Source organism: Zophobas morio, unplaced genomic scaffold (assembly GCF_036711695.1).
Source record: "Zophobas morio isolate AGI-343-1 ecotype UQ-CSIRO unplaced genomic scaffold, CSIRO_AGI_Zmor_V1 ptg000007l, whole genome shotgun sequence".
Taxonomy (NCBI): Eukaryota; Metazoa; Arthropoda; class Insecta; order Coleoptera; family Tenebrionidae; genus Zophobas; species Zophobas morio.
The window spans coordinates 8,266,524-8,387,289 of NW_026972112.1; the positions used below are offsets into that span (position 1 = coordinate 8,266,524).

The window sequence follows — 120,766 nt, forward strand, 5'->3', positions numbered from 1 at the left end:
GTCCTGAGCTTCAAATAACTAGGAAAGTTTTGGGTTTTATGATACTTTTGAGGTAAAATCGGGCACTAATTACTCTTGGAAATACCATTCCCAATATTTTTGTTCGTGTATTAATGGTATGTTTTATAGTGGTCGAAGGGACCTTATCATATTATTTTTCATCGTGAGTTTGCATTGAAAGCATTTAAAGCGATCCAGGTGTGTCAAAATGTCAAAGATAACTCAAATTAATTTATGGATTAAACCTTTTCCTGAACTTATTCTTCAAGAAGAAACTGTGTTTTTCGCGCCTGCTCTAAACTGGTATAAGTATTTTTACATTTGTGGACGCAGTACGCAGTTTTTCTATTAACAAATACATACTTTAGAATCACCCGAAAAATTTTTTGTTAGTATATTTCGAAAAATATTTAAAAATAAATTGTTATCAAAATAGTAATTAAATAGTCGATTACTACCATTTTTTAATGTGTTCTGTTTATATTTATTTTTTAATATAAGAATATTATCCTTAAAAATGTGATTTATGTGTTAATGAGATGTAATTAAACACTTTGCAATGTGATTTATGTATTTTTTGTAATAAAATGTAAGCTCGGGAAACCTGTTTTTGTAATTTGTAAATAAATTTAGTTCGGTTATTACGCTTTTTTTTTAATTTTTGGAGCATATGCAACTGCATATCTCTGCATATATTAAGAAAGTTACTGCATATTTGCATAAATTTGATGCATATCATATGATCATATTTCCCAAAATTTTGCTGCATATTTTCCGCTCTCTAGTCATCACTATTTAATAAAGTGAAATTCAAGTCATGAACTTGAACGTCATCTTTTTCTGTTTCGTTTCCTACTTTTATTTGAGATGAGCTAGACTCATTTTCATTTGTATTTTCGTTTGAAAAATTTTTAAATGCTTTACAAAAATTTTGGGTACAGTTAATTTTATTAATATCGCTTATAAATTCTTGGTGTATGCTGTGCAGAATATTACCAATTCAGTCGTGAGTGTGAGAATATTTAATTTTCCTACAAGCCAAAACAAGATTTCCTTTTAAGAGATTCGGTATCAATAGAAGTTCTTATTGTTTTATGACCAAATATGTGCATGAAATCTCGAGTTTCCATAATGCTCCTTAGATTACGCTTACACTTCTCTATGTAATTTGAAATTTGTTTTGACAAAGTTTGGCGACAAACAGGTTTAAACGCACCGTTAGAGACGGCATGTAACATATTTCTGAAGCTTGGTTTATCGACTGTAAAATTGTCAGCATTTCTGCCACTATGTACTGTAAAACTGCTGCATTGCACTAAAAAAATTATAATATAGTATCCAGGTATTTCAAATTGATCTTAATTTATATCGCAAATCAACTATACAAATAATTCTTTACCTGATCAGAAGAAACTGCTTTTCTATTCGAATAGGCTAATGCTGCTGCAAAAGCATTGGAAATTGCAGCTTTACTAATTTTATTTGGAGGTTGTCCTTCAATTTCGCTAAAGGAATTATTGGTTGGCCACTTTATTTGGATGTTCTCTCTGAAAATTAAAACAAATTAATTAATTAAAATTTGGTCATCTATTTTGAGCTGATATTTGAAAGTTAAAAAATCAAAATTGGACTTGACTTACCCTTATATGTGTTAAAAAATTGGTGGTTGATTAACTGCAACTCTTTATAATGCCCTGACTTCCGTGGCAAAATTGGCATTTCGCTTTAATTTTGTCACTGTTCACTTCAATTATTTTAAAAAACTCTGATTTAAAGGTAAGTGGCAAATTATTTTCCATCGCAAAATTGAATTAGACGCAGTATATAGAACAGAGGACACAGTTTTCACCAGGTTGAACTGAACTGGCAACTGAACAAGAAAATTTTTGGTTCGGTAATCCAACCTTACAGTTGGGCGGAGTCGAAACAATCAAAATTGCGGATTAAAAAGACTAGATATCCCTCTTAATACCAGGAAAAGGTACCTGTCCTTGTAACCCAACAAAATTGAGAAACAACTAAAGAAAGAAGAATGTAATTAAAAATGTATCAAAATTGTAGTTGAAATATAATATTTCAGCTACAAGAACGAAAAATGTAATTAAATGGGTAGTTAACTTCACCGACAGTAGTTGAACTACACTTTTAACTACTTGTAGTTAACTATTTAACAGGACTGCATATGGTTAATTTTTCATTAAAAGGATAAGTACATATCACGGACTAAAATATGAAGGACATTGTACTGTGTAGTTCGGATGGTTCCGTTTTATTTCCGTGGTGGCGCTGTGTGTTACTAGCCCTTGTTTTCCATTGAAGTAAAGCGGTGTTATTATTGTTTCACCAAATATTTTTAATATATGACAAAAACTTGGTAATTCTTATTAACCACAGTTAATAAAAGATGCATCAGGCAATTAATGGAAAGTGACAAACGAAGATGACGACAAGAAGTGGCAGTAGTTTGTACCAATGTGCCGTACAGGTTACAAAGGTGAAACAGGTAAATTTTCGTTATTTCGTGCTCCACATGATGAGAATCTATTATCTGATAAAGAAAAATACCTAGAGGAGATCTCACATCCCCTGATGTTGTGTGTGAAAGACATTTTACTTCGCCAGAGATAATTAAGGAATGGAAGTCTGGTTCGGTAAGTACATTAGATGAACGTATTGAGTACCTACTGCTTACATTTCAGATTTAAATTCCGTATAAGCGTCCAAAATTAAAACATGGGGCAATACCAACAATATTTCCCAATTGTCCTGGTTATTTGACAACAACAGTATCGAAAAGGAGGATAATCGAAAGACATGAAATTCCATCGGAAAGGGCAAAAATGGAGCATCTTGAAAATTTGGAACCTGTAGATAATTAGTCGAAGACCTAGACGTAATTAAAAACCCTTTTAAGAATTTGTTGGATGTAAATATACCATTTCGATTGCCTTCTTTTTGTGAGGTTACCACATACAGTGAGGGTGACACTAAAAATGTAATGTTTTCAAAAACAGTTATCAAAACACAAAAGCCAAACGTGCAACATGTTTTAGTGAATGAAAATTTTCAGTTACATGTTTTTGTAAATCGGGTGGAAGTGAATATCGAATGTAACCTTGAACAGATTCGAAGGAATGTGAATTTGTTTGAGGACACCTTGAAGAAATTTATGTCATCAGACATTTGCATTGGCGGAAATCTCAGCCTTTAAAAAAAAACAAGTTAAATTACGTAGTAATTAGCTTTGAACTAACAGATTCCTGAAATGTGTCTTTAAAGTGTATATTTTTTCATTTTTCTTTAAGTGACATAAAATTGTGACCTTTTCCACCTGCACTGAAGTTGAGGAACGTCATATTTTTTAGAAGAATATTTGAGACGTAGTAGTATCTTTTAATTAACAAAGTAGTTCTAAAAAAAATTCACATTGCTAATATTAAATGCACTTTTTACTTGTTCTAAATTAAAAAGTAACCTTAAACTATAAATTAGAATTTTATTTATCGCAAACCAGACAACTTTTACGCCTGATAAGGTTTTTATATCCTTTTTGAATTAAATTAATTAAAAAAAACGTTCAAATTTCCATAAGCTTCCATATTAAACTAGGGCTTGTGTTCGGTGGCGCCTCTAGCGGTCGCGCCAAAAATAACGGAAACTAAATGGAGCCACGTTTTTAATGCTGTGGGATTGACAGTCGTTTGTCCTTCCAGGGCTATGAAAGTCTCAGCTGACTCCATAAGAAATACATGGGGAGCTTACGGAACGACATAAAGAGGTCACTGGCGTCACTAAAGGTGCTCCGACCTTGAAGAACATAGTTTCTTTTTCATTTTAAGGTTTTCGGTGAACGTTTTGTCTGGTTTTGTCAACAAGAAATGTCATATTATTTACGGAATCATACGGGATGTTGGGTTATGGGGTTAAAAACAAACGTAAAATTTATTGTAACAAAGTAATAGATACTTACGACGTAGTCTTACGATACATGTAAAAAATACTAGAAAATTCCAGGCTAAAGAGGTCAACAAACTGCAGGTTAAACGAAATAGTTTAATTTTCGATGTGTGCGTGTTTGAGCGGTCCAAGATTTATTTTTAAATTTTAGTGTGTAAAAAATTCTAACTCTAATAAAAACTGAGACGAGGTAATCAAGAGGAAAGTCTTTGCAGGGGTGGTGGAATGGTATTTTTGTAGGGTTCGTTTTTTAGCCGCAAACCAGTTAACGAATACAGTGCATAAATTGGGAAAAACTCACAAAATGTATTACCCACTACCGGAGTATAAACTGCAAAATGTTCAGGTGGCATCATTAAATCGCCAAAAATCACATCTTCATTGAAAACTTTAAAATGTCACAATTAAAACAGGATGTACCACTTCGTAAGAATGTGCAAAGTTCTCACAAACTTCGCAGAAGTGGTGGTGTAAGAATTTTCGTATTAATGAATATCCACAAACATACCATAAACAGTTGTGTACTTTCAAGGTGAGTTTCCGGTAACTCACATCACTTAATGATTGTTGAAGAGACCGGAATACAGGGAAGATGTGTTGTGGAAGTTTATTTAAAAGAACACCTTAGCAAATTTTTCATTTCAAATAAAATAGTGTTTCACAGTTGGTTCTTGCACTTGTATCGAAATAATCTGTAGTAAATAGTTTCCGAAACGTTCTTTGGAATTCTATTGGTGTGGGATTTATACAATTCCCAAATTGACGCCTCACAGAGCCAAAGAAATATGTCAAACAATACTGATTTAGTTGCAGCAACCTTTTAGTGAAAATTGTAAACAAATTGTATTCTGTGAAAACTATTAAAAATAATAAGCAAAATGTTTATGTTCCTGAAGTTGTTTTTTATTTTTTTGTGAGTGATTTAAAAATATTAAGAGTAAATTAAAAATTTTGCAATTCACTTGTGGATAACAACTTATTTGTCAGACTTGTTAAGGTTTTAATAAACGCAGTTTAAAACGTCAAAATTGAATAAAAATGTTTTGCTTGAATATATTAATAATTTATAGGAAAGAAAAAAATGACCAATGTCACTAGTACATGCCAACCATTTTTATTTTTGTGTACAATTATTAGTATTATATGAATCACATACGAATGCTACGAAATATTTGAATCTTCGTGTTTCCCGGGAACGGGCTCCCAAGGTCACACCCGTTCCGCAAATATTGCTGAAGTTTCGTTACTGATCTACTGTGGTCCTTCTTATCTAGGTCCGTGGTACATATTAAAATGTAAACCGCCACCATGTTACGCCACTGGCTACGTTGCTCAAATGTCAACTTTGACAGTAGTGACATTGTGATTTTGATTCAAACATAACCTAACTTTTTGTATGTATAAAGCGAAAATCAAACTCGTTTAGAAGGTGGTTTCCCACAATTTTGTTAACACTATTGCTAAATTCTCTTTTTAGAAATAAAAAATGTCGGAAAAGGAGGATCGATTGACTGGCGAAGACGGTATCAAAGTGGAGTACACAACCTCAAACTTCACAATTCATAAGTTTAATGCAGTCATTTCTGAACGAAAAATAGTGTACCAAGTTGTAAAAATGACAGACTCGTTGCTTATATTCATAAACGAGAAAGACAATATGCAGTTTAGTACTCTGTTCTTGTCGTTGATGAACCGGTATGACACTCAACCAATCTGTACTCGACTTTTCGGTGACTTTACTGTAGAAGTTTCAAAAGGGATAGCCTCAAGACTCGCAAAGAAATTGTGCAAAGCAGTGTACGTAAGTTGTAACATGGAGGAAGATAGGACGTTATTAACTTTAATAGAGCAACGAATGTATGAGGAAATTAAAGAAAATCCAGACATGTTTTAAGTATGCAATGAAAATAAAAATAAGTTATATTTTTCACACATTTATTTTCAATGACTAATACAAAATTAGTATAATTCTATGATCATGTATAATAATAAATATCTCTGATACTTGTATAATTATAACTTCATAATGTTGTCAATATAATGTAGATACTGGTGCTACTCTAAAATTGAAAAATTGCCAATTCCACAGTTAGAAAATAATCAACGCCTAATACTAAATTTCCAAAACAAAAATGAAAGAAGATTCATACCAGTATTGTCCTTAAAAAATCCAAACGAAATCAATATTTACATATATTTACAACAATGGCAGTTCTGAGCTATTTTTTCTAACGAATTTTCGCAAAGAAACCTCTATCCATCACTCTGCACGAAACAACTAAATAACGAACAGCAAATATGATAATGTAGTTTGAATACATTTCTGGGAATTCGTGATTCTTCTAATTTGACTTCTAGTTACTTCCTTGGTGAGAATCTAGGATTGACTGGCATATGAGTGAAACTCCTCAATTCGTAACTCATGTCGATCCCATGAGCCGTGGCCGTGTCCATATCACTTTTGCGGAAAATGATCATCCGTATGTCGCTGTGCAAATACACCTTACCCGACTTGGAACTGATGAACCTGCACAAAGAAATTCATGTATCTAACTAGTAAAAAAACCGCGCGAATATCACCTTAAATGGATGAGGTAGCGCAACCACTTGGGCCCCCATTCCGCGTTCTCCTCCTTGCAGTTCGTGGGCATGTAAAGCGTCCTCTGTCTGATGAAAGTCTGGGAATTGGGCGGCATGTCGCTGAGGTCGTACATAATAACAAACATCTTCACAACGGTCCCCAGAGGGTTGAAAAGGGTGACTTGAATGGTTCCGGATTTGGGGACGTTGTAACCCTTTTTGCCTAGATTTATGTGGCTCTGGAAAGTCAAGTTTTAGCGAGTGTTTGCGGCAATTTTGGCGGGAAATACCAGGTATGGTGATGAAACTTTGTCGTTATCACCCAAAGTGTAAAAAAATACGGTGACGGGAACAACTAGATGTTTAGGAACGAAAGAACCACTGGCCCCTAGTTCAGCGGTGAAGCCATGGACGGTTGACACTGGTTCAAGACGGCCGTTTAATACCGACTCTTCGAAGCTTCCTGTAAACAGGGAGACGATGAGTGTGGGGTAGTTTTTTCTTATTACTATATTTTTAATTCATCGTAGTACGGACTGATCAACAACATTGAAATTTTGTGTTCTAATTCACCCATGTTTAACATTTTTGACGTCACGTACACCCATGGAACGAAACTCAACGTTTAATTTTTTGGTTGTTGTGGATACAAATAATAATTCAAATATGGCGATTGTTGTTGATAAATGGATTTAAACTATACGTGATTTGTAAACTACTCTCGTTTCATAATTAAACCAATCATTTAGTAACTACAGGAATACTTCACTGTTTTTAATACAGGGCCAAGATTATGGTATCATGTACATTATTTAACAGGGTCTCTTGAAATTTTCTCACTGCAAGGTCATATAAGATACAATCAATAAAAAAAAACGTCGTCAAGTAGGCGCTGGACGAGTAAACTGTATTCTCATCGAACGAAAAATCCAACGCCACCTAAAGGGCAGTTTTTATTGATCGGATATCACAATGTTGTTAAAATTACCAAAACCAAAATAAACAAAAAGTTGTTTTTTTAAATGAGCTAATTTTGAATTTTATGCAGTATTCATTTGATGAGTAACAAATGTATTTTTCAGATTTAACCTACCTCTTATGTTATTTTTATGTAATGAAATTATTTTTTTATTTTGAGCACTACCTACTGTCTCTTTTTTTACTTTTTGTTAAATTTGAATGTACTCTCTGCGTCATTGCTAGATGTCCACTGCTTGACAACAGCATGGTGAAATCACACCTTAATAAATTTGAAAATCGGGATTTTTTTTATTTCTACACACAAAAGTAAAAAAGTAAAACGAATAGCAGAGTTTTTGATGGGATAAGAACTGATCTGCTGGAAAGATCCTTCGATTTTAAGCATTTGGATTAAAAAAAGTTGTGTTTGGTTACCTCAAGTTTTTTGGTGTTGCTGAATTTACAGTGGTGTGATCTAGAAAAAAGTAAACTTGTAAAACATCGATCGAGTGGAGTCATCTGGTACATCACTTTCTAGTTGAAAATTGGTTATGATTATCTTTTTTAACAGTAGTTTTATAGGTATATGTATATATGTAGCAGGTCGTAGTTTTTTTTACTCACAACTGCTGTCATCGCTCAGTTTCTTTTCTTTTGAGTATTTAGTTTTCAAGTTATGGTAACCGAAGTGGTGGAAGATCTGCGCATGACGTCATAACGAAGTCTTACCAAATCGGGATGAGAGTGCTTTCAGCTAAAAACAGTTGAAGTTTTAACTGTTTAATTGTTGCATTTTTTGCCTAAATTATCTGTTATTTGTGTGACGGTTTTCAATGATTTGTGTGTTCACAAAATTGGAGTTTTGGTTTTTGTTCGTATCTCGAATATCAGTGAATTTAAAAATGAATGGAAATATTTTTTTTCTTATATATTTGGTCAAAACAGATAAAACTATCTAGTAACCACTGCATTTTATTACTGAATTTCGTTTCATCCTATATTCGAATGTCATAATGACGTCATGTGCTTCTTTAAGGCTGCTGCTGCTACCTGTAGTGATCATGGAAAAAAACACCTGGTGTTATATGCACTATTTCTTACAAACCTGTGTGTAATTTTGTAATAATTATTAAGAGCGGATTACTTATATGCAATTTGCATACTCCGTATTTTTTTTGATATGACAAAAATGCTTTAGGAGTAGTATACCGGGTGTCTAGAAAATGGCGCATTAACTCATCAGTACGTTATATACGGGGGTTTCGGGAGTCCTAAAAAATAATAAAAAAATTCGTAGTGTTTCCAAATTTTGATCATTTTTTTTTTGTAGTAGTCATCAATACTTGCTAAGATAAACTGATTCTGATAAAACATACCCTCTAAGAAAAGAGTGGGCGGGTGGGGGCGGGGCTACTAGCTGCTAAAATAAGACCGATTTTGGCAAATGAGATACCCTCTACGAATAGAGGGTGGGTGGGCGGGGCTAGTACCTGCTATGATTTTGACAAATGACATACCCTCTAAGAAAAGAGAAGACCGATTTTGGCTAGCAAGATACCCACAAGAAGATAGGGTGGGTGGGCGGGGCTAGTACCTGCTAAGACAAGGCTGATTTTGGCAAATGACATACCCTCTAAGAAAAGAGAGGGTGGGTGGGCGGGGTTAGCACCTGCTAAAATAAGATCGATTTTGGCAAATGAGATACTCTCTAAGAAAAATGAGGGCGAGTAGGTGGAGCTAGTACCTGTTAAAATAAGACCGATTTTGGTAAATGACACACCCTCTAAGAAAAGCGGAAACTGATTTTGGCTAGTGTGATACCCACTAAGAAAAGATAGGGTGGGTGGGCGGGGCTAGTACTTGCTAAGATAAGGCTGATTTTGGCAAATGAGATACTCTCTAAGAAAAATGGGGGCGGGTGGGTGGGGCTAATACCTGTTAAAAGAAGACCGATGTTTTGGTAAATGACATACCCTCTAGAAAAAGAGAAGACTGATTTTGGCTAGCGAGGTACCCACTAAGAAAAGAAAAGGTGGGTGGGCGGAGCGAGTACCTGTTCAAATTAGATCGATTTTGGTAAATGACATACCCTCTAAAAAAGAGAAGACTGATTTTGGCTAGCGAGATACCCACTAAGAAAAGATAGGGTGGGTGGGCGGGGTAGTACCTCCTAAGATAAGACTAATTTTGGCAAATGACATACACTCTAAGAGAAGACTGATTTTGGCTAGCGAGACACCCACTAAGAAAAGAGAGGGTGGGTGGGCGGGGCTAGTCCCTGCTAAGATAAGGCTGATTTTGGCAAATGACATAGCCTCTAAGAAAAGAGAGGGTGGGTGGGCGGGGTTAGTATCTGCTAAAATAAGATCGATTTTGGCAAATGACATACCCTATAAGAAAAGAGAGGGTGGGTTCTTTCCAAACACGAATACCTAGAACTTCAAGATTGTTTTAAGTTTAAAAAAAAAAAACCGGTGTCCCAAAATTAACTCAAAAACTTTGGCAATTTTGTGAGCCGCCAAATATTTTTCGTCGCTTTATATCAGGCAAACATTGTTGTCAAATGGAATTTTATCAAATTATTACAAAAACAACACAACCATATCTTTGTACATTCTAACTGAAATGGTAATAAAACATGGTCATGGGCGAGAGAAATATTAACTAAAAGTTGCATTACTAGTTATTGTGATAACGAATGTGTTATTTAGTTGTTAAAGGTAGCAAAAGAAGCAATTTTAAAATCATTATAACTCCACCAACTTTTTTTAAGTATTTTTCCAGACTCACCAGTTGATTGTTAACAGCGTAGCTGAGGAGAGATAATTCGAAATTTTCCAGACACTCAGTATAACAGAATTATCCTTTTTTTTTTTTTTAATTGACGTAGATTAATTGCTGCATATTTGCGAAGTTTTACTTTGTCAGTTGAAAAAATATCTCTGTTCCTAAAATACTTGCAAAATCCGAAGTTAGGTCTTCTATTGTCATACTCAATAATTTTTAAAGTCGCCGTAAATGGTTTATTAGAGGGCAATAAAATTTATGACTTCTGTTTGGCGACAGTCTAAGAACATCTGAACATCTATTTAAGTTTTTCCGGTATTTTTCTACATAAATATACCGAAAGCTCTTTCTTCTTACGCCATAAAAGATTAACCAGGTACATGTTGACTGAGCAAACAGTATTTCATGCCTAATATTGCAAGTAAAGATGGGGAGAATAGTTTGACATATTTCTTATTAAATTTTGTGAAAATTCCCAAAGTGAAAACAACTTTAATAAATGCATGGATAAAAAAATATCCTGAACTTATTTCAACCGAAGAAAATTAGCTTGTTTTTTTCTTGAAATAAAAAAAAAATTGAATTTATTTTTTAGACAACATGTGAGCGCAAGTTCCAAATATCACAACATGTTTCAACACAGCACAAAAGGAAGTGTCAAAATCTCCACGAATCAAAAGATTTATGAAAAGCGATGCTTAATATTCCCCTTAAAATGTTTCAAACCGTTACTAGAAAAATATTGTAGAAATGTTAAACCGGACAAAAGTACGCTGTGGAAAAAATATGTATCAGATATTTACAATGAGACTATTTCTAGTATTAAAGAAATTCTAAAAGAAACAATTTATATATTTTGTAATGGACGAAACTTTGATACAAATCTTGACATTCAACTGATATGTTCTTAACAAATAACACCAGTAGAAACATGTTTTCAGTTTCTTGTAGTGAAAAGAAAACTAGGTGTGTTAAGTAAAAAAAGGCAACATGTAAGCCCCGCCCACCCACCCGACCTCAATTGTGATGAATTTTTCATTCGTTGTCAGATCCACAGGCGAAACTTAATTGAATCTATATTTCTTTACAAAAATATACCATTTTAAATATGTTTTAAGTTTCTTGTTGTGAAAAGAAGACCACGTGTACTAAGAAAAAGAGACAAAATATAATGCGCTTATTTTGACAAATATGTATGCATATAAATCCGCTCTTTAGTAATTATAACCCATATTTACTTCAGTGTAACAGCAACCTTAAGCTGCTCTAATTTTAAATCTACAAATGTCAGTTTTCAATTTGTTCTTTAAGTTTTTTGAAATAAAAAGTTAAATTTTGTCTGAAAACCACTTGAGGCGCATATTGGTGACACATACAAATTTTATGGTCTTATTTTTTTTTAAATTACTATGTGGGGATAATTAATTGTGGGGGGATTTTATACTGAATTTATAACGGGGCAATAAACCGTCAAGGTGTAATGTGTGACATATTCTCAAGCTTAATTTATTGCGTAGTAGTCTTTGGTACAATAGACATTTAAATTTTGTGGTTAACTTATAATTCTAGCCATTGTTCCATAACAATGACAGCTTAGGAACAAATCATTGGGGGGAAACCAAAAATACTAGAAGTAGTTCTACTCGGAGTCCAGTTAACGCGAATATTTTTAATCTGCGATTAATTTCAGTGACAATCCAAGGCAATAAATTAAGCTGATGTTATGCAAAAAATGAATAAATACGAATTCCATTAACATTTATTAAAAAGAGCTATTACTACATTCTGGGTCGAAATTTTCCGTGCATGTGCGGACGTCCTTGAAAAGCATATTGTGGATTTACTATTCAAACTTTGTTGGTGTTAATAACTTTGAATAAAAATGAACGGTGAAGCTGGACTTCAACAACTACGATCCAGTACAAGATTTTGTAGTAGATGGCGCTACAGAAATAAATTTGACAAGCTCACGATCTATGTAAATCCGTGAGTACACGGTACGTCACTTTCCGATTCAGTGGCAAGTACATATAAAGAAAAACGCCAAATAGTCGAAGTCCATTCAAGTCGGCGCAACCATAATTCGTGAAAATCGTACGTATTTCAAAATTGGAAAAAGTAGATGCGACGCAGAAATATAACACCAACCTAACAAATTAGCTGCATGCCCTTTTCTCCTGAATTTGACAGGCGACAGCTCCCTTTTCGGAACTGCGTTAGTTTCAGGGCTGCAGGGCGAAACAATGCTGCCATCGCTTTCGCTGTCTTCGTCTGTAGAAAAACTGGTGGGAAATAAGGCGCTGCAACAAAACGATTTTAGTTCACATAAACCACTATCCCGAACGAAATACCTTTTGATAGCTGAAACAGAATTAATAGAAGAATCGAAATCGAAACAAGTCTTCCCTCTTCTTACCGGCGCTGGGCTGCTCGTCAAAGGCAGCCCCGTCCTGGAATGGAACACCATCGACGCCGCGTTGTCCAGATCCTTCCGGAACTTCGCCTGCTCCAAAGCAGTCGGTATCTCCACTTCGTTCTTGAGACCGTCCTCGTCGAACGGCAGTTTCTTCCTACTTTTGGGTGCCGCCTGGTCCAGGTTGGCGACATCCCTCAGCTTTTTGTGTCTCAGTTTCGGAATTAAACTATCACAAGTATCTAATTCTACGTCATATTTGCTTTTTTCCTTAATACTAGAAATATCACTTTCGCTCATATCACAAGATCCATTATCACTTTCATCCTTCCGTCCGTTTTGAACACAGGTTTCATCACATCTTCTATCACCATCTCGCACGCGTCTCTCGTTTGTACTCTTGAGGCCGCTCCGCTCGATCGCGTCGAGCAAGAGCTTGCCTTTGTCCTGCACCACAGTGAGATCATTTTTATGGCTATTTAAGAGGTTCTTTTCGGCTTGCGTCTGGTGGAAATTTCGGGGCCATTCGTGGAGAGTGAAGGAGTTCGCCTTGTGGATGTCGACGGTCAGTCTTGGCCTAGACGAAAAGAGAACATGGTGACGGGAAAAATGATACAATTTCATAGAACGAGGCTTGATATTTTGTAGTAGAGGATCAGATGTTTGGTATATACATAAACTAGATAAAAAATTTTATTTAATACTTAAAAACTCTGAATTTGGTTAAGATTCGCTGCGACGGTCGACTGCTAACATAATGAAATCATCGTGAACTTATTTAGCATAATCTAAAAATACTGTACGCGGCACGTGTTTTCCGAGAACATTTAATTACTCGATGACCGGAAGTTCAAAGAGAAAGTAATGAGGGGAAGCGTTGCAGCCAGCGATCGTTAATATGCGGCAAAATTTTGCATCAAAATCTGCCAAACACCATTAAATATTAATTCATTTACATGATTATACCCATCAAGAGACATTTAAATTAAAATCCTTTTACTCTGAGCTAAATTTGCGGATCTGAGGACATTTGAATGTTCTGGTTAATGTAAAATTAGTTGCGCTTCAACATCAGCGACCTTTGTCGATTCAGCACATGCCTGAAATTATGATAACTGCGAATTTAGTGGCACACATTTTAGAATGAAATTTCGGTGTTTAAGTGACGTGACATTATTTCGGTTAGTTCTACATTTTCCGCACGAAATCCTTAGCCGTTTAAATTAGTTGTACGTTGGAACTCACGTTGTTTTAATATTTATTTATATCTCTGAGGTGGTAGCTCATTTTCAAGGCTTATATAATCAGTCGATGGCCCGAGTGAAGAATGTTGAAGGTGGATTATTACAGGTTTAAGAAACGTCGTGGTTATGGCGAATTTAGTGGCAATAATGCGGTTGTTAATCTTGGACTTGGTTTATTCAAAATTTAATCCATCTATTTAATGTTATAAGTTATAAGTAAGGCAAGTCACGAACGTTTGTGGTAAGCAAGCAGCTGGGAAATTTAGGTACAAAGTTTTGGAGTGATTTAGTTGGCGTACTTTAGCCAATGCTGTGTAACTTTGAAAGAATTCAACCCCAAACATTTTTTTTAGACAACTATTACTTTAATTAAAATTTGTACGAGTTTTCAACCAGGTACACCAGAATGTATTTTACTATTCCAAAAGACGATCAAAGATAGCCTTTGATTTTTGGAAGTTTGTCTTTGATCGTTGCGTTTTCAACTCAAACGGTAATCTGACAAGCCGAAAATTCTATCAAAGACAAATCCTCAAAAATCCATGGCTATATTTGATCGTGGGTTTCAGCATATTCGAGTATTAGTATACAGGCTGTTTCATCTGATCTTGCCTCTTCAAGCTTTTTAGTTATGAACCACTCCAACTTGGAAACAGTCATATTTTTTTGGTGACTATTAATGATTGTGAATTTGTGATTTTTTTATCATGGCATACCTGATTGTCATAATAAAATATAACAGTACGGTGCCAAGTCATCGTACTGTTAACTTTATCTTTAAAATCTTTTTTGAAAATGTAAAACCTTCTCGGGGGCCCCGAATGTATTTTTTAAAGAATGAGAAAGATTCTCGGGGGTCGCAATTGTCTTTTTTAAAAATGTAAAACCTCCTCGGGGGCGCCAAATGGTTTTTTAGAATGTGAAACCTTCTCGGGGGTCCCAACTGTCTTTTTTCAAATGTAAAACCTTCTCGAGGGTCCCAAATATATATCTTTTTTAATGTGAAACCTTCTCGGGGCTCAACTGTCTTTTTTAAAAATGTAAAACCTTCTCGAGGGCCCCAAATATCTTTTTTAAGGATGTGAAACCTTCCCGGGAGTCCCAAGTGTCTTTTTTTAAAAATGTAAAACCTTCTCGGGGGCCCAAATGTATTTTTTTAAGAAAGTAAAACCTTCTCGGAAGTCCCAATTGTCTTCTTTAAAAATGTAAAACCTCCTCGGGGGCGCCAATTTTCTTTTTTTATGTGAAACCTTCTCGGGGGTCCCAACTGTCTTTTTTAAAAATATAAAACCTTCTCGGGCGTCCCTATTGTCGTTAATAAAAATGTAAAGCCTTCTCGGGGACCCCAAATATCTTTTTTTAAGAATGTTAAACCTTCTCGGGAGTCCCAACTGTCTTTTTTAAAAATGTAAAACATTATCGAGGGTCCCAAATATATATTTTTTTAATGCGAAACCTTCGGAGGGGCTCAACCCTCCTTTTTAAAAATGTAAAACCTCGAGGGCCGTAAATATCTTTTTTAAGAACGTGAAACCTTCCCGGGAGTCCCAACTGTCTTTTTTTAAAAATGTAAAACCTTCTCGGGGGTCCAAATGTATTTTTTTAAGAAAGTAAAACCTTCTCGGAAGTCCTAATTGTCTTTTTTAAAAATGTAAAACCTCCTCGGGGGCGTCAATTTTTTTTTATAATGTGCAACCTTCTCGGGGGTGCCAACTGTCTTTTTAAAAATATAAAACCTTCTCGGGGGTCCCAACTGTCTTTATTAAAAATGTAAAGCCTTCTCGGGGGCCCCAAATTTCTTTTTTTAAGGATGTTAAACCTTCTCAGGGGTCCCAACTGTCTTTTTTAAAAATGTAAAACATTATCGAGGGTCCGAAATATCTTTTTTTTTATTAATGTGAAACCTTTTCGGGGGTCCCAACTGTCTTTTTAAAAATATAAAACCTTCTCGGGGGTCCCAACTGTCTTTTTTTAAAATGTAAAGCCTTCTCGGGGGCCCCAAATTTCTTTTTTTAAGGATGTTAAACCTTCTCAGGGGTCCCAACTGTCTTTTTTAAAAATGTAAAACATTATCGAGGGTCCGAAATATCTTTTTTTTTATTAATGTGAAACCTTTTCGGGGGTCCCAACTGTCTTTTTAAAAATATAAAACCTTCTCGGGGGTCCCAACTGTCTTTTTTTAAAAATGTAAAACCTTCTCGGGGGCCCAAATGTATTTTTTTAAGAAAGTAAAACCTTCTCGGAAGTCCCAATTGTCTTCTTTAAAAATGTAAAACCTCCTCGGGGGCGCCAATTTTCTTTTTTTATGTGAAACCTTCTCGGGGGTCCCAACTGTCTTTTTTAAAAATATAAAACCTTCTCGGGCGTCCCTATTGTCGTTAATAAAAATGTAAAGCCTTCTCGGGGACCCCAAATATCTTTTTTTAAGAATGTTAAACCTTCTCGGGAGTCCCAACTGTCTTTTTTAAAAATGTAAAACATTATCGAGGGTCCCAAATATATATTTTTTTAATGCGAAACCTTCGGAGGGGCTCAACCCTCCTTTTTAAAAATGTAAAACCTCGAGGGCCGTAAATATCTTTTTTAAGAACGTGAAACCTTCCCGGGAGTCCCAACTGTCTTTTTTTAAAAATGTAAAACCTTCTCGGGGGTCCAAATGTATTTTTTTAAGAAAGTAAAACCTTCTCGGAAGTCCTAATTGTCTTTTTTAAAAATGTAAAACCTCCTCGGGGGCGTCAATTTTTTTTTATAATGTGCAACCTTCTCGGGGGTGCCAACTGTCTTTTTAAAAATATAAAACCTTCTCGGGGGTCCCAACTGTCTTTATTAAAAATGTAAAGCCTTCTCGGGGGCCCCAAATTTCTTTTTTTAAGGATGTTAAACCTTCTCAGGGGTCCCAACTGTCTTTTTTAAAAATGTAAAACATTATCGAGGGTCCGAAATATCTTTTTTTTTATTAATGTGAAACCTTTTCGGGGGTCCCAACTGTCTTTTTAAAAATATAAAACCTTCTCGGGGGTCCCAACTGTCTTTTTTTAAAATGTAAAGCCTTCTCGGGGGCTCCAAATATCTTTTTTTAAGAATGTTAAACCTTCTCGGGGGTCCCAACTATCTTTTTAAAAATGTAAAACCTTCTCGAGGGTCCGAAATATCTTTTTTTTTTAATGTGAAATCTTCTCGGGGGCTCAACAGTCTTTTTTAAAAATGTAAAACCTTCTCGAGGACCCCAAATACCTTTTTTAAGAATGTGAAACGTTCTCAGGAGGCCCAACTGTCTTTTTTAAAAAAGTAAAACCTTCTCGGGGGCTCCAAATGTATTTTTTTAAGAAAGTGACACCTTCTCGGAAGTCCCAATTGTCTTTTTTAAAAATGTTAAACCTCCTCGGGGGCGCCATTTTTTTTTTATAATGTGGAACCTTCTCAGGGATCCCAACTGTCTTTTTTAAAAATATAAAACCTTCTCGGGGGTCCCAACTGTTTTTTTTTTAATTTGCTTCAATCATTAATAATCACCCGGTATTATTTATTAAAGAATATTACCGTATTTTTAAAAATTTCATACATCAAAAAAAAAAAAAAACTCTCGGGCTCTTAACTTTTAATGAACTCACAAAACTGAAAAAAAAATGGAAATCACTCCGACTACGTCATGCACCTCTTGATAAATTCAGTGTTACGAGTATATTTATTATTTAATTTTTATTATATATTTAAGGAAATACAGGAACTTAAAAAAAAGCATCTTTATTATTATTAGTAGGTACAACTTGAACTTGCCCAGCGTAAACTAGGAAAGTATTGTTATAGACTCCATATGGCTAATGACTATTTTCATCTTTTCTCGACGTTTTAAGCGCCTAGATTATGAAAATGTAGGCCCCCTGTTTTCGTTTGTTCGTCGTCTGTTGGCGATTTTTTAATATGTCTGAATCTACTGGACTGAATGCTGTGAAACTTTAGATGTACTATAGGAATATAGTGCAGATGGCAAACCGCTAACCAAAACTTGATTATCATTCCCACCAAAAAGTTGATGACGTCATCTCAAAATTTTTTGTTTTAGACATCTAGATTTCTGGAAAAAAATTAAGATTGTATAACAACAACTTACAATTTAACTTAGAAACTAGAAAACTACTCTGAAATCTGCAAACGCTTGAAGGTTATCGCAAAAATAATCATAATTTATTCACTTCAAAATTTGGATGACGTCATCTCAAAATTTAATGGCATACTCCTGTAGTTTATCAATTCAACCCGATTTACAGGACTGTTAATATAGTGTGAGGGAAGTTCGATCTAAATAACTTTTTACCAATTTTTTTTATTCATTACGTTTTAGCATGGTATTTTAAAAATTTTTGTAGCAACTGTTAAATCACCTTATTGAGAGAACTAAAAATTATTTGTTTTGCAATAAGCAATTGAAGTGATGTAATCCAAGTCATCAAGGAAGGTCTTAGGTAATATTCAGCTTGAGGGCACAATAAACAAGTTTGAGATAATTATTCTAAATTAACTTATAATAATGTTCATTTTTAAAATTCCCAGAATTTTCAAAATGTTTATCATTTAAAAATTCATTAAAAGTATTACGTAGGATGATTTGATTTTTTTTGTTTTTTTTTTAATCCTTGCACTACATAATTAGACACCAAGCAAAATGTTAATCAATGTTTGTGAGACTATCGGACCAATTACTTTGAACTTGACATAAATGTCTTTAACTACGCTTGAACAATCCCCTTTCAGTTTATCTGGTAACGTACAAGGCCTGTACTATAAAAAATAACAAACTTCCCCAAAATTTTGATAGAATATTACTTACTAAATAGTATATTTTTAGCAACTGGAGAACATTAAAAATCTAAATTTTGTTATTCTGATGTAACCTTAGGAAAACTATCCCGTCGCCTCCGCCATTTTTAAGTTTTCGATGATTTCTAAATCTACATATTTATTATTTGAAACAGAACTCTAATTTGTTAAAATTTACACCACTTTAATGTGTTTTATAAGTAGGTGAAATATTCATAACATGAAAGAGATAAATTCTTAAAATGTAAATTCAAGCATCTGACCTTTGACTACATGTGCTAATTTTCCTCAAAAAAATATTAGTTACATCCGTATAAAATTTTATTGCTGATAATAAGTTTCTCCAAGTTTAGTCTGCAGCAACAACATTTTATGTGGATGCCTTATCCTACAACACATCCTTCCTACCTTGAGGTGGATGGATACTCCTTTTTCCCATTCTGACAGAACCTCTTGAACGCAGCCGCCTTGTTGTTCTTGACATTCTCCACTTCTTCGAAATCTTCACATCGATGTTTCCCTTTCAGGGTGCACACAGTGTGCATGCGGTCATCCACCAACCCGTTCTGCACCTCTTTGTTCTCGTTGATGTTCGTAACAGGCTTCGGAGCGCACTTCTGACACATGAAACCAGGCAAGGTCGACATCCGCGGCAAACTCAAGAAGGAAACCATGGCAGTGAAACCGTTGCCGATGTCTGTCAAAGGAAAGTCGTGTTTTACGGCCGATGAAGAAAAATTCGCCGATTCGAAGGTCTCTCCGGGCAGCGTCAAACGGTAACGGATGTTCTTGTTGGTGATTTTGATTGGACTGTCTTCGTCTTGGACTGTTAACCAGGCTGTCAGTTGAGAGAAATATAGCTGGGACCGGATTGCGTTCATCAGTTGGACAAAGTTGAAAAATAGCGGTTCGGCATTTCTGGAACAATCAAAATGGTGTTGGGTTGGTTGGTGGCTGGTTTTAATGGAGTAGTGTAGGCTAGTGCCCCTGGACTGTCGACGTTAGTTCTGCGATAAACATCTGCAGCACATTTTTTGTACAGTCGGTGTTTAGTATGATGTTTTGTCGGGGATTTATTACCATCTGACTTGTTGGATTATAGATCTTATCATTTTTACTGGAATACTTGAATAATTAAAAAAAAACTAGATTTTCAGCTTTAGCACTGAAATTTTGCTATAAATTATAAAAGTTGATTTTACAAATTTTCCGCGTGTTCAAAAATGACTGAGTCTGTTGGCTGTACTTTTTAAATAAAAATGTGAAATTTCTGTTGCGTTTATGTTGGTAAAACGGAAATAATTGTGACAGATACGTCAATCGTGACATGCGATAAATTTAGGTTATGTTTTGGCTACATTTTGCAATTTAAAAATGTGAACAATCTGTCAATTTTGACAACTGACAACCGGAAATTATAGAAAACATCATGATACCAATAATGTCAACTAATAATCCAGGATTGCCAACAGACACAAACCATTTCTGATCACACGGTATTTTTTATATTATATTAAAATAAAAAATACTAAAATCGGAACATTCAATAAAACAAATTCATTCTTTCATTATTATTCTTAAACATCCTGCGTAAACAAATCTAAAACGTAATAATAAAGTGGAAATAACTTTGCACCCAGAAGCATATTTTTAACAAACAATTGTTTAAAAAAATGTGATGAATTCAATAACTTTCTAAAGGATGACTAAACAAAATTTAATGGTTTAATCTCAGCATCACGAATCTGGGCTAATTTTTGTTCTGCGGGCAGTAATAACGAAGAAAAACTCCCTTTGTTCAAGGAATTTTAAAACTACTTAAATCGGTCCGGAGAGAAGCCTGTCTTATCGGAAATTTTCTCAGAATCACTCTATTATCCGTTTATATCTTTTTATGTCCTTCCAATCGTTCTATATCCGTTTTTATTTTTCTATATCCTTCTATATCCATCCGGAGAAACGTCTATCCTATCGGAAATTTTCTCAGGATTTTGTATATTTGCTCTGTGGACACTCAAATCGGTCCGGGGAGACGTCTGTTTTATTGGAAATTTTCTTAGGATTATAAATCTATTCTTCTATATCCTTCTATAAACGTCTACATCTTTCTACACCTGTTTACATTCTTCTATATTTTTCTGTCTGTCTATATATTTCTATATCCGTCTATTTTCTTCCATTGCATTCTGTATCCAAAAAGATATGGAAATAAAAACATAAAAACATCATTTTATATCCGGCTTTATCCTTCCATATCCTTTTATACCGGTCCGGAGAGACGTCTATTATCGCAAATATATAATATATCTTCTATAATCGTCTGTACCCTTCTCTAACGGTCTATATCATTCTATATCCTTCCACATCTATCTATACCCTGCGATATCAGTTTATATCTTTCTACATCATTCTATACCTTCTGCATCCATCTATCTATACTTTTCTACATTTGGCTATACCCTTCTATATCCATCTATATCCTTCTATATCCATCTATATCCTTCCATATTCGACTATATCCTTCTAGATCATTCCATATGGCTCTATGTCCTCCTATATTCATCTATTTCATTCTATATCCGATTATTATATCCTTCTATATGCTTCTACATCCCTCTATTTTCTTTTGTATTCTTCCATATCTGACTACATTCTTCTATGTCATGCTATACTGATCTATATTCTTGTATATCCTTCTACATCGGTTCGGAGAGATGTCTATCTTATCGGACATTTTCTCAGGATCACGAACTTGCGTTTATTTTTGCTCTGCGGGCAGTAATAACGAAGAAAAATCCCCTTTGTTGAAGGGATTTTAAAACTATCCAATTGGTTCGACGAGACGTCTTTTATTGGAAATTTTCCTAGGATTACAAATCTGTACTTCTATATTCTTCTATATCCGTCTATTTTCTTCTATTTCTTTCTATATCCGTCTTTATCCTTTCATATCCTTCTATATCGGTCCGAAGAGACGTCTATAATCGTAAATACTCTCAGCATCACGAATCTGTGCTTCTATGATCGCCTGTATCCTTCTATATCCTTCCATATCCATCTACACCCTGCTATATCAGTCAGTATCTTTCTACATTCTTCTACACCTTCTGCATCCATCTATCTATTCCCTTCTACATTTGTCTATATCCTCATATATCCGTCCACATCTGTTCTATATTCTTCCAAATCCGCCTATATCTGTTTATATCCCTATATTCCTTTCTATATCCATCCATATCCTTCTACATCATTCCATATCCGTCTAAGTTAAAGGGTGTTAAATTGCAAATTTCCATAGTAACGATTTAAATTCGTAAATCTGATAGGCTGTTTATTTCTTAACAACCTTTAAATTTTAACAGGTTTGATTCAGAAGAATTAGCCCTTATGTCCTATATCCATCTATTTCATTCTATATCTGTCTATATCCTTCTACATACGTCTATATGCTTCTATATCCCTCTATTCCCTTCTACGTTCTTCTATATCTGACTACATCCTTCTATGTCATACTATACCGATCTATATTCTTGTACAACCTTCTATATCGTTTCGGAGAGATGTCTATCTTGTCGGAAGTTTTCTCAGCATCACTTTATTATCAGTCTATAAATTTTCCTTCTGATTGTTCTATATCCGTTTTTATTTTTCTATATGATTCTATATTCATCCGGAGAAATGTCTATCTTATCGGAAATTTTCTCAGGATCACGAACCTATATTTATTTTTGCTCTGCGGGCAGTAATAACGAATATACCCTTTGTTGGAGAAATTTTAAGACTACTCAAATCGGTCGGGAGAGAAGTCTGTCTTAGTGGAAATTTTCTTGTGATTACAAATCTGTAGTTCTAGATCCTTCTATATCCGTCTATATCTTTCTACATCTGTCTACATCCTTATGTATTCTTCTATATCTGTGTCTACATATTTCTATATCCATCTATGTTCTTTTATTTCTTTTTAAATCCTTTTATATTGTTCTACTTATATCCATCTTTATCATTCAATATCATTCTATATCCGTTTATTACCGTAAATATTCTCAGCAACACGACTCTGTGCTTCTATCATCGTCTGTATGCCTCCATATCTTTCTATATCCTTCCATATTCATCAATATCCTTCTATATCATTCCATATCCGTTTATATCTTCTACATTGGTCTATATCCTCCTATATCCGTCTGTATACTTCTATATGCCTCTATTTCTATCTATTCTTCTACATCTGACTACATCTTTCTATATCTTGCTATACTTTCTATATTCTTGTATATCCTTACATATTGGTTCGGAAATTTTCTCAGGATCATGAATCTATCCTTATTTTTACTGTAAGGACAGTAATAACTGAGAAAATCCCCACTTTTTTTAATGGGATTTTACAACTAATCTAATCACTGTGACGAGACGTCTATCTTATCGAAAATTTTCCGAGGATCATGAACATATCTTTTTATATCAGTCTATAATCCTTCCGCATTCATCTATATCCGTCTATATTATTCTATATCCACCTATTTTCTCTAATTCCTTCTATAACCTTCTATATCGGTCCAGAGACACGTTTATCTTATGGTAAATATTTTCAGGATCACGAATCTGTGCTTCTATATCGGTTTATATCCTTGTATATCCGTCAATGCCCTTCTATTTTTCTTTATATCCTTCTATATATTCTATATAATTCTGAATCCATCTATATCCTTCGATATCGTTCTATACCCATTTATATATTTTGTATACTTCTATATCTATATCTATATTCTTTTATTTCTATCCATATCCTGCTATTTTCTTCTATATCCGTCTATACCCATTAATATCTTTTATATCCTTCTATATCGGTCTATATTCTTCCATATCCATCCATATCCGGCTATATTCGTCTATAGTAATCAATTTTGTGGGTCCTAAGTTAAATTAAAATTTTTGTTGTACATTTTTGACTTTTTTGTAATACCTACATGTATAAGGTTAAAATTAGGTATGTATTAACAAATCATAGGTATAGAAACTTATTATTTTCTACATTTAAATCATATTTACTTTGCAAAATTTTATAATGTCATAAACTTTTTGGTCGGGATGATCAGACAAATTTTGATTATCATTTTACCTCCTTTACGTATAGATACATCTTAAATTTCACAATTAGACCAATAGTTTCGGGCTAACATCGTCAACAGACGACGGACTGACAAAAATGGTGGAGCTACTTTTTCGCATTCTAGAAGTTGTGAAACGTAGAAAAAACGTAAATTCAGCCGTTTATCAAATATGTCCTTTAGTATTAAGTATAAAAATTAATGCAGGAATCTTCAGAACGATCAGTGGCTGGACTGACATTAAACCAAACATGTTTCGGTAGTTAAGTTGTCATCTTCTTGTATTCAACTTAAACTATGCGTTAATGTCCATTAATTTAAAATTACCACCACCAGTACTTTTACCAGCAATACTTTTTTTTAAGGGTTCAAGGCCCGCTAGACCAAGACTGAACTAGAACGTCAAGATGAGATTCTTCCATTGCCTTTGAAGACGAAATAATTTTCCGCCAACAAATGGTAAAATTATGCATAATGTTCCATTCCATTTTTCATCCAACTAACTAATTCCATTCACGTGAACCCAAACTAATGTCCTCTAAAGGGGTCACGTTTTTTTTACATTACCAGTGACTATAAAGTTCAAATTTACAATGTATGCTTAATGACGTTATTCTGCATGTAATTGCATTCATTACTCTTCGTTTATGACCAAAAACACATTCGACAGCGCCGATCTGGGGCGATCGGTTCCGATCAGTGCATTCCGAGCTTAACGGTCTGTCAATAACGTAAATTTATGCGACAAAATGTCAGAGAATATGTGGACAATGACACTGTAAATCAAATTTATAGAAAACATTCACTTTATACAGCGATACGTTTCGCAACCAGTATAGAGAATCTACCGTAAATGACCGACAAATTATCCAACAAATTACCTTAGTGAAGTGTGCTTTGACTTGTGCCGCTTTGCTTTGACTGGTGCCGCTTTGTCGAAAAAGGAATTACAACTAGACTCACCGACATTTCATGATGTTGATCAGTTAGTCTTATTAGGAGAGGTGAGCGGCAAATTGTACACAGTATAATTTGTAGCGGAAGTTTGATCTTACAATTACTTAATTCATATATTATTTTAAAGAATTTTTTGTTCCTTAACAGACATTGTGGAGTCCAGTAATAGAAACTATTTTAAAATTAACACAGTAATTTAGATTTTAACAAAAATTAAATTAAAAACGAACATTTTTGATTAAAAAATACTAAGCAGGTAGTAAACCCCTTTGCCTTCGCATGTTTCCGTACTGAACTATCATTATTCATTGAAACCCTGTAATTATCCATAAGTTCTTTGTGGAGGTATTAAAATTCACGAACAGTTGAAAACCATTTGTTGCTTGGGTGGTCTAATATTAGTTTTTCCATGACAGTTTTATAGTAAGAATTAAAATTCGTAATTTTTTACTCAAATCGGCAACAAGCACGGAACCGTCATACAACACGCCTTTTCGCAATTACCTTCGATGATTGATGCTAAAATACCATTTTTCCAAAAGGAAGTCGTCGTCACAGGTTTCGGATGTTTTCGTGGTCACGTCATTTTTGCATGAACAAGTCAGGAGTACTTCTAGACAGACAGGAATGTTTTTCTTCCATAAATTTAAAACTTCGCCACGGACATTTTCGTAAGTTGAACACTGGAACAAACAGGGGATTATCATCAAGTTTAATTACGAAAGTTCGTGGGCGTTAGCCTAATAAAAATGTGTGGGAGAAATCTCGCAAGGGGAGGAAAATTTAACTCTGTAACGAGTCATAAAATGAGTTACTACTAGTTACGCTTTAATGACACCAGTATAAAGTCAAACATGTGTTACCCCGAAAAGAGAAAAAGTTTAAATCACTTTCCTACTATGTAAACTCATCGAACAAAAGCGAACAAAAGTTTATCTAGAACAATACTGTGTCATTTTCGATGTTTAATTATGCTCTTAAAAATTTAGAGCCAATAATTTTGGCCAACACCACACTGGTGTTTTATAGGGTTCTGATAAAACGTATTGGTGCAATAAAATGCATGATACCGTTCAGCCAGAATGAGAATTATTTATGTTCTCGACAGCATATCCGTGTTAGTTTTCAAAATTTATTTCAGCGGAGTTTCAGGAGGATGAGAACTTGGATCGTATCTACCGGATTTGGCAATAGCTTCGTTGTGCAGTGACCATGAAGGTGAAGGGAAGAAGTTTATAATTCATTGTGTTGTTGCTTAAATATTACATAATTATTATATTTACATTCACTGTGGGTATCTGAGCAGTAAATAGATAGAAATTTACATAGGTCACGTAAGAATTATACAGTTTCCAAATGTTATTCTCTGTTTTGAATTTAGTTCGATTCGGAGGGTCTTTGGAGAGGGAAAAGGGTACCATTAGAGGTTCAGTAAATCATCCAAAGCCTTCTCTAGTCCCAGTTTAATGAGATAAACGACTCTAACCTATGGGATTTGGGAGCTGAGATGCTAATCAATACACAAAGGTAACACCAGAATTCAAAATTCCAGATGAAACATTCATCATGTTCAGACCCGCATATTTAAAACTGAATATAAAGTGATAAAATACGGAGCTTAGAACACGAAGTAGGCGAAATTATGATGATAAATGAACTTTTTATGTCAAATACTGTTAAGAAATGTTGTTCTGATCAGGCTGATGTATATCGAGGAACAAAAATTGTTTTTAATTTAATAACTACGATTAAAATAGCTTTCTTATGTTCACTTCAAGTTCAAATTGTTCTATATGGTCGTTTTTTCCCGTCTTGTAGTTATAAAATGTATGTATGCAACACACAATACCCGTCAAATGTCATGTATTTAGTCTAGTTAAACAACTATGTTTATGAATTTGCTTTCTTTTTGAATCGTATATGGTAATTTTGATTCTTTTTATAAATTGTTATCAAATCAGATAAGAACTGGAGACTGACAACAACATGTAGGGGGAATTTCTAATATAACCGTAACGACATGACACAATCATATTAACTTGCTCAAATTAGAAATATTCCCCTAAATATAGGAAAACTACAGCTATTTACACCAGATGTTCACACTCACTTTTTTCATTGATTGTAATGTGCTACTCGTAATATCTCTTTGATAAAACAATTTCGGTGGAAGCCAAACAAACACGTTCGCTTTTAATAGAATATCCTTGAAACTTCATAGCCCCATGACAGATTCAATTAAGATAGAAACAGATAACGGTCTCAGCAGAAAGCAAAAGTCGTAAGAGGGAATCAATATCACAATCATACATTAATTACGTCCACGTGTTATACAACCCGATATACACGCATGAAAACGTAAATACGTAGTTACAGCCATTCTACTTTTAAAAGAACGTAAAACTCAAATAAAACCGCGCCACACACCAAAAAATAATATTAACGTTTCGGTTCTTAATTTAAACCCGGAGTGTGTATTTTTTCTGCACGTATTTCTGGTCGTCGAGCTTCATTGAACCACGGTCTATACTTAGAAAATCATAACTTGCAGTGCTAATAGGAATTTTAACGTCATAGAGCTTTATTTATGTAGTGCAAGAGAGTGTTAATTATAGTTAGCTGTTACTATACAATAAATTATTTTACGTTGGTTTTCGTCGTATGGTACACAGATCGTATTTATAGCCTTGTTACTTGAACCTGACATCGAGAAAAGGAAAAAGAATATGAATGTCGACTACTAAAAAAACACTCATTTTAAATGTAAATGAGTAAAACAAAAGTGTGTTCGACGTAATAGCTTTTATTACCAGTAAAACTGCTCGTGTTTTTAAAAATGTGGCATAATTATATATATTTTAAGGGACGCTTAAAATATGATCTGGGTCAATTAGTAAATAGTTTGGAGTTTATTTATTGAGAAACGGCTACGTAAACACTATAAAGATGAGAGAGAAAAATTTGGTGATAGATATTACAAATTAATTATCGGCGGAGCAGATGTTCAAAACATTTCAAAATAAAAATAAAAAGGGGATCAATTGGGGAATGATTGGTGGTCGGAACTTATTTTTTGTAAACATTTTTTTTCTCTTAACTCGAACTCGTCACGCTAGTTATGTCAAGGTGTACGTAATAAATTTGATACATTGCCTCAAAAAACTACAATAAGCAATTATATGGAAATTAATTTTGTTAATGGAACTATCCTAAAACAAGTGCTGAATAATTAAAAGAGAAAATGATTTCGTTCCGAGGATGAAATTTTCATGACGTCATAGCGTCGCTTCAGAACACCGCAGATTAATCTGATTTAATCAGAGTTCTATCTCTTTCTATTTATGAGATGTCAATAGTGGAAAATGTAAAATCAACAATGTGGCCTACAATTTAATTACCGCTAACGTTGCTGTTCGCTGTTACGTTTCCGTTGACGTTGGGTTTTCAACCAATCAAATTGCGCCAGTGTGCAGTGCTGCCAACTTGAAGGAAAATCCCGTGAAGTAGGGGGGACATTTTTCTGGTTGACAGAACTAATTCTTCTTTTCACAACAAGAAAGGTAAACATGTTTAAGATGGTAAATTTTTGTAAAAAAGTATCGAATCAAAAATTCATCACAATTGGGCTTAGAATGGATATGGGTGGGGCTTAATTTTTGGCTTGTTTTTTTCTTAATATACATAGTATTGTTTGAACAACATGATACTCAAAAACATGTTTTTATTTCTTGTAGAGAAATAAGGATTTTGTAATTAAGCTCCGGCCCCTTGGCTCACGCCGAATAAAAAAATCATCATAATTGAGACAGGGCGGGTGGGTGGGGCTAAATTTTTCCTTGTTTTTCTCAACATGTGTAGTCATCTTTTCACAACAAGAAACTTAAAACATGTTTAAAATGGTACATTTGTATAGGGAAATATTGATTCTGCAGTTACGCTCCGCCCCTCGGTCTGACAACGAATGAAAAATTCATCACGATTGAGATCGAGACGGAAATAATACATTTAGTTTTCTTTCTATAACACGATTGCTTAAGAACATATTTCACATGGTAATTTCTCGTAGAAAAATTAAGATTTTAGAATTAATCTCCGTCCCCTCGGCTTACAACGAATAGAAAAATTCATCAGAATTTAGATAGGGCGAGTGGGCGGGGCTTATATTTTGTTTTTTTTTTCTTAATATACATAGCAATCTTATCACAACAATTCAAAACATAGTTAAAATAGTACATTTTTGCAAGGAAGGTTGGATTTTGCAATTATTGGGCGGAACCGAATTGCAAAATCGATGTTTCTTTATACAAATTTTCCATTTTAAACATATTTTAAGTTTCGTGTTGTGAAAAGAAGTCTACACATATTAAAACAACAACGCAAAATCTAAGCCTGCCCACCCGCCCTACCTCAATTGTGATGATTTTTTTTATTCGCAGTGAACCAAGGGGGCGGAGCTTAACTGCAAAATATTTACTTCTTTACAAGAAATTAAAATCATGTTTTTGAGTATCGTGTTGTTCAAAGAATACTATGTATATTAAGAAAAAATGGAAAAATATAAACCCCACCCACCCACCGCAACCTAATTGTGATGATTTTTTTTTATTCCTAGAAACTTAAAACACGTTTAAATGGTAAATTTTTGTTAAGAAATATGTATTTTGCGATTAGGCTCCGCCTCTCGTTCTGCCACCGAATGACAACTTCATTACTATTTAGATTTGGGCATGTATGGGCGGTAATTGCTTATAGAGAAAAAATAAGGGATTTGCAATTAAATTCTGTTCCTTTGGCTCTTGATGACTGAAACAAAAACGACCAGAATTGAAATAGGGCGGGTGGGCGGGGCTTATATTTTGCTGTTTTTTTTTTCTTAATATAGATAGCCAGTTTTTCAAATCAAGAAATTTAAAACATAATGGTTTATTTTTGCAAGGAAGTAAGGAATTTGGAATTATGGGGCGGAGCCTAATTGCAAAATCGATATTTCCTTATACAAATTTTCCAATTTAAACATGTTTTAAGTTTCATGTTGTGAAAAGAAGTCTACACATATTAACACAAAAAGGCAAAATCTAAGCCCGCCCACCCGCCCGATCTCAATTGTGATGATTTTTTTATTCGCCGTGAACCAAAGAGGCGGAGTTTAACTGCAAAATCTCTCGTAGAGAAATAAGGATTTTGCAGTTAAGCTCCGCCCCCTTGGCTCACGACGAATAAAAAAATCATCACAATTGAGATAGGGTGGGTGGGCGGGGCTTATATTTTGTGTTTTTTTTTCTGAAGATACATAGCAATCTTATCACAACACGAAATTGAAAACATAGTTAAAATAGTACAATTTTGCAAGGAAGTATGCAATTAGGCTCCGCCCAATAATTTACTTATACAACTTTTCCATTTTAAACATGTTTTAAGTTTCATGTTGTGGAAAGAAGTCAACACATATTAAAACAAAAATGCAAAATCTAGCCCCTCCCACCCGCCTTATCTCAATTGTGATGTTTTTTATTCGCCGTGAACCAAGGGGGCGGAGCTTAACTGCAAAATACTTATTTCTTTACCAGAAATTAAAAACATGTTTTTGATTATCGTGTTGTTCAAAGAATACTATGTATATTAAGAAAAACAAGCAAAATATAAACCCACCCACCGCATCCTAATTGTGTTGTTTTTTTGATTCATAGAAACTTAAAACACGTTTAAGATGGTACATTTTTGTAAGAAAATATGGATTTTGCGATTTGGCTCCACCCCTCGGTCTGCCAACGAATGAAAACTTCCTTACTATAACACTCACTTATGTGCTAGGGTTTACAGTTTAAAGTTTTATTTTTATTTCATTTTATGGTATATTTTGTTTTTCTTATTAGTTTTTTATTACGTTTAATTAATATTGCCCTATTATTGCACGTTTCTGTTGGGCAATTAAATTATTTATTTATTTATTTAGTTATTATTTATTACTATTTAGATCTGGGCAGATATAGGTGGTAATTTCTCCTAGAGAAATAATAAGGATTTTGCTCCTTTGGCTCTCGCTGATTGAAAAAAAATACATATATCAGAATTGAAATAGGGCGGGTGGGCGGGGCTTATATTTGGCTTTTTTTTCTTAATATAGACAGCCATCTTTTCACACCAAGACATTTAAAACATAATGGTACATTTTTGGAAGGAAATATGGATTTTGCAATTATGGGGTGGAGACTAATTGCAAAATCGATATTTCCTTATACAAATTTTCCATTTTAAACATGTTTTAAGTGTCACGTTGTGAAAAGAAGTCTACACATATTAAAACAAAAAGGCAAAATCTAAGCCCGCCAACCCGCCCGATCTCAATTGTGATGATTTTTTTTGTTCGCCGTGAGCCAAAGAGGCGGAGTTTAACTGCAAAATTTCTCGTAGAGAAATAAGGATTTTACAGTTAAGCTCCGCCCCCTTGGCTCACGACGAATAAAAAAAATCATCACAATTGAGCTAGGGTGGGTGGGCGGGGCTACATGTTGCCTCTTTTTTCTTAATATGTGTAGACTTATTTCGACAACAAGAAACTTAAAACATCTAAAATGGTGATTTTTTGCAGTACATAATCAACTTATATCGTCCACTTTTCTTCTTCCTTTAAATACGGCAAAAGTTACTGTCAACTATTCCCAACGGAGTTTATAAATGACATTTTTCAGCTCTAAATGCAACGTCAGCGGGAACAGTTTCAGAGATCATCTGTCTAATTTTCATACTTGGAGCTCGGGAAATAAAAATCATTTTTAAAAAACCATTTTTGGCCGAAAGTAGCTGAACACAAAGAAAATAAATCCCAATTATCCTCACTTAGAGCCCCCCAAAGTAAAAAATAAGCGCTTGAAGCAGCCGTGACGAACATCTCTTGTACATTTCAACGTTTATCTCGCAGGAAAAATCCATAAATCCTCACCAGCAGATCCGTCAGGTCGCACTTATGCTCCTTCGCCGCTTTATTCAAAGGACAATGAGGCCCTTCGTAGAAGCCCTTCGTCTTGCTGCTCAGCTTTCCCGGAATACGCCCTTCCGTCACAAGGGCCGCGATTGCCACAAGCACATCGCCACCATCCCTCCGGCTGATTTCTGTGTCAAAACTCGCGCTATGCATCTGGAAAAAAAATGGCGAATTAGTGGAAACTCGATAAGCGGATTTAAAAATGTTAACCTACATAAGCACAAACAAAACATAGATTGGAGGAAGCGCAAGGCCGCGTAAAACACGTGAATTTAACGTTTTACGTAATCGTCGCTCTATCACATTCCGCCAGAAATAGCAGCGGTAAAAAATATTTTGGCCCATCGTCGGACGCACCAAAAGCGACCATTCAAGCGCTGCGAATAAAATAATTGGGGATAAACAAACGTGTTATGGCTGCTAGAAGCGCGAATGAATTTTTCTTAAAGCCTTGGCGGATTGTTCACTGCCTCCAGAACCTGTTCTGACAAGATTTTTATCACCTACTTTGGGGTCTATTTTGGCTTTTTTTAGGCTAAACTCTGCTGTTTGCGCCGCTGTTAACAGCAGCGATGACAATGTTAACGAGATTTCACGCCGCGTTCTTTAACCAGTCCGAATTCCTAGCCTCTTTTAGTGCGATAATGCGTTTTTAATTGGATAATTGCGCATGTACAATTTTGAAACACTAATCTACTAAGCGAAAGTGTAACTTTTCGTCAAGTTAGTGGAACATGGCCTTATCTCCCTCCGCACGTGAAAAACACGTAATCGATACGGAAGAGAGAAAAACCAGGAGAAAGGAGGTTGGAGAAAGTTCCTGAAAAAATCGGGGCATTAATTATTGTAACAATTATTACGGTAATCTTCATAATCTTGCGATTGTCTTAATGATCCCGTCGTTTAGGAAAATTTGAAAGCATCTTTATCCCAGCTGGATAATTAACCGGCTCGGTTTTTTCCGGTATTAAATTAGCAAGCTTGTTTGCAAATGGTTGTTTTCAGGGTCGTGAAGTGTTTCATTAGCTTAAACTATTTCGTGTGTTGGGTGAAGGGGAGACATTATTTTAGCCTGAAAATATTTGCTTGTTTACAACGTCATTTGCAGGATTCTGAAGGAGCTTCTAGGGGGGTTATAAGTTTGTAAGAAAAAATTGACACTTCAGACAACAAGGTCGAAATTGTTTGTTCTGTCTGCCTCATTTAATCGAAGTTTCTTTTTGTTCGGACGGAGATATTTGCTTGTGGCTTTCGCTGCCGTTATGCTTTGTTATTGGCCCAATTTTTATTATGTTGTTTGAAAAATCGAATTAATTAAAATAAACATTCGTAGATATTTACTGATTGGCGTTCTTCGAAAATTTATTACCGATTCAAGTAATTTTGGTTTAGACAGACAGGCGAAGTTTTACTCAAGTTATAAAAAATTAATCAATTCAAACATTTTTTAATAAAGTCGCTAATTTAGTAAAAATGAACTTAATTAGGTTAATTAGTGTAAATGTGTTATACCACGCTTTTCACTCTACGTCTGAGTTTATTTTATTTCGCCATTTCAGCGCTTTATTTTCCCTTTTAATGCACTTTCGTTTTTAAATGTTGCTCTCTTGTTACGAGTGTAAATAATTTGAACATTAAATCATGAAAATAATTAATAATAATAGTTTACACAGACAATCTCTGAAACATTGAGATTACCGTATAATTAGTAAAATGTTTCCCAAGGTTTATATATTCATGACCTCCAAAAAATCGTCATTTCAAAATATTGTTAAGCAAATTTCACTTTAAACGTGCACCACATGTTATGTCAAAACGTCAAAATATTAGGTTTTGTTTTATCTACTTTTATTGTTTATTTCAGAGATGATACAGGAAATTTTGGCAAACAACATTAATTAAAATTTATTGGTTAATCTTCACAAAAAAATTATGATGTCATCTAAAAAACATTACCAAACAAATTTTTGTTCAAAAGCTTATGTTTAAGCAATGCGACTTACTCTTTATTTATGTATACGGACTATAGTAAAAAAATTAAATTTTCACTATCCTCGCTATAAAAATTCAACATTGTGTTCACAATATTTTCGATTACAAAGTCTTAATTAAAAAAATAATTAAATTTTAAAACAAAGCCTCTACTCATTCAATGCTTATTTAATGTAACGCCACTTTTTAATTACCCTTCGGACACTGCACGGTCATTTACCTCCTATATTAAGCATGACATCATTAAAAATTAATTTGGATGGGAGACCCGAGGCCATTATCGATTCGAAAAAAAGTCACCGATGAGAGAATTTTCAACGGCTGATTGATTATAGCAGTAAGGTCTGTATTTTCTGTGACAAAATATTTACACTGCGTTGAAAGCGAGTAAACAGCAGCGAAATGAAAAAATAAATTAAAATTAAACAAAGATTATATAATAAGTATAAATATATCAGTCGGCTGACATTTATTTGGAAACCGTACAATATAATTTTAATCTTCAGATAAAACCACTCGAGGCATGGCAGGTTATTAAAAAAGCACGAGAATTGTACTTAATTTAGATAACACATCATTTGATTATGGCTTGAAAGCTCAAAGGTAAAAAGCACTGCGAATCCACACAAATTATGCATACATTTATGTAGTAAGCCACATGCACTCCCTTATGTAAAAGGCCTTTGGGAAATCTCCCATAATCCCTTTGGAGTAATCCACCCCAACATAGAAACAACATTATAGCGTTAGCAGAATGAAAATCTTCCTTTATTTTTATAAAATGTGCTACACAGGGAATTACCGGCACACGTTATCATGTGTCATACATTTAATCTGTGGAAAACACAAAGAAGAGGAATTAAATTACGAAGGCAGGTAAATAAACAAGCGCCACTCCATTAGGGATCATCGCATCCAAATATCAATTTTTCAAATGTAGGTTGAGTGATGGGGGTATCGGGTTGCATAAATTCGTAAAGATAAGAGAAATCGATACAGCGAATAGATTATTCTTTGTGGTTGACGATAAAAAATCTGATGTCTAAGGACAAGGGAAAGAAATGTTTTCAAAACATCGCTTATCGTTTATTAACATTTGTATAGTTTATTTGTACGATATCGGCACACTAAATAATAACGAGCTCGATAATGTGTAATTTGTCGTATTTACTAAAGAAAATTTTGACCAACTTCGTCGCAATGTTTGTAAACCGTGGGTCAGCACAACAAATCGTGATCATTATTATTTAACATGGCCTGAAAATGGCACGACCGAACAGATGGCGCTCGTACGCCAAATCTGCGAACAGTGGCGTTCGTGAAGTAAAATATGACAACACTGTTTTATAGTTTTTAACTCCCAAAACTAATAAGAACTATAATTTTGAAATGGAAACGCTGAAACATTTTGTATTATTTATTTATGGCAGATATTTGTTCAATACCTATAAGTGCCGACATTTATCGAATAAATATGCCACAAATGGAAAAGTTAAATTATCTTGTATGTTTGACTTGCCGATATTTATTTTGTGGGATCGAAAAAATCGAATTAAAAAAAAAACACATCAATGTTTTTTTAAATACGATTATTTAACTCTTTAAATTTTTCAATCATTTGGAATTAAAACTCTAAAAACGGCAAGAAAATCAAAAGTTATTAGTTTTAATTCTGTATATTCCGTGATAAACTTTAATATTATATTTATCTTCCCTGGTACCTGAAATACGTACTAACTAATACCGGTTCTTCAAAAAATTATAAAATTTGATTGCGAATTTTATTTTTTCATCGTAACCACTGTAAGTTAAAATAATCGAGGCGGATTCATAGAGTACAAATTTAGGAATATGCTAGGAGAATTTTATAAAACTTAAATAGCATTTACTATGCAAAATTTATAGGTGACGTCCTCAAATTGTTGGTGAGGATGATTAGCCGTTTAACATTTTACCTTTGGAAGATTATCTGTCTAACAAAATCATCACAAAAGAGAGAGGACAGACAGACGGAAACGTGAGACCTATTTTTGCTTTCCGCAACCGTTTGCCTAACGAAGTAGTTGAAAGTTTAAATGAAATCTATTTAAAGCAAATAACCACCAGGAAAACATATGTCATCAATACATGCTTACCTTCGGCTGTTTATGTTTATACTACATTAAAAGAGTTCGGCGATTAAGCACGTATAAAGGTTTAGCCCATACTTCTAGTGAGTTTTCCCACTGGAAAATGTTCCGAGGAACATTTTGGCAAAGACACGTATGTCAATTCAGTATTGTATTCTCAAAATGTCCAAAAAATTTGGCTTTGTTCTTGATTTGATCACAAAAAATATACAAGTCGTTTAATTAAGCTTACGTAGCTACGCAGTAAAGAACTAAAGAATAAGAAGGTTTAAATGATAAAAATAATAATGATATGTAATAAAAAACAAAATCGAGGTGGATTCATAAACTACAAGTACAGAAGTATGTTATTTTACCAAATTTAAATGGTCTTGGATCAAGAAAATTTTAGAGATGTCATTACAATGTTGCTGGGAATGACCACACAAATTTTGGTTAGCATTTTTTCATCTACATGATTTTTCTTACATGCATGTAAAATTTGACAACAATCGTTCCGGTAGTTTCGGAGATTATCCGTGTAATATAAATTTAGACAGACGGCAGACATACAGACGGAAACAGAAGACCTGTTCGGACTCTTGGAGTCATGGAATGTCAATAAAACATGACAGTAGCCATTCACCCGATGGACCATATTACAATACTTTCTTAGCTTAAGCTTGAGAAGTAAAAATCGAAATATTTTATTCCATTTCCACAAGTTGAAAATAAAAGAAAAAAAAACATTATTTTAAAAATTTTTGAAAAATATCACTTCATTTAATTAAAATCAGGCTAACCTTGACAGAATATGATTTGTTTCATTATTTATAGTACGTAGTACGTACTATATTTATAGTACGTAGTACGTACTATAAATAATGAAACAGTACGTACGTAGTTTTTATTTTGGAATATTTTGCATTAAATTTCACATAATTTTATTTATAGGAAAAAAAGTTGTGTGTCTTTCATACATAAATTAAAAATAATACATCGTATTTAAGACTATATTTTACAAAAAAGATATGTTTGTTGTTATATTTGTTATAATTCTTTATAAAAATGTGTAACTTTTGTAATTGTCCGTGTTATCAGAGACCGAAATTTTTCACTGGTGTGCGGTTACAAAAATTGATGTTCTAGAAGATTCTATAGTTCTTACAGGGTATATCATTTGCCAAAATCAGTCTCATCTTAAGAAGTACTAGCCCCGCCCACCCACCCTCTATTTTCTTTGGGGATATATCCATTTGCCAAAATCAGTCTTATCTTAGCAAGTACAAGCCCCGCCCACTCGCCCTCTATTTTCTTAAAGGGTATATCACTTGCCAAAATCAGTCTTATCTTTATAAGTACAAACCACCACCTGGTGATTCGTTTCATTTGGGATAGTTCATATGATTTTAAAGAATATAGAAGATACCAAAAAAAAAAAAACATGAATTTCGGTTCTCTTAATCAAAACATCTTATTAATTAAGAAACAAATAAAGTAAAGACGACGAAATTATGACTGAATCTAGTTCTCTTTTGTCCTTTTCCACCTAACTGTGACCTAATAAATCGAATTACACGAATGACTACACTTTGCGGTGTAAAAAAATTGTGGTTAGAATGACGTATGTCGTGGTCATAATGTAATAATAATAAATATATAGTGACGACACTTTAGTCGAGTCATTGGTGTGTCCCTTTTATACCTCATAAACAATAAATAACACAATCAAGGACAGTCTTAGATTTTTAACGGTTTGTCTTTGATAGAATTTTCGTCCTCTCAGATTATCGTCAATTAGAAAGTTTGAGTTGAAAATGCAACAATCAAAGACAAACGTTCAAAAATCCAGAAACAAAATATTCACCACTTAAATCGTCGACAAAATTGCTTAATATAATGCTATCATACACGGATCAGCGTACTTCAATCCCGCAAACCCGAGATAACCCACTTCCCTCCGCCATCCCGCCACCTACGCCGCTGGATCTAGGGCCCAGCTGATTGTCATCCCCACCCTCGAGTTCCGCATGACGTCGATACAGCGCCCCGGCTCCTCATTGGTCGCTCGCCCTTCCTGTTTATAAATACCACGTTGCCACACGCACAGCTGATCGGTAAACCAGCTGATGCGTCGTCCCGTGTCGAAATCAAGGTTGCAACGGCACGTGCGGCCTTTTGTCTTTAAACGCAATGCGCAAAATCGCCTACTGCGATCTCAAGGATATCGGGCGCATTACACTTTCTTTGGTAAAAATCAAGGTGGCTGTGATCGGCGCGAAAAAGAAAAAATTCGTGGCCTACGCAGTTTCGGCGATTGCGTAATGGTAATTCGCGATGTTCATGGGAGCATCAACTACTATACCTTTCGGGTTCGATAATCGAAGGTCGTTATGGCACGGGCTTTCAACTTGTATCCTGTACGCAGTGTTAATGGCCTCAGATTTTAAGCGAGGAGGATTTGCATAACCGTTTCGTAAATTATGTGGTTACCATTTTTAGGTGCGATAAAATCGCCCTTTTGTGGGTTATTGATATAGGGGAGGGCGGAGGCAATGGGTTTGTGGGGGTAGGGAGTTGTGTAGCTTCGGGGTAAAATTTTAGGGTGCAGTGAAAATGACCACTTTAAAATCAAATTTTTATGCGACTTAGAATTTATGTCAAGAAGTTCATTTAATTTTAATTATTCTCTAAAGTGTATAGCGAATACTTTTAAAGGTTATCTAATACATATGCATGTCACTAGGAGCTCTACTGCTTATTATTTAAACATTTTGGTGTTTTTATGATCGTATTTAAAAAAGTCAATTAAAATAATTCTTGCTATTACCATACTTATCACTGTGTATGGTGGTATTGTTCGGTTATCGAAGTCGCCATTAACTAGTTTTTTAATAAATACATATATAATACGCATTTAAATAAGAGATAACACAACTGGACAAATTGCACATTCATTGGCATTTGTTATACAAGTTATTTATTGTAACACCTACCTATATTGAGTTATTTGGCATGCCTATTAGCAATTTATCAAATATGTAATTGAACAGAGCTACCCACGTCTGTATAAATACTCAAGACATCAACATTTTATAAAATATGAAATCAATCATTATTATATAAAAATTAACAAAGAATTGTTCACGAGGTTTATATCTTTTTAAATTTGAAACATTCTAAGATAACAAAAACACGTTACCTCGGAAATTCTCAAGTTGTTAATAATTTTTTGAAACATCCTGTATAAACAATATTTTTAAAAAATAAAAATATGAAGCGTAAACAACGTAGCCAAAGCATATTTTTTAACAAACATTTATTTATTTATAACTTTTAGGTGTGACGCCATTAATTTTCTTAATTTCTAAATTTTGATCATTATTCTTAAATCAGTGCTGTCAAAATTTGAAAAAAGTTCGCTTCGCTTCATGTCACGATAAATTTCAAGAAAGATTTACGTAATAAAATTTGATGATGATGTTTTTCAATTTTTTCCAACATCTTTGTTGTAGTTTTCAAATTATTTTCGGCTTCATTTTTTAGAAAATGCCAACCGTTTGTCCAGAATCGCCAATATGCAATATGACATTTGTCAAGATTTTAAAAAAATTTGGTTTTTAACTGAATATTTCGAAAATCTTGATCCGGTACCATAAAAATGCCGTAATTTGAGATCTCTATCTCAGAATTTTTTGTGGATTTTTACGCCACATTTCCAAAATTTTAATTTTTCAATATTTCATGCAATTTTTGACCACCTTCGAAAAATAGCTGAAGGAATTCTTTTCTAGATTCTGACATCCAGAACTTATTTTAGGCTTCATTTTTCCGAAAATCCCTAGGGTGACAATTTTGACGATTTTCAAAAAATTTGGCTCTTAAACCGAATAAGTATTTCGAAATCTTGCTCCGAAACCATAAACACGCTATATTTTTCAAGATCGGCGCCTCGAGATCCATATCCCAAAATTTTTTGTGGACTTAAACGGCACATTTCAAAAAATTCAATTTTTTGAACTCCCATCTATAAAATTTTTGACCCTTTTGCTATCACTTTCAAAAATAAGATAACGACAATTTTTAGTAGATTCTGACATCCAGAGATTACTTTCGGCTTCATCTCTTCGAAAATTCTTACCAGTTTCCAAAATGAACAGCCAAAATTTTTTGTGGATACTTATGCAACATTTCCAGAAGCTTAATTTTTCGGTACTCGCCGTCTTAGCAATTTTTAATCATTTTTCGACCACTTCTGAAAAACAGGTGAAGAGATTTTTTTGTAGATTCCAACCTCCAGAAATTATTTTAGGTTTAATTTCTTCGAAAAAACCTACCGTTTTTCAGAACCGCCAATTAATATAATTTTCGGAATTTTCAAAAATTTGGCTGTCAAACCGAAAAAGCATTTCAAAGTCTTGTTCCAGAACCATACAATTTTTTTAAACTCCCCACTATACATTTTTTGACCTTTTTGCGATCACACCAATTTTTAGAATTAGTTTTCAAATGGGATATTTCGAAAATCTTGATCCGGGACCACAAACATGCTATATTTTCGAATCAACACGCCAAGGTCTATATCCCAAAATTTTTTTACATTTTTATGCAACTTTTTCAAAAGCTCATTTTTCAATAAAATTATCACCTTTTTTCGACTACCTTCAAAAATTAGGTAAAGATCTTTTTGTGTAAATTCCGACCTTCAGAGGTTATTTTCGTTTTCATCTCTTTGAAAATTTTTTACAATTTTTCCAAAACTACCAATTGAAATATGGTTTTTGAAAATTGATTTTCAACCAAAGTAGTTACAAAATCTTTTTCCGCTATAATTTTAGAATTAGAACTTTTTTTATGTACATTTTTACGCAATATTTCCAAAAAAATAATTTCAATATCAATTTTCGACCTTTTTTCAACTACTTGCGAAAATTAATTAAAAAACAATTCCAATTAAAAATAATTTGAAACCTAAACACATAGGAAAAAATTTTAAGAACACATTTTTGGGGGTTCCAGGTGTTTTATTTTTGAAAGAATTTGATGAAATCTTCGGGATCTGTGGTAAGTATCTTGTTTTATAAAAATTTGAAAGCAATTTGGAAGATCCTTGTAATTTGATTTTGAACGGTTCTTGGTATTCCTCATGTTTTAAAATAAATTGTAGAACTTTCTTGCACCATATCGATTTTTTTTATTATATATATATGATGTTAATGAAATAATCTGTGAGTATAAGTTGGTTTAAAAGTTGCTCTTTATCTCTATGTATAAAGAAAAAAAAGCCAAAATAGGCTAAATTTTTTTTCATAATTTTTTTGTTTCCAACTTAGGTTGCAGTTTTCAAGCAATCTACTAGGGCATATAAAAATGAATATCAAAAAAAAATAAGAGGAGTAGAAATTAAAACATATAATTTTCCTTTAGACACACTTTAATGAGTTAATAATAGGTTATTTGCAAATAAATTCATATTCACTTTTGAACAGCGATAAACTGATAAATCATGTATTTGATCCACTAATCAGAACCAACCTTTTCTTACACTCAAGGATGACACTTTTCACTTTGAGATACCATGTGTTTTTTACGAGAATTTTAATATTAAAATCACTATCTATTGACAGTCTGCAAAACAATCTAATTTTAACTTTCTGTACGATATATTTTGACTTTAACACCAACGAATTTCATACTAACACGATATCTTTCACTTATCCTCTAAAATTCTATTTTTGTTAATATAATCAAGTCGCGTAACGACAGACGGATCATCAAATTGAAAAATTTATTGTGCTCAAAGTTGCAAAAACCCGAACGACCTTCATCATTACACATAGTAAATTCGCGAACAATTTTTGATGTGCATTTTATGTAAAACGACAAACAGATTTTGACTTTCAAGCAACGAGTAACATCCTGTGCAAAACTTCTTAACACTAGAGATAAGAGATTTAGGTAATCAATAACCATGTTTACTGATTTTTTATTATCAGTTTATATATTATTTACATTCAAGTGATCAACTCGAGATGGAGAATCAAATATTTCAAGAAGTATTATCTAAGTATTAAAAGTCTACCCAGTGGGATGTAATTATATTAACTATAATAAAATATGACATGACCTTAGCAAGATCATTGTAGATAGCTTTTAAAAAGACGACCATGCAAAATATTGGCGCTATGAACATATTGACACCACTTTATCGCTTTTAAATCAAAAATAATCCAGTATTCATAGTCATGTTTATTGACAATTTATTTTATACACCCACAACCAACGGCTATGTCGGTATATGACACACATGTTGCGGTTTTTAATGTTTTTAACCTTGAACTATCGATTATTTTCATTTAAATCCATCGTAAAATTATTTGCTTCAATGTCTCCCTTCAAAGAAAATGGCACGCATATTTAATTGTCGACGTTTGGTTTAAATCTATTAAAAATTTAGTTATGAAAATTTGAAATTCCAACTTTAATAAGTTTAAAATAAAACTTATAATTTATACATGGGAGTGTTTGTGCCTTTTGTCGTAACTTTTACTCATAAAATTTTTACACATTATTTTATCACCGCTCTGTAAAAGTTTTACTAGCTCTTTGTTTACTCCATTACTATAACTAAGACATCAAGAACAAACATTTGCAAAAATAATTTAAGCTCCTGCTTCTGTTTTCTTTATTTCCGTTAAACAAACAAAAATTATATGTAGGCGGGATTTACTAACTTTAAATTTTCACAACAGTGACCTGCTCTACCAATTAAATAAATAAAAATCGACTCAGTTCATAAAGAAATAGAAAACGTATCCACAAGTCCGTAAAACATCCACACAAACTACTGCTCGGGTTCCATCTATGTAAATTTTTATTGCAGTGGTCACTGAAAAAACCACAGGCATAAATTTAAACGCGTGTTTAATAGGTCATTTTGTAAGGAGTAGAGAATTACTAAAAATTTCACACAACACAAATGCTATGATACGGAAAAGAAATGACAAACCAAGTTCACATGTAAGACAATCTTTTCAACGAGTGACACAGAGCATGAAGCCATTGTGTCGAAAATATACGGGTCATACGCTAGAAACTTTGTTCCGACTGCTTTTTCCATTTTAAAAGAACTTATGAAGACAGTTTTAATGCCACATCACTTGAGGTGCTTTAGGAGTTAGCATGAAATATTTACTTTTAGAAAATGTTAAAAAATCTTGAGACAGAATAATTAAGCGCAAAGTATTTTCGGAATACTTCAGACAGACGTATTTACGACGCTATTTTAATTTTAATTTCAGAACGATTAAAATAATTATTAAAAATCAGATGTGCAATAATTGTGATGGATAATGCCCCCTCACGCTTTATCCACTCGCCCTCTGCGTTATATCGGCTATGTGAAACACGCGTCAAATATTCCGCCAATTTTTTTAAGAGGGAATCATAAACCACAAGTACAGGAAGATGTTATTTTATAAGTATCATTTACCATGCAAAACTTTGAGGTGACGGCATCACATTATTGGCGGGGATGATTGGACAAATTTTACTATATATATATATACATATACACGGAATTCACCTGTAAAATTTGACAACGATCAACCCAGTAGTTTCAAAAATATGAAAATTGACACAGCGATTCGTCGATTACCTAGCTACGTAACTACAAAAAATAAGTATTACTGAATTTCTTGCAAAAAATAATATTGCAATGTCAAAAAGAACATTGTTGCCGAATAAGATAACGGGTGTGAAGTCTGATGATTTTTTTAATTTTAGAACATCCTGTATATCTAAGCCCATAGTTTAAAAAATCAGGTGTTCTATTTGAAAAAACTGAAATACCAGTATAAATTGGAAATTGCAAAAATTTTGATTTTTATAAACACTATACCGGGTGTCTGGAAAATGGCGGATTAACTCTCCGCTACGCTCTTAACAATCAGCTGGTGAGTCTGGGAAAAATAGTAAAAAAATCCTTCTCACATTTTGGTGGAGTTATAATGATTTTAAAATTGGTTCTTTTGCTATGTTCAACCAAAAAACGACACCTTCGTTATCACAATAACTAAGTAGTAATAAAAATGTTGTTAATATTTCTCTGGCCCATGACCATGTTTAATAGCAGTTTCAGTTAGAACATACAAAGATATGGTTGTTGCTTTTGTAATAAGTAATTTGATAAAATTCCATTTGCCAAAACCCTATGCTTAAAATGTTCGCATTTAATTTTAGGTCCCCTGATGTTTTATTTTCGGATAAATTTAAAGAAATCTGGCGTTTTATTGCTGGATGAATTTGAAAAAATCTTTTGAGCTTTTAGTGTTTTATTTTTTACGAATTTGAAAGTCTCAAGTGCCGCAGCGTTTTTTTTTTAACTCGGAAGACTCTTAGGTACCCATTGTATATAATTTGGGAGCCCATGGAGATTTTTTTTCAAAATTATTTAAAACAATTTTGGGCGACTTTAGTGTTCTATTTTTAGAAAATTCTAACCTGACTTGTTTTTGAGTTAATTTTGGGACTCTTGTCTTTTTTTTTTAATTTAAAACAATCTTGAGGTTCTAGGTATATCTGTTTGGAAAGAATTTGCAAGTGCTTTGGAGCATCTAGTGTCCTATCTTACAATAATTTAATTAAAATTCTGAGTCCTATTTTAACAGGTACTAGCCCCAGCCACCAGCCCTCTCTTTTCTTAGAGCGTATCTCATTTGCCAAAATCACTTTTATCGTAGAAGGTACTAGCCCCACCCACCCACCCTCTCTTTTCTTAGGGAATATGTCATATGCCAAAATCAGTCTTATCTTATCAAGTACCAGCCCCGCCCACCCGCCCTCTATTTTTTAAAACGTATATCATTTGCCACAATCAGTCTTATCTTAGCGAATACTAGCGCCACCCACCCACCCTTTATTTTTTTAAAGAGTAGAGTATGTCATTCACCAAAATCAGTCTTACGTTAACAAGTACTAGCCCCCCTCCTCGCCCTCTATTTTCTTAGAGGGTATGTAATTTGCCACAATCAGTCTTATCTTACCAGTCACTAGCCCCGCCCACCCACCCTCTCTTTTCAAAGAGAGTGGATGGGTGGGTGGGGCTATTACCTGCTAAGAAAACACTGATTTTGACAAATGACATACCCTCTAAGAAAAGAGAGGGTGGGTGGGCGGGGCTAGTAACTGCTAAGATAAGACTGATTTTGGCAAACGAAATATGACTTAAATGACGTATCCTAAGAAATCTACCTAAATTATCATGAGAAAACGCAGCCTTATCTTAGCAGATACTAGACCCGCCCACCCACCCTCTCTTTTCTTAGAGTGTATGTCATTTGCCAAAATAGGTCTTATTTTAGTAACTACTAGCCCCGCCCACCCACCCTCTCTTTTCTTAAGGGGTGTGTCATATGCCAAAATCAGTTTTATTTTAGCAGCTACAAGAATTTCAAGGTAGTTTACAGTTACAATGCCTAGGAAGAGAGCAATGAGAATATGTAAAAATATACAGGGTGTTATTGAAAGGTACGTACAACAAAATGGACAGTTCTTCGCGAAGTCTAAGAAGTCGGAAAAACTTATTTTGTCTTATCAAAATTTTAAGGGAAAAATTAACCCTTATCAAATCTTTTTAGACGCTACTGAAGGATAAATAGGTAAAATTAATTTATTTGAGTAAATCCTAGCAACTATAACAATAAAACTTTTGTCAAGAATAAATGTTGCTATAGAAACGCAAGATGATCTTTTTATCAGAGGCGTACAACGAATTTGGACATAAATTTTAATAATTTTTATCTCTAAAAGGAGAACGCTTTTACCTGAACTTTTTTTAACTTTTAGCACCCATACTTCGAGACCAATTGCCGATTTTATTTTGTACGTACCTTTCAATAACAGGCTGTATAGGGTGTTCTATTTAAAAACAACGATTCTAATTGCAAAAATTTATTCGTTTTAGGTTATTATTAAATTTAGTAAAAGAAGTTAGCGCTGGTTTTCGAGTTTTTTTCTTAAGAAACATTGTCGTTTGTAATTAATTTTTTGTATTTATTGTTAAGTAACTTGAAAATATAATAGAATATTAAACATTAAATAAAAGTTTTGGTTTAAGAGTTGAAATAACTGTTTTTTTATTTAAAAAAATGTTATACAAAAATAAGGCCAATTACGCAGAAGTAAATTTTCAGTCCAAAAAAGTAATTTTGACATTGAATAAGTGACACTTCATGACAACTAAACAAAGTAATTAATTTGTTCATTTTCTCTTTTTTTTCAACTAAAATTAAATAAATTTTAAGTATTGTACACTGAGGAATTTTAACTGAGACACTCTGTATATTCAAAAAACTAACATATGCCCAAAATATATGCGTATCTAGTTGTTTTAGTAGCATGAAAGGATTTTTGCAGTCACTATTTTTGTGGTAATGCACTTAGTGACTCACCCTGTATAGTATAATCAAAGGAGACTTGTCATTATTAAGTTCACTATCACACGAAATTACCACTGGTGTTAATAAATTCAAGGGACAGATTTTTAATAATTTTTAATCTTTTCGTTGATATTTTATCTTCGTTCATTTTTTATGAATCGAGGTTAATAAAGAAGGCGATTGCATGTCAAATGACACAACCACAGCTTGGTGTATATTTAGATTACATTGGTTATCTGATCTTGGTGTCCTTTTATTTGCAGATGGTTTAAATTATTTACAAAGATTTTAGATCTCGATGACTGCGAACTTTTTCAGGATGCCATTAATGCTTTGAATGTACAGGAATTTTTAAGTATATTTCTACACTTTAAGGTTCTTAAATGTGGTAGAAGGTTTATTTGATCGTTTCATTCTGTTTTTAATTTATGGAATTTAGAAGTGACCCTGGATTCTATCTAATCGCGTTAAATTAATGAAGTTATTATACAACTAAATAAACCTTACACTTTAATTAAAGAGCACTTAGAGCTTTTAGTGTTCCATTTTTAATTAGCGTTTTTTTTTAAAGTTGTTCAAGACTGATTAAAATATAAATAAATTTCGTACACGCAGAATGTAACTTTGAAAGTTCCTTTACCTTGACTAACAAAAGCAATAAAACTTTATATGGGTCCAATTTACTTTGTGGAGTAAATTCAACGAAGTGACAGTTTTACGTTCTCGAGATTACGCCCTAGTCACTACTTCATGAAATAATGAATTGGTCGTTTCACGATAATTTGCAGTAGTAACGTTGAGCGACCGATTCGGGTCCCAAACCTGCGGCCGGTCCTGCACAAGCTCGATTATCCGGTAACTGTAAACTCAAGACCGGAAAAAATTGGTCAACACTTCAAAAGCTGGTGGAACTTTCCGAGGTTCAGCGTTCCGGGCTGCCAAAAACCGAACGAAATGTCTGAGACGCGATATTTATCGATCATTGCGCCTTAACGAATAATATGTTAATTGCGATGATATCATAATAGCTAATTGCGATTCGCACGTAGTCGATAAGCTGGAACTTCCGGTACGACCTTCAGTTTTCTATTTCGGATGGTTACTCCGGGTGAAAGGAACGCACTGCAATTACCGAAATTGGCAAACGTCGAGATCGCGTAAAAGCGAATCGAATTAAAATGGTGAATTGACGTTATTTCGCAAGGAGTTGGCAGGGATGACGTACTATTTCAGTTTTATTGGCGACGATCGAACCGTTTATCGACTATTTTTATGGTCTTTGTCTAAATTTAATAATTTCATTTCTCGTTTCCTTGGTGCCTCATTAAGCTGAATTGACGCGGAATTGCTGCGTACTTTTCACTCCGCGTTGATCTAAATAGCGATAATTCCGGATATGTAAGAGATCGCCGGTTTCTAGCAGATAAGTTAAGATTTTTTAATGACAAGAAAGTTACTCGGTTTGGGTTTCGTAAAAGCACGAGTGCCAGACTTGTGTCGAAATTTTCGAATATGGTTCATGGTTGACTGGACTTCAACAGGTGACCCACTGACAAATGCCAACTGCTGGGTAATTATTGTATTGGCAACACCCTGTATAAGTAACACGTGAATGCTTTCTTGCGAATATTGTTATCAAATTAATCTCCGAGATAGCGTTTTCATTTGGCCTGGGACAATCTAAATGCCACACGCAAACACGTGGAACCAGACCGGAGATAAAAGGTTAAGTCTTGGCCAACAGAAAGCAGTACTTTCTTATGCAATAGCTAATTCGAATTGTGCGTTTTTGCGTTCGATTTTAAATGAGGATTAAATAACCACGACTGTGCAGCTGGTACTACGGTAACACGCAGAAGAATAAATCCTCATTTTTTGGCAATAGGCATAAATTATACGAAGTTTTTATCAATTTCATGTGTTATCTTTTAACACCTGATTGCTAACTAACACATGACGAACGAAAATAAATTAGAACGAAAGTGGTAAAACGTGTAAAAAAAATTGACGAAAACAAACCATCGTCTGGTAACCCAAAATCCCGCGCGAAAACACCACAACATTACCATTTAAATCAAAATTCCGAAAAACCTAATTTGTTGCAAGCTTGTTCTGCCAACGCCGATTCACCACCTCCGAGCCACCTGCGCACTGCCACTTCCTAAAGGTGCGTTCACACCGGCACGGCGCGGCTCGTCCGATCTATCAAACACTTGTATGCATGTAAGTTCCTAGTAAAAGCAGCACGCTTGGCAGCTCCAGTGTGAGCGGAATCAATACACACACTCGTGACAATCCACTGTTTGCTGTTATTTCAGCGACTTTGACCTGGGTTGGGGTCAGGCGGCGCGAGCTTTTTTCTCCTGCTTTTTTTTGAAATACAAATCAGCAGGGGAAAAAAGCGAGCCGGACGTCGTTAGTGCTCGCTATAAACTCGTGCCGCTTTTGAAGCCGCCGGTCCGTGCAGGTTAACGCAGCGAGGACACAAAGAGGAACGGGTCGTTAAGGTGGGTTCAGAGGGGACACTTGTAGTGGGTTGGAACAGCGGTGAATTGTGAAAAGATATACAGAAAGAGAAATTCAAAATTGGCTTTTACAGATTTAGATCTGACAAGATTAGTGATATTAATTCAATGGTTAAGTATTGTCGGTTGTCTAGTAACCAGGGGTATTAGACTGCTCCGTCTCCTCACTACGGATTTCCATAATCCCTAAACACTTAGATAGAGTAAAGTGAACAAGAATAATAATTTCCTGGTTTGATTACAGAAAATTTTTAATTCGAAACGAGAACTTTTTGAGATAATATTTTAAACCAAATAGTAGGGTGATGAATAAAAATTAACATAACATTTGTGTCTGTTCAAATAATGAAACATGTTCCCGGTTATTTTATTGCTTTTTTATACTGTTTTTTAATTTTCACGTTTTTCTTCATTGACTTCGTATTAATAATTTATTAAATATTAGTTCTTTTTATGCATCTGAATGCAAAATCGAATGCTCTGAATTCCTGAAAACGTTTTAAGGTTATCGTATGCATGGTAAAAGGTTAAACAAAATTTATGCGTTTATCCCCTCGCAGAAAATTAATGACCTCATTACACAATTTTGCCGAATAAACGTGATTTAGATTTTATAGAATAACATACATCTATACTTGTGATTTATGAATCCGTGTTGAGTTCTTGACCTAGACATCCAGATTTTTGGAAAAAATTAAAACTGTCTAGCAACATTTTACAACTTAACTTTGAAATTGCAAAAACGAATGCTCTGGAATCTTACAAATGTTTTAAAATAATCAAAAACACGCTAAATTGTTCATCAAAATTTTAATAATAAAAAATCTTGTTCGTCTATGAAACAAACTCGTTTTACATTTATTTTTTAATCTACCGTGGACTATAAATATTAGCAATTACATATATACATTACAACCTCGATAATTCGAATTAATTGGGGAAAGGTGTGTTCGGATTAGCGATTTGTTCGGATTTCCCAAAAAGCTGAAAGAGAATTGAATAACAATGTCATACACTGCTAGAAACAAATTTCAAGAAATAAACCTTAATTTTATTAAAGAAAAATAAGGTATTCTTAACCAACAATGGATAATAATAGATACATTCGAAAAAATATTACTTGAGGATAACCAAGCTATATATTTGAAAACAACACGTCGAAATCAGGATTTTTAGATGACTTTTTCAAAAATAAAATTTCCCATTATGTATTCGCATTACCTCCCTTATACAAATTTCGACCCATTCTCGACGATTTTAGAAATTTAACTAAATACTTCCATGTAGATTTTGGACTGCAGAAGTCACTTCCGGCTTCGTTTCTTGGATAACTTAAACCGTTTTTCCAGAATCGTCCCTTGAAATATCGCAATTTTCAAAAATTTCAAAAAATCCAAATTTCACACTGAATTTTCCGAAAATATACGTTAGCATAAGCATGCTATATGTATTTTTGGAGTCAGCACGTCAGGATATTTCTCTAAATTTTTTCAGAATTAGAACTTTTCCAAAAATGAAATTTTACACTATGGTAGTACTTGCTAAATAACCTACCCTCTAAGAAAATAAAAGGCGGGTGAGCCAGGCTAGTATTTGAGAAAATAAGACTCATTTTTGACTTACTCTTCTAATAAAAGGTACTAGCCCCGCCCACCCACCCTTTATTTTCTTAGAAAAGTAGGTCATCTGGCAAAATCAATCTTATCTCGGCAAGTATGAAATTAATTTTTGCAAATGGCATATCCTCTAAGACAATAAGGGTGGGTGGGCGAGCGGGGCTAGTACTTGTCAAGATAAGACTGATTTTGGCAGATGACCTACTCTTCTAAGAAAAATAAAGGGTGGGTGGGCGGGGCTAGTACTTGTCAAGATGGGACTGATTTTGGCAAATGACATATCCTCTAAGAAAATAAGGGAGGGTGGGCGGGGGGCTAGTACTTGCCAAGATAAGACTGATTTTGGCAGATGACTTATTCTTCTAATAAACTAAAGGCTAGGTGCGTGGGGCTAATACTTGCTAAAAATAAAAAAACTTAAAAATCTAAAAATGACAAATTGAAAACTTGGATAAATGAGAAATCGGAAAATTGTACAACTGTTTAATCGGAAAATCAAAAACTGAAATATAGAAAAACTGAAAAAAAAGAAATCTCTTAAGTTTTAATTTTTTTTTTAGTTTTTAGATTTTTCAACTTTTGAGTATTTCATTTGATATTTTGTTTGACAATTTTGCAGTTTTTAATTCCAATCTTTCCATTTTTGAAGTTCTGAAGTTAAAATTTTTCCTTTTCACGATTTGTCATTTTTCGATTTTTTAACAACAAACAAATTTATTGGAACTGAAATTTTGAAAAATCGAAAAATTGAAAATTAGAAACAAAATTTTCAGATGTTTTAAAGCTACGGTAAACATGGCAATCGCTGATCAAAATTGCTTTTTACTCCCTTCCAAAAACTCGGTGACAAAAAAACAAAAATCGGAAATTTAAAAAAATTAACATCTATTTTTTCGATATTTTTAAAAATCAAATAATTGAGAAATCAGAAAACTGCCAAATTGTAAAATCGAAACTTGTTTTCAGTTGCCCAGAGAAATCAAAAATCGAAAGACAGATCAAAAAATTGAAAATTTAAAAACCGAGAAATTGAAAAATTCGAAAGTTGAAAAATCTAAAAACTGAAAAATCTAGTAGTACTCGCTACGATAAGATTGATTTTGGCAAATGATCTAGTCTCTAAGAAAACTAAGGGCGGTTAAATAAATACTTTTTCTTGTAGATTTCGGGGCGCAGAAGTCACTTTCGGCCTCATTTCTTCGATAACTTCAACCTTTTTTTCAGAATTAGTGCATTGAAATATCACAATTTTTAAAAATCTCAAAACTTCAATACAATACGTACAGAAAGAAGATCTAGCGTCATTTTTGCAAGTAGGTGTATGTTTTCAAGTTCAGTTCGGATTGCAGAGTTTTTATTCGGATTAAAGAGGCATCGACTTCAACCAGCCTCTTTTCGGATTACTGGACGTTCGGATAATAGAGGTTATACTGTAATTCCAAATCTACCAGTTTCTAATATAATAATAGACACAATAGCATTATTTCTTCCGGACGACTTTATAAAATCGAATTCGTTGTCGTAAATTATAAAAATCAGCCGAAAACGCTAATAATTACTTTAGTGTTGGCTGCGGCCTTCTCAGAAATGTTTTTCTCAGGTTGTTAGATCCGCAAGTTTAAATATCGTCGCGATCCTAGCGGCAAGATCCTGAACTAACCACTGAAACCGTGTTGAATTCAAAGCCATTTTTTTAATAATTGTTGGTTTTTGTTAAAAGGTCTGACGACCGGATCACTAATTGTCCACTAAATCATCGATAATAATTCGACGTATTTTGAATTAATTTATGGTATATTTTGATTTTAATAAAAACATTATTATTTAAATAAATTGTACGACTAACAAATATTTAATATGACAGGGACCTTTAAAATACGTTACTTTGTCAGTGTGAGGGTTTTCAAGCGATTTTATGATGTTTAACACCCAAAAAAGAGGAAAAAACAGAAGACAATGGTGTTTTTTACTATATTTCTTGGTATATTGAAGTGTTTTCAGGGGCTTAGAACATAAGAAAAGCTGCATTTTTGCTGCATAATATCTATTTTAATTTTATTTTATCATATAAAAAAAGGAAAAAAATATTATACCTTCTGTAGCGAGTCCCCTTAAGCTTATCCAAGCTTGTGCTAAATTTCAGAGTCATTCATTCAACATTTCTATGATATATTGTAAAATTTTGTTGTCATGAAAGCTAAAATAGTATATTATAAACCAAGGGACTAAAGTGCATGATTTAATCCCGAAAGCGGAAATTAGTGCCCGAGCGTTAGCGAGGTATTACATCCCACTTTAGCCTTGTAGTGTATATGTTACAGCTAATATCCGAAATCCGTTATTATGCATAATAACTAGACATTTTAGGAATTATGCGTAATAACTAAACTTGTCAGTTATTATGCGTAATAACTGAAATTTTCAGTTATTATGCTAAATAACGGAAACGTTTAGGTAATATTGATAATAACTAACAGAGGAACAGGAATTATGCACAATATTTTCAAAAAAGCTACCCACCCTGCCTCCCTTTCCGCTACATATCACATGTACAGTTGATTTAAAAAAAACGGGACAAATTACAGTAACAGAAACTTCATATTCCCATTGCTTTTCATTGATCTATGAGAACCTGAATTACTCATCTTGTCCCGTTTTTTGTGAAATCAGCTATTATGCGTAATTCCTGTTCCTCTGTTAGTTATTATCAATATTACCTAAACGTTTCCGTTATTATGCATAATAACTGAAAATTTCAGTTATTACGCATAATAACTGAAAATTTCAGTTATTACGCATAATAACTGACAAGTTTAGTTATTACGCATAATTCCTAAAATGTCTAGTTATTATGCATAATAACGGATTTCGGATATTAGCTGTAACATATATATAGTTTCCCTAGTTCTAATTCGATTTTATGATGTGTAAAAGTTGACTTTCTTAACAATAGAGTACTACTGACGGTGATGGGACAGTCATAAATTAGGATTTAACCATGCTGTTACCATTATAGAGAATAATACCATCACCGGCAGTAGTAATCTACTGTTACAAAAGTTTTACACAATGGGGTACTATCATAAAACCGAATTAGAACTGGGGAAACTATATATTTTTTGCCCTCTTGGGACTATAGATACTAAATTTTAAATTGGAAGAAAATATTCGAAATTACCTATCGTCAATAGCGAAGCCTTGTCGGGTAACCAAGGCTATAGGTGTAAATAAGAGGAGGCATTTTGAATCTTTCGATGTGTTTACATTAAAAATGTTTTTGTTGTCATTTTATATCCCTAGGGTCAAAAAGAGCCACTTTAGTCCCGATTTACAGGGATTTTTAGTCCCGGGAGAGCCAAAAATAAATTTGGGCAAATTGATAAACCAAAATTGTAGACGCATAATATTTTGAGACGGTGTCATGAAATTTTTGAAGTTTTGCATTTTCTGACTTAAATTTTGGCATCGAAGATAAACCACACGGAGCCATATTTTATTATTTCATAAAACTTAAAAATTACCATTTTTCCCAACTGTAACATGAGAGCTCGAAAATGTTGAAACGGATAAGAGTATTAAGAACTTTTGCACACTGATTAACGTACATCGAAAGACCTCCTCGTCCATTCCCCATCACATTATTCTTAACATCCGTGATATCCGCCAGAGTGCACTAAACTGATAACAATGAACCCATCCAACAAAAGACTAGCAACAATAATTTTTCCGAGTAACACCGTTTCGTTCAAAGACACCGCTCTCAAAAAATTACAAACCATGCCAACACTCCAAATTAGCACCAGCAACAAAAAACGTCCCAGATCACTGAAAATACCAGAGAAACTTCCCGGAATCCCATAAAGGAAAAAACCTGTGACAGGAGCTCCAAATATAACCACGAACTATTCTCAGCGAAAATCCTCGCCACTTGACCACAAAACGAATAGAAAATCCATAATACAGGGTGGCATCCTGTGAAATATTGATGGTTTAATCGAAACGTCAATAGAGAGAATGGCTGTAATCTGTTGGTTGAATGTTGCACATCAATCGTCATATGGTTACCTTAAACTTGTTATTGTCGTGGGCCGCTATCTCGGAGCAATGACCCGAAAGAGAAAAATGATAATAATTAACAGACGCATAAATCATGCGAATGATCTTTTCGGGGATCAGATGACACATTTTCAATTATCGTGCCGGGAATGTAATTTATATTAGTGCAAACCCATCCGGATCAATTACTAGAACAATGGTTATCCTTGACTCGCATTCCTAGCTCAGTAACAAGATGCTCACTATTAGCTCAAAAAGCTCCATCCGGCTGGGCTTTTTACGGTTTTGGAGATGCAAATTGGACTTTTCACGTTCGGAGCGGAAGCGGTTTGTTGTTAATGAGACTGAAACATAATTTTGATGATTTTTTTGTTCAAAAATGACACTTGATTAAAATATACAGGATGTTCATCTCAACTAATCAATCAATCGACGTGGAAAAATACGTCAAGCTACAAAAAGTGTAGTTAAAGATAGCTTACTTCCGTTGGCAATGAAAACAATTTTAACTTTTTGAAAAAGATTCTTCGTTGCTCCTATTTACGAATATGCGTTGCTTGGTAACACCCCAATGCACACAACAAGAGTTAGCTTTTCTTTCGTAATTGAAATCAAATTGTGACACTAATAAAAGGCGAATTTTCAGACGCTAATTGCGTACGTTAGGTTTGACGAGATGATTAAAAATAGATCGACTCGACTGGCTCTATTTAGCGAAAAATCACCTACATCGCACTGAAAATTACTTTTCAGCCAGCGTTAACGGATTTATAGACTAACAACCTTTTTAAAAAGTGGAACAAAAATTTCCGCCGAAATCCAGCTGGTCGATGCACAGATTTTCTCTAAGCTCTTAATGGCAGCTTTGAAATAATTTGATCAGTAGAAGTGGAACAACCTGCATATACAACATTAAGTTGAAAACGTGGCAATTCGATACTTGTCAAATTACTTACATAATTCTAATCTAAGTAATCCTTAGACTTTTAGATTAGTTACTGATACGTTTAAAGTGCATTTTAATTCTACTCAACTTTTTATCCAACAAGTTACTATGCTGTGGATATCGTCAAGGACACTACTTTTAATACAATAAATCCATAAAATAATTACGTGTAGCTTTCATTAGTCTATAAAGTGATTGACGCTTGAAAAATCTATCGTCCAATCTTAATTGTTTGCTTCCATATCAAATGTCAAAAATTTTGCTTCTACTTCTCTTAAAATAGCATTAGAATTTTTGTCAGTGTTGATTTGCTTTAATCGTAACAAAGTATGAATCATTCGTGCCGTATCATATTTCCTTTCCTACAATTAGTTAGTTATTTTTTTTGAGATAAGGCAGCAGCTTTCTGGTTGTAAATATACAACAGTGATTAAAAGACGAAATAAAAATATAGAATTTTTCTTAATAAAGACTAATAAATGGTGACTAATCCTGCTTGAAATTCGGGATGATTCGACTCCTTTCTGGGACTATTTCGTTTTTCTTGTAACAATAATCTGAGTTAACAGCTGTAATCTAATCTAGGGACTAAAGGTTGTAGTAATCGGATTATTCATGCACCTAGATCGTGAGGTCATTAAAAACATGCACGTGGCTGACGTTTTTAGACCTATAGTTCCTTGTTTTAAGTGATAGAAAGAGATAAAACTACCATATATATGTATTTTTTATCGCATATAGGTAATCTTATTAATACAATGAGTTTTTATTAATGATTCACCAAGGCTGCAATTTATTGCAGATTCATCATCAAAAATTGAGAAAACCGCATCTCCTGTTTCCGTCTGTCTGTCTGTATCAATTTTTATTAGACACATAATCTCCGAAACTACCGGGCCGATTGATGTTGTATGTATATTAGGAATATCATGAAGATGGTTATAAAGTTGGGTAATCTTCCCCACCACCAATGGAATAACGTCATCTCCAAAATTTATAAAATAAAATACTCCTGCACAGATGACGTCATTTCGAAATTTTGTCGACTATACTTGTGATTTATCATTGCATTAAAAGTTTTTAAATTTCATATACAGGGTGACTCATACAAATTAATGAATGAGTTAAATTATTTTACTGATTAAGTCGGGAACGGGTCACTCCATTTTCCTGAAAATTTCGGAATACAATATTGTTATCATTAGTATTATACAAAATTGGCAAATTTTATAATTTTTCGAAAAATCTGGATTCGTTTTACTGTACTTCGGGGGCGAGGGAAGTTCTGTTGAAATAACCTTCGACCAATTTTTTTATCTGTCAAGCCGGTTTATAATTATACTTATTTCATTCATGTCGTTTAAATGGAATTCCAATGGTTACTAACAAGTTACAACGTAAGTGGATCTTTATAAAAAATTGCCTCTACATGTACACTTATATTAATTGCAAGTATCAGAAATACTTGTAAAACCAATTAATTATACAAGAGATACAACTGTAGGTGATATTAAAACCATTAAAATGAATGCAAATGAATAATAAAATATACACAAATTTATTTACGAAAAGAATATAAGATATGTCGTTCCATTATTAAAACACTCAAATAATGTTTAATTGTCATCACAAATTCCAAGAAACTATTGAGTGTCCACTCTTTTACGGTTGGTCAAAATGCGGAAAACGAAAACGAACAAAACCATGTTAAACTTTTATATATAATAACAAACAAATAAATCTGTAACTCAAAGTAAATAAAATAGACAATCACAAAACACTTACATTTTGTATTTCAATTTGAGAAGTTGCTTCTACGGCTGCCGTAGAATTAATGCACAAACTATAAAAGACTTCGGCTTACAAGACCTAAGACAGTAGACACAATCTATCTCCCTCTAATTAAATATTAATGCGCAAGCGCACGACGAAACGGCACTGCGCAGGTGCAAACCCGATTAGGTTAGGTCATCTTATTTCAGCCACTCTGTGGATTATCTTCTTTTACGCCTTCGAATAAAAATAAAACGATCCATCACGTTTAAATAGTACAACTCGTTTACCTAATTAAAATTTTACTCCAATCAATAATCAATTTTTAAGTAGATTGCCCGATTGATTGAAACTTTAATTATAAATTATAACCACAAGTCGTCGCGTTAACACCACAATACAAAATTTACATAAAAATGCATTCCAGACGTATTTGTTTACAAACAACTGCGACGCATGTCTGGAAAAAACACCACACTGTATACTCTAACAAAACGCTTTAATTTTTCCAGTGTATTTGATTCACTCCGCCATATTTATCATCCTCCCCTTCTTCACAATTAGCACCAAACCTAATCAACACCAGAAGCCCACGTCCCCTCCGTGTCTACGAAACCCGAAAGCCCTAAGTTGAAGCGTCTGCATGCTCTCGAACGCACACACGCACAACCACACACTGTTTATATCCTTCATTCCTCCCTCACCCGCTGTTCCAGAGGCCGCCGAGGCCAACAACCATCCAAAAAACCGGCCACGCACCATCTCAACCATACACCATTATCACTGCCTCTTCGTGGGCTGCGTCGAAGGTACCTAATTTGCGGCCGGAGTCAACGACATCTCGTCAACGTCAACGCCACGAAGGTAAAGCCATAAAAGTCCGAGCAATGCCCTTCGAGTCCTGAAAATCCCCGTCTGGAAATGTCTGGTCGTTCCCCTCTGCTGCAGTGGTAGCAGCTTTGCAGGGGATATGGTGTTGAACCCGCCAGACCAGACGGCCGGGTCAAGACACCGGGGGCAGGGCCGCACTCAGAGCTTCGTGCGCCCTGCGGCAGGACTTGATAGGTGAGCCTCATCCCAATACATTTTTGATTAAACAAGTATGGGAAAAATGAACACATTGCCATATCGATCGGTCGAACGACGCTCGAATGTTCAAGCGCAGCCGGGACAAAGAAAGGTCAGGTTGTGGCTATGAATGGGTCCGCAAACTATGAAAATAGACTAATTCTAATGAATAATGCATAGTTGGTATGAAAGAAATGCTATTTAGGGCCTATATCAAGTTAATCTGTGTCCATTAAGAACACCTCAAGGCTCTCATCTTCAACCCTATTTTATTTTTGTATTTTAATGACATTTCACGTTACAATGTTTATTTTACAAAATTCCGGTTGTGTTCATCCATCAAGCAAGTACGGCCCTGGGGATCCCGCTTGGTCCGCGGCCTGGGGCATTCACTATTCCACACCCATCCCACCACCATCGTGACCATTGCGCCAGGGGCCGCTTTTTATGGATCACCTGTTTCGCTTTTTCTTTCAGATAACGGGTCAGAGCTCCTGTCAGGTGTCGTGTATTGACGCTGTCTTATCGGACACGATATCGTGCTGTCGTGGTGGAAATTGGAAGGGTTGTAGACCGAGAGGGTATTTTCGTTTAATGTCATCGTTACGAGTGGGGTTTTACATGGAAATTAAAAATAGGTTTTGAATTGACGTAGCAACCGGGAGTTCATGTCTGGCTGGATACGGTCAGGGGCGTTACACCTTGCAACTTTTTTTAGATTAAAAAAAACTTCTTTGTTCTGGGAATATTAATGATTATGTATTAATATCTTATCTCAATTTGCATGTTAATCTAATCTTGTCCTGAAAATTGAGTATCAAAGTGATGACTAAAATTAAAAATAGAACAAAAAATCTGTGGAGTTATCGTACGGAAACACTTCTGCTCGTATTTTTCCGCTACAATTTTTCTATAATCTCACAGGTCATCTACTAAAATAATTCTAATTTTTCAGTAAATATTTATTTCAATAAAAAGCCTTTTTTTTTATTATCTCATTGGTGAAACCTGTCCTTTCATTGTCGCCTTAATCCAGGTCTCATCAAGACCTGGAAGCCGAGAATTACGTGTTTACCCTCATTTCAAAATTACCGTCAAATATATACAAGGTGTTTCGCTTAACACAACAAAGTTGACCTTTTTTTAAGTGAGGCACACATTTTTAGAGATTTAAATTAAAAAAAAAATAAATAAATTGATCAAAATTATTTAAGTACAATAAAACATATCCAGCTTTTTCGAAAAATTATAAAATTGATTTTGCCCACTTTATTTTTTTAAGAGAACCCCTGTAAGTCAATATAAAGATATATATGTAATGTTAAAGTTAAATATGTAAGTTTTCCTTTACAAACTTTTGTGATGATTCACCATGCTTACGATAACTTAGGCATTCAGATTCAAAATTAAATTGCAATTTTCATTTTTTCCAGAAACTGGATGTCTCGGGCAAAAGCTCAAAACGGATTCATAGACTACACGTATGGGACTATATTACTGTATACAACTTAAAACCTACTTACTATGTCCGAATTTGAGATGACGTCATCATAAGTTTAACTTTTTCCTAGAGAGTTTTTTATAGGCAAGCACTAGGCCCGCCCACCCACCCCCTCTTCTTTCTGGTGACACCGTTAATTATTATCAATATTGTTGTCTTATTAGAATCTTCGGTGAGAAAACAGGTAAATTATTATTTTCCTTCTATAAATTATTCGATCTACACCTTATATTTCAAGGGTTTTTTCTTCATTAATAGTGGCAGTGATGTTTTATTCGCTATATTACATATATAACATAGGTTAATGGCACATCAGATAAAAATAAAAAAAAAAAAGTGTAATAAGGAAAATATAAAATATAAATGTAAATAGTCTAAACAAAGCAAAATTTTAGAGTTTGTTATTAATTTTTTAATTCTCTAAATTTAAACTGTTATTTTTTTTTAAAACGATAGAGAACTTTGAATCATGATATTTCCCTCATTAATTGTGTCTTCTGGATTGATAATTTTAAATGGAGCTTTATATTATTATATATAAATCATGAGGTTTAAAATATTTAAGTACAGCGTTCTCTTTTAATTTTAAGTCGTGGACGAAATCTTCTTGATCAAAATGTACCTTAAAATATAATTTTAAAAATGCATAAAAAAGGACTACAGAATAAGTACTTCAAGAATTGTGAAAGTGGAACCGATTTTCCAATTTGGACGCCTCAAACTTTCTTACCAAAAAAAGAGTAATGGTTTTCTCTCCGCTCCCCGACTCAGGACAAATACAAAGATTAATCACAATCGAGAGGGGGCGGGTGGGTGGGGTTTATCCTTTAATTTTCTTTATACATATACATAGTCTTCTTTCAACAATAAAATACTGAACATATCAAATAGTATTTGGTGTCGTTGAAAATAATTAAGCCCCACCCACCCACCCCTATCTCAGTTGTGATTAATTTTTTATTCGTTGTCAGGTAAAGGGGCGCAATTTAACTGCAAAATGCATATTTTTCTATTTACCATTTTAAACATGCGGTGCAAATTTTGCTTAAATATCAGGTACATGGATACTTCTGACCGAATTGCGGTTCGTTCTCGAACTGCAGGGGTTCAAGCGGTTCTGGCATTGTTCTTAAAACAAATGAATAAATTCGAAGAAGAGTAGAAACAACATTTAATGGTTTAAATTTAAATTTTGAAGAAAGCCAAATACTTTTTAGGCTCAAAGAATAAACTGAATTTTTTACATAAAAACGGAAAACGATATATTGAAAAAGATCTGGTTTGTAGACAGATGTTCATAGAATCTAAAATTGTCCAATATAAAAGTTATGAAATTTTCGGATATATGAATTTTCGTTAAGTTTTTGATTCATAGTTTTGAGTATTAAATAACTGTGTCAGGCCGGGAGATTAGCTGTTTAACAAAAATCGACACAGACGGAAACAGGGGACCTATTTTTTCGTACCCTAGGGATAATGGACACAACGAGAAAGAATTAAAGTAACCAGTCGCTCGATGGACCCTTTTACTCATCAGCTTGCACATTTCTAACACACAAAGGATTTCTGATGAACAGTGTTGAACATTTTTTAGTCAAAAAAATTATTTGGTGCGTAACCTATAAACGGAACACACTGATTAATAGATTTACAGAGTACAGTTTTATTTGAGCCAACAGGGCATTAGCACACTTCGTTGCAGTTAATAAATAAATCAGGTCAAATATTCGCGTTTCAGTCTGACGGTTTATAAGTCGAATTTAGTGCTATTAGTAAGAATTTCTGATTAACAGAATTAACCTCAGACTAAATAGTTATCTTGTCAGTTCACGATTAGACTAATCAGAAGATACACCACTACAGACAAATCAATCACCTTTATGTTTTTTACACGAGTATTCAAACAGATATGCTCCATTCAACTACAGATAAGAGAACTTTCGAGTCAAAGCACTTGATTTGATTTCGTATAGTTAAGGAAATGATAATATTCTGACACACTAGGACAGGGACCACGTGACAGCTGCACGAACACTGTTTTCCAACCAATCGAAACGTTAGCCTCGTTGATTCAAAATTCATAAAAATAATTTCACATTCTGAAACACTGAATAACAATGCAACGAAAAAAATTAATACATAGTTACAAACAGTAAATCTCCATCAATCACACTTTTCAATCGCATTACGTGGGCTTTTACTCCAAATGGGTGGTACCGCTAATAGCATTACCAACTTTCTACGCAAACCATTCAGTCGAAACAGTTTATTGATCTTCAACGAGGGTTAAACTATCCGAATCCTTATAATGTTTACTATTTTTATTACTGTAGTGTTTTATAGCAGTTTTATGTATTTTCGTCAAAGTCAGTATTCTTGAATGGGCGTTTACGTACTGCTTTTGTTTACCACAAACAACCGTTAAATTTGTTGTAAAATTTTGAAATAAATTATTACCGCCATGACGTAGAACAATGCAAATAGTCACGGATAATCACGTCAGATAACGTCATAATGGGAAGTTTAACTTCCAAGGTTGTGTAATATTGGAAAAGCAATAAGTAAGTCGTGCAACGGCGATAAATTATGACTCGACACGGTACCTTAAAAATATACCTGGATAAGTATAAAAATATGGAAAAAATACGAATGATCAACATTTCGTTACAAATCCGGTTGCTTCTAACCCTTCCTCTGTGTCAATTTTCTAATGTGGGGTAAAATTAGCATATCGCAGGCAAGTTCGAACTCGCCTGACGAGCTTTTACTGTTCAAAGATTCCAAGACGATGACTCCTACAAAAGTGCCAAATCATAGAAGTAATAAACTGTTGTAACAAATCATGTCAACGAGCACAAAGAGCACAGAGGATCTTATAATGAAGCGCCAGAAAAAACTGTACGTTGGAAATTAAAATTGGCGAGTTCAAGGTTCTAATAGCAAATCTGTTAACTACCAACACGTCTCGTCTGTTTGTTTTTGCGTTTCTTCCAATGGAATGGATCACGTCGGCATCAAGGTCTCCGGTTTTCTGATGAATCTAAAAGCGAGCTGAATAAAGTAGCTTCTGGGAACACAACTCCCGAGAACTTAGACTTGGGGGTGCGTGGGCAACGTGGAAAAATTTTGACAACGCTGGACGAACGGTCAGCGCTAATCAGAATTCATCTGTTCATACCGTCCAAGAACTGGATGACGTCACCTCAAAATTTATTTAAGTCATACTTGTAGAGTGACATGTTCCTCAGTTATTTTTTCCCGAGCGTTTGATATTTTCTACAATATGAAAAAGTAGATCCCCCTTTATGGTCTGTCTGTCGTCTATAATCGTGTACTCTACAAAGCCCCGTTTCATTTAGGTTTCAGGACAATGACAGGCTTCAAGTTTATAAATGTTTTGGTATTTTTTCTATTCTAAACTGTGTAAAGTCAAAGACCCAAAATAGTAGTTTACGATACAAGTAACGTTATTAGGGTTTTTACATTACGAGGAATATGTTTGAAGAACGAGGGGCGGTAGCCCCGAGTTCTTTAAAATTTCCGAGTAATGTAAAACCAGATAACGTTACGTGCATCGTAACACGTTTTATTTTATCCTATACTCACAATTTAAAACTATAACAAAAATATTTTTAACGACAAAGTTCAAAGCGCACGAAAAATCAGTCAGCTATGCCTGCGCTGGTAGCCACGGTATTAGTTGTTTACACTGAAAAAACGATTGTTTCTGATTTTGTAAATGCGAGAATGACTTCCAAAATAAAAGGCCGTTGCTGCAAGGCAAAAAAACAGCTGGCAGGTATCTCAAAGAGGTGGTAAACTTTAAGACCTGGAGAAAAAAATACACGATAGATAGATTAATTACTATTAGCAGACGCTTCGGAATTAGTAAGTTTTTAAAATTTTTATGTCAACAGCTCTGAAGGGAAAATGTCAGTGAAGATTATGATTTCATAACAACACTAGTGTTGTTATGAAAATCCATAACAGTACTAGTAATGTAAAGTATGCCTTAACGTAACTCGTTGTCAACGTGTTATCGGTATGGTTACAATATAGGATAAAATAAAATATATTTACACAATTCAGTTGCTCAATCCCCGTATGGTTGTTCAATTAAGTCGCCTTGTATATTTTTTCAACTTCGACACATGTTTTCTATTAACCTTTTTCAGCTCTTAACCACATTAAACTTTATCTTTCACAATGAAACAAACGCGTTTTTAAGTGAAAAATAATGAAACCGAACTGCAAAAACCAAGGTGAAACTGCACGCCTCTTGCATAAAACTTCACACTACCTAAATACCTTGCCATGTAAAAAATACAATAAACTTATTTTTAGCCTTCAATTGCCATCGCCAGATATCACCTACAGGAAATGTGTACATATTTGTCCGTCTGTGACGAAAATAAACACTTCAAAGACAAAGAACAAGATCTGAAGAGTAGTGCACTTTCCACGGCGATTTTTGCTCCTAGATGGGATCTCAAGCAAAACAATCTCGCAAAGGTCCTCAGAATGGCACGAGCACCGTGACACACCTGTACTCTTTGCAAGAGCAATTTCTCGTCGGCAATGTTACAAAAGCGTGTTTTCCTGCGAATCTCAACTCGAGCATTTTATTGTCTTGGCGATGTTGCGCAAAATCGACGCCCTTGTACGAATTAATTATCGGCGTGTAATTTACATAAAAAAATGAATATTGAATAACCACCGATGGGCATTTACATAGTGAGAACACAGGAGCCCACGCTATTTTAATAAAAAGGTTTTAAGGCGAAACTAAAAGTGAAGCCGTTACGGCTCTGTAGAAATACAAGAACAACTAGAGATTATTAAACAAGTGAAATTTTTAGCCTCTCAGTTTTTATTTATAATAAATAAGGTCTCATCTACTCGAGAAGATCAAAGGTTGTTATAAAAACAAGGCGTTCCTGAAATCAACCCTGGAAAATCCACTTTTCTAGAGATCTGCTACTCTTACTAGTATTCTAAACTTCTTACCAGAAAGATAGATCCTATTACATTCCACTTAAACACGTGACGACAAATTTAAAGCTGTAAAATCTCCAGAGGCAACCACTTGACTCATCACCAAAAAAAAAATTGTTCGAAGTTAATTTCGATAGAAATTCCCTCGTCCCAGAAATACAGCCCAATAAATACTGCTTTATGAAAAATTAGAAAAATGTTTGCGATTTCTTACAATCTATACAATTAAAATCAGTGGAAAATACTCCCGGAACCGCAAAAAAGTAAAATTTTTCAGTCCTCCAATTTTTTTTTGTTTCTTCAGTTTTTCGAGTTTTGAACTTTGGAATTTGTCAATTTTTAAATTTTGTAATTTTTCGATTTTTTTAGTTTTTCATTTCTTCAAATTTTCGATTTTATAATTTTTCAAATTCAATTTTATCGATTTTCCGTTTCTTCAATTTTTAGATTTGCGATTTTTCGATTATTTTCATTTTTCTTTTTTTGTTTTCTCAATTTTACAATACATGTCACTCTTCAGTTATTCGATTTGCCAACTTTTGGATGTTTCAATTTTTTCAATTTTTGGATTTGCAGTTTTTCGGTTTTTCTACTTTTAGAATTTTTAATTTTTCGTTTTTTCAATTTTATACTTTTCAGTTTCTGCATTTTTCAATTTATTGTTTCTTCAATTTTTGATTTCTAATTTTTCTATAATACATAATAATTACTTTTTCACTTTTTCAATTATCCGATTTTTAATTTTTGAATTTCTCGGTACTCCATTTTTCAATTTTTCGATCTTCCAAGGTTACAGTTTTCGACTTTACAATTTTAACGATTTTATAAATTTTCAATTTGACTTATTCTGGGTTTTCCAATTTTTCCATTCGATTCATTCTTTCTTCTTTATAATTTTTTGATTTTTAGATTTTGAGCTATTTCGATTTTTCAATTTTTCGGCTTTCCGATTTCTCAATTTTCCTCGGTTTTTCGATATTGCAATTTTTCAATTTTCCGATTTCTCGTTACTTTCTCGAATTTTCAATTTTCCGATTAATCGATTTTTTGGTTTTTCAATTCTTTAATTTTTCGATTTTTTAATTTTTTGGATTTTCAGCATTTTGATTTCTCAACTTTTCGATTTTTCATAGTCTCGGATCTTCAATTTTCGGTTTCTAGATTTTTTTCCGTTTTATGATTTTCGATTTTTCCATTTCTTAATTTCTCGATTTTTTGGTTTTCGACTTTTGGAATTCTAGATTTTCTGATTTCTTTATTCTTTGATTTTTCGATTTTTAGTATTTTCAGGTTTGTGATTTTTCCATTTTGCAGTATTTTAAATTTTGGATTATTCGACTTAAACTTTTCGATTTGTCAAGTCTTCGATTTCTCAGCTTACCAATCTTTCGGTTTTGGGATTTCTCCATTTTTCGATCTTCGGTTTTTCGATTTTTCAATTTTTTGATATTTCAGTTTTGGCATTTTTCAATATGTATTTCGGTTCTTCCATTTTAGATTTTTCGATTTTTTGACTTCGATATTTCGATTTTTTATTTTTACGATTTTTAAATTTTCTTGGATTTTTCAATTTTTCGATATTTGTTTTAGCATTTTTTTTTTTTATTTACATGTTTTCATTCGATTTTTCGACTTCTGGTTTTTCGATTTTTTTGGTTTTCCAATTTTCCGAATTTTAAAATTTCTGATTTTTGATTTATTGATTTGCAATTTTTCTCATTTTCACATTAAATATGTAATAATAACTAAGTACGATTTTTTTAAATTTTTTCAATTATTCCATTCTTAATTTTTGAGTTTCGATATTTCATTTATCATTTATTCGATCTTTCAAGGTTACAGTTCTTCGACTTTACAATTTTGAGGATTCTATAATTTTTCAACTCCACAATTTTTAGGTTTTCCAAATTTTCCATTCGATTCGTTTTTTCTTCCTTCCAATTTTCGATTTCTCAATTTTTCAATCTTTTGATGTTTCCTCGGTTTTTCGATATTGCAATTTTTAATCTTTTTGGTTTTTCAGTTTTCTTATTTTTCAATATTTGGATTTTTTAAATTTTCGATTCTTTAGTTTTTTGATTTCCTAATTTTCCGATTAATCGATTTTTTAGTTTTTCGACTTTTCGATTTGTCAGTTTTTCAGTTATCTAAATTTTTGATTTCTCAATTTTTCGATTTTTCAGTCTCGAATCTTCGATTTTTGATTTCTAGATTTTTTTCAGTTTTACGAGCTTTTAATTCTTCGAATCTTGAATTTTTGGATTATTCAATTTTTCGATTTGTGAACTTTTCGATTCTTCATTTTTTCGATTTTTCGATTTCTTAATTTCTCCATAAATCGATTTTTTGGTTTTTTGATTTTTCTATTCTTTGATTTTTCGATTTTTCAAGTTTTTGATATTTCAATTTTTATTTTTACGATTTTTTAATTTTTCTATTTTTCAACTTTTCTTGGATTTTTCAATTTTTCGATAATTCAATTTTGGATTTTTTTTTTGTTTTTACATGTTTCCATTCTTCAATTTTTCGTTTTTTTGACCTTTCGATTTCTCTATTTTTAAATTTTAAATTTTCAAATTTTTCGACACTTTAAAATCTTAGATTTCTCGATTATTCAGGTTTTTTATTTTCGATTTCTTGATCTTTCTCGGTTTTAGATTTTTTTGTTTTCCAATTTTTCGATATTTAAAATTTCTGATTTTTCGAGTTTTGATTAGCAATTTTTCTAATTTTCATTTTAAATATATAATAATAATTACGATTTTTTTTTCAATTTTTTAATTATTCGATTCTTAATTTTTGAGATTCTTAATATTTCATTTTTCAATTTTTCGATCTTTAAAGGTTTCAGTTTTCCGACTTTACTATTTTGACGATTCTACAATTTTTTAAACTTACAATTTTTGGGATTTTCAATTTTTCCATTCAATTCGTTTTTTCTTCTTTCCAATTTTTTTATTCATATTTTTTTTCGACTTCTAACTTCTCGATTTTCAGTTTTTCAATGTTTCAATTTTTCGTTTTTCCAGTTTTTCGACTTTGCAATTTCTCGTTTTTTCAGTTTTTCGATTTCTCAACTTTTCAAATCAAAAAATGTAAAAGTTGCAAAATTGTAAAATAAAAAACCAAAAATAAAAAAGCGAAATGGTATAAAATCAAAACTTTGAAAAATCTAAAAATCAAATTGGAAATCAAGAACTTGAAAAATTAAGGAAACTAAAAATTGAAAAAGTGCAAAATCGAAAAAACGGAAATATTCTAAAATCGAAATATTGAAAATTAAAGAAATCGGAAAAAATAATGGAGAAATCCAAAAATGGTAAAATTGAAAAATTTAAAAATTGTGGAAAATCAAAGATTAAAAATTTAAAAATAAACGAAAAATTATAAAATCGAAAAAAACATTGAAAAAATAAAGGAAATAAAAAAAACGGAAACGATGAAAATTAAAAAAATTAAAAATTCAGAAACTGAAAAATCGAAAAATGAAAAAATGTAACATCGAAAAACAGCAAACCGTAATTGAAGAAACGAAAAATTGAAAAAAAATTGGAAGTCGAGAAATTGAAAAGTTGGTAAATTAAAGAAAATGAAAAACGAAAAATTGTGATTTCAAAAGATTGTAAAATTGGTCGAAGTAAATAAAACCAAATTTTTCCAAAAATTATAAAATTTGATTTTGCGAATTTTATTTTTTATGATAACCCTTATTAATTAAAATAAAGATATGTATGAAACTGTACTCCCAAATTTTCGGAAAAATAAATTCCATCGTTTTTTAATTTTTTGAGTCACTCTGTATAAGTAATTCTGAAATCTATGAGTTCTTTGATATACTCTTAACATTTGGCAAAATTTTTATTTTCCATCCATGTTTTGGAAAAGGGTAAAGGAATAAATTTAGATTAACGATTTACCATGATTTCGATAACCTTAAAACGTTTGCAAAATTTCAGATCCATCAGTTTTGCAGTTTCAAAGTCAATTTTTTTACAAAAATCTGGATATCTACGGTAAAAACCGAACACGGATTCATAAACCACGTGTGAAGATTATCTTATTTCATAGAATTGAAATAATATTTACTAATACAAATTTTGGAGAAGACGTCATCCTATTGTCGGTGAGGATGAAATAAAAATTTAGCAACAATCAGTCCAATAGTTTCGAAGAATAACGGAAGACCTATTTTGTCGTACTCCAGGGGTCATGAAACGTCGAGAAAAAACATAAAAGTAGTCAGGAACTAAAAACCTAACACCAGAAGGTCATAATATCAATTTCAACTTCTCCCGAAAGCCCCACGTACGTAAAACCCCAGAATTTAGTTTAGCTCTCTTGTATAAATAAAAGGAAGTACGATTTTAAACAGTCCGAATGACCGTGGCACGCGTCCAAAAAGTGTTCGCAAAGAAATTGTGTAGTGATTGAAGCCAAATAAGGAGGCGGCAGGTCCTTTCTCACGAAAGTTCGTTGGCTTGATTTATTTTTGGCAGACTATTGACTGAGGTAAAATGAGAAAAACGTCGGGAGGTGGTGACGTGACAATAGAACCGCTGACCTCGCGTGGAAAAATTGATTCATTGGAAGGGAAAGTGTGTAGAAGTAATTATATTTTCACCGGAATCGATTTGCGGTTTCCAGCAGTCGAGGAAAATTCGAGTGAGTCATAGGCCAAGACAACAAAGGAGCGCGAGGTGCTAATAAATGCATGGAATTATGGTTTGTGCATATTCAAAGCTGTTCATTAGCGGGCTGCGTTAGCACGACGAAAAATAACTGCTTTCTCCTGATTAGCAGCCAGAGTATCTCCAAGATCAGCGACCTTAGCTAATTTACTTTCATTAAGCTTAGTTTAGAGTTCTGGAGGAAATGGACGCAGGGTTTGTGATTTAGGGCGCCAAAAACGAACAGATCTGTCTTTGAACAAGTAACACAAAATCTATCCGGAATACAGAACAGTTATAGTGCAGGTGTTAAAGGACAATGACGTAACCTGCAGCAAATCTGGCACACTGGTAGAAAAAATTTCGCCAAGTTGGCAAAGACACGCTCATTTGCATGACCATCATGGATAATTGATGTAGCTATTGTTGGAACGAGGAAAAAGTGGCCCCTAAAATGAGGCTAGATTGTCATTTTATTATGCGCTATTTTTGGCATCGAATGGCTGCACCGTGACACCTACATTTCTTATTTCTGAAGAACCTGTAACAATGTTGCCAATATGCACACACAGAAAGGTGACTTTTCATTGTGTTGAAAAACAAAAGCAATGTAAAGCGTGCATTACTCAAACATAAATAGAGGAAAACTCACTGTATTTACTATTTAGTGTTGACTAAGTAAACAAAGTGAGAAACTTGTCACGCATATGCCTTCCATTTCACAACTTTTCATCATGTATATCTTTATGGTTGCAAATACAAAGTGGAATGCAAAGCATTGCAACGAATTGCAACAGCTGGTGGCTTACTGAATTAAATTATTTGAAAATGGGTTCGTTAATCCAAAAAAATCAGTTTCTATTAAACTGCTTTTTACTTTCAGAAAAAAAAGAGGATGCAGATTAGTGACGATAAAAAACTTTGAAAAATAATGTATCTGATTGAACTACTTTTCAAGGACAAGTTCAAACTTTCAAAAATTGCTACCTTTCCTGGAATCCGTTCTAATTACAAAATTAAAAAAGCAGCCATAGAAAAATAAAATACATTGTGCAATTTTCGTTTTCTGTTTTCAATATGGTTACTTTAATCAAAAGAAAAAACATTTCAAATTGAAATTATTACCATTGAGATACCAGCATATGTACGCTATTACGTTGTAATGGTACTTTTTTTGTATAATTTTATTGGTAAAGAAATGGCGATTTGCACTCTACAGATCTGCTATTTAACACCTGTCAAGTTATAAAGTACGTAAGCTGGTAGCTATAAACACACCCTAACATTAAGAAATTTTATTATACGTGTGGGCACAATAACGAAGTAAAATGAAATTATACAGGCTACACTCTAATCAAGTACTCACATTTTACCAACGTATTCTTTGGACAAAAACACGAAAAATGTCTTTAAAACATTTGTTCTATCTGGCTTATTGGAAATGTTATCATCTTTGAAAATAGATCACTGAAGATTGCTCTCTTTTTAGTCTGTTATATATTTTTTATCAAAACTACACTTTTCGAACTACAAAATCTCTAAGGCCCAAAAACCTCTCAAGGAGATCATTTCAGATTTCGACCATTTAATAATTAAGTCCTCAAGTTTTTGAAAATTGGTCTTTTACTGATTCGAGAACCTCCTGAATACGAATTCGAGTTCAGAATTAAGCTATGGAGCTTCCGGAATTTTTTTTCCATGAAAAGGAATTCACAATCAACAACTGATGGCAAAATTGAATTTTGTAGTGCAAACTTAGTCTAGAAACTCGATTTCAGGTAGATCGAAGGAGTTTTATTTTTTACCTATTTTCTGCCATATAGGAAAAATTCAAATTACAACTTTTTCGAAATATCTCGGTCAATTAGCCTTCCACCTGTCTGAAAAGTGGTTTCTTTACTAATTCAAATCTCCTAAATACGGATCCGAGATCAGAATTGGCTTCCAGAGCTCCCGGATTTTTTAATTTTTTTTTTATGGTGCTATCTATAGAAATATGACAACGTCCTTCGTATCAGTCTCTCAATCCCGAACGCCCAACTTATCCGGCCCAAAAATCACTTGCGGCGACTAAAAAATTCAAAGGAATCGAATGGTATAAAAGGAAAATCGATATCTTCAACCGTTTTGAAACGGTGAACCCGTAAACTCGAAAAATATTTTTTGAAGTATGTATTGAAACGCGATTTCGATGAACTCAAATTAACATTCAACAACTGGTGGCAGAAATGGATTTTGTAGTGTAAAATTAGTTTAGAAACTCGATCTCGGGTAGATCAGACGAGTTTAATTTTTTTACCTATTTCTTAAACCATACATGGGGCAAATTGTGGCTAAATTATTCCACTCAAAAATCATTTCCCATCACTAGAAATCACCAAAGAATCCAATGATATAAACGGGAAATCAATATCTTCAACCGTTTTGACACGATGAACTCGTAAACTCGAAAAATATTTTTCGAGATAAGTACTAAAACTCGATTTCGATGAAATCCAATTCACATTCAACAACTATTGGCAAAAATGAATTTTGTAGTACAAACTCTATTTCAGGTAAATTGGAAGAGTTTTATTTTTTACCTATTTTCTGCCAAGCGGAATTTTTAGAATTCGTCCACTTCAAACTATCTCTAATAATGACACATAATCTTTAGCCCGGATAAATCAACCGTCGAGGTTTGAGAGATTGATACAACAGACGATGTCATTTTTCTAGAGGTAGCTTTATTTAAAAAATCAAAAAAATTCAGGATGCTTCATACGCCAATTCTGAACTTGGATTCCTATTCAGAAGGTTCGAATTAGTAAAAAGATTAATTTTCAGAAAGCAGTTAGAAACAGTCAAAACCTGAAATTTTCACGTGAAAAAATCAGACTTTTCAATCTGCCTGAAATTGTGTTTCCGGACCAATTTTGCGGTGCAGAATTCATTTCTGGTATCAGTTGTTGACTATTAATTCTATTTCAATCGAAATTCCTTTCAAAACTCATCTCAAAAAATATTTTTGCAGTTTACGAATTTATCATTTCGAAACGGTTTACGATATCGTCTTTCTGTTTATACCATTCGATTCCTTGGAGCTTTCTGATAATGACAGATATTTTTTTGACCCAGATAAGTCAACCCTTGAGATTTGAGATACCGATAAGGCAATGATGTAATTTTTCAGTAGGTAGCATCATTTAAAAAATCAAAAAAAAATCAGGAAACTCCATTGAGTCACTCTTATAAAAATTATGAAGTATAGTCATAATATTTTGCATTATTTAGACATACAAAACTTTGAGATGACCTCATCAATTTTTGGGAGGCCCTAAACGAATAAATTTTGATTAAATTACAGAATATTGTCATACAATTTTGAATTTTTTCCCAAAATCCGCAAGTCTAGTGTAAAAAATTTGTTTCGTTTTCATTTTCTGGAAAATTTTCATAATTTTTCCACAATTTATACTATGAAATATAACAATTTTTTAGAATTTCAATATTCACAACGAGTAACATCAGCAATTTTCACGACAACATATTTAAAGCGTTTAATATGATAAATTTTTGTCGGGAAACATCGATTTTACAATTAAGCTCCGCCCCTCGGTCTGACAACGAATGAAAAATTCATCACAATTGAGATTCGGGTGGGTGGGTGGGGCTTATTTTTTGGGTTGTTTTTCTTAACATTTATAGTTTCCTTTTAACAACATTTAAAAACATGTTTCACATAATAGTTTCTTGAAGAGAAATAAGCATTTTGCAATAAACTTCGCCCTTTGACTCACAATAAGTAAAAAGGTTAGCACGATTGAAATGAGGGTGGGTGGGCGGGGTTTGTATTTTGCCTTTGTTTTTCGTAATATATGCACGTCCTTTTGTTTTCACGACAAGAAACTGAAAATATGTTTAAAAGGGTAAATTTGTAGAGAAGTGTATGGGATAAAATTTACCATTTTAAACATGTTTTCAGTTTCTTGTTATGGAGGAAAAACAATATATATAATAAGAAGAAAAAAATATCAAAACATAAGACCCACCCACCCACCTGCCTGAAAATCGCTTTCTCTAATAATTAGAACCTCTTAAATACGAATTCGAGATCAGAATTGGCTTCCGGAGCTTCTCGATTTTTTTTTTAATTTTGTATATGCTATCTATAGATATGACGACCAATTAAAAACTCCAATGAATTTAATGATATAGTCGGAAAATCGATATCTTCAACCACTTTGAAATGGTGAACCCGTAAACTTGAAAAATATTTTTTGAGATACGTATCTGAAATGTGATTTCGATGACATCAAATTAATATTTAACACTATGGCAAAATATGGCAATGCTAAATTAGTATAAAAACTCAAGTTGAGATAAAATTCAAATAAATACAAAAATTTGATATTATGTTTCAACAAATGGTGACCAGCCAACTAAAAAGCACCAATTAAATTATTTTTATGTTCAACGAATCGATTTACATGGCAACCCAGCTGCAAGCACCATTGAAAAGAATTTGTTAAACCGTATTTAAACAAAAATTTTGCAGTGCGACTTGAACTGAATCGGGTGTTACATTTAGAAAATACCGAATTTAAAACCGCATTTAAAAAAAATCGGAAGGAAAGTTCTAACAAATAGATCGTAATAGGGTTACCTTAAAATATGAACTTTTGTCAAATAATGGTTACCACACTTTTATTTATGAATAAACATCTGCTCAAGAGCGAGATGAAGAAAGTCAAGGGAAGCGGCACTGAAATTAGGGGCAGACCAGGTAGAAAAGGAAACAACAGAAAGGTAATAAACATTTGACAGAAGTTCATACTTTTAAAACTTAAGTGCCACTGCTATTTGCAGGTAGTTGCTGACTTTCCCCCCATTCACATCGCATAAGTTTTCTAATGGTTTAACTTAATCACTAGGGAGTGATTTTAAAACATAAGTATAGATCAACATGTCACTTAGTTAAACTATTATTGTAATAATGTGACAAACTACCTTGCGTAACCGTTAATTTACGGTCAGTTTCCAATACGTAACATAGAATTAACCAATACAAAAGAATGAAAAGCGCCGAATAAAGAAAAGCAATTTTCCACATAATTTTCCTATCTGCACACATGTCATGAAACAAATAAAGTGATCCAAGCGTTATCTAAGTTTTGATGTAAGAACAAAGCAACAACAACGCACCACAACTGAATATAAACAGACCAGAACGAACCACTTGTGTGGCAAGGATAAGGAAGTAAAGTAAATCAACAATTTACATACAACCAACAAATTTGACAGCATAAATTTTAAGTAACCATTATCAGACTAAAACAAGTTCAACGTGAGAATTCCCAGACAATACCTGCACGAAATAGTAGAAAACGACCGGACCAAATTAAAAAAACTCTAACAAGGACGAGTCGACAAGAAAAGAGCTAATTATGTAATAGTACGCGACGGGTATTTTAAATCTTCGCTAACAAGTCAATTACCATAGCCCATCTAATAAATCATCGAGAAAAGCGAAAGAGTTACAAACCGACAGTACCCAGCTGGTTTTAAAGACTGGAGAATTTCGTCAGACAGAAGAATTGAATCCCCACAAATGTAAATAAAGAGAAACTCGTAGGGTCTGTTCCACCCACCAAGTCCAAAGGTTCATCCATGCATAATGTAAAATTACCATCCGGGTAATTGCATGCTGTGAGAATAACCAAGGTGCGTTTCGTTATTTGCGATGAGCCAACAATTTTCCTCACAATAAATAAAAAATACGGTTACTAAATTTAGACTTGCATTTAAGTAGCGCATGCTCCTTGAAAATAGTTCCATTACAACACAGCCAATTGCGTCAAAGACACGAGTTGCTAATTGAAATGGTTCAAAATGCATAATTAGGCGAATACCAGGACTGGATTCTGTGCATTCGGGATCGATAACGCAATTGTCAGCGGCTGGGGAAAGCTCATTGGTCTGATTGAAAGTTAATTTTAAAAGTAACGGTGAATTGTGTCACTCTGCTGCGAGCTATGGATACACAGTAACAATCTAGGTCCATTTTTAGGTCAAAGAAACACTATTGTGTGCGTATTATTCGCTAAAGGGTCAATTTTATAACAATCTGTAACATCACTACGAACGAGATTTCGAAGCCTACTCTATTATTCCACTTCCGTCATGACGTAACCGCAATATCAAACAATCACAATTTATGTTAAGTGTATTGACGAACTTTCCATTCGGACTTTTACTTCTAATACGGCTGCAGTTTTTGCTGAATTTGGTAATGTCTAATTAAACTTGGGGCTTTTATTCGCTCTATGAGAAATTGATAATGACACTTTAGAGAGTGACCCAAAAAGGCTAATTAGGTAGAGCGTTTAAGTTATTGCCTTGAAATGGAAGCTTTACATGTAAAATCTGCCATGTTGAGTAATTTCGAAGAGCTCTCTTGTGCCGGTCTTAATTTCATGGTGGATTTCAACAAATGGCTGCACACTGTTCAACTAATTGAAAAATTTCCACTTTGTAACGTCATCTACGAACAGATAACCCCTTAGCGGGGATTGTGTTTGTCATGTTTAGATTAACTTAATGAGCGATGATATCAAAGATTTAACAAATTGTTGACATCATGTCGTTTTTTTAACTTCTCGGTGAAATCTGGATTACGCTTTAGATACATGAAAGATTTATGTTTTCTCTTTTATAGACAATTTCCAAGTTGTCTGTTGACAATATATCAATTAAAATTGTTAAATATGAGCAGCTAGGGTGAAACACTGACTGACTGCGACCTTCATACTAAAATCGTTTTATGCAAGCCAATGTAAATTTTCTTTCTTCATTTTGGCCATAATGTGTTTCACTTGACTGCTGGCAAGTAATAAGTCTTCTGAAGGTTTCAAGGTGATGCTATTGTAACAAAATTCAGGCCATTCACCAAACGGTGAATTAAACAGAGAAGAAAAAACTAGTTTGATTCATTAATCCAACGCAACCCTTGTCCGATTTTCGTTTAGAGGATGGTTCTGAAGTTGCTCTCTTTTTTTAACCTTAAACTATAAATCGGTCGCTTAAATTAAGGTGACATTTAAAACAACTCAAATGGCTTTCACTAAAAAAGAAAACTATTTTTAACTTTTAAAACATTCAGCTATTTACATACAAACTTGTTCTAATGGGTCGCTACGTTTTAACCAAATATTGGAAGATTTGCAAAATTGGTTATTAGACAGATTTCCCTCGCCCTTGAAGTCCGATCAAATAAATCCAGGCTTTTATATATATGGAAAAATAGAGATAACACAGTTACAGTGGAAGAAGGAAAAGTGGCCCGTGAGAGAATCTAACCCGTGACCTTCGCCTTATTAGCACTAGCGGTTGCTGAACGTTCTTATATAGATATCAAATGTAATAAAATAAAAAAAAAATCAAGGCGGATTCATAAACTACGAGTACAAGAGTATGTTATTTTATAACATTTAAATAACATTTATCATACAAAATTTCGTTATCGTTAAATTGAACTAAAACTGGAGACCTAGGTTTTATACTCTCGAACACATGAAAATTTGCCATTCACCATATTATTACGAGCTAGGTTTTAGTTTAAAATAAATATATAATTTTTTTTTTCTGAAAAGAAGCTAGTTAACTAAAAGAGAAAAAGTAGGTCCCCTTTTTCCTTCTATATGTTGACTGCCGGTTACTCTAAACGGTTTTATTAGACGAGGTACCTCCGAAATTGCTTGACTGATTGATTTGAGATTTTAGTTTTATTTTAAGCATATTGTGTAGAATGTAAAACGCTAAACAACTTTTGTGTGATCACCCGCACCAAAAATTTGATGACATCATCTCAAAAATTTGCTAGTAAATCCTACTTATGAAAACGTCTAATATAATATGCGTTCAGCGATTTATTAATTCAATCATAGTTTTGATCTTCGGGATGTAGGCTTTTGGGAAAAATTTAAAACTGTACAACAAAATTTTACAGTTGAACCTAGACACTACAAACCCAACAGTTTTAGTGGATTTTTTTAATAGAGTCTGTTGAAGAAATTTGCAAAAAAATTATTTACAATATAGTAGAGATTTCTTGACAGTTAACATGTAAGTTGGCAGCATTTACAATATAGTAGAGATTTCTTGACAGTTAACATGTAAGTTGGCAGCAACCTAACACTATAAAATGCGCTGAAATTTCTACGCTGTCGCTGTCTCTGTTACAAATGTTAAACTACTGAAGTTCTATTACTGAGGTTGCCTTTTTTTCTTAATATGTGTAGTCATCTTTTCACAACAAGACACTTTTTAAAATATGTTTAAAATGATAAATTTGAGTAGGGAAATATCGATTTTGCAATTACGCTCCGCCCCTCGGTCTGACAACCAATGAAAAATTCATCACGATTGAGATCGAGACGGATGAGTGGGTCTTGTCTTTTGGTTTTAATTTTTAATTAATACATGTAGGGCCAGTTTACAGAAAAGCGAACTAAATATTTAATCCTCGATTAATTTAGCACAGGATTAAAATGAGGAGTATGAGCCCGTGATTGGTTAAAACATGTACGTTGCCTATGAACACACCTCAATTAAAAGTTAATCGCGAATTAACTTTAATTTCGCTTTCTATAAACCGGGTCTTAGTTGTCTTTGTATAACACGATTACTTAAGAACAATTTCACATGGTAATTTCTGGTAGAAAAGTAAGTATTTTACAATTAACCTCCTCCCCTCGGTTTCCGATTAATAAAAAAAATCATCAGAATTGAGATAGGGTGGGTGGGCGGGGCTCATATTTTTCCTTTTTTTTATATACATAGCCATTTTTTCACAACAAGAAACTTAGAACATGGTTAAAATGGTACATTTTTGCAAGGAAATATGGATTTTGCAATTATGGGTCGGAGCCTAATTGCAAAATCGATATTTCTTCATACAAATTTTCCATTTTAAACATGTTTTAAATTGCATGTTGTAAAAATAAGTCTACACATATTGAAACAAAAAGGCAAAATGTAAGCCCGCCCACCCGCCCTATCTTAATTCCGATGATTTTTTTTTATACACCGTGAACCAAGGTGATAAGCTTAACAGTAAAATACTTATTTCTTTACAAGAAATTAAAAGCATGTTTTTAAGTTTCGTGTTGTTCAAAGAATGCTATGTATATTAAGAAAAAAAGGCAAAATATAAACCCCGCCCACCAACCTCATGTCAATTGTGATGATTTTTTTTTATTCTTAGAAACTTGAAACACGTTTAAAATGGTAAATTTTGTAAGAAAATATGGATTTTGCAATTAGGCTTCGCCACCCCTAGGTCTTGCCAACGAATGAAAACTTCATTACTATTTAGATCAGGGCGGGTATGGGTGGGGCTTAATCTGTGGCTTTCATTTTTTCTTAATATATGTACATAGTATTCTTTGAATAATACGATAGTCAAAAACATGATTTACATGGTAATTTCTTGTAGAAGATAATAAGGGTTTCGCAATTAAATTCCGCTCCTTTGGCTTTCGACGATTAAAAAAAAATCATTACAATTGAGATCGGGTGGGTGGGCAGGGCTTATATTTTGCCTTTTTTCTTAATATACGTAGTCGTCTTTTCAGAACATAAAACTTAAAATATTCATACAACAAACATAAAATTCTTGTAGCCAAATATGGATCTTGCAATTAAGCCCCGCCCCTCGAACTAACAACAAATGAAAAATTCATCACAATTGAGAATTGAGATCGGGGCGGGTATGGGTGGGGCCTAATCTTTGGCTTTATTTTTTCTTAATATACACAGTATTCTTTGAACACCACGATACTCAAAAACATGTTTTAATTTCTCGTAGAGACATAAGGATTTTGCAGTTAAGCTCCGCCTTCTTGGTTCACGACGAATAAAAAAAATCATACAATTGAGATAGGGCGGGTGGGCGGGGCTACGTTGTGCCTTTTTTTTTCCTTAATATGTGTAGACTTATTTCGACAACAAGAAAAAAGTAATTCCCCACTTTTTTTCTACAAGTGCTTTAAATGCGACAAAAGTTGACCATCAAAGTTCTTATAAATGGCAACTTGGCAACGGTTCTAGGAGATATTTCAAATAATTTTCAGGAGAATACAAAGGTATAATGATACTAGACATCAGAATTCATTTTCGTATCGTAAAGTTATAGCTCCTAAACGTAAAACTTATTTTTCATAGCGTTTGAGATTAGATTCATTTTTAAATTTCAAATTTCGCGCGGATGGTAGACTTTTCTTCGCGTAGATTTTTAGTGACTTTTCTGTCACTCAATTTCTCACCGTATTGTAAGATATCTCATTTAATTTTAAAATGTCATGTGTGTTTTGAAGTTGGTTTATCTCCCTGACGAAACGTCGTGCATTTTCCGCCCATTTTTTAATTTTTGCTCACAAACATATTATTGCTATTTGCTCTACAATGTTTCATTCTTATTTTTCTCTAATTTCGGTTCATTTATCTAATTTAAACTTCTTAAGCTTAATTAAGGTTGAAGCGTCTCAATCTAAACTATTAAACAATTGTAGATATGTACCCTACTTTAGTTTGAGAATGTTAATTGTATTTATTTCCCACTCTATCTTTGAAGATTTTCTCTTTCCTCTTCAAAAATGAAAAAACGCGACATTTTTAACAAATAGAACAAAATCACAAACAAAATTTTAACCTATAAATTTCTGGAAAACCGACTACACAAACGCACAAAAATCCTTCATTTTACTTTATTCTAATCACTCATATTAACTGTGACTTTAACCTGATTTCATTCATTAACATTGTTAAACATTTTCAACGCTAAATAAGATTACAAGCGACAAAACTATGGCGGCGCAGTTTGGCTCTCGTTTTCTGGTAAAACTTTTAATCGGCGCAGTGTGGATGTACCGAAAATTCATTTATAAAATATACATATTAGATCCCTATTTTTTGTCTGAAATCGTCATTGTATGGAATTTGCCCCCGAAAGACTGATTACAAGTGATTTATATTTAATGTTGTGTTACAACTGGGCCGATTTTAATCAAATCTAGTGCACGACTAGCTTAAGCAAATCTCTTTTGTCATATTGACGAGTAGGTATTGTACCTCTAAAACTGTGTCAAGTGTTCTACTTTCGCGTTGAATTTTTATCTGCATCTGCATCTCAATCTACAGACACATTAATCCTTAATAAAAAAAAATCTCATGTTAAATTGACGTGGGACGTGTAGCTTTCGGTATAATGAACACCAGATTTTTAGATACCGGGTTTCTTTCGGAAATCTTCGTAATGTGTGAATATTCTGAAAATACTGCAAGGGTTTTTTGAGTCATTTATGTCCGAGTAAATATTTCTAAACAAGATTACAGATTTACCGTTTAACGATTTTAACATATAATTTGTATTGACGTCAAATACAATTGTATTATAGCAGAAAAACGTTTGCTAAATTGGATACATTACCGTATACCTGCACAAGTATTTATTACTTCTATTTCCTGCAAAGTTTCCTTTCTTATGTAGACGAGAGAAATTGTACAGCTGAGCAGTTATTACACCATAATTTTACAATAATGATATGCTTCTGTCTACGTTTGAACATTGTATGATGGAGGTATTTTCTCAACTTTCTTTTGAAATCTTGATTACAAAACTAAGGAAGAGTGAAGTCGGTGTTTTTCTAAACAACATAGATAAATATTTATCTCAATATTTTGTGGATGCTCTCATTATTGCCATTAAAATCAACACCTTAACCATATCGCTACACATCCTGTCAAAAAGACCTGTTATCAGCCTTATCGCAACCACCTAATGTTTTGTTTCATTAACTTATCGACGAAAGTCCACACAAAAATGTTATGATTAAGTGTAAATCAGATTATTTTTCCCCGTTTTAACCTCATGTGGAAGAAACCGACAACGGTTGAGCATACGTATACACACCTATACCACCGGTTTGGTGCTCGCCTGAAACCTCATAAATAATTTATCGTCGTGTTACTTTTGTCACAAAAAACCACCTTCGCATTCTTTCCAAACAGATTTTTCTAATTACAAAACTTCACTTAACTGCCTTATTGATTCAACGGAAAATTACCCTCAGTTTCCGCGAAGTTATGATTAATAGCTCCTCAGAAACAGCAAATTTTATGAATCACGATCTAATTTTAAGGGTGATTCCGGGACATTTCCGGTTTTTTTCAATAAGGTACGTATCGCTTATCAGTTTTTATCGATCGGCTCGAAGCCGACCCCGTCAAACCTGAATTTTCAACACGCCACTGGTTTTTCGACACACAGTATGGTCGCAAAATCGGCCCGTGTTTCTAATGAACATAATCACGGAACGAAAGTGTATTAATGAAACAAAGCGAGTCAAATAATCATTACACTATGTTAAATTAGCCACTCGCATGAAATTACATAAAAATAAATAACTTTCACTGAACTTTGCGATAAATTTTCTTAAGTTGCGCAATTCGTAACACCTGTCATACGTTACCACGAGTGTTACAAAAAAATTGTAACAGCGCAACGGCGTAACAGTACTGAACATATGTCTTAATTAGGACACAGCTCGTATGCAAATCAGTGTCGCCGAGAGTAACGGAACTCTTGACAGGCGTCGAAATGAATGCCAAAGGGGCATTAAACTTGTATATTTATTTATAAATCGCATCAGACAAAATGGCACCCAATCGCATGCAACTTACAACAAAAATCACTAATATTTATTAATTACCTTTGTGTTGCACCCCAATCTCTTCACACTTTACTCATGTGCTATATAACCACACTGTAGTAAAAATTTTTTAGTCTTTTAGTACACATTTTGGGATTTTTTTTTGAAAGTTTCTGAGACAATGCACTAGCAGAGCCTACTTTCTCGCCGTATGTTGACAGCTCACAGGTTCTCCTGTAACTAGTCAGCTGTTTGTCAAGTTAGCCTTGGCAGGAGGCGGAGTGGGGGCAAAAACGTGTGCGCAACAGCGCCAATTTCAAACCTCATCAAATTTTAATCGCAATTAATGATTCGTTCAAAACGCGTAACATTCCACTACTCCGATTCAAAACTACCCGAAATTTCAAACACAAAATGGGGAACGAGATGACTTTATTGATGCGAGATTTTACATTGCAGTTTTTTTATTACAAATATCGGTATGAGAATGAGTAATGACATGACTTCGGATTCCTCTGTGTGTCACTTTTTCCCTGACTTCTTAATCCCGCCGCCAACCAAAGGTCCCTTCTGGGAAGCCTTGGCTTTGGCTTCCTGAAGAGCCTTCTGCTGCTCCTTCAGTTTCTGCTTATGGGCAACATCTGACTCATCCATCTCTTTCGATTCTTTCTTGGGTTGCTTGAGGGGCTTCTTCTTACCGCCTTCGCGACTTGACATACTGTAACGAAAGCAAAAATGAAATTTTCCTCCTAGTGCGACATAACCTCGAACTGATTTTTTTGACAAATCGAATCAACAGTGAGTTTCGCGGTTAAAGTAAATGTTGTTAGTAAGAATTACCTGATAATTTAGAAGTAGATGAAGAAAACGAACGTTGTTAAATGTTTTGATGAAAAACGTGACAGTTGCTTTTAATGGTTGTTTTTTTTTCCGCCCGGCAACCTCTACAACAAAATTTCCCTAGCAACTGTGAATGCTCAAATTTGTTTTTGGAAAATCGGCGCAACGAGACAATATTTCGCACAATGGGTGCTTAATTGTTGTAAAATGAGCACTTTGGAAGAGATTTGAGCCTATCAATGAAAAAATAAAGACGTATTTTTCAACGTCCTGGTGTCCTTTTGAAAATCAATACTGCAACCTTGAATTACGTTAACGGCGGTAAATTCAAAATGGGTGCTTTATTGATTCAACAGGTTTTCAAGTAAATGACAGACAGAGGTCAAGTAACATTTATTAGATGTTAAATAACACATACTTTAACTTAATTACAATTCAATAAAAAATTAAACTAACGAAAAGAATAATACAATTTGCAGACAATCTTACGTTTGTACTTACTGAACTCACAAGATAAAATAATTTTTAAATTTTATCTCAGATCTCGAATGTTCATGTTACAACAATGTATTTAATGAAAACTCTAAAAACATCGTAACGTTGCCAAAATAACATCATTGATGTATCTGGTAGATATTAATATTACTCAACTCATCTAAAATACATCTCTGCCATCCAGCACTCCATTACCGTTACTAATTTCGACGGGCTTTCTACAAACAAAGTAGACACTATCATACTCATACTGAAGCATGGATTTGGGATTCTGGCAATATTTAGTCTTAAGGCCAGTTCTACACTTCTCCATTTCAAATCCTATATTTTTAATCACCTCACAGACAACTTCGAAGCTTGGTTCAACGCTCTTTTCATTCTTCACGTCAGAATAGTGGTACAACAAAGGCCCCAGATTTATCCAGACTCCTCCTGGCTTGAGAATATGATAAATAGTTTCGATAAATTGGACCACATTGGGGGCACAATCTATAAAGAAACAAGTGGCAACACAATGCCACTCATCATGATCTGTATAAACCTCCAAAAAATCGCCCGCTGTCATTGAAAACTTGCTGTCAGGAGTAGGCATAGGTTTAACATCTGGAAACCTTTACAAACATTACAAATTCCAATAAACCAACCCAGTACTCACTTAACGCTTGTCATTTGGTGCTCGGCAGTTAAATTATTACAATACTGATGTATCCACGGATAAATTGTATACTCGTCCACATTCTTGCAGTGGTTCAACACATAATACGAAACAATAAGCATAAATAAGTTGAATTCGTTGCCCTGACAGGCAAAACCCCTCGTCGCAATTTCAAAAGCTAGTCGCCCCAGCCCGGCCCCCGGCACCAACACGTTAATGTTACTTCTATCAAACTTCTCTTCCGGAAACTGACAGATGATTTCGTCAATGATTGGCTGGTAGCACTGGCTTCGCTCGGCGGCCCCTAAGGCGCTCCAATCCCGCATCAACTGCTTGAACACTGACTGGACCTTATCCAGCCCCTCTGACAACGTCCCGACTTTAATTTCCGAATGCGACGACCCGTCGTTGCTGTATACGTTATCAAAAATCGTGTGGGCATGCTGTAGTACGATGGGGATAAATTTAGAATTTTTTTCAATGCATTCCTTGAAAGTTTCTAGATCTTCCTGGTATTTTGAGAGCCACTTTTTGTGATATGAAGGGAGCGTAGCGAGGCATTTTTGCTTGTGGTCGATCCGCAACAGCGACTGTTCTCTGAAACAAATTTGAATCAGACCTTGTCTGCAGTAGAATAACAATTATTATTAATAAATACGATGACGTTATTGATGCGTAGGCGCGTGTTATTCTCGGGTTAACTATTTACTTAGCGTTTTAGTGGCGTGCTTTTTATCTTGTTTGAACAAGGGAAACGGGCGAATTTCTTTGTCTTACCTATAGCTTTCAAAAGTTGAAAGAACGGAAAGAAAGTACGCTTTTTCTTCTTTCGCGCCGTTGATTTCCTGGTTCATTTTTTACTCGAGCACTTTTTTATTTATTCAATTTAATAATCACTACTAACTAATATCACATTACACGATTTTTTTAAATAATTTCTACTTGCGGTGCCCTATCCTAACCTAAACTGAACCCCAAGCGGCCATCTTTGCACCCAGCGTTGCTTCCGCATTGAAGATTTCTGTATTACCGAGTCTAAATTAAACAATTCACCGGGAAAATTTCCCTCGTACGACACTTATAGGTGGGAAAAGATTCCTGAAGCAAATATTAGCTTCGGTGTAACACCGCAGCCGCCAGTTTTTGTGTTTTAATTGTTTATAAAACGTAAATAAAGAAATTTTCCATCGTGTTGACGCTGACTGTCGCTAGGTGGTGCTGCTCCTGTCACAAATGTCAAATTAATAAAAACGGGATTACATCTGGTTGTTCGCGTTCGCGAACTCAATATAAAATAAAGTACCAGGCAAGGTCACTTCAGTTTGTTATGATAAAAGCTGAGTGAATGTGCAGTTGAAGAAATTGTGTACAAAATCGCACGAGTTTTCCAAAGCGACAATGAAAATAACCCCGAAGACCTTTCAGAGCATTGCAAAAATGCTCGATTTTTATTCCCAGTTCAACCCGTCCCCACTGTCCATCAAAAAATTCATAGATTTTGGTAAGTTGTAACGTAGTCTATTTTGATTGCCCTATTTATAAAACTATACTTAGAAGTATTTAAGGTTAGGTGGATGATCGTGGGTTTCACTTGTTTCGTAAGGGTAGGTCTCGGTGACGGGAAATCAATTGCTGTCAAATCTCACTTTTCGTGAAAGTCATTAAAGGTGTTAAAAGATATTTTCGCTTTTAATTTTCAAGTGTTAATTGAAAATTAGTTTGTGTAATTTTGACGACTTTAATTTTGAACCGGAACACATCAATCAGTGATCAATTATTACAGGTGTTTGTTAAATAAGGTACCAAAACAATTAACCGCAAGCCAACTTTGAAGTTTATTAAATCGTGTTTTTAATTTTAAGCGCATTTCCATCAAGGTGGCGGATTTAGTTTGCCCGCCTTTTCAGATAGGGGTTAGAACGATAACTTTCCCGCGAATTGGGACCACCATCACAAAGTGCAAACAAACATTTATAGTCACTGTGTATATTTTGAAATTACTTACGCAGCGAAAAACATGCAAAGTAATGCAATAATCCGTTTCAAAATTTTCTGAAGATAAGTCAAAAGAAAACAATATTGTCTTACAGGCCAAAACATGAATACGTTGAGTTCAAGGTTCGAATCATAAACTTGACTTTTTAGTGAACTGTTACGAAATTATTAATATAATCTGTGGAATATTGTAATACATATTTAGAGTTGAAGAAATATACTTCAATATAGGTTTTTGCTTGATGAATTAATGGAACACGAAAAACACGAAAAAAATTTAAAACTAAATCTAGGACTTATAAGCATGGAAAAGAGGGAAGAGGTTTGTACATACAAGTTGTGTTCGCCCTAAAATTAGTTTTAAATTTATTATCGTGTCGCCGAAATTTATAATGAACTTTCTAAGTATGGACGATGTCCAAATTCCCATTAGTTGTGCAAAACAAGCACATTGTTGTTTATTAATCCCAAAATTAGAGCCCTTGTACTTGCATATATGCTATAATTTTATTAAAATTGTAGATCCGCTGGAATGTTCATAAATTCATATTATATTTTTAATTACCTATAGTCATTAAAGGGTAAAACGTGTAAATTCTGCAAACGCGAAATTTGTGTAAATTGTGACATATTGGTTAATCCAAATTTTGAGCACATGATATTAATCACCACAGTTGTTTATACACCTGCGGATAAAGACTTATCTTTTCCCGCCAATATATGTTTACCAAAATACAACGTTCGTGTAAAACGAAGCAAAGAATTATAGATAGATAAATTAAAAATTTTTCAAAAATAAAACCATCAAGAACATCGACGGGTCTTTGACGTAAAAAAACACTACACGACCACAAAATCTTTTCACAATCTTAAAAAAAGACTCTTTCGAAAACAAAACACCTGAAGTCCAAAAAAAAAACATTAAGAAACCTCAAGATTTCTTCAAACTCTTCCAAAAAGAATTAAATACCAAGAACTCACGAGACTTTCAAATTCTTGCAAAAATAGAACACCTCCAATCCCCAAGATTCTATCACATTCTAAAAAAAAAAGAAGCAAAGGAAGCCTCCAAGATCTTTTCATTTTTTTTTTTTCAAAAACAAAGAGGGTTTCTAAGATTTGTTTCATATGAAAAAAAAAAAAAAAAATAGGGGATCCCAAGATTCTTTCATACTCTTTCAAAAGTAAAACATCTGGAGGCCTCAAGATATTTTCACATAATTTCAAAAAGAATAAGTCAGTTTTACTTTAGAAAGCAAATGATACACTTTAAAAAAAAGAGGGCCGGTGGACCGGGTAGTAATTGCAAGCACTAGTTCGTAACCCCGTATTTTTTGAAACAATATATCATTTGCCAAAGTCGATTGTACTTTAGAAAGTATTAGCCCCGCCCACCCACCCTGTATTTTCTTAAAGAGTATATGATTTGCCAAAGTCAGTTCAACTTTAGATATGATTTGCCAAAATCAGTCTTATTTTAGCAAATAATAGCCCCGCCCACCCGCCCTCTATTTTTTAAAGAGTATATCATTTGCCAAAGTCAGTTGTACTTTAGAAAGTATTAGTAAAAGTATTTTTTATTAAAACCCAAGTATACAATAATTATTTGTTTAACTGCTTGACGAGACGACAAAAAATTGTCGTGCGACTGTACCAGGTGTCTGGAAAATGGCGGATTAACTCTTCACTACGTTATGTACGGGCGTTTCGGCAGTCCCAAAAAATAATAAAAAAATTCTTTATGATGTAGATTACGAAAAAACCGTAATTTTATAAAAGTGAAATTGGCAATACTGCACGCACCTAATGCGTGAATATGTACCTATACTGCACGCACCTAATGCGTGAATATGTACCTCCGGCTTACTTTCTGATTTTATTTTTTTTTAAGACAATAACCGTAAAAACCAGTAGTCATTAATCGTTGTGCATTATTATTAATAAAACAAGCTATTATTTTTTATTAATCAATAAACCAAAAAAAAAAAAACATTTAATAAGACTAACAACTAAACACTAGAGAAAATGTTCAAAATTCCTGCTTGTGCATATAAGTAAGCTCGCAATGTTTCCAAATTTTGATCATTTTTTGTAAAAGTAAGATAAGTTTAGCGTTTTTCTAGTTTTGTGAACAAACAGTAGCCCCGCCCACCCACCCCTTCCTCATTCCAGTGACTACTCTTAATATTGTTCAGTTCTATCGTAGGAAGTTTTAGCCCCGCCCACCCTAGCCTTTATTTTCATAAAGGATATGTCATTTATCAAAATCAGTCTTATCTTAGCAAGTACAAGCTCAGATTAAACTGATTTTGGCAAATGAGATACCCTCTAAGAACAGAGAGGGCGGGTGGGCGGGGCTATTACCTTCTAAGATAACACTGATTTTGGCAAATGAGATACGTTCTAAGAAAATAAAGGGTGGTGGGCGGGGCTAGTACCTGCTAAGATAAGACTGATTTTGGAAAATGAGATATGACTCAAATGACGTATCCTAAGAAATTTAATTAATTAGTATAAGAAAAGACAGTAGAGGCTCCAAAGCACTTTCAAATTCTTTCCAAACAGGAATTCCTAGAGTCTCAAGATTGCTTTAAATTTTTCAAAAAAAAAACGGGGTTCCAAAATTGATTCAAAAACAGGTTAGGTCACAATTTTCCAAAAATAGAACACCAAAATGTGAGAAGATTTTTTTTTACTATTTTTCCCAGACTCACCAGTTGATTAAGAGCATAGCGGAGAGTTAATCCGCCATTTTCCAGACACCCGGTATATCGAATAAAAATCCATACATCAAAAAATCTTCTGATAGGTTTATAGAATAATAATAATTAGCCTATCATTTGACATAGTTATATGATTTTTTTTGAAACATCATCTAATATATGTATAATAAATATGATTTTTAAAAATTTTCACTTTTCAGTTTTACGGTTTTAGAATTTTTTCATTTTTCACTTATTCGATTTTTCATGTTTTCCATTTTTAATTTTTTAATTTCTCGATGTTTAAATTTTCGATTCATTCATTTTTTGGATTTCTAAGGTTATCGATTTTAGTTTTTCAATAATTCAATCTTTCGTTTCTTCGGTGTTTTGATTTTTGATAAAAAAGATGAAAAAATTGCAAAATTGTAAATTTGAAAAATAAAAAATGAAATACTAATGAAATGAAAACTTAAAATAAAAAAACTGAAAAATATAAAAATATTGTAAATCAAGACCTTGAAGGATTGAAGAAATGAAAAAATGAAAATTGGAAAATTAAAAATTCAGAAAGTTAAAAATCGAAACAGTGCAAATTGGAAAAAACGCAATTTGTATTGTAAAATCGAAATTTTTAAAATCCAAGATCTCGGAAAATTGGATAATTGAGATATCCAAAAATTACAAAATTGAAACATTTAAAAATTGAAAAAACCGAATGATTGAAAAATCAAAGACTGAAAATTTGAAAAATTGAATAAACCAAAAATTGTAAAATCAGAATAAACATTGAAAAAATAAAGGAAATGAAAAACGAAAAATGGTGACATAAAATTGATAAACTTAAAATGAAAAATAAAAATATAGAATTTGAAAAATGGAGGAACCGAAAAATTGACAGTTCGAAAAATGAAAAATTCTACTCCTAATATGTATTGAAAAATTGCAAAGTTGAACAGTTACAAAACGAAAAATTGAAAAATCTGGAAGTCGAGAAATTAAAAAATTGGAAGAATTAAAGGTGGAAAAACGAAAAATTATGAAACCGAAACATTGAAAAATAAGATTGAAAATTTGAAAAATTCAATAATAGAAAAATTAAAAAATCGGAAAAACATTGAAAAAATAAAGGAAATGGGAAAACGAATATTAAAAAATCGGGAAAATGAAAAATAAAATCAAGAACTTGACAATACAAAAAATTATGAAATTGAACAATTATTACAAATCGAAAAATTGAAGAAACGAAAAAGTTGGAAAATATATGGAAGAATTAAAGTGAAAGACGAACAATTTTTCATAAAATAAAAATTTTTATACGAGAAATTAAGGAAATGCAAATACGGAGAAAATTATCAGATCTCAAAACTGTAAAATCGAAACGAAAAATTGTGATACCAAAAATTGGTGGAATTTAGATAAATCCAGATTTTTCGAAAAATTATTAGATTTGATTTTTCAAAAAAAAAAAAATTCGTGCAGCAAACAAATAAACAAAAATAAAGTTATAAAAGACTAACGTTGGAAAAAATAACCTTTTAATATATATTGTTTTTAACGTTGGCAGTGCCAATATTACAAGGAAATAAGTAATTAATTTTATATTTAACATGCAGTTCTACAAAATATTTTGCGAAAACATTCTCATCTCCCACTAGTTAGAACTGATTTGTTTTGATGAAAATAGTGTTTCTTCGTAGTATCTCGTCATTGACACAAATATAGTGCCCAACGAATTATTCCATTTTGCACATTTTGGTTTGAAACAAAAAATATAGAAATGTACTTAAGTGATTTAACACTTTTTCTGTTACAAAAAACTTGTGTTTTGATGAACAAATATCAACATTCAAAAATTAATGTTTTGACTGTTGTGCAAAAAATGTGCGAAGTTCGTACGTAAAACGTGTGTAGCACTTTCGGGTGATTTTGTAACTCCGCTGCGCCTCGACAAAAACTTCATTCTTGTGCCCTAAATACTATTTAATGACTACTTTAGCACATAAAACTCTGCTGCCGTATATCTTGAGAACGAACAGAGATATCGAAATTATGTGAACGCCATTGTTTTTAGCTCAGTTTAGTGTACTCCAGATATGACACAAAATGCGGTACCGACTACAAACAAAAAGTCTTCAAAATATAATCACATTTGTTGCATACAAATCGCAAGTATTATTTCGCGAAAACGAAAAAGCATGTATTCATGACGCAATTTTCACCATTAATGCAAAATTTTTATTTGTGCTGAATAATTTAGTTTTGATAAACAAATTTCCAGTTTTACTATTTTACATAATTCAATTCGTTAGGAAGGTTTCTAGTAGTAACAATCAACGACAATAATTTTTTAATTATTCATTTTACGAATATTAAGCACTGTGATTGTTAATTGGCAGTACACTTTGTAGTGAATTGTTATATGTAGATTGTGAATGATGCCAGTATTTCCGACCCACATTGCACTGTGCGATTAAAATAAATACGGATTACGCATGGTGTCGAAAATCGAAAGTCGTTGTAATGCTTGAATTTTTACCTTTGCTTTCATCAAGTTAAGTATGATATATTTTAGAATATAATGTGCAAGTACTTTAGAATGATAAAAATCGCACTTAATAACATTCCGACGTATCACGTTGTACTCAACAGTACTTTATTTTTTTATATAAAAATCTGGAGTTATTTAAGATACTACGAAAATTGTAAAACCATAAAATATGCTGTATATTCATTCTTGTTTACGACACGTTACAAAAATTGAATTTATATTCCAATAAATCGAAAATAACATGAAATGATTTGTACATAATTCCTTCATCCAAACAATAATAAATAGACAAAAATATGTATTCAATAAATTTTTCTCATAACTGCCCCCGTTTATACGACATACAATAATATACATGTAAACCACCATAATTATAAACGGAAATGACGACAATCCAATATTTACAACACAAATAACTTTTACTTCCAAAATGTGGTTAAAACATTGCGAAATCAGTTCAAAGTTTTTGAATTAGATTTAAGATCCGTTTGTAGATGTATACAACATTTTCCCCATCCTTATATCTAATTTTATCAGGTTAAAAATATCAAACGAGTTGGGTAGATTTTTGGCAAATAGCATTTTTTACGCCAGAAGTTCTAAACATTTCCAGAAAAATAGAAGAAACAGACCACCCAAAAATTGTTAATTAGGTGACGATATTTTTCTAATCGACCTAATCCCGATGTTGTAAACACCAATACGTTTATTGTTTTCACAGAACTATTTTTATCCTTTATCCTGCTTTGACGGCAGCACTTTCGATATCGTTAGAAATCACTTGGCTAATAAATGGTTTTATTTTTTCTGTAACGGACTGATATGATAATACTAGTGGCATAATGCCACTGCCAGTGCGCAAAATTACATCAGATTCCCTATTTACAGATAAAAGCGTTATTTACTATTCATTGCAGTCAGAATTGTTTGTCAATTTCAGTAAGTGGAACCTTGTTCGGAACTCTAACAAATCGTAGTATTTCTGGAACCCTTATCAACTATCTGTTTTTGAACTTTGCTATTATTTTTTCAGTTATCAGGCGCACGCACTTCAAATTATTGAGTCATTTGTATTTATAATGTATGGCTTTTTCATTGGTTCTTGTTTGATGTGTGGCGGCACGGGACCAATCGGATTATGTCGCTGTGGACGTCAATGTAACAGATGTTTGTAAATAGAATATCTTCGTCACGTAGCTACCGCGCTTTGCTCCAACGTAATATTCTCGACATTGCTTTGGACAAGAATTAAAGTGCGCTGATTTAACGAGGCTTTCCAGGTACTATTGTAACAATATTTTCTGGAAATAGCGCACCTTTCCAAGAAACAATTGTTTGTGTGTTGTTCAAATATTGAATCTGCGCGGAGAAAATCTAGAAAACAAATATTTTTCCACCTCCTTGTCTAGTTGCTCTAATCACCTTCAACACTTGAAGGTGATAATCGCGTTGCGAAAAATAAAAATTTTGTAAATAGATATTAATTGTTTGCTTCGTTGCAGATAATCGAACATTTTGAAAGATAAGGACATCTGTTTCAAAGGGCGAAGCGGTGTTTTAACACGGTTTTTGCATTTAGTACAGTTTGTTACTTTATTTTTGTTCAAGGAAAACAGTTTGACATTGAATATATGCAAGGTTCTTTTCGTTGAAACTACCTTTAATTACCTCGAAACTTTAAGGGTAGTTCAAGGCTGTCGTGTATTTTTTGTCTTTTGGTTTCCAAATATTTTAAAATAAATTTTAGTGGGTTCCTTCCTGCGCTTTAACAATTCACCACTATTTTTAACCTGGCGGATCCAAGTTTTCCGCATAAAATTTAATGTTGAATATCAGATTTTGCATCTTATCGTTTTAGAGAATGCATAATAGATTTCTACACGAATTTCATTCAGAAAATTACTGGATGTCAAAATATTTGCCAAACAGGTCTTGAGAATTTTTAATTTTTAGAACTAGCTATACAAAATATAAACTGGTTTTTTGTCTATAATTTTAGAAATGAATCAAAATGAAATCTTATTTAATCCAAGGAAAAATCGAGTACGTTATTTCCGTTTCAAAATGAAATTATTTACTGAATTTAATAAAGGTTGTTTTACATGATACATATCAGGTGTTCAGTTGAAAAGTCATCAAGTTGGCCTTGATTTTTCGTAAACATTGTGAAGTATGTCTACAATAAATCTAAAAGTGAATCGATAATAGTTGAATGACAATATGGGATGGCATAACCTAACCCCACTTTTTCGTATAATAAAAGTATTGTCTTCCCCAAGGAGGTTTAAATGTATAGAGAGAGTATGCCGTGTATCTTCCATATATCAAAGTGTGACCAACATCTCCCGGGTGAGAGGAGTGAGGCGCGAGAGGTTTACTGTACTGCAGTACAGTGGCTGACGAGTTTCAATTTCGTACAATTTCAAGAAAAATAAAAAATATTGGTTTTTAAACAAAATCTGTGGTTAATACACTTCCCACACGTTGGCGTATCTGGTCTTTGCAAACATCCATTAAAATCTAGAACAATGACAAATGTGTTAAAACTAATAGACAGCAGTAAAATCTAGTTCCGCCACTGACTCGCTCAATTGCTTATCCGTCAATTCACGAATTTGTACGAACACCATACGAACAGCAGAGAGGGTTTGTATATGTGCGACACAAAACAACGAGCCCAGTACTCTCTCTATACATTTAACCTCCTTGGTCTTCCCAGTTTAAAGTGGTTTTTATAATAGGTCCATTGTGTCGAAGTTGATGATAGGGACAATGGAGTAAATCCCTAGTCATAAATAAGAAAGTTTAACTCATATTGTCCGTTGTGGGGTAATAATGAGGTGATAATGTTTATTATTTTGTCATAAAAACTACTTTGAACTTGGAGTGCAATAACGCGTTTTTCTTCTATCAAAAAACCACCGCCAACTTATGAACATTTCAATTGAACACCCGTTATTTTTAAATATCACTAGTTATGCTTCAATTTTGGTTAGTTACCGTTAAATCCGATGTTGCCAACTACCTACATCGCAAAAATGAACATTTTATATAAACCATGTTATGAAAAATACAGCAAAACCTCACTGAGGTGAAGTTGTTTGCAGAAATATATGAAATTAACTGCAACGCATTTAGTCGTCCCTATAAAAGCTAATAACGTAATTTTATCAAAACACGGATCAAATAAATATTACTTCTGACTTAGTGTGTAATTATAACTGTATTATTTACATTTCTAGACTAAAAATTGTCTGCTAGAGACTAAATATCGATCAAAGTAAAAAACACTCTGTTGATTTTTTATTTGGTCTGGCGCGGAGTGTCAGTTCACACTTCTCCACTAACGACAGAAAATGAAAATTCGAGTACATCCGGATTGAGATTATCTGGCTAATAAAAAATTACAGAAACAGGAGACCTATTTTTTCTTACTCTTTACCACATTAATCAATAAACGGATACCTTTTTTTTTTTTCTTAAAATCATCAATTTTTATCAACAGGTACTTAAAACATGCTCAAAATGTAGGTATTTCTACAAAAAAATCCTCGTTTGAAATTACCCTACCACGAATAAAGAAACTCATTTATTAAGCGAATAGGTGTGAATGGGCGGGGTTTATTCCTTAATGTTTTTCTCGAAATAGTTCGTTTTCAACAATGCATTATTTAAAATATGCTTCAAAAGGCAATTTCTTGCATATAAATTTTGGTCTGGGTTAATGACGAAGAAAAAAGATAATTAAGACGTAGTCTCGGGTGGGTGGGTGGGGCATCTTTTTTCTACCACAGTAATCGATAAACAGGCACCTTTTTTTCTTCCTTAAAATCATCAATTTTCAATAAGCAATATGACGAATAAAAGGGATTATTGAGGTAGAGTTTAGGGCGGGTGGGTGGGGCCTATTTTTTTCTACCACAATAATCAAGAAAGGGACACACCTTTGTTTTCTTAAAATCATCAATTCTCAATTAACAGGCGCCTGAAAGGTGTTTAAAATATAGGTAAGCTCCGCCTCCCTTTTCATAACGAATAAAGAAACTCATTTATGCGAGTAAGGGTGAGTGGCGGGGCTTATTCCTTAACGTTTTTCTCGGAGTAGCTTGTTTTCAACAATGCATTACTTAAAGTATGCTTCAAAGGGCAATTTCTTAGACAGAAGTATTTCATTGCATCTAAATTTTGCTTTGAATTAATGACGAAGAAAATTGATCATTAAGGCGGAGTTTAGGGCGGGTGGGTGGAGCGTCTTATTTCCACCACAGTAATCAATAAACAGGAAACCTTTTTTTTGTGAAAATCTTCAATTTTTAATAAACAGGTGTGTGAAACGTGTTCGAAATATAGGTATTTCTACAAAAAAGCTTCATTTGAAATTAAGCTCCCCTTTTCCTTTTAAACGAGTAGGGGTGAGTGGGTGGGGCATATTTCTTAAGTATCTTTCGCGAAATAGTTTGTTTTTAACAATATTTTATTTAAAATATGCTTTAAAAAGGCAATTTCTTACACAGAAGTATTTCATTACATCTAAATTTTGCTCTGGGTTAATGACGAAGAGAATTGATCATTAAGGCGGAGTTTAGGGCGGGTGGGTGGGGCATCTTTTTTCTACCACAGTAATCAATAAACAAGCACACTTGTTTTTCGTGAAATCATCAATTTTTAATGAACAGGTGTGTGAAACGTATTCAAAATGTAGGTATTTCTACAAAATAGCTTCATTTGAAATTAAGCTCCGCTTTTCCTTTCACGACGAATGAAGAAACACATTTAGGTGAGTAGGGATGAGTGGGTGGGGCATATTTCTAGAAGTATTTTTCTGGAAATAGTTTATTTTTAATAATACTTTATTTAAAATATGCTTCAAAATGCAGTTTCTTCGATAAAAGTATTTCATTTGCATCTAATTTTAGCTCTGGGCCCATGACGAATAAAAAGAGTCATTAAGGGGGAATCTAGGGCGGTTGGCCAGGGCATATTTTTTCTACCACATTAATCAGTAAAGGGACGCACCTTTGTTTTCTTGAAATCATCAATTCTCAATTGACAGCGCATGAAACGTGTTTAAAATATAGGTATTTCTACAAAAAATCCTCATTTGAAATTAAGCTCCGCCTCTCTTTTCATGACGAATAAAAAACTAATTTACGCGAGTAGGGGCGAGTGAGCGGGACTTATATTTTAAAAGTTTTTCTCAGAGTAGCTTGTTTTCAACAATGCATTACTTAAAGTATGCTTTAAAAAGGCAATTTCTTACACAGAAGTATTTCATTGCGTCTAAATTTTGCTCTGGGTTAATGATGCAGAAAATTGATCATTAAGGCGGAGTTTAGGGCGGGTGGGTGGGGCATCTTTTTTCCACCACAGTAATCAATAAACAAGGACACATGTTTTTCATGAAAATCATCAATTTTTAATGAACCGGTATGTGAAACAAAAAAGCTTCATTTGAAATTAAGCTCCGCTTTTCCTTTCACGACGAATGAAGAAACTCATTGAAACGAGTAAGGGTGAGTGGGTGGGGCATATTTCTTAAGTATTTTTCTTGAAATAGTTTGTGTTTAACAATACTTTATTTAAAATATACTTCAAAATGCAGTTTCGTCTATAAAAGTCATTTGCATCTAATTTTAGCTGTGAGCCCATGACAAATAAAAAGGGTCATTAAGGGGGAGTCTAGGGCGCGTGGTTGAGGTATATTTTTTCTACGACAGGAATCAATAAAGGGGCCCACCTTTGTTTTCTTAATCATCAATTATCAATTAACAGGTGCATGAAACGTATTTAAAATATAGCTATTTCTAAAAAAAAATCCTGATTTGAAATTAAGCTCCGCCTCCCTTTTCATGACGAATATTACTCATTTAAGCGAGTAGGGGCGAGTAGGCGGGGCTTATCCTTTAAATGTTTTTCTCAGAATAGTTTGCCTTCAATAATCCATTATTCAAAACACGTTCGAAAAGGTATTTTTTTCTACAGAAATATATAATTAGTTTACATTTAAGCTTTGCTCTGTGGTTATGACGAATGAAAAAGATCATTAAGGCGGAGTCTAGGGCGGGTGGGTGGGGCATATTTTTTCTACCGCAGTAATCAATAAAGGAGCACACCTTTGTTTTCTAACATCGTCATGAAACGTGTTAAAAATATAGGTATTTCTACAAAAAAAATCCTCTTGAAATTTAAAAAATTGCTGCTTTTGGAAAGTATTGAGGAGTGTATTTTGGTGCGTTATGCTAAAACGCATTGAGGTATTATTAAAGAAAATCCCGATTAGAGAGGTGTCCCATTATTATATTTACTTTTGAACCGAAATAAGTGCTTTATGTTTACTTAGAAGAAAAAATATAATTTTAAACTAGAACACAAATATCGCAATTACATATTGCAACACAAGGATTAGAATCAGTTACAAAACAACAATTGCCCATATTTTGAATACTGAAAGTCGTCTTCGTCAACATAGCTCTAAAACACAAAACAAAAAAATATTTTTTTCTCTTGATCAATATTTATGCGACCATTTAGTCCACGACTTGCTCAATCGTATTAAAAAAGAACTTTGATTTATTGTTCATATCACGTGTGAGTTATTAAGTTATTATAACTGCTGATTAAGATCAGTTTGTAATAGTTGTATCTTGGCGAAACTTGATGTTATCTTTTTAAGTACCCACGATTTGACGGAACTGTAGTAATGCGATAAAATGATGAAAACACTCAAAGTGCACTAGATTAAATCAGTTTATCAACTTCTAAGAGAATGATGAATTTTCTGAGAAATTGTTGTATATTTAGATACATATTATCTGTTTACTGCTTGAAAGCAAAATTTTACAAAACTTGGTTTTATATTACGAAATTTTTACTGATTTTAGTGAATTACAAATTTTGTAATAACAGTTCAAAAATGACGATTTATTTTTAAATGTATGACGTTTTGAAAAATATAAACAAGCACAGAAAAGAAGAACCACATGAGAGTACATCTGGAGAAGGAATGTCAGAATATTTATCAAAGTGATGAACAAAAGATGCCACTTCATGTCTTGATCAAACGATAAGACGATAACACCAGAAATCAACCCTCTTTAATCCCAACGTCAGTTTTCATGAATGTTTTTGATATATCGCAAACAGCACATTTTTAGATTAACGTTATTATGTTGGTATTATTTTTATTATGACTGTCGTTAAAGTAATCACAAATCATTGAAATTCTATAAGCAGAGCTATAAAAAAATAACGTTATAAGATTAATCAGGGGATACCGACCGGCTCAATCATAAACGTTATATCTTTTTTAATTTCGTCAATTTTTTTTACGTACATAATGTATTCGATAATTTAGTATATATGACAGTACTCCTATCAGATATTTGCAGCTGCGCGGAAATTACGAAAATTCTAAATCTATTTCAAACTCATGCAGAAAATAGAGGTAGGTAATGGTATGTATATTTAAACGCATTGTGACTTTATCCTCGGCCTACGCTACTGCCCCCACGACCAGAATTTTCCTACTGCAAAAACTAAAAAAAATCCGTGATGCATCAAAAAAAAAAATTGCATAACCCATCACTTCCAATAAAAGGTGAAAACACGTGATAGATCGACTCTAATCAGACAGTAATTAAGTTTGCGTAATGTTCTTGCCCGTCGTGTTTGAAAGAGAGAGCCTCGGAGACAACATTCAAGGCAAGGCAATAAACAAATGGACTTTGATCCAACACGTAAGCCAGTGCAAGCAAAAATAAATACAACAGCCAGAGGAGATCCCGTCATATGTTGTACTTTGGCCTCGTTATAAATGCCTTGTTTTTTAATTGTCGTTTAAACAGCGTAAAATATGATAAGGTTTATCAATAAAATGTGAGCTGTTTGTTGACACGATGACTCGTTCAAGTAATGCAAAATAAAGCCAAGGTTAATCCTGTAGTCACATGTCTGTGACCTTACACAAACCTAGAATCTAGAATCCTTCCTTATTGGAAGTATCAAGTGCGCTTTAGCCGGAAGTCCGTAAAGTTCAAAGTGTGACGATATTATTATCCGTGGAAATAGAAATGGGTTTCATGCGAAATTCTACATAATAGAAGGACGCGTCATTGTTACTTTTTTATTAACCGTTTTTATTAGTCAGATGGAAATGAAACGAATTCATCAGGATTATTTATTCTGCCATGACCACTTTATCTCCATTACCACACTTCCGTCATTTCCCTTTTTCCTCTTCTATTTTAAAAACGCTCCTCTTCACAATTGGAGAGTTTCCAGCCTCGAATAAAACCAAATCGATTGATACCTTGCAACACTGACCATAACCTTGCCACTAAAAACCCAAACATCCGTCTCATTCGGTTTAAAACCCAAGTCGCAACATCCGAGCTTTTTTCGGGAAAAATCTAATGAACCTGAATGAAATTCTGGCGTGCTTCGCATCAGCGATTCAATCAAAATTCTCCATGCATATAAATAACTTGGTAACACGTAATTCGCGCGTCAACTAAAGTACAAAGTTTTGGAAAGCCCTGGCCAAATATTTGTGCCGACTAATTCGAGGTGTCTTTGGCCAAAGTACACCGTGGAAAAAAATGTTAAAACGAGATTTGAATTTTTGGTTGGAGTTTGACCCGATGAATGTGCTCGGTCAGCGTAAATATATAGGGTGAATTTAAAATTAGATGCGCTGATTTTAAACGGGTGTTACGTAGTTGCTTCGGTCGAGCGAAAGGGAGTGGGGGCTTGTTTACCATAACCGGACGTGCAATTAGGGGTTGATCAGCCTTGTCGAATATTTTGAATTTATGGAAATTAAGTGATTGTGAGATGTGTGGCGAGTAACTTCTCTCGAGTTTCGAACATTCGAAATACTGTATAGTTTAATATTTTAAAAGTTATTTATTGGTTACGTTTCTAAAATTGGAAAGAAAAATATGATTTCGTGTTATATTTCTATTTTGGATTAATCATTTTATTTGAGTCCATGCAGCGATCACATTCTAAATTTGTTTCAATCATCAATTTCGGATCAACTTATCTATCACCAACTGTTATTTATATTCCGTCGAAGTCGTGTTTTTGCTTCTCTGACGTTGTTAAATACGTGAGGGAATTGGGGCAAATTAAATTGTTTATATAGAATATTACCTGATAATGATGTGGGACATTTCATTTATTTATTTCGTTTGATTGTACTTGACAAGAGTTGATTGAATTATACCAGACGTTATAATTACCGTGTGCAGTATGTTTGCACAAAATGACACCCGTCATGTACAGAAGGCAGGAATTGTAACTAATTAATTAACGCGATGTACATTTATGAAAGGAAAAATAATATCAAATGTCAACACACGACAAACATGGTAATTATGCCTAAATAAAAATGTTATAAAACAAGCACTTATTACACTTATGAAATAATGCAATTCGCTTTGTAATCGTATGCTAATGGCTGATGTTTTTATTTTGTAGTCAGTTTCAAGTAGTGTGTTATTATGACCAAAAAAGTGGGTTTTTCGAACTACTAATTAGTATTTGTTTGTTACAGACACTTAAAATGTTTTGTAAACATTCATAATCAATACAAAATTAATAAAACACGCAAATGAAGCTGATGAATCACTAATTGTTAATCAAGAAAGTTTAGAAATAGAAAACATTCTTTTGTTGATTACACTTTGTTTCTTTTATTTCCCGACTGTTCTAGGATTATCGTATATATGGTAAAACGCTAACCAAAATTTTCTGATTATCTTCAGCAACAATTTTGTATAGTAAATGCTATTTCAATTTTATAAAATAATGTACTTGTGGTTTATGAATCCGACTTGAGTTTTCACCGCAAGCATCCAGATTTTGTGGATGTTTTATAATGATATAAGAGTAACGTTCAGGAGTAAGTGGGATTTATAAACTTGCTGTTGACGTTGCAGTTGTTGTTTTCGCTGACGTTGCTTTTAGAGCTGAAAATTGTCATTTATAAACTCCGTTGCCAAGTTGCCGTCGATAGTAACTTTGATCTTCAACTTTTGCCGTATTTAAAGGGATTGTAGAAGAAAAATGAAGGATTTAACTCGATTACTACAAAAATTTACCATTTTGGACATGTCTCTTGTTGTCGAAATAAGTCTACACATATTAAGAAAAAAAGGCAAAATGTACCACCACCCACCCGCCCCATCTCAATTGTGATGATTTTTTTTATTCGTCGTTTTTTTTTTCTTCTTCTTATTGTATATTGTATACATATGTATATTTTTTGTAACAAGAGACTGAAAACATGTTTAAAGTGGTAAATTTTAACCTTCACATTTCTCTACAAATTACCATTTCAAACAAGTTTTCCGTTTCTTGTCGTGAACAGAAAACTACGTACATGTATTAAGAAAAACAGGCAAAATGTAAACCCCGCCCACCCACCCTCGTCTCAATTGTAATGATCTTTTTTATTCGTCGTGAGTCGAGAGGCGCAGCTTAATTGCAAAATGCTTCTATCTCTACAATAAACACCATGTAAAACATGTTTTTAAGTATGATGTTGAAAGAAAGTTATGTATGCTATGGAAAAAAAAGTAAAAAATTGCAAAACTCAGTAGAACTTTATAAATTTACATCACAAAAAAAGGACGAAATTACTTTAAAACGAACTCAATTTTGTCAAAAAAATTGCAAAATTTGCAATTACCAAAAGATGAAATTTCGTGTGATCTATAAAACGACTTCCTACGAATAGAATTATCGACATAGAGAAACTTTAAAAGTGAATCCCCGCCCACCTACCCAAATTTCGCCTCAATATATTGCTCATTGGTGCTAAAATTAATCTTTTGGCTTTCTTTTTAAATTAATACATTTAGTTTTCTTTGAACAAGACGATTACTTAAGAACATTTCACATAGTAATTTCTCGTAGAGAAATAGGGATTTTGCAGTTAAGCTCCGCCCCATTTACTCACAACGAACAAAGAAAAATCGTCACAATTGAGACAGGGTGGGCGCGTGGGGCTTATGATTTTTCTTTCTTTTGCTTCTTAATGTACATATTCTTCATAACAAGAGACTGAAGCATGTTTAAAATGGTAAATTTTAACCTCCACATTTCTCTACAAATTTGCCATTTTAAACAAGTTTTCCGTTTCTTGTCGTGAATAGAAAACTTCGTACATATATTAAGAAAAACAGGCAAAATATAAACCCCGCCCACCCGCCCTCATCTCAATTGTAATGATCTTTTTTATTCGTCGTGAGTCGAGAGGCAGAGCTTCATTGCAAAATGCTTATATCTCTACAACACCACGTAAAACGTGTTTTTAAGTATGATGTTGAAAGAAAGTTATATATGCTATGGAAAAAAAAAAGTTAAAAATTGCAAAACTCAGTAGAACTTTATAAATTTACATCATAGAAAAGCACGAAATTACTTAATAAAATGAACTCAACTTTGTCAGAAAGATTGCGAAAGCTACAATTATTCCCAAAAGAAGAAATTTCATGTGATGCAGAGCTTACACTATATAATTGCTGACTACGAATAGCATTTTCCACATAGAGAAAGTTTAATGAGATGCCGCGCCCACACACCCAAACTCCGCCTTAAAATATCGCTGATTAGCGCTAAAAATAAATGCGGAATTGACTTCTCCCAATAGTAAAACTTAGATTCACTGCAAAATCCTTATTTCTCTACGAGAAATTAAAAACATTTTTGAGTAACGTGTTAATCAAAGAATACTATGTATACAGGGTGTTATTGAAAGGTACGTACAACAAAATGGACAATTCTTTGCGAAGTCTAAGAAGTCGGAAAAACTTATTTTGTGTTATCAAAATTATAAGGGGAAAATTAACCCTTATCCAACCTTTTTAGACGCTACTGAAGGATAAATAGGTAAAATTAATTTATTTTAGTAAATCCTAGCAATTGTAACAATAAAACTTTTGTCAAGACTAAATGTTGCTATAGAAACGAAAGATGATCTTTTTATCAGAGGCGTACAACGATTTTGCACATAAATTTTAACAATTTTTATCTCTAAAAGGAGAACACTTTTACCTGAACTTTTTTTAACTTTTAACACCCATACTTCGAGACCAATTGCCGATTTTATTTTGTACGTACCTTTCAATAACAGGCTGTATTAAGAAAAAAATAAAGCCACCCATACTCGTCCCGATCTCAATTCTCAATTGTGATAAATTTTTCATTCGTTGTCTGATCGAGGGGCGGGACTTAATTGCAAGATCCATATTTGTGCACAAGAGTTTACCATTTTAAACATGCTTTAAATTTCTTGTTCTAAAAAGACGATGAAAAAAAAAGGTAAAATATCAGCCCCGCCCACCCGCCCTATCTCAATTGTGATGATTTTTTTTAATCGTCGAAAATCGTTATTATTTCTTTACAAGAAATTACCATGTGAGACATGTTTTTGAATATCATATTATTCAAAGAATACCATGTATATTAAGAAAAAATTAAACCCGAAGATTAAGCTCCACCCATACCTGCCCTGATCTAAATAGTAATGAAGTTTGCATTCGTTGGTAGACCTAATTGCAAAATCCATATTTCCTTACAAAAATTTACCATTTTAAACGCGTTTTAAGTTTCCAAGAACAAAAAATCATCACAACTGAGATGGGGTGGGTGGGCGGTGATTATATTTTGCCTTTTTTTCTTAATATTCATATTATTCTTTGAACAACACGATACTCAAAAACATGTTTTTAATTTCTTGTAAACATAAGTATTTTGCAATTAATCGCCTTGGTTCAGGGCGAATAAATAAATCATTACAATTCAGATAGGATAGGTGGACGAGGCTTACATTTTGCCTTTTTTTCTTAATATGTGTGTGTAGTCATCTATTCACAATAAGAAACTTAAAACATGTTTAAAATGGTAAATCCGTATAGAGAAATATCGATGTTGAAATTACGCTCCGCCCTTCGGTTTGACAACGAATGAAAAATACATCACGATTGAAATAGATTCGGATGGGTGGGGCTTCCCTTTTGGTTTTCTTTTTTAATTAATATTAATACATTAGTTTTCTTTGTTTAACACGATTACTTAAGAACATAGTTCACATAGTAATTTTTCCTAGAAAAATAAGGATTTTACAATTAAGCTTCGCCCCTCGGTTTACGACGAATAAAAAAAAATCATCAGAATTGAGATAGGGCGGGTGGGCGGGGCTTATATTTTGCCTTTGTTTCGCTTAATATACATGGCCATCTTTTCACAACAAGAAACTTAAAACATGGTTAAAATGGTACATTTTTGCAAGGAAATATAGATTTATGTGACAGAGCCTAATTGCAAAATCGATATTCTCTTATACAAATTTTCCATTTTAAACATGTTTTAAGTTTCATGTTGTGAAAAGAAGTCTACATATATTAAAACAAAAAGGCAAAATGGAAGCCCGCCCACCCACCCCATCTCAAATGTGATGATTTTTTTTATTCTTGGACACTGAAAACACGTTTAAAACGGATCTGACAAGGAATGAAAAATTCAGCAAAATTGAGAATTGGGTTGGGGGGGGGGGTATGGGTGGGAGGCCTACATTTTGCCTTTTTCTCTTAAGATGTGTAGTGATCTTTTTCACAACAAGAAACTTAAAACATGTTTCAAATGCTAAATTTGTATAGGGAAATATCGATTTCGCAATTCCGCTCCGCCCCTCAGGCTGACAACGAATGAAAAATACATCACGATTGAGATAGATTCGGATGGGTGGGGCTTCCCTTTTATTTTTTATTTTTTTTATTTAATTCAATTAGTTTTCTTTGTATAACACGAGTCCTTAAAAACATATTTCACATCGTAATTTCTCGTAGAAAAATAAGGATTTTACAATTAAGCTTCGCCCCTCGGCTTACGACGATGGGCGGGGCTTATATATTGCCTTTGTTTCTCTTAATATACATAGCCATCTTTTCACAACAAGAAACTTAAAACATGGTTAAAATGGTACATTTTTGCAAGGAAATATCAATTTTAGAATTATGGGGTAGAGCCTAATTGCAAAATCGATATTTTCTTATACAAATTTTCCATTTTAAACATGTTTTAAGTTTCATGTTGTGAAAAGAAGTCTACACATATTAAAACAAAAAAGCAAAATGTAAGCCCGCCCACCCACCCGATCTCAATTGTGATGATTTTCTTTTTATTCACCGTGAACTTAATTAGGAGCTTAACTGCAAAATACTTATTTCTTTATGAGGAATTAAAAACATGTTTTTGAGTATCGTGTTGTTCAAAGAATATCTACTATGTATATTAAGAAAAAAAGGCCAAAAATAAACCCCGCCCACCCACCCCATCTCAAATATGATAATTTTTGTATTCTTAAAAACACGTTTAAAATCGATCGGACAACGAATGATAAATTCATCACAATTGAGAACTGAGATCAGGGCAGGTATGAGTGGGGCCTGATCTTAGGCTTTATTTTTTTTCTCAATATACATAGTATTTTTTAATAACACGGTACTCAAAAATGTTTTTAATTTCTCGTAGAGAAATAAGGATTTTGCAGTGGCTCACGACGAATAAAAAAAAATCATCACAATTGAGATGGGGCGGGTGGGTGGGGCTACATTTTGCCTTTTTGTTTAAATATGTGTAGATTTCTTTTCACAACAAGAAACTTAAAACATGTTTAAAATGAAAAATGTGTATAAGGAAATACCGATTTTGCAATTAGGGTCCGCCCATATCCATCCCAAGCTCAATTGTGATGAATTTTTCATTCGTTGTCACACCGATGGGCGGGGCCTAATTGCAAAATCCATATTTCCTTTTTTGCAGTTACGCTCCGGCCCCTTGAGTCACGATAAACAAATTTTTGTAGTAATCAACTTAAATCCTCCACTTTTTTTCTACACCTTTTTAAATACGGCAAAAGTTGAACATGAACGGTAACTTGGCAAGGGAGTTTATAAATGACAATTTTTAGCTCTAAAAGCAACGTCAGCGGGAACTTTAACGTCAACAGCAAGTTTATAAATTCCACTTTAGGTGCGTACTAATAACTTGATTTTATGACCCCTATAGTACGAAAAAATAGATCTGTTTCCGCCTGTCCATACTTTTATTAGACAGATGCTCTCCAAAACTATCGGCCCGATTATTGTCAAATTTTATACAATTGTTAGGAATATCGTGTAAATGCCAACAATGTGATAACACTGATAACATAGCCTCAAAATTTTTCATAGTAAATAAGATTTAAGTTTTATAAAAACATACTCCTAAGAATCCGCTTTGAAATTTTTGCGAAAATCGAAATTGTACAGCAACCGTTTAGGCTAGTATAAGCGAGTTCCTACAAGATTCGAAATTGTAACGCGAAAACCACCCACGTTCGAATGTGGGATGGAGTTTTTTTATTTACACTGGTACTCCTACTCGCTATAATTTTTATTGATCACATCTGAAGAACAGTACGCCCCACTGTTTCATTATTAGTACACTATTACATTACACATGTCGGAATTAACATAGGTGTCCTTGCTAAAATAATGTTGATCGGAAAGTGCACTCATATTTTTGAAGCAGTTCATCAACATCGTGTTATTGTAACAAATACGTAAATTTTGTGTTTAGTTCTCAGCTCATTGTCTTTATTTAATAGTTATGTAGATAAATAAAGTGCCGTATCGTACTTGATGACTGTTTGTAACTTCTGGCAAGCACGCCAAATTTGCTGAAAAAAATTTAGATCTATATTTGTGATAACTGCAAAAAATGTTTCGAGTGTTTGAATTGTACACCGAATCTGACATGCGAGCATGCGATAGTTCGTCGCAGAACAATGGCCTGGCTGAAACGAAAACAAAAACTTAGCACCCAGATGAATAATAGATAATTTACAAAAAGAGACATGAAACAGAAATGGTGATTATAATAATAATAGCCTTCTTCGGTGAGTAATATTTTTTGTGATCCATTGTTAGTTGGTTCCGACTCTCACAATAAAACAATTTTGGAAGTGGGTTTATATAAAGAATGCGACTGCAATTTGTGATCGGTTTTAATTGTTATTTGTGCTACATACACAGACAGTGATGCATAAAATGAGGAACTGGCGAGTGGCCGAATTGAATCATGTGTTCGATTTTTGGCGAGAGTAACATACCATTTTTTTTTCAGTCGCATTTTATGAAATTATGTCTACATCAAGAAAAATAAGCGATTGTAACCGATAATTCCTGGTAATAAATTGTTATCAAAAATCAAACATCGTATGTGTATCTGTCAATTTTAATAAACAAACTTACTCCACATACTGGGCAGTTTTCGAATTTTTCTTTCTACAATTAATTTCACTAAATTTATTTCTCTTTACTTGAAAAAATTGCATTAGAGGACGTTGTACAATGGAAGAGAAAACTTTTTAAATTTAATCGCAACTGATCGATCAACTTACTTCAAAACTACGTAACTCTAGAGGAATTGCGATTAAATAAAAACAACGTTGTATTTTAAACGGGATTATTCCGGTCTTTAACAAGTTACTCATGTTTATTGTTTTCTCGGTACAGTAAGTAATAAGAGTACTAAATTTACAACAGCTTAGATAACCAAATTATCAAGTTAATTCGAATTGAACTCTGCTTTCAACAGTGCCTGAGGAAATATTTTGTATAACGAATTATAGTTGGAGTGAGCCTTTTTTCGTGGCACAATAAGTGATTAATAAGAGAGTTTTCAAAACATGTGTTATATTATTCAAATAATCCATAAAGATAAGAATGAAACTTTATAAAACTATAACCATAGCGAATCTAGATAAAAATTTTAAGTAGAAAGCCGATCAAAACAAGATAAGACGAATAATATATTTTGCAATGAAAAAAGTACCTTTTTCTTTACTTTTCTAATTAAACTGTTTCAATGTTAGGCCAACGACCTACACACTTTGTAGCCAAACAACAAACCTACAGGGAGGTTATTTCAAATGTCCCCAAGGCCGGCTTCGCAAGTCACGGAACTTTGAAACATTCATAGCTTTTAACGAAAAGTCGAAAGTCCACCATTGAGAGGTCCCTGCTTCTCCTTGCTCTATACTTTAACACGCCGAAAATCGCGGCACTCTGCCAATTTCGTTTCAGCAGGTGTCCAAACCTGAAAGAAAATAATTACACGTGAAAATTACGTGCCCCATATCCCACCGATAAATTAAAAATAAAAACGTAAATAAATAATCGTGGCGAAAATAATCAATTTAATGATGTAACAATTTACAAGAAACTAGAAGGTCGCAGTGTACCGTTTGATAAAAGCGCTTGATTATTAGCGGCACGAAATAAGCCCATGATGTCCGTACTTATCACGCAATGAATCTTTTTTTGCAGGGTTAAATGCGTCGGAGCAGAAGTCGTTCATCTTCCTGCGTAAGGAATTGCCAGTTCGACTTGCCAACATAATGAAGGAGATTGCCCTTCTACCCGAAAATCTGCTCCGGATGCCGTCGGTGATAGCGGTGAATGACTGGTATATTCGGAGTTTCCAGGAGATAATTGAATTCGAGAAAAAGGAAATCAACAATAACAATCTACAGTACTTCTGTGATAGCTTAGTGAAAATTCGTAATCGGCACGCGGATGTGGTCGAAACTATGGCACAAGGGGTTTTAGAATTGAAGGACTCGCACGACGTTGATCATCAGACGGAACACAGTATTCAGTATTTTCTTGATAGGTTTTACATGTCGAGGATATCGATCAGGATGTTGATTAATCAACACAGTAAGTGGTGAGTCGGGTGGGATTAAGAGGTTGACCACTTCATTTAAATGATATCCTTACTAGTCCGGTAATTTTGTATAGTGTGTCCAGAACTATTGTGGTTTTATTATTTTGACTCTTAATTAAATGGTTACTGGTTTTTGAATTATTTTTTAATGAACGTGAAAACAAAATTCTGCCAAGTTGGCGCAAGTCTAATGGAACTAACTCTAAATCTCATTAAAGATCCATTTTAAACTTTATTTACGTTACTAATTCACCGACGGAAAAAGATTTCGTGATCACTTACCACATAATTCGTCACTTCCAAATTGACAACGGTAAATATCTCCATCTATCTACTTTACTTCTCAAGTGATATGCACTAAAGCACGAAAAGAAAAATGTTGGCACCCGTGGTAAAAAAAAAACGCATTTTATGTTGCTGTGTATCTTCGGACATTAATTTTGATGCCAACTTCTGTTACTACTTTACTTCCTATGTTTACTAAGCTGCGACTTCCATGTGGTTAATCATTTTATGGCGGGCTAAACCTAAGTTGTGACCTCACGGGTATTTTTTAAGTGGAAACAATAAACTAAACTGGATGTAATTGGGTTGCTATGTAACAAATGCTAGAAAAAGAGATTTATGATAAGAACTACATTAAATTAATTTTATTAGCGGAACATCACTGGAACATTTTCAAATATTATATCACGCGCTCTGTTCTAAGAATCATTTTAAGATTTTTCTTGCAAGTGATAACGTCGTCGAACAAGTTAAACATCAACAAATTTTAGAGGACAGTAAAAACGAAGAACAACGACGTGACAAGTTCAAATATGTGCTAACATTTTTTTCAAATTTTATTGCAAGGTGGATCTGTGTGAGTAAGGCAACAAACGACTAAATAAAGAGACTTTTTCTAGTAGCAATCTCTCATAAATCTGCTTAACTCACTCAGATTTATAGTCGCGTTACATTAACTGTTCATTGCTTTCGGCGAACTTGAGCGGGTAAATTATATGCACTATGTAAGACAGTAATAGATTTACTACTTCAACGGATAATAAAACATTTTTAGAAAACCGCCATATTGTTCTACAATGATGATGAAAATATTGTGTATCGAAACATGTGTAGCAGAGTTCAATCGTGTTATTTAAGGAGCATATGGTTTTCATGTGCTGCAAAATAGGTTATTTTAAGAGCAATAACAAGCGAATTTCAGTTATTTCAACTATCTGGAAGTAAATTTTTATTCTATTTACAAACTCTGAGTTCCGAGAGAAAAAATAACAAGGAACAGATTCGCTTGGGTGATTTTGGCAGCTACAAAATCCATTAAGTAGAATGCGAATAGTGCGAATTTGAATGAGATTTTCCTTTTTTCTTTGTTTTATAAAAATAAGCGTTCCACGACTTCTTTTCGATGCAGTTGGTGACGTTTTATTTAGTCTTTTACACGCCTAGTTTCATTGGGCGTTTTTTTATTTTTGTCATCAAAATTAACTAGCATTATGTTGGCATCCATGTATCAAATGACAAATCTGCCAATTCAACTACAATTTAAATTTAAGAATTAGTTTTGAATTTAGTTTACAGAAAAAGATGTTTTGTGTATTGTCGAGTTTTCATTAAAAAAAATTTTTCATAAATTGTTCACTTAACTATATATATATTTTAAAACATAACCGAAATGTCCTAGGGGTAGTCGAATTAAGTCGATTAAATGTTACTTGCCTTATTTTAATTAAATTTTAGTAACATTATTTGTAAAGTCCATTGCTTGAGTAAGTTAACCCACTACACATTAATATTCTGAAATCATTCAAATTATTTTGACATTAATTTAATTATGTCTCATCAAATTCCCCAAGCTTCTAAGAATTTACCAAAATTTTCCTTAAATTTTGCCACAAATTTGTATACAAAATTTCTAATTTTTAACTTACACATTTCGCAGTTTTTACTTTACAACACAGTCTGTCTTTCAAATTTTTTGCCGCTTCATAGCTCATAGAGTACACAAATGCAGGTTTCCCGTTTTCATCGTTTTGTCGTTTTTGGAAATGTTTAAAAGAATATATTTTCAATGAGCTACTTACAAACGTCTCGTGCGAGAAATAAACGCCAAAAATTCGTTACCGACCAGTCAAATATTAAAATATACCTTGAGATTATCGTGGAGGTGTAAATAATAATCAACCAAAATTTGTTTATCCACTTTCTTAAAAATCGGTGATGTCACGTCCAAATGTTGTTAAGTAAATGCACAAGCAGTTTAATAGTCGCTCCCTACTTTTAGCTTTGCTTATAAGAGTTGTCCAAAAAAAATAAGTTGAAGCAATGAAATCGTGAAATTTATATAATAAACTGTTTAACGAACTTTTGGCAGGGCAGAATTGTTAATTTGGTAGATCGTTGTCTGAGAACTTGTTTGATCTATAGACCGGAGCGCGCTCAGGCCAATGTCGACTCTAAGCGTTCAGAATTTCTGCGGGAAATAGTTATTATTTAGATGTTTGTTTAATTTTGTTTGATACTAAGAGAACGTCCTAAATTAGCAATACTAGTGGAACCGTAATCATGCAATAGATTTTTTTCGGGAAAGTGCAGTTAATTTTTACATATTTAACATTGGGAAAACTTTCAGCAATAACGTGACAGTTAATAAAGTTCTCAGTGATCGAAAAACCGAAAAATTGAAAAGTTCCCAAAACTGATAATGTTGAAAAATCGGGAAATCTAAAATTTATAACATTGAAAAATGCAAATAAAAAAAATTGTATGTATTGAATAAACGAATAATTGAAAAATCGAAAAAAAAATGGAAAGTCGAAAATTTAAAAGTTCCGAAAATTGAAAAATTGAAATACAGAAGAACTGAAAACTCGAGAAGTCGAAAAACCTAAAATTTTAAAAATTGAAAAGTTAAAATTTCGAAAAGTTGAAAAATTGAGAAATCGAAGTATAAAACAGTCGAAAAATTGAAAAAAACAGTTTGAACGAAAATTCAAAAAGTAAAAAGTCGAGAAGTCGAAAAATCCAGAACTCGAAGAATCGAAGAAGTCAAAATACAAAAAAAATCCCAAAATTCAAATAGCGAAAAATTGAAAAATAGAAGAAAAATTGAAGAACGGAAAACTGAAAAATCACAAAAAGTCAAAAAAGCAAAGTTGAAAAATCGCAAACTTAAAAAATCGAAAAATTGGAAATCAAAAACCTGGAAAACCGAAAAATTGAAAGATCGAAACTTCGCGAAGTCGAGAAATGTGAGAATCAAAAAATAGATTAATTGAAAAATCGGAAAACTGAAAATTCAGAAACGTCAAAATTTTAAAAATTTTAAATATCGTGAAAGTGAAAAATGGACAAATCCAAACATCAAAAAATTAAAAATCGAAAATCTAAAATTTAAAAAATTGGAAAATTCAAAAATCGAAACATCGGGGCGTCGAAAAGTCCAGAAATCGAAAAATCGAAAATTTGAGAAACCGAAGTAGGCCAAAATTGAAAAATTAAAATATAGCAGAACTGAAGACTTGAGAAATTGAAAAATCTAGAATTTTAAAAATTGGAAAAATAAAGTATCGAAAAGTTGAAAAATTGAGAAATCGAAATATAAAACAGTCGAAAAATTGAAAAATCTAATGTTTAAAAAACAAAAAAAACTGACAATCAAAAAAATAAAAAAATTGAAAAATCGAAAAGTCCAAGGATCGAAATATTGGAAAATACCAAAACTAAAAGAATTATCCAAAAATTGAGAAATCGGATAACTGAAAAATCGAAACATCGAAAAATTGAAAAGCCCAAAAGTAAAAAATCGAAAAACCGAGAAATCCAAAAATCGAAATAACGAAAAATTCAAAAACTAAGACATCGAGAATTGGAGAAATCAAAGAATCGAGAAATCGGAGAGTCGAAAGCCGAGAAGAAAAGTTAAAAATTGAAAAATTGATAAATCGAGAAATCAAAAAATTGAAAAATCGAAAAATTTTAAAAAAGAAAAATTGGAAAATCAAAAATTTAATAATACGGAAAATTGAAAAATTGAAATATGGAAGAACTGGAAACTCGAGAAATCGAAAAACCTAGAATTTTAAAAATTGAAAAATTAAAACGTTGAAAAGTAAAAATTGTGAAAGCGAAGTATAAAACAGTCGAAAAATTGTAAAATCTAAAGTTTAACGAAAAATTGAAAATCCAAAAAGTAAAAAATCCCAAAACCCAGAAGTCCAAAAATCTAAAATTTAAAAAATTGGACAATTAAAAAATCGGATAATTCAAAAATCGAAAAATTGTAACAGACATCGAGAAATAGAAAAATTGAAAAATTGAGAAACCGAAGTTGGCCAAAATTGAAAAATCGAAAAGTTAAAAATTGGGAAGGCTGAAAAATTAAAATATAGAAGAACTGAAAACTTGAGAAATTGGAAATCTAGAATTTTAAAAATTGGAAAAATAAAATATCGAAAAGTTGAAAAATTGAGAAATCGAAATATACAGTCGAAAAATTGAAAAATCTAAAATTTAAAAAACAAAAAATCGAAAAGTCCAGAAGTCGAAAAGTCGAAGAATCGAAATATTGGAAAATGCCAAAATTAAAAGAATTATCCAAAAATTGAGAAATTAAAAAATTTGAAAATTGAGAATTGAAGAACTGAGAAATCGAAACTTTGAGAAGTCGACAAATGGGAAAATCAAAAATAGATTAATAGCAACGTCAAAATTTGAAAAATTGAAAAATGGAAATACTGAAGAACTGAAAATTCAAAAAATCGAGAAATTGAAGAATCGAGAAATCCAAACATCAACAAATGAAAATTCTAAAATCTAAAATTTAAAAATCAAAAACTAAAAAGTCGACAAATCGAAAAATCGAAACTCCAGAATTTAAAAAATTGAAAAAGTAAAAATCGAAAAACCGAGAAAGCCAATAATCGACATATCCAAAAATTCAAAAACTGAAACATCGAGAATTCTAAAAATCAGAGGATCGAGAAATCGAGGAGTCGAAAGACGAGAAGAAAAGTTAAAAATTGAAAAATTGATAAATCGAGAAACTGAACAATCAAAAAATTGAAAAATCGAAAAATTTTAAAGAAGAAAAATTTGGAAAACGAAAATTTAATAATTGGAAAATTGAAAAATTGAAATATGGAAGAACTGAGAACTCGAGAACTCGAAAAACCTAGAATTTTAAAAATTGAAAAATTAAAACATCGAAAAATGAAAAATTGTGAAAGCGAAGTATAAAACACTCGAAATATTGAAAAATCTAAAATTTAACGAAAAATTGAAAATCCAAAAAGTAAAAAATCGAGAAATCCAAAAATTCAGAAGTCCAAAAATCGAAATATTGCAAAATCTCAAAACTGAAAGAAATATCCAAAAAATTAAGAAAATAAAAAATTTGGAAAATTGAGAAATCGAAAAATTAGAAAAGCAAAGTCGAAAAATCAAAAAATCAAAAACCTTAAAAATCGAAAAATTGAAGAATTGAAGAAGTGAAAAATCGAAACTTACTTGGGAATTGGAGAAATGGAAAAATAAAAAAAACAGTTCAGAAATCGGAAAACTGAAAATGTAGAAACGTGAAAATTTGAAAAATTGAAAAATCAAAATATTTAAAAAATCGTAAAATTGAAGAGGACAAAAATTGAAAAATTGTATCACTGAAACATCGGAAAATTGAGAAAAATCCAAAATTTGAAGAATGGAAAAATTGAAAAAGCCCAAAATTGAAATATTTAAAAATTGAGACATCTAAATTTAAAAAATCGAGAAACCGAAAACCCGGAAAATCTCAATAGCGTCTTTACAAACCACAAGTTCAGGACTATGATACTTTTTAAGATTTAATTAACATTCATTCGACAAAATTATAAGATTTAACATGCTTCCAGTAACTATAAATTGGAAAATGTAGATTTTTTTCAAAAATCTTAACGTCTAAGGTAAAAACTCAACACGTATGTATAAATCGTAAACGAAGGACATAAAATTTAAATGACATCTACTATTGTAAAATTTGGAGATTACGTCATTCCATTGTTGGTGACAAATCTTGGTTTTACCATTTGATAATACAATTTGAAATGTGACTTTTGTCATTCGGGAACATTATGTATTAAATCATTAAGATGTTCAAGAATTTTGTTCACTTATTCGTTCCAAATTCCGACCAGACGGCCGAAACGGGTTAGTTCTTCATAGCGGATGTTTATCAGATCAGCTGTAACGCTTAGAGTCGATATTGGCCTGAGAGCGCTCTGGTCTGTAGATCAAACAAGTTCGCAGGTGACGAGATATACCGTGAGGGTTTTTTTTCTCTCTGAACATAGGATAATTAATGTTAAGTTGGTTGCATAGATGTAGGATATTCTGTCTTCATGTTAATGTATTGTAATAAGTACAAGTTTAAAGAACAGAAATTTTACGTTATTGACCTTTTTAAATATCATCCTTGACATGGCCTACTCCTCAATTATTACGAATCTTATGTGATCTTATGTTCAGTTTTTAAAAGTCCAAATGAATCCATTGGAGGATGAGTCTGCAACCCAACATACATGAAGTATCCTATGTTCAGAGAAAAAAAAAAAATTCAAGGTATATAGAACATAACTAAATTTGTTCATCCTCACCAACAAATTGATGATGTCATCTCATATATTTACTGCAAGATTTTAGTTTCGTAATTTAGTTTATTACCCGCACAACAAAATTTCCAGGACGTAGATTTGAAGCTAGAGCTAGGCTCCATAAAAATTTGACCGTTTTAATTTCAATTCTAATAAGGTGTAGTAAACAGGAAACAAATGGAAATTTACTTGGTATGAATGTGAGATTATTTGCGGTGAATAAGTCTTGAAATTAACTAGAACAAACAAATAGTACAGACTCAATTAAATAAGGTAATTTGAAATTCAGTGCATATATTTATGACTGACTCTGTTTTTTTATTTTGTTTGAACCATGTACCTATGCTTAAGATGTATTGTATTGGGTACTTGCACCCCAACAAAGGACTAATCACCCCTTAACACTACATCAATATCCCTGCCTTGTTCCCTTTTCGCAACACTTCCAATAAATAACGTGGTCAACCCCTTGGTTTGAACAGCCTGTAATATCCTTAATTGCAGCGCTCTTGTTTGGGGGACAATTAGAGAACGCACCGGGACCCAACCAGAGCAAATACATAGGATGTATTGATCCCCAATGTGATATAGTCAGCGTTATTAAAGACGCTTACGAAAATGCACGGTTCCTATGTGATCAATATTACTTAGCATCGCCTGACTTAATTATTAATGAGGCTCAACACAACGGTAAGAATAAACCCAAATTCTTATTATAGAACCAAATCGATGACGGTAATTTTCCAGAATTACAAGAAGAAGGACACATCAAAATCGTTTACGTACCATCACATTTATACCACATGTTGTTTGAACTTTTCAAAAATGCCATGAGGGCTGTTATGGAGTACCACAGCTCGGAAGACAAGTACCCACCCGTCACAGTCACCATAGCGAGGGGGAAGGAAGACATTTCGTTGAAAATGTCAGACAGAGGAGGCGGCATTCCACGATCCACGATGGACCATTTGTTTAAATACATGTATTCCACTGCACCACAACCCAGTAAATCAGACGCTCACACGGTACCCTTGGCTGGATATGGGTACGGTCTACCCATTTCGAGGTTATACGCGCGATATTTCCACGGAGATCTAGTCTTATTGTCCTGTGAGGGATACGGCACAGATGCGATGATTTATTTAAAGGTACACATATTAGCCTATGATTAATATAGGTACTAAATTTTGTTCCACAGGCTTTGTCAAACGAAGCAAACGAGTTGCTTCCTATTTTCAACAAAACCACGTCCAAGTTCTACAGGACGGTGGTTCAGACGGGTGATTGGTCGAATCAGGCAGCCAATGTGACTCAGAGGACGATCTGCACCGGACAATACAAGAAACATCAGCTTCCGCAGGAATCCATGACAGGGGCTATCTAGCTAGAGGAGTAATTTATTAGTTGATTTTTACGGTTGAAACTAGCTGAAAGTAATGCATTAAGTGTAAGTGATTTGTTGCAATTAGACTGTGAAAGATAGTTGTTGCCAAATTTGTATGCTTGAAAAGCATGTATTTGCATGACTGTTATGCTGTATTAGATGATTCCATGTAATGGACAAAAGTAACCTGAACTGTTATATTACCGTTAACTTTATAGACCTGTAGGTCGCTAAATATCATGTATATAAATTTTTAAGAGTTTTATTAAGTTTGTAAAAATGTACATATATTTAAAAATGGACAAATCTAATTTGATTTATTTTATTATTGACTTCGTTTAGCTTTAATTTTTAAAACTGATGTTGGTTGAAATAAAAGAGTACTTTTTAAGAGTGTTTTTATTCCAATAACACGAAACTGATATTTTTAACGATTATTCCTTGTTGAAGTCCGGATTTTCGTATACGTTGTAAACAAACTGAATCCCGTTCTCTTCTTGAATTCCTTCTGGTACTCGTGAGTCGCTGCAAATCCCTCAAATTAAAACACCAAATTAAAAATATGTCCTCAATAAAGCACCTTATTTTGACCAAATTATCCTTCATCTTTGGGAAAAAAGTGTCACAGTCAAAGTGTTTCATAATCTTGGTTAAATACAAACGGTGGAAAAATTTAGATTTCATTGTTTCCTACAACCGCACACTTAGAACAAACAAGAAACAAAAGCAAATAAAAATAACCTCATAAATGTAACTTCCCCCAATCACCCACACATTTTCATATTGGTCCTGGAATTTTTCACCCTCAAGTGTATCTAAAACTTCTTGTAAACTAGTAAAACTGTAACAGTCTTTATAATTCTGCAAATCCACACTGGATCGAGACATAATGAAATTAATCCTGTTAGACAGTGGTTTAAACTTTGGAGGAATACAGTCCCAGGTTTTTCGCCCCATTAGCACAACGTTTTTTTTGTTTTTATCGACTGTTTCGCTCGTCATACGAGAAAAAAACGCCATTTCAGACCTTAAAAAATTGCATTTCATGTTGGTTGAATTATAAAAGTCTGCATTACAAGATAAATTTGTCATATTGATTTGGAACCGCCTGCATGTAACCAACTCACGAGTCGCCCATGCCATTTTCGTTCATTCAACAAAAAACTTGATAAGAAGTTACAAATTTGTTAATAATAATTATATACTTACTTTAACCGCCACGGTAAATCTTTGTTCTTGCCGATTCCCATGTTTTCACATGCCGCCGCAATTAAGTCGAATTTTACAACCATTTTACGCAGTTTGGGATAAGTTGGAGTGATCTGAGCAACTATTTTAAAACAATTGCTTGCAAGAATTAAGATAAGTGTTCAAGTACGAACGTTAAGAAAGTAAATAACATTCAGATTAAAATCAGCTGTTAAATTTGAAAAATGCAAGAGAGCGCAGGTCAAACGTCAACGGTGTGTATTGTTGGTTGCATAGTTCACAATTAAAACTAAACAGTGGCGTCCAGTTTACTGCTCAGTCATGGGGTTCTAATATTTGGAATTATGAATTTCTGAAACTCGACGGCTTTTGCAGATTATTTTGATTAAGTTCACTGAATTAAATTTTGCTTTCCAAATAAATTTAAAAAATCGTTAAGCATAGGCAACCATGTGCAACTTCAGTTAGGGAATTAGTGAATGTCGATCTTTAAGTTGGTATTGGTGGGATCATCGTAAGTGGAAGAGGGGATTTGTTTTGGTCGTTTTTGTTCTGGAACAGAACAAGTGTGTTTATTCTAAGTTTTTTGGCTTTGGTGCGTCCCTGGTTGCCTGTCTAGTGTGAGTGTAACCTCGTGGTGAACATTAAGGGTACGTAACGTTTATATTACATTTAGTTTGTAGTTACGTAAAATTGTTTTCTATGAAACGTTGTGAAGTTTCGCCCTTGTCAACACGCACAGTTTCGGCCAGAAAATCTTTATTCTCATGATTACACTTTTAAAAAATAAATTTTGACATAAGTCATCGTCCATTCTAGTCTACGTCAAAATGATAAACATGGCAAATTTGAGGTTATAAGTATGTAAAGCCTGTTTTAAAGCTTATGTCACTGGAATGACGGAACTGCCCAAGATTTTGTGGCCGAAACTGTAGTATAAATTTTTGTTTATTTTTTGTAAATTCACGGTTCGTGTTAAGATTTTTTACTGACACAACTTAACAGTCATAAAGTTGTTCATATAAACCACGTGTTGGGAAATTCAGTTACTCAGGCTTCACTCTTGTTTATCAAGTTATAACTAAATTTTCTGGATGTGTTTACCTAAGTAGAATTATAATATAGCACATTTCTGAATTTCTAGCTCAAAATAGGGCTTGATTATAAGCTACTGCGCGTGCGCGGATTTCGTACAAATTTTGACCCTGAAAAATGCAGCAATTTCCCCATTCGCCGGTCGTGTTTACGTTTAACTTGCGTTTGAGCTTTTGCATGGGTAGTCTGGAAATTTCTCTACAAAGTGCCGTTCAAATATGTATGTGTATATACTTAGTAATGTGGTTGATAAAACAAAATTTTTTTCTATCGCTTCGTTTACAACTTTTAATAAAATCTAATATCGCAAATTTTGCACACTTCACACTTTAAGATGAAACTGGATGTTTTGGTTAATTTTGTGCTTTGCTATCACTCCGGGGGTGGGATTTTGTTTTTATAACGATTAAATATCGGTACCGATAAAATATGGTCGTCTTTTTCTTTCGCATATGAAATTTATATTTTCGTCCTTGTCATTTATCGCTTCGTATCGTATCGATAGAAACAAAATCCCACCCCGGTAGTTTGCAAAAACACAATGTTTTGTTGCACCGTTCTATCTTAGAGCACTCATTACTACCGTCATCAACAAGTAATTTACAATATTCACAATAGTGCACCCACACATAACCTAATTGTTGAATTTGTACAGCTGTCAGTCTTGTCAAGGTCAATTTTTGTACGAAAATAAGGCGTGGTTTACGACGCATGCGTCTCAAGAATTTGCCTTATAATCAAGCCCTATTGTTCATTTATGACATTTAAACTGATCTAGACGTTGCTCCGTTTTTATAGAAACAATCTTGAACATTTGCGGTAAAATTAATACCCACGTGGACTCGAATTTAACATCAATTAAATCTTTTGTTGGTTGAAATTTTCGGTGTAGCGTAATTAATTTAAGTAATTTTAATACTTATTCAATCATCAAAAGGGCACAAATTCGCATGGCAAAAGCGGAACACACGGTGTCTAGGTTGCGATGGAGTAAAGTGTATAATATGCGGCAGGTTTTTTGGGCATAGAAATGTGGAGTGTAAAGACCTTAAATTCCGCTCTCGTTTTATTGCCGTATTGTCATTTTTTCTTTGACAAGACGATCGAAATTAGCGCTTGATAAGTCAATCATTGACCAGTGTATTTCATATCACAATAATACAAAATTTGACATGCTTACGTTAGATGTCCAGAAATTTTACGTAACACCAGTGGAATCGAACTTCATAACCATTTTGAGACAGATTTATCACAA

At 33.4% G+C, this 120,766-nt stretch overlaps 6 protein-coding genes and 1 long non-coding RNA gene across 7 annotated transcripts; 3 read left to right on the forward strand and 4 right to left on the reverse strand.

Moving 5' to 3' along the window:
- Window positions 1-4,213: 4,213 nt before the first annotated feature.
- On the forward strand, window positions 4,214-4,852 carry LOC135124413 (uncharacterized). Its single transcript, XR_010279787.1, has 2 exons — window positions 4,214-4,427; window positions 4,490-4,852. It is a non-coding gene; the product is annotated as an uncharacterized LOC135124413 (long non-coding RNA).
- Window positions 4,853-5,443: 591 nt separating this feature from the next.
- Window positions 5,444-5,851, forward strand: LOC135123913 (proteasome assembly chaperone 4-like). The gene has a single exon (XM_064048771.1). The coding sequence runs from the start codon at window positions 5,444-5,446 to the stop codon at window positions 5,849-5,851; it is 408 nt and encodes a 135-aa protein (XP_063904841.1).
- A 24-nt stretch (window positions 5,852-5,875) lies between these two features.
- On the reverse strand, window positions 5,876-82,409 carry LOC135124414 (atos homolog protein A). The gene is made up of 9 exons (XM_064049462.1): window positions 82,242-82,409; window positions 31,765-31,959; window positions 25,329-25,507; window positions 19,168-19,677; window positions 12,636-13,274; window positions 12,433-12,584; window positions 6,828-7,000; window positions 6,538-6,776; window positions 5,876-6,484 (listed from the first exon to the last, which is right to left on the reverse strand). The coding sequence occupies exons 2-9, from the start codon at window positions 31,957-31,959 to the stop codon at window positions 6,316-6,318; spliced, it is 2,256 nt and encodes a 751-aa protein (XP_063905532.1). The 5' UTR covers window positions 82,242-82,409; the 3' UTR covers window positions 5,876-6,315.
- Window positions 82,410-82,596: 187 nt separating this feature from the next.
- Window positions 82,597-83,133, reverse strand: LOC135124418 (translation machinery-associated protein 7 homolog). The gene is made up of 2 exons (XM_064049467.1): window positions 83,022-83,133; window positions 82,597-82,899 (listed from the first exon to the last, which is right to left on the reverse strand). The coding sequence occupies exon 2, from the start codon at window positions 82,896-82,898 to the stop codon at window positions 82,704-82,706; it is 195 nt and encodes a 64-aa protein (XP_063905537.1). The 5' UTR covers window position 82,899; window positions 83,022-83,133; the 3' UTR covers window positions 82,597-82,703.
- Window positions 83,134-83,398: 265 nt separating this feature from the next.
- LOC135124416 (carnosine N-methyltransferase-like) lies at window positions 83,399-85,187 on the reverse strand. Its single transcript, XM_064049464.1, has 3 exons — window positions 84,949-85,187; window positions 84,172-84,768; window positions 83,399-84,127 (listed from the first exon to the last, which is right to left on the reverse strand). The coding sequence occupies exons 1-3, from the start codon at window positions 85,023-85,025 to the stop codon at window positions 83,677-83,679; spliced, it is 1,125 nt and encodes a 374-aa protein (XP_063905534.1). The 5' UTR covers window positions 85,026-85,187; the 3' UTR covers window positions 83,399-83,676.
- A 246-nt stretch (window positions 85,188-85,433) lies between these two features.
- LOC135124415 (pyruvate dehydrogenase (acetyl-transferring) kinase, mitochondrial) lies at window positions 85,434-117,598 on the forward strand. Its single transcript, XM_064049463.1, has 5 exons — window positions 85,434-85,672; window positions 108,798-109,190; window positions 116,328-116,513; window positions 116,571-116,971; window positions 117,022-117,598. The coding sequence occupies exons 1-5, from the start codon at window positions 85,570-85,572 to the stop codon at window positions 117,205-117,207; spliced, it is 1,269 nt and encodes a 422-aa protein (XP_063905533.1). The 5' UTR covers window positions 85,434-85,569; the 3' UTR covers window positions 117,208-117,598.
- On the reverse strand, window positions 117,592-118,617 carry LOC135124417 (dihydrofolate reductase). The gene is made up of 4 exons (XM_064049466.1): window positions 118,417-118,617; window positions 117,949-118,234; window positions 117,788-117,897; window positions 117,592-117,732 (listed from the first exon to the last, which is right to left on the reverse strand). The coding sequence occupies exons 1-4, from the start codon at window positions 118,497-118,499 to the stop codon at window positions 117,642-117,644; spliced, it is 570 nt and encodes a 189-aa protein (XP_063905536.1). The 5' UTR covers window positions 118,500-118,617; the 3' UTR covers window positions 117,592-117,641.
- Window positions 118,618-120,766: the final 2,149 nt, after the last annotated feature.

Bases quoted from the DNA above. Each gene is read 5' to 3' on its own strand.
- LOC135123913 (XM_064048771.1), top strand. From the start codon at position 5,444: ATGTCGGAAAAGGAGGATCGATTGACTGGCGAAGACGGTATCAAAGTG.
- LOC135124414 (XM_064049462.1), bottom strand. From the start codon at position 31,959: ATGCATAGCGCGAGTTTTGACACAGAAATCAGCCGGAGGGATGGTGGC. The intron at 6,777-6,827 runs GTATTTCCCGCC...TTGACTTTCCAG, and splicing joins AAGTTTCATCACCATACCTG to AGCCACATAAATCTAGGCAA. The intron at 6,485-6,537 runs GTGATATTCGCG...TTCTTTGTGCAG, and splicing joins CGCTACCTCATCCATTTAAG to GTTCATCAGTTCCAAGTCGG.
- LOC135124418 (XM_064049467.1), bottom strand. From the start codon at position 82,898: ATGTCAAGTCGCGAAGGCGGTAAGAAGAAGCCCCTCAAGCAACCCAAG.
- LOC135124416 (XM_064049464.1), bottom strand. From the start codon at position 85,025: ATGAACCAGGAAATCAACGGCGCGAAAGAAGAAAAAGCGTACTTTCTT. The intron at 84,769-84,948 runs GTAAGACAAAGA...AATTTGTTTCAG, and splicing joins TCAACTTTTGAAAGCTATAG to AGAACAGTCGCTGTTGCGGA. The intron at 84,128-84,171 runs GTGAGTACTGGG...ATGTTTGTAAAG, and splicing joins CACCAAATGACAAGCGTTAA to GTTTCCAGATGTTAAACCTA.
- LOC135124415 (XM_064049463.1), top strand. From the start codon at position 85,570: ATGAAAATAACCCCGAAGACCTTTCAGAGCATTGCAAAAATGCTCGAT. The intron at 85,673-108,797 runs GTAAGTTGTAAC...CTTTTTTTGCAG, and splicing joins CAAAAAATTCATAGATTTTG to GGTTAAATGCGTCGGAGCAG. The intron at 116,514-116,570 runs GTAAGAATAAAC...GTAATTTTCCAG, and splicing joins TAATGAGGCTCAACACAACG to AATTACAAGAAGAAGGACAC.
- LOC135124417 (XM_064049466.1), bottom strand. From the start codon at position 118,499: ATGGTTGTAAAATTCGACTTAATTGCGGCGGCATGTGAAAACATGGGA. The intron at 117,898-117,948 runs GTTATTTTTATT...GTGCGGTTGTAG, and splicing joins GGGGAAGTTACATTTATGAG to GAAACAATGAAATCTAAATT. The intron at 117,733-117,787 runs GTGCTTTATTGA...AGGGATTTGCAG, and splicing joins GATAATTTGGTCAAAATAAG to CGACTCACGAGTACCAGAAG.